The sequence below is a fragment of the Bufo bufo genome, chromosome 6, assembly GCF_905171765.1.
Source record: "Bufo bufo chromosome 6, aBufBuf1.1, whole genome shotgun sequence".
In the NCBI taxonomy this organism is placed as follows: Eukaryota; Metazoa; Chordata; class Amphibia; order Anura; family Bufonidae; genus Bufo; species Bufo bufo.
Genome location: NC_053394.1, coordinates 45,436,033 through 45,580,211, shown reverse-complemented (window position 1 = coordinate 45,580,211; position 144,179 = coordinate 45,436,033). Strand labels below are relative to the sequence as shown.

The 144,179-nt window shown below is 45.2% G+C and overlaps 1 protein-coding gene across 1 annotated transcript; it reads right to left on the bottom strand.

Annotated features, from left to right (window-relative positions):
• Window positions 1–50,060: 50,060 nt before the first annotated feature.
• Window positions 50,061–117,207, bottom strand: GLRX3 (glutaredoxin 3). Its single transcript, XM_040436552.1, has 11 exons — window positions 117,085–117,207; window positions 108,181–108,289; window positions 102,955–103,029; window positions 90,372–90,573; window positions 81,951–82,123; window positions 81,807–81,868; window positions 76,028–76,085; window positions 75,903–75,955; window positions 70,015–70,054; window positions 55,139–55,231; window positions 50,061–50,327 (listed from the first exon to the last, which is right to left on the bottom strand). The coding sequence occupies exons 1-11, from the start codon at window positions 117,147–117,149 to the stop codon at window positions 50,277–50,279; spliced, it is 981 nt and encodes a 326-aa protein (XP_040292486.1). The 5' UTR covers window positions 117,150–117,207; the 3' UTR covers window positions 50,061–50,276.
• Window positions 117,208–144,179: the final 26,972 nt, after the last annotated feature.

Here is a 144,179-nt window from a genome sequence, read left to right as displayed (position 1 = left end):
TTCCTCAAAAAAGCGCCAGACTGCGGAACACCTACCTCTTGACAAGGGAGGTTTCCGCAAGGGTGTGCTCCGGGGAACAGTTGTTGTCCTGTTTGGTGTGGCCCGCTTTCTCCCTTTTGCCACTCCACTGACTCTTCCAGCATGTTGCGGTGCTGCGGATGCCTCCGCTCTGCTGTCCTTGCTCGGCTTGCCACCTTCCCAGGTTGGTTCAGTGACTTCATCGTGCACCACCTCCTCTTTCACTTCCTCATTCTGCTTATCTTGACTTGTTGACCTAACAACAACCTCAGTTATTGACAACTGTATCTCATCCTCATCATCAACCTTTTGAGACACTAATTGCCGTTGACTTATTGGGAACTGTGTCTCATCATCATCATCCACCTCATGAAACACTAATTTCTGTTACCCACCGTCATCTTCTTGTGACTGTGGATGCTCAAGAGTTTGGGAATCAGGGCACAAGATCTCATGTCCCTCTTCAAGCAGGCTTGTCAAGAGGCCCAAATGAAGGAATGGCGCTGAAAAGAGCCCCTTGGAATATCTGAGTGTGAGGATTGTGTTGACTAGACTCTTGGCTACTGAGACTGGACTTGGTGGAAGACAGGGTGGTGCTTAACTGACTGGAAGCATTATCTGCTGCAATCCAACCGACCACCTGGTCGCACTGGTCTGACTTCGAGAGTGGTGTCCTGCGCCGCCCTGCAAACTGGGACATGAAGCTAGGTATCGTGGATGATTGTTTTTCTTGTGCTCTGGCAGCAGGCACAGTTTCACCGCCCCCAGGGCCACGGACTCTGCGTGCACCATCAGCATCACGGACACATCCCTGTCCCTTACTGCTCGCCTTCTTCATATTAAATGTTATATATGCTTGAAAGTATGTCACACATACAGTAGCGTAGGATTTGTAAGTGTATGCGCAAAAAAAAAGGTACTTTGGATGTGGAAATGTCACACAGGAGAAATACCGCAGATAATGTCGCTGATTTCAGCAGCGGCTAATATAAAATTACAGGGAATGTCACAGGTATTTCGGATGTGGAAACGTTACACAGGAGAAATACTGCAGATAATGTCGCTGATGTCAGCAGTAGCTAATATAAAATTACAGGGAATGTCACAGGTATTTGGGATGTGGAAACGTTACACAGGAGAAATATCGCAGATAATGTCACTGATGTCAGCAGCAACTAATATAAAATTACAGGGAATGTCACAGGTATTTGGGATATGGAAACATTGCACAGGAGATGTACCCCAGGTAATGTCACTGTCTGCAGTGGACACCGTCTACGGAAAAATTACACTGGATGTCACTGATATTTTTTGGATGTGCACACGTTACACAGGAGATGTAGCGCAGCTAATGTCACTGTCCGCAGCGGACAACGTCTACAGAAAAAGTACACTGGATGTCACAGATATTTTTGGGATTCGCACACGTTACATAGGAGATGTAGCGCAGCTAATGTCGCTGTCTGCAGCGGCCTATCTATTGCACGCTATTCAGCGCTAAAAATAGATATTGCTTCCACACACAATAGTCCTTAAAAGGACTTTTGGGTCTTTAAAGTTTTAGCAATTTAGCGCAGGTTGCACTGCAAATACACACTCACCTAAAGAATTATTAGGAACACCTGTTCTATTTCTCATTAATGCAATTATCTAGTCAACCAATCACATGGCAGTTGCTTCAATGCATTTAGGGGTGTGGTCCTGGTCAAGACAATCTCCTGAACTCCAAACTGAATGTCAGAATGGGAAAGAAAGGTGATTTAAGCAATTTTGAGCGTGGCATGGTTGTTGGTGCCAGACGGGCCGGTCTGAGTATTTCCCAATCTGCTCAGTTACTGGGATTTTCACGCACAACCATTTCTAGGGTTTACAAAGAATGGTGTGAAAAGGGAAAAACATCCAGTATGCGGCAGTCCTGTGGGCAAAAATCCCTTGTGGATGCTAGAGGTCAGAGGAGAATGGTCCGACTGATTCAAGCTGATAGAAGAGCAACGTTGACTGAAATAACCACTCGTTACAACCGAGGTATGCAGCAAAGCATTTGTGAAGCCACAACACGCACAACCTTGAGGCGGATGGGCTACAACAGCAGAAGACCCCACCGGGTATCACTCATCTCCACTACAAATAGAAAAAAGAGGCTACAATTTGCACGAGCTCACCAAAATTGGACTGTTGAAGACTGGAAAAATGTTGCCTGGTCTGATGAGTCTCGATTTCTGTTGAGACATTCAAATGGTAGAGTCCGAATTTGGCGTAAACAGAATGAGAACATGTACCCATCCTCTGATGGCTACTTCCAGCAGGATAATGCACCATGTCACAAAGCTCCAATCATTTCAAATTGGTTTCTTGAACATTACAATGAGTTCACTGTACTAAAATGACCCCCACAGTCACCAGATCTCAACCCAATAGAGCATATTTGGGTTGTGGTGGAACGGGAGCTTCGTGCCCTGGATGTGCATCCCTCAAATCTCCATCAACTGCAAGATGCTATCCTATCAATATGGGCCAACATTTCTAAAGAATGCTATCAGCACCTTGTGGAATCAATGCTACGTAGAATTAAGGCAGTTCTGAAGGCAAAAGGGGGTCCAACATCGTATTAGTATGGTGTTCCTAATAATTCTTTAGGTGAGTGTATATTGCTGCTGCCACACACAACAATAGTCCTTAAAAGGACTTTTGGGTCTCTGACAAGTTTTTCAACTTAAAAAAAATAATTCACTCCCTAAACTATCTTTCCCTTCTTCAGCACAGCTCTCCCTGACTAAGACTGGGTTCACACCTGAGCGTATTCGATAAGCGCTTTTTACAGGCGTTTTTATCAGGCGTTTTTGAGGTGTATTTTGGGGCGTTTTTGTATTTTGGACGCGCGTTTGTGTGATTAATCCAATGAAAAACTGCCACAATACGCGCGACAATACGCCCCAAAGAAGCTCCTGTACTTCTTGGGGCGTAGGGCGTTTTACAGCACGTTCGTACGTGCTGTAAAACGCTCAGGTGAGAACCATGCCCATAGGGAAACATTAGTTTTCACCTGTTGAGCGTTTTACAGCGCGTAGGAAAGCGCTGTAAAACGCTCAGGTGTGAACCCAGCCTAACACTGAGCCAAACACGTGTCATGGCGCGTGCCGGCCAGCCAATCACTGTAATGCCAGTACCCAACATGGCTACGGCATTACAGTGAAGGGCAGTACTTACCTGAACGTATATTGGCTGCGTAGCAGCCAACAAACATGCGGGGAGGAGACTCGAGCATTGAGCTAGAGCACATGCGGTGTTCGGCCGAATACCGCCATGTGCCGAGCATCGAGAACTGGTGTTTGGCCGAGCATGCTCGATCAACACCACTAACAATATTATTTTACCAAAGTCTATACAAAACGCGCATAGATCACATTGCGGTACCCAAAATACAGTCCATACAATGGGGGAAAGTGCTTGAACATTGCGGAAATGTTAGAACATCAGTGCAAAAATAGTGCAAGAATATGATAGTAGAATCACAAAGAGCTCAGGTAAACATTTGAGTCTATTCCTTGGGTGCTGGCTTGTAATGCTGTAAAACTGGACCATATAGTAGAGTGAAAAAAGTAATTTAAAATCCACATAAGGTAGTAGGTAATTTCCATAATGGGTAGTTTTCCTCCCAGCAAGAGGTCTCCTACAGCAGGGGCTGGAAGTCTTCCTCCTGAGTCTCATAGTTGAGGGCACAAAAGTCCTTCTTTAAGCTGTGTGACATCCTCATCGCTGTCACTGCTAGCTCTGGTGCTCTCTGCAGCTGTAACTCCAGCCGAAACTTCATCTGCGGTCCCCTGGTGGCCTTTTGTGGCAAAACTTGGAACTGCAGCTTCAACCTCTTCTGGAGGATCCTCTGTAGGCCTTGGCTTTTTCCATGTAGGTGACAGGTTCTCTGGACAGCAATAAAGGAAAGACCTTTGGTCTTTCATAGCAAGGAGCTCCGCATTTGGTGGTGGTTCCGGAGTGCATGGAGCAGTATCAGTGGACTTTTCACTGGTGGATAGGTTACTCTCAGTTGGTGGAGGATCTGGTAGTGTCACACCAGGAGTGCTGTGTTCAGCAGGCAGCTGAGAGCAAGTCTTGGCATTTTGGTAGGCTTTATGCAATTCCCTTTCTCTGCGCTCTTTTTGATCCACAATTTCTTCATATGTTTTTATGCTTTTTCTTCTTTCTGATAGGTCACCTTCTCCGCTAAGAATCCTCTCAATCTACTTCCTTTCTTCCTCTTTCTTTATCAAGTCCTGTAATGCACTCCTCCTGCGGGCCTTCCATCGGGCAAGGTCATTCTGCCATGTGTCATCCTCCTCTTTGAGTAGATCACTGACATGCTGCAGATATTCTTGGTGGGCTTCTCCTGAATAACGTGGGAGCCAAGGTGCCCAAAAGTAGTATGGCATAGTAAGAGGCATGATGCAGGTGGCTGCAGCAGTTGGTGATTGATCACTGCGGTCCCGGTGGGTGCTATCTTCACTTTCAGACATGACTTTTGATACCCTGTACCAGACTAGAGGGGTCAATGTAAGCTAGATTGCAATTTAAGTCTGCGTTGCTATGGGCAACAGCGGCAGAATTGGTGCGTGGCTCCTTTAAGAGTCGCTGTAACTGCTAAATTTTGGGGAGTATGATGCTCTGGCAGGCAGATTATAGTCTCTAACAATATCTAGAAAGGTTATTTTCCCCAGCAGTACTCACTCAGACCTCTGGACATTGCTTCTCAGGATCCAGAGAAGAAAAAACTGCATTTTCCCTTTTCCAAAATGGCTGTCGCTTCCAGTTCCTGTAAGAGGTACAGTTGGTTTCTCTGTCCTCCTGGGAACTTGTAGTGAGCACTTTAGTTCCTTCTGCTATAAGAATAGTTCCTCTGTGGAGGCAGGCTGTTTGGTTCCCTCCCCTCTGCTGGGTGGATTTCTTCCTCTCAACACACCATACCCAAAATCCAAGATGGCCGATTAACCCATGTTTTGCCACATTGCTGCAACAGATTTACACTCTCCAGCAGTAAGTAGATGCTATAAAGTCTCTTGTGGGGGTTTTACAGAAAGAGGGGGTCTTCAAGCCACAAGAGTAGATCCTGTTCGTGACGCCAAAATTGCAACGTTCCGCCCCCCTCAGGGCCCTCTATATTACGTCCCAGGTTTGTTAAGAATGCTTAGTGGTGTAATGCGGTCTAAACGTCACTTTATGTGTCACGGTGCTCCTACCTGGATACTACTGGACCCCAGGCTTTGGCTCCAAAGCAAATAATAGGGGGAATAATTGAGGGATTGAAAATAATGACTTGAGTCCAGACCTTGAGATGAAGTTCAATGGCAGCTTTATTTTGAATAAACATTTCTTCAAACAGTTTACAGGCTTTGTCTTGATTCCAACAGGCTTTAGCATTAAACTGGCAGGCAAACTCAACTCTGCTTTATCTCTTTATCTCTGCTATACTTACAGGCTAGCTTAGTAACTTTGATTCCTTCTTTATGCCGCATTCCACTCTTTAGTCTGACTTATCTTCAGCCAAGGAATCGGTTAGAATCCTGGCAGCTCCAACATGGAGACTCAACCAGCACTAACCAGAACTGCCCCACCTCCTTCTGGTAGCAAGCAGGACTGGCCTACTTCTGATTAAATGGGGAAGGGGGAGAATGAAATAGTGAGTTCCATTCTATCTAACTTTAGCTCTGCCGTGTTTGCTACCACCTCCTGGTGAACCAGGTAAATTACATTTATGAGAGTTACATAACAATATTATAGATGCACCTTGTGGTGAACCTGGAACAGAATACATAGATGACATTGTATTAGCCCAATAAATACAGTAGCAGGGTGCAGGAGTGGTAACACTACTCTGGGGTGCTACATATGCTTCCTTGAGGACTTGTTGATCATTTCACCCAGTAATGAAAGCTGACCGGGACCAAGCTGGTCAAGTAATTATGAAGGAATCTGTCATGTGAAAAGGAGTTCTCCAAACTGAACAACCCCTTTAAAGGGACAGGCGCATCTGTATGTTTCCTGACTATTCTCCCTGGGCACTTATTCTCTGGATGAAGATAACACTATTCTTTATAAAAAGACTTATTGCTCATTTGCTGATGAAGCTGATCATCTCATGGTTGGGGAACCTGCTAGAAGGGGAGGAGGTTCCAAAACTGGACAACCCCTTTAAATGGACAGACACCAAGTATATTATCTGATTATTTGTCCTGCCCATTTTACATTTTTGGAATGAAGATACCACTGACATATTTATCCCTTTAACAGTAATAGCTAAGCTTAGCTATGAAGTGAATTGACTATGAAGCAATGTTCCCTTTGTCAGCTTGTGGTTAGGTAATTATTTTTATAGGAGAACCTCCCCCTTAATCCTTATTAAATAAGTGAAGATTACAGAACATGTTCCATTCAATGTGGTTTGTGCTTCTTTTGCAGACACAGAGAACCCTGCTTTGCTACTCATTGTGTATGGGACAATTAAGTTGCATATGTTTGCTTTGTGTTTGAAGTTGTTGTGGACAGATTTGCTTGTTTCTAAAATCCCCTTATCATTTCTGGCACAGTGGAAAGCTGAACCCAACAAAATCCATTCAAAGCGAATATGGAATTAGAAAATAAAATAGAAGCTTAGTTGAATCTCGCTTGCTCGGCACAAATTCTCGGAACTTTTTATCTTGTTTTGCATTGAAGTCACACGATGCCGAGAGGATGGAAGACAGTGGGTGCCTGGCACGGTGCACCAGTAAACAGAATAATTATGTATTGTATATACAGTAGACCAGCCTATACTTTTCATGTCGTGTATCATATGTATACTAAATAGCAGTTATAATTACGTCAAGATTCCAGTACTTCAGACCATCCACAACTAATAATGCATAGATAGGAATTTCAGTCAAATATCTGATGATATTCCAGTGCTTCTTTCCAGCATAGACTTGCAATATAATATAAAATCTATATTCTTGCTGCACCTTTACCAACTGCAACTATTGCGAGTTTTGTACCTTCATATTGAGTGATGCAATCACCAAGTTTATCTACCTGTAAATATGTTGGGGACTATGTTTTAAAATGAAGAGACTCATGTGCACAAACTTTTCATGTGCTTCCACCTGCCATTATAGTTGCAACATCCAAAGTTCCTGCTGCTGGGGTAGGCCTATACTTCCCTGTGCTTTAGAGATCCAAGGACTTATAATCCATAAACTGAACGAATGCATCTTTTTCATTTGCAGCTCATTGTATTGAAAACATGTTTGGGGTAGTTTTCCCTCATCAACTCAAATAGGGAAAAAAAAAACATGCACAGCCTATTAGCATGTGTGTGTATTAAATGTGGTGCTGCTGGAATTTTACATCAGGATGCTCTGATATTTGGTTTGTTAGCTTCTCAAAAAGAAGAAATCATTGTCATACCGCAAAGTGCCTCCCCCAGGGCCGATCGTGTCCCAGGTTTATAGGATGCCGAGTGGTGTGGTGTGGTGTGGTGCGGCCCTAATAGTCTCTGTGTGTGTCACGGTGCTCCTACCTGGATACTGTCGCTCTCCGGGGTTAGGTTCCAAGGCAATACAAGGGGATGGGTAATGGTGGACAATAAGTCAAGTACAGACTCTTATAAAGTTCAACAGCTTTACTTGCATCAACTTGTATTCAGACAATATTCAGGCTTCTTCTTAATTCTAGCAGGTTTTGGCATAAACTGGCAGGCAAATTTGATAACTCTGCTTTCTCTCTCTGCTGTGCTAAACTCGGATTGTGTCTGGTTACTGGACTTTCGGTCGGTTCTGGTATCCCTGGATTGGGGTGCTTTTGGTTGTTGTTCACCTCCTGACACTCAGTAAGTAAATTAGCAAGGAGTCAGGGTGCTCTATGAGCTACTTCTCTTTTGAGAGACTCCTGCCGCAGCCAGAGAACTTTTTCCCCTTGCTGCTACATCTTCCACACATCTGCCTCCATTGCAAGCTTAGTTTAGACTGCACTGGCTGCTACATGTTAGGCACATCTGGCTCCGACAGTGCCCAGGTTTAGACCGCTGTAAACTAGAACTGCAACTGCTCCCTCTAGTGGAAAGCAGGACTGACCTACTTCTGCCCAAAAGGGGGAGAATGGAGTGGTGAGTTCCATTCTGTCTAGAGATCTCTCACTCTGTCAGATACACACAGCAACCTGCTGGTGAACCAGGCAAATTACATGTACAAAACTGTTAGCATAACAATAATGTCAATGTCAATGGTGAAGGACCTGGAAATAAACACAAAGATAATATTAATGTTAACCATTAGAGACAGTAGCAGAGTGAGGAAATGGTAATACCACTCTAGGGTATTACAATACCAAAAACGAAATATCATATGGCATCATTTGGGAACCTGGCTTTAGATGGCCATACGCACTGCATGAATGTCAGCAAAACCCATCACTTTTCACGGGACTTGTCAATTATCTAACGTTTATAGTGTCCCAACATAGTCCCAACAGCACTGGAAAGAAAGGTTAGGCATGTTGAATGTCAGTTCTTCGTTCTCACAGGATTTAAGCAACTGCCAGGTGCTCAGCCTCAGCTTACTCCCTTCAACGATTAGAGAAAACATGCACACTCAGCTATCTAAAGTGTATGGCCAGCTATAGTTGAAGGCCTAGCCCTATATCAATATAGTTGAAGGTCTACCTTTCATTGCAAGTGCTCAGTTCTTACCATCAGGGTTGCCCTTAAAGAGGCTGTTCCATTAAAAGATTTCCCCTAGCCACAGGAAAGGGGATTAGTGTCTGATCCATGGAGGTCTGACTGATGGGGCCCTCACCGATCCCGTGAACAGAGGCCCATACTCCCTTAACTGAATGGAGCAGTGGTTACACATGCACACTATCCTATGAATGGGGGATAAGTTGAATATGGCAGAATGTAGTACTACAAAAAAACACTCAAATAAAACTCTGCTGACATCCAGTATGCTGAAGGTTGCCTGTACCACCTCCAGGTGTAATTATACTATTATGTCATACTTTTAAGTCTTTTACTGTCTACAAAATATATCTAAGGAAGATAAAGTTATTCAAGAAAACTATTCGGCAAATGATTGTCCATGAGCAGAAGGAAGCTGTGAAGGGGTCTTCAGAATTGGTGCTATGTAGATTCATCCTTAGAAATGTATGTACAACTAGCAGAAGGACCCGGCTTTGCACGGGTATATTTCATTTATTTGATTTAATGTTTAAAAGATATCGACAGTATTCACTATAACAGTGACATCTACAGTACCCCGCCACTTTAACAGTGACCTCCACAGCGGCCTGCCCTCTTAACAGTAACATCCACAGTGCCCTCCCCTTTAACAGTGACCTCCACAGCGGCCACCCCTTTATTAGTGACCTCCACAGTACCCCATCTCGTTAACAGTGATTTCCACAATAATCCGCCGCCTTAACAGTGACCTCTACAGAGCTCTGTTCCCTTAAAAGAGACCTCCGCAACACCCCGTCCCTTTAACAGTGACCTCTACAGAGCTCTTTTCCCTTAAAAAGTGACCTCCGCAACACCCCGTCCCCTTAACAGTGACCTCTACAGCACCTCACCCCTTAACACTGACCTCCATAGCGGACCGTCCCCTTAACTGTGACCTCCACAGTTACCTGTCCCCTTAACAGAGACCTCCACAGTGCTCGCCCCTTTAACGGTGACCTTCACAGCATCCCTCCCCCTTATCAGTGCCCTCCACAGCAGCCCTTCCCTTTAACAGTGACCTCGACAGTATCCCGCTCCCTTAACAGTGACCTCTGCAGCAATCTGCCCCTTAACACTGACCTCCATAGCAGACCGTCCCCTTAACTGTGACCACCACAGCAGCCTGCCCCTAGGGTGGGCAAAGGTCAGGTTTTAGGCCGGACAGTCCAACTTTCAGACTCCCTGTCCTCCGTCCAGGCCCTTTTGAACAGCTCACTCTCAGACAGCAGCACTTTGCTGTCTGAGCGTGAGCTGCAGGGAGAAAGTCACTGTCCCTCCCGCCCCTGCAGCTGACAGAAGTTGATTTTTGCCTTCATTTTTTCAATCCCTGTCGGCTGCTGAGTGGGAGGGGGCGTGGCTTAGCAGGACCTGGGGGTGGGGTTTTTAAGTCCGTCTTTTGAGGGTGGCCTGAATGGCCACCCTACCTGCCCCTGAACTGTTGCCTCCACAGCACGCCACTCCCTTAACAGTGTCCTCCACAGCGCCCTGCCCCTTTAAAGCTGACCTACAGCAGTGAAGAAAAGTGGCTGGGTTGTTATGGAAACCTGGAGTAAAACTGTGTGTATGTGGAGACTAAGGGCCTGCGAGCTTCTATTGGCTGATAAGGGACATGTGACAGTGTGTATGGCAGTTGGGATAGGAAGAGAAAGACTTGCAGGCTTGTATTGGCTAATGCAGGTCATTTTTTGGGAATATCTCAGGAACAGTACGTCCTAGAGAGCTGATGTACATGTGTGCCAAATTTGGTGAAGATCGGTCCAGTCGCTTGGTCGCGCATAAAGAATAGACAGACAGACAAAAGTCGGGACAGACAGAAACTCATTGTGTACCAGCATGATACCTCCACAGTATTCTTTCCCAGATAGTAAGTGATATGTGGATCAAGTTTAGTAGAAATTGATAGATGAGTTTTTGAGTTACAGAGCAATATGTGTGTAGCAGAAAAGTTGGAGCGTATAAACTCCATGCAACTGCTGTGTAGGGGCGGATGACCCCCACAAGATTTCTTTCCAGGTAGCAATGGATGTGTATACAAAATGGTTGCGTTTTTTAATGATCAGGAAACATACATACATATATATATAGATTATAAAGCTGGGTTTCCATATATCCACCTATCCGTTTCAGTTTCCCTCTGGCATGGCACATAAATGCAAGACTGAAGCTGATGGCATGACTGATTTGGGGTGTCTCCTAGTGCCAGACATCAATATGTAGCATGAAACATGCCCAGTGCATTCAGGCTATGGATGCCCAACTGGTGCACATACATAAAGATCAGTTGTGTCCCGATCCAGCAAAAAACAACTTACTGGATATATGTGAGCCCATCCTAACCAAAGCCTAGTTCCTCATGTTTTATGGGGCCAAAATATCACCTTTTATTATTTTTGCAGAATGCAGTCTGGCCTTGTGATATTGGAGGAGAAAAGAGTGCTAGAGTGCTAGTAATTTGGGGGTGTACATAGGTGGTGCTGGGTAGCCCACATGATCTAATAGTATGGATGTGACCAGTAGACTGTTAGCCAGCATGGTGCACTATACGTATCCACGTGACTGGCACCTTATAGAGGTCCGAGATCATAAGAAATTGGTGCAAAGGCAAGCAATGGTATATACAAACAAAAGAAGCTTTACTGAGTTGTTGAAGCCTCTCTCTAGTGCCACCATCTGGTGCTCCGTACTTTGCTTACTGAGGTCCAGGAATGACATCGTACTGACAACATGTGATTGTGTTACAATGGTGACCTGTGCCCGCCACATCTCTTATCCTGCTCCCCTGGTTGCTTGACTAGCGGCCTGGACTGCTCTCTTTTGCAACTTGCATCAGGCCCAGCCTCCAGCGTTCCATATGTCCACTGTTGTCCTGACTATCTCAAGAGGTAGTGGCCTGGTGGCTCTCCTGCAGCGAAGACACGATTCTTGTTAAAGGGTTAAAACTAGGAGACTGCCAGGATAACGCCCTCATAAATAGCCCAATGGCAAACCGGTTAGTTGGCACAGTGGTTCCACACCCACTGCTCGTTAAAGACTGCTCCAGTAAATCAGTGGCTTAATCAGTACATGCCTGCAGACCAGTGACTAAAGACTGGGGGGAGACCACCAGGGCAGCACTGATAGAGCAATGGGGATTTAACAGGTAAGTAATGCTTATTCTGTTACTTTATACCATTGTATGCATTTGTGCGTATGATCTTGGACTACCGCTATAAGATGTCTAAATCCATAAAACTAGGTTAAACATATATTTTCTATTTTCTAAGCATAATAAAGGGTCATGTACACGGCTGCATAGCATGTTCCATCAGATGTCATATGTATGGAGGTATTCTAGCATATGTCCCTATCACATCCAAGATGCTCCATGCAATCAGCCATAAAGCTAATGATTAGAGGTGAGTGAATTTCCCAAAATTCATTGTGGGTCTGATTCAGTTGAATTAGCTTTAGATTAGATTCGGTCTGAAAGTGTCATTTTGCCCCGAAAATTTATGTATGACACTATGAGGTCTCCTAGGACTGCATTCAACCGCTTTCGAACTTGTTACTTCCAAGACAGCGTTAGTAATGTCAGAGTGATGGGGACATATATAGATATGGATGAACGGGTGGGAGCTGGTGATAACAAAACGCCTAACTGCACTGTCAGATTTTTTATTTTTTTTAATTGTCCAAAAATGATCCCTGTTGGTGGTAGATGCCTTCTTCTGTCTTTTGACCTGTGAAATGGTGGGTGCAATTTTGAGTGATTTTGTATGGGATGAATCACTAAATTAGAATTATTTGGAAAGAATTAAATTCCTGAAGAATCAGTTCACTCTACTAATGATTTTTTGGAAGTCACAGTCCCTTTAAAGGGAACCTGTCACCTGGATTTTGGGTATAGAGCTGAGGACATGGGCTGCTAGATGGCCGCTGGCACATCCGCAATACCCAGTCCCCATAGCTCTGTGTGCTTTTATTGTGTAAAAAAAACCCGATTTTATAGATATGTAAATTAACCTTAGATGAGTCCTGTCAGAGATGAGTCCAGCGTTCTCTGACTCTTAGCCCAGCCACGCCCATTGTGAAGGAGCCCAGCACCGCCCCGCATCCTCCAAATCTCCTCCTTGCCCCCCAACGTCACACAGCTACAGCGCCGTAATCTCGCGATGCACGAGCTAGCGTATGCGCAGTGTCGGCATAGTGTTCCTTCCCTGTGCTGGCATCAACTTCAGGAAATGAACTGCGCATGCGCTAGCTCGTGCATCGCGAGATTACAGCGCTCTAGCTTTGTGAAGTCGGGGAGCAAGGAGGATATTCGGAGGATGCGGGGCGGTGCTGGGTTCCTTCTCAGTGGTCATGGCTGGGCTAAGAGTCAGAGAACGCTGGACTCATCTAAGGTTAATTTACATATCTATAAAATCGGGGGTTTTTTTACACAATAAAAGCACACAGAGCTATGGGGACTGGGTATTGCGGATGTGCCAGCGGCCATCTAGCAGCCCATGTCCTCAGCTCTATACCCAAAATCCAGATGACAGGTTCCCTTTAAACCATGGATGTATCTTCCTCGCAGCTGGTATCTCCTTGACTTTACGCACCACTGAGGGCAATTACTAGAAAATCTGATTTCTGTGATATCTCATTGCATACAGAATACACTCCATTGAGCCAGGATCTTGAAAAGTTGCTATTTTTAGACATGAGAGAAATAATTAGATTTTTATAAGTGTGAAGGAAATGCAGGGAATTAAATATTTATAAACATTCTCAGAAAGTAAGCCTTAAAACTAATCCACTGATATATTTAGCAAAATTTATTAAATAAAATAAAAAATAAGACACCCCGACCCCATTCATCAAATCCAGGGATGCACCTAGCCGTTCTGCTGCCTAAGCCTAAAATTGAATCGGATCTGACCCTTCATGCCAAATCATCAATACAACCCCTCCCCCTGTCCTACTGTTAAAGACCTGTGGATGGACATTACGTACATACAGCCGCTATGAAACATAAAGGAGAATATAGCACCACATACCTCTTACATCCAGTGATGTCTCCTCTGATGTACACTTTCTTTTTCTTCATCTTCTCCATTCGGAGATCAGACCTCCTTGATAACTTATTTCAGCCACATCTCTTCTCTGCAGAGTTTGGCACACAGACATTTTAGGTTCCTTACTTTTCCATGATCCTCCCCCTTCCAGTGCCCCAATATTATCCTGCTGTCACCCCCAATATTGTGCTTGCTGAGTTCTCCCATGCCCACAAATGCCATACTGCACAAGTAACAGTGACACAGATAGTCCCCGCATACTAATAGTGCAGTACCCCAATAGCAAAAATGCCCCACAAGAGTGTGCCCATTTATGCCCTCCATATTGTGTCCAATAATAATAATGCTCCAAAAGTACCCTAAGTATTAATAATGCTCCCATAGGGCCTCTAGTAGAATTAAAGCTCCCATATAGTGCCCTCAGCAGTAGCAAGGCACCTCTGTAATGCCCCCTCTATATAAAACCCCACTGCAGTGCCCCCTGTAGTTTTATTGACCCCCTGTAGTGCCCCCTGTATTATAATGGCCCTTGTAGTGCCAGTATGAGTAATGACCTCTTGCAGCACCCTCTGTAGTATAATTCCAACCTGTACTATATATTATTTCCTCCTCCCTCTGTAGTGGTAGTACATATAATGCTTTCACACGCACCCCCTGTAGTTGTCCCTGTAGCATAACATCCCCCTGGAGTGGTAACATAAATAATTTGCCCCCTTCCCGTAGTATAATGCTCCCTCGTAGTGGTAGTATATATATTGCTTGCACCCCCTGTAGTGGTAGTAAATGTAATGCTCTCCCTCCCAGCCCCTGTAGTCCCTCTGAAGTATAATGTCCTCCAGTAGTGATAGTATATATAATGCTCTCACCTCTCTATAGCAGTGGTATAGATAATGCTACCCACCCTGGTGCCCCCTAGTAGCATCTGCTCTTCATCTAAGTCACAACAATAGACAATCACAGTCTGCTTAAACTAATAACACACAAAGAATTGAATGTTACCATGTTTTTATTGAACACACCATGTAAACATTCACAGTGCAGGTGGAACAAGTATGTGAACCCCTAGACTAATGACATCTCCAAGAGCTAATTGGAGTGAGGTGTCAGCCAACTGGAGTCCAATCAATGAGATGAGATTGGAGGTGTTGGTTACAGCTGCCCTGCCCTATAAAAAACACACACCAGTTCTGGGTTTGCTTTTCACAAGAAGCATTGCCTGATGTGAACGATGCCTCGCACAAAAGAGCTCTCAGAAGACCTACGATTAAGAATTGTTGACTTGCATAAAGCTGGAAAGGGTTATAAAAGTATCTCCAAAAGCCTTGCTGTTCATCAGTCCACGGTAAGACAAATTGTCTATAAATGGAGAAAGTTCAGCACTGCCGCTACTCTCCCTAGGAGTGGCCGTCCTGTAAAGATGACTGCAAGAGCACAGCGCAGACTGCGCAATGAGGTGAAGAAGAATCCTAGAGTGTCAGCTAAAGACTTACAAAAGTCTCTGGCATATGCTAACATCCCTGTTAGCGAATCTACGATACGTAAAACAATAAACAAGAATGGATTTCATGGGAGGATACCACAGAGGAAGCCACTGCTGTCAAAAAAAAACATTGCTGCACGTTTACAGTTTGCACAAGAGCACCTGGATATTCCACAGCAGTACTGGCAAAATATTCTGTGGACAGATGAAACCAAAGTTGAGTTGTTTGGAAGAAACACAACACTATGTGTGGAGAAAAAGAGGCACAGCACACCAACATCAAAACCTCATCCCAACTGTGAAGTATGGTGGTGGGGGCATCACCGTTTAGGGCTGCTTTGCTGCGTCAGGGCCTGGACGGATTGCAATCATTGAAGGAAAAATGAATTACAAAGTTTATCAAGACATTTTGCAGGAGAACTTAAGGCCATCTGTCCACCAGCTGAAGCTCAACAGAAGATGGGTGTTGCAACAGGACAACGACCCAAAGCATAGAAGTAAACCAACAACAGAATGGCTTAAACAGGAGAAAATACGCCTTCTGGAGTGGCCCAGTCAGAGTCCTGATCTCAACCCGATTGAGATGCTGTGGCATGACCTCAAGAAAGCGATTCACACCAGACATTCCAAGAATATTGCTGAACTGAAACAGTTCTGTAAAGAGGAATGGTCAAGAATTACTCCTGACCGTTGTGCACGTCTGATCTGCAACTACAGGAAACGTTTGGTTGAAGTTATTGCTGCCAAAGGAGGTTCAACCAGTTATTAAATCCAAGGATTCACATACTTTTTCCACCTGCACTGTGAATGTTTACATGGTGTGTTCAGTAAAAACATGGTAACATTTAATTCTTTGTGTGTTATTAGTTTAAGCAGACTGGGATTGTCTATTGTTGTGACTTAGATGAAGATCAGATCACATTTTATAACCAATTTGTGCAGAAATCCATATCATTCCAAAAGGTTCACATACTTTTTCTTGCAACTGTATATATTTAAAAAGAAATACTATTCCAAGAGGTGGCAGTCTGATGGCTCCACTGAAGGAAATTCCAGATCCCTGGATAGGGGTTAAATGGTAAAAACTAGGGGACTGCCAAGATAACGTCCAAAGTCCAACTTGTTGGTTGATGCAGTGGTGCCACACTCACTGTCTGTCACACACTTCTTGTCAGAGGTACTGTGCTTGTGAGTTGCACTTCCTGACAGAGGCCGTTACAGTAGCAAACAGCCTCTAATAAGTCTCTTCTGCAGGCATATCAGGTGGTAATCCACTTAGCAGGAGTTGCTCTAGTCACAAGTCCCATGTGATTAGTCACACAATTGTAATCCACAATACAGTGCGCAACATCTATCGTCCATCTTTGTGTCTCACACCCTGTCATTTCAGCTTTACCTTTCCCAGGTGTTAAACAGGCTAGCAGACTAGTTGGTCGCATTTTGCTCAGATTGCAATTACAGGATGTTCAGGTTGATCACCCATCACAGAATACAATTGGGACCTACCAGTTACATGTTGCTTTCTTGGGTATGGCTCGCCGGCAATAATTTCAGACAGGAAACCAGTTACAGATTCCACGGCTGTTCCAAGGCAGTAGAGCATGCAAGGTGATATCACACTATCCACAGTCAGGGTCAATGTAGGGCGAGGAATACCTTACTCCACTAAATCTAAGGGTCCTTACCAGTCTCAGGTTGCCCAGTTTCATGAACAACTCTTACTGCTTTCTATCTAATTGTAGGTGAGTGTTTTTAGCATATGTATCTCTGTGCCCTACTCTCATTAGCTACTACCACAAGGTGCGTTAAGCATCCTCCTTATATAAGTTTCTCCCTCGTTAAGGGACAGGGACTTGTGTGGGTGACTCCCACATGTGACCAAGACTCAGCTACTACTGTACGCCAATGCCTTAAACACTAAACTGGAATAAATTTTTTTTTAAAAAAAACAACAGACAAAATGTAACATAATCTCCTTATTGTTCTTACTCTTCTACTTTCCTACATCATAATTGCAGACCATAAAATATAATAGAAAATCTGTGTATTCTTCTCTCAGGCTGTAGCCATGTCTTCTCCCCCTTCCTCTCACCTCTCTGATGCTAGTGCACGTGAGCAAGGAAGATTAGGAGGAGGGGGTTGAGTTTAGGCTTCATACTTTGTCTACACAGTGAGTGTGGCCATTTTTTTTTTTTTAAAGGAATCCCTCAGTTACCAATATTATGAAATAAATACAGTGCCAGCTGTAGTACCAATTGTACCAGTAGTAATGCACACAGTCACACCAGCCACCTGTACCTTACTGACTCACAGTGGCATGAGTACAAGGTGTTTTACAGGGACAGCAGCAGTATACTGTACAACAATGTGTATTCAATAATTGCATGTATAATCTAAACAATTATTAGACAATAAAGTTAGAGATGAACGAAGTTCTCAAAAATTCGATTAGAAAGCTTTGCCAAATTTTACAAAAAAATTTGCTTTGTGGCAAATTACTTTGTCACAAAGCGCATTTCTTTGTAAATAGTGGACGCAACAGCGGGGAACGACGATTACAACGCCCCCCCCCTCCCCCGTCATTGAACCCCTCAGATGCCACGTTCATATATTATTTTATATAATATTAAGGCCTTTCAGGGGTTGATCAGCGAAAAATAAATAAAAAATCATACTTACCTCATCCATTTGAGCGCGAAGAGTCCACCGCGGCCGTCTTGCTTGAAGATCCAACACGAAATCTCATGCGGCACGTGATGACATCATCACTTCAGCCGGCGTGGTGACGTCATATGACACCACGCACAATATTTTGCATAGGATCTTCAAGAAAGATGGCCGCGGCTGCCTCTTCGCGCTCAAATGGATGGGGTAAGTATGATTTTTTTTTTTTTTTTTTACGCCATTTCAGGGGAAATCATTTCATTAGCACGAAGCACAAGGAAATTCGGCTTCGCTGCGAATCTAAATATAGTGCACCACATGTACATAGTGGGTAGAGTAAACTGATATCGGTTTCAAGCCTCTTACAAGCTTCTAGGGCTGCAGTAATGGCCATGTGTGCATACATATCACAGCTAATCACTAAGCAATTTATAAACTGTGATCCAAATTAGAAATTATTAGCAAAATGTAATGGATCCAATGTGACCAATACTTCACCTGCTCCTATAGCAGCACTACAAGAAGTACCACGCAGGGTGGAGATGCTGCAGTTATGTGTCATTGCCCTAAAGACGCTGAATACATAAAACTTGCCCAGGGAAATGTGGCTTTGCAGTGTTTGTGTTTCCTATAGACGGCATAATGAAAGCTTTCCATCGCTTCAGGCGAGGGGAAGATCACTGCCAGCAACACATCTGTGAGCTCAAAATTGGAAGCTTTGAACTAATATATTTTGAAATCCTCCCTTTCCAAGAGGACATTTATCCAGATTGATGAATGGACACGTAAACCAGAAAATATATTAAAAATGATTTTACGTTTCAGGCAGAGATTACAGTGATTATCTGTGCTTGCGAAGTAGTGATTATGATGAAGAATGCCAATCAGGCCAGTCAGCTTTAATTATCTTAGTGGGAGGCAGCATTCAAATTCATGATCAACTTCTTGGAAGTCTGACACATAGGTATAAAATAGACATTACGTCTGGTGCTGACGATCAGACGTAATAAATATATTCCAATACATAGATTCTATATTATAGTCGCCTGTTTGTCTCAAGAATAAAAGCAAACGTCACTGCCTGACTAAAAAATAGCTAATGTCTTAAAATAGTTATCAAAAAATACGATTCTCAACTTTCTGCATTAGTCATGTAATCAGTACTAACATAGTAATGAATCAGCGCTCTGTTCCCCTCTCACAGCAGGCTTTCTCAGCACTATTAAATATATCTAATAGACGCTTTGGAGGCCTCCTCCTAGCAAGTTATTACATCTGACACTAAAAAGCTTTGACAATTAGTTCAGACATTTGCTTTTAATTTACTGGGTAAAAACTGCTATTCACAGTGCTGAACAAGATCGTGTATGCATAGCTTGTCTCTGTTACCTTAAAGGGAGTCTGTCAGCAGTTTTAACCCTTCGAAACTGCTGACAGTACTGTGTAGCTTAGAGGGAAAGCAGTGTAGACATACCTAGTGTGATAGTAATAATGTGTCATATTTATCACAGTGGCTGAAACTGATGATACATTTGATGCACCTTTAGCTTATACCATCTATTAGTTGTCTTACTTTAAAGGGGTTTTCTCATCTCAGACAATGGAGGCATATCCCTAGGATATGCCCCCATTGTCTTATAGGTGTCGGTCCCACCGCTGGGACCCGCACCTATATCGAGAACGGAGCCCCGAAAGTGAAAGGAGAGCGCACTGCGCATGCGGAGCTGCCCTCCATTCATTTCTATGGGGCCGCCGAAAATAGCTGAGTGCTGGCTCGGCTATTGCCGTCTGCCCTATAGAAATGAATGGGAGCATGGGCTGCGCATGCGGGGCATACTCCCATTCACTTGTATGGGAGAGGCCGGGATTAGCGCTTGGTGGTGGACGGACCCCGGGAAATCTGGGGTCCTCCAGCCACAGCGCTCCCCGCTCCGTTCTTGATATAGGTGCGGGACCCACACCTATCAGATAATGGCGGCATATCCTAGCGATATGCCCCCATTGTCTAAGATGGGAATACCCCTTTAAGCCAGAATTTTGTGCCAAATATTGACGCATGTTTGGTGCACATTCTCACTCCTTACTCCTGTGTGGAATTTTTACAGTTACCATTGATTTCAATGAAAGCTGTAAATAATGTCTTTGCATTGAGCTCCCCAAGTGGTGGCTCATTAAAAATGTAGTAAATATATGTTGGTACCCAAGACCTGGGAGTATCTGAAAATGTATTGTATATAGTTACACTGACGAGCAAAAGGGTAACAATGTTTAGAACTTTTGACTTTCCGGCTCCATATCTCACCATCCACTACAGCTTCAAATTTGAGACTGCCATCATTTTATAGACAATCATCTTGGCTATCTCATATGTAAATTGCACTTACAATTATTTAGCATTTGATTAGTTGTTGCTGTTTTGCTCCTAAAATTGTGAACTTAAATTTTTATTATTTTGTTAGTATTTTGTGTATCCACTTTGGCTTTCAACACTGCCTGAATCCTTCTGGACATGCTCTAGATCAGATGCAAGCATGTCTCGACCGAAATATGTTCCCAGGTCTCTTCTACACGTTCCCAGTGTTGGTGCATACTGGTCGACTCACTTGGGTACGAATACAGCTTTTTCTTCAACTCTACCCACAAGTGTTCGATTGGGTTGAGGTCTGGGGACTGTGGGGGCCAATTCAGCGCCTCTACTTCATTGTCATTGAACCATTTCTTTGCCAATATCAATGTATGCTTCGGGTCATTGTCCTGCTTGAACACTATGTCGTCCTTTTCATACCCATAGTACTAGAGTGTACAAAGTAACTCATCTTGTAGGATACTCACATATAGCTCAGCATTGAGACATCCATCAATCCTGATCAAGTATCCAACGCCTTTGTCTGTGAAACAATTCCATATCATCACGCTTCCTCCACCGAACTTGACAGTTCCTTCAATTTCTCGATCCGTTAGCCCCCTTTTCCCTTGTTTCTTCCAGACTTTTTTGCACCTATCAGAGCCCAGTCTATTGACTTTAGTCTTATCGCTCCAAATCACCCTTTTCCTATCTTCTACTGTCCACTGTTCATACTTTTTTGCAAACTCATGCCGACGCTTCTTATGATGATATTGAAGTCGAGACTTCTTCCCCTTTTTTCTGGCCACCATTCCAGACTTGTGTAATGTGCATCACACGGCGCTTATATGGACGTCTGTGATATCACTGTTACGAAGCATACGAGCCACCTCCACTGCCGCGTTTGTCGCACCAGAACTGATAGACCTTGTGATGAGCCGACTTGTTGACTCCGATATTTTGCCTGGACATCCACTTCTTGGCTTTGGAATGGATGGATGGACTTCAATTCGTATTCTGCCAGCTGTCATGGCACTCACATGGTGCAGTATGGCAATTTTATTGGGCGAGATACTGCTGTTGATGAGCTGGATGATGCGGTTTCTCTTTTCTTGGGAAATCTTCTTCATGGCTGCTCCTGGATTCGTACCAGTGACCTTTCGCTTGGGAATCAACCTAATAACACACTGAGCTGTATTACCTATTCTGGATATGTTAATAGATGTGATGTACCCTCGGACCTGCAGCAAGTGCATGCATGCAAGTACAAACCGGATTCCAAAAAAGTTGGGACACTATACAAATCGTGAATAAAAACTGAATGCAATGATGTGGAGGTGCCAACTTCTAATATTTTATTCAGAATAGAACATAAATCACGGAACAAAAGTTTAAACTGAGAAAATGTACCATTTTAAGGGAAAAATATGTTGAATCAGAATTTCATGGTGTCAACAAATCCCAAAAAAGTTGGGACAAGGCCATTTTCACCACTGTGTGGCATCTCCCCTTCTTCTTACAACACTCAACAGACGTCTGGGGACCGAGGAGACCAGTTTCTCAAGTTTAGAAATAGGAATGCTCTCCCATTCTTGTCTAATACAGGCCTCTAACTGTTCAATCGTCTTGGGCCTTCTTTGTTGCACCTTCCTCTTTATGATGCGCCAAATGTTCTCTATAGGTGAAAGATCTGGACTGCAGACTGGCCATTTCAGTACCCGGATCCTTCTCCCACGCAGCCATGATGTTGTGATTGATGCAGAATGTGGTCTGGCATTATCTTGTTGAAAAATGCAGGGTCTTCCCTGAAAGAGATGACGTCTGGATGGAAGCATATGTTGTTCTAGAAACTGAATATATTTTTCTGCATTGATGGTGCCTTTCCAGACATACAAGCTGCCCATGCCACACGCACTCATGCAACCCCATACCATCAGAGATGCAGGCTTCTGAACTGAGCGTTGATAACAACTTGGGTTGTCCTTGTCCTCTTTGGTCCGGATGACATGGCGTCCCAGATTTCCAAAAAGAACTTCGAATCGTGACTCGTCTGACCACAGAACAGTCTTCTATTTTGCCACACTCCATTTTAAATGATCCCTGGCCCAGTGAAAACGCCTGAGCTTGTGGATCTTGCTTAGAAATGGCTTCTTCTTTGCACTGTAGAGTTTCAGCTGGCAACGGTGGATGGCACGGTGGATTGTGTTCACTGACAATGGTTCCTGGAAGTATTCCTGAGCCCATTCTGTGATTTCCTTTACAGTAGCATTCCTGTTTGTGGTGCAGTGTCGTTTAAGGGCCCGGAGATCACAGGCATCCAGTATGGTTTTACGGCCTTGACCCTTACGCACAGAGATTGTTCCAGATTCTCTGAATATTCGGATGATGTTATGCACAGTTGATGATGATAGATGCAAAGTCTTTGCAATTTTTCGCTGGGTAACACCTTTCTGATATTGCTCCACTATCGTTCTGCGCAACATTGTGGGAATTGGTGATCCTCTACCCATCTTGGCTTCTGAGAGACACTGCCACTCTGAGAAGCTCTTTTTATACCCAATCATGTTGCCAATTGACCTAATTAGTGTTAATTGGTTTTCCAGCTCTTCGTTATGCTCAAATTTACTTTTTCCAGCCTCTTATTGCTACTTGTCCCAACTTTTTGGGGATTTGTTGACACCGTGAAAATTCGAATCAACGTATTTTTCCTTTAAAATGATACATTTACTCGGATTAAACGTTTGATCTGTCATCTACGTTCTATTACAAATAAAATATTGACATTTGCCATCTCCAAATCATTGCATTCAGTTTTTATTCACAATTTGTTTAGTGTCCCAACTTTTTTGGAATCCGGTTTGTATGTTTATGTTGAATATCTAGAACTGAACCTTAGGGGCAGCAAAATAACATTGTACTCAGTACTAAAGGTGCCAATGTTATGCTCCCAAAGGCCTTAGCTGAAAACCACTTGATCTGACAAAGGGAGTTGACCTGTGGACCTGTTCCTTCTATAATCCTCTTTGTTCCATTTATCCTATCTGGTGGCATCAAGCCTGGTATTTCTATTACCAAGCTTTTTACATCCAAATACCAGCACCTGAAGACCTATGGCCTACCAGCCTAAAGTGAGCATGCATTGCTTATGTCAAACCATTTTTTCCTGATCATTGCACACCAGCCTATGAAGCAGTCTTTTTGCTCTCAATAGCATCTGGCTGAAGACAATGTCAGTATAGAGATTTATGTGATTTGCCTTCTCCAGCGTCTTTCTCTTGCTGGTTTTTGAATTAAAAAGGATCACAGATAAAGCTCACTTGAGCTGAATTGCCTGTCATCGAATTCCCTGCAAACAGGACAAGATATGTATTCGCTCCATTCACATAAAGAAAACAAGTCATCAGCTGGAAAAACAGATACCGTAGATATTGATGAAGATTAACCCATTTATATTGCACATCCCTATCAGGAATACGGACCACGGTTGCCAGCTGTCTGGACCCCAGCAGTGGTGTGCTAAATGGGGGGCGGTCCACCCCAGGTGCCGGCTCTCACAGGGTGCCAGAGTCCAGAAGCAATGAGCTCTTCCATCAACACAGATGGAAGCGCTCATTGCTGGAGCGCAGGTAGCTGGGTCTTGTCACTCACCGCTCAGCTCCCCGCGCTCCTCCCCTCCTTCAGGCCCGCGGCGCTCTGAATGGTGAACCAGGAAGACTTATCTCTGCTCCACCATTCAGCATGGGCATTTATACTCTGTAGGGGGCACAATGGGCATTTCTACTCTGGAGGGGGCACAATAGGCATTTCTACTCTGGAGGGGACACAATGGGCATTTCTACTCTGGAGGGGGCACAATGGGCATTTCTACTCTGGAGGGGGCACAATGGGCATTTCTACTCTGGAGGGGGCACAATGGGCATTTCTACTCTGGAGGGGGCACAATAGGCATTTCTACTCTGGAGGGGGCACAATGGGCATTTCTACTCTGGATGAGGCATTTCTAATGTGAAGGGGGCACAATGGGCATTTCTACTATGGAGGGGGCACAATGGGAATTTTTACAATGGAGGGGGCACAATGGGAATTTCTACTCTGGAGGGGGCACAATGGAAATTTCTACTCTGGAGGGGGCACAATGGGCATTGCTAATGTGAAGGGGGCACAATAGGCATTTCTTCTATGGAGGGGGCACAGTGCACAGAGGGCATTACTACTCTGAAGGGGGAATAGTGCACAGAGGGAATTACTACTCTGAAGCGGGCACAGAGGGCATTACTACTATGAAGGGAGCGCAATGGGCATTTCTAGCACAGAGGGCATTACTATTATTAAGTGAGCACAATGGGGATTTCTACTATGGAGGGGGCACAAAGGGCACTATTACTGTGAAGGGGCACAATGGGCATTATCACTGTGAAGGGGGCACAATGGGCATTACTACTATTAAGGGGGAACAATGAGCATTATTACTAATAAGGGGGCACAATGGGCATTATTACTTTGAAGGGGATACAATGGGCATTACTACAATTAAGGGGCATTATTACTGTGAAGGAGGCACAATGGGGATTAATACTATGAAGGGGCCACAATGGGGAATATTACTATGAAGGCGGCACAATGGGGATTATTACTATGAAGGGGGCACAATGGGGATTATTACTATGAAGGGGGCACAATGGGGATTATTACTGTGAAGGGGGCACAACGAGGACATTACAACTGTGATGGGGCACAGATAGGCCATTACTACTGTCAAAGGGGCACAGAGAGGGCATTACTACTGTGAAAGGGCACTTAGGGTATTCATACTCTGTGGGGAGGAACTAAGGAGGCATCGCAATGTGTCAGGGGCACTAAGGAGCATCATAATGTGTGAGGGCACCAAGGGATCGCCCTGCTGTGAGGGTGCACTTAGGGTTATCATACTCTGTGGAGCACTAAAGGGATATCATACTGCCTGAGGGGCATTAAAGGGGCCTCATTATTGTTAGGGGGCACTGAAAGGACATTACTGTCTGGTCGGCAGAAAGGAGATTAGGTGGGCCTGGAGGTGTGGATTATTGTAATAAAAATAAATAAATAATGCAGCGCTACACGCCAATGGTGTTGTCTCTCCTTATATATGTTTTTGTTTTGCAGCTCGGACCTTCATCCTACAGCAGACTCAGGTATTTGGACCTTTACAAAAAGTACTTGAGTACCCCTGCTATACATGGTCCCGGAAGAGCCACATAATAAATCCCAGGATAGTCATAATGCAACAATGTATTGCAAGGAACAATTATGTAGTACAATTTATAGATGAATCCTCTATGGTAAAGGGACATTTACAATGCTGGCTGACAACTCCGCCAATGTATTTCATATATGTATGATGTTAATTATATTTTGCATAATATTACATAATATTATACATAAACTTCTATTTCTTTATCACAAGCAAAAAGGTGTTCATATGTTTCCAGCATGCATTTCAATTTTCTATAAATTATTCCTTCTAACCACCATCTACTCTAGTACGATCGTCAATAGATAACTTCATTTTGATCCCATAGTATATTTATAGAGTAATGTAATCATGCAGCAAGTACATGTTTAGTCGTCCCATAAATCAAGACTATTATATTACGTGGAAAACATCTTTTCCCTCGCTGTTGTGTGAATGAAGATTGAGAATATGCAACCGTTTTGATCAAGGGTGTAAAATGAAAACATGAGGGCCTTATAGCAAAATCTTGAATGGAGCCCCACTCCACCATGACTCTCTTTTTAAGTAAGCTTAGGATATGAAAATGTTATTTTAGAATATGAAAAATGTAAACCTATCATGATCCTCCCACCTCTCATCCAACTCAGTGTTTGACCTGCTATAATCTGGTTTCTAAACCCCTCCTCCCCACCACTGTACAGAAAACACCTTAACTAAAGTCACTATTGATCTACTATTTGCCAAAGCCAAGCATCATTACTCTGTGCTCATCCTTCTGGACCTGTCCTCCACTTTCTAAATTACTCTTTGCTCCTCCTTCTGGCACTGTCGCCAGTATCTACATTACTTTCGCTCCTTCTTCTGGTCCTGTGATCCACCATCTATATTACTCTTTGTTCCTTCTTCTGGCCCTGTTCTCCACCTTCTACATTACTCTGTGCTCTACCTTCTACATTACTCTGTGCTCATCCTTCTGGACATACCTTCCAACTTCTCTGTTGGTCTGTGCTCCCCCTTCTGGACCTGTCCAAATTCCCTTATTCCTAGGCATCAGAGACCTGACCCTCTCTTGAATGTCTTTATACCTTACCAACCGAAAATTCAGTGTTCAGTGTCTCCCACTCACACTACCTTTTCATCTCAACCTGTCTCTTTTGGTGTCCCTCAAAGCTATGTTCCCTACTCTTCCACATTCATACCATAAGCCTGGGACTGCTCTTAGAGTCCCAATGATTTCAGTACCACCCCTAAGCTAATGCAGTCAATAATTTTGGTATTTTGGTGTGTCTAATGGCTATATCCTCCTCCTGCTTTCAAAAACTCAAAATGGAGAAAACTTACTTCATCATCTTCCCTTATCTTGCTCAACTGCTTACCAGAACTATTCATCTTAGTTAATGGCTCCACATTTTCTTCCAGTCTGACCAATACACAGCTTCAGGATAACATTTTATTCTGCCCTCTCATTCAAACTGCACATCCAAGCCCATATCACAACCTGGATTTCTCTTTTTTTAAGTTTCAAGTCAACAAAAATTTTAGCACATGCCCTTGCCCTCATCATTCTAAGCATCAAACCAGGAAACTAGTCACTGCTCTCACTTGCCCAATACCACCAATACAGTGAAGCATGGGGGTGGCAGCATCACGCTGTGGGGGTATTTTTCAGTGGCCGGGACAGGGAGACTTGTCAGGGTTGAGGGAACGCTGAATCAAGAAAAATATAGAGACACTCTTAATAAATGCTCAGGACCTCAGACTGGGCTGAAGTTTCATTTTCCAACAAGACAATTACCATAAACACAACACAGGAGTCCCTTAGGGACAACTCTGTGAATGTCCTTGAGTGGCCCGGCCAGAGCCCTAACTTCAACCCAATGAAACATCTCTGAAGAGACCTGAAAATGGGTGTCGACAGACGGTCCCTATCCAACCTGACAGAGCTTGAGAGGATCTGCAGAGAAGAATGGCAGAAAATCCCTGCAATACTTGTCACATGATATTCTGTTTTCACTATGTCATTTATGGGGTATTGAGTGCAGAATGATGGGGGAAAACATGATTTATTTATTTGTTTATTTTTTTAGCACAAGGCCACAATTTAAAATGCAAAAAAATTTAAGGGTCTGAAGACATTGTAGACTGTAAGCCTGCCCAGTCAGGGTCCTCTTTCTCTCTGTACCAGTCTGTCACACATGTTTATTGTGCTTATTGTGCTTTTGTAGCATTCATGATAATATTAGCTCTATAAACTCCTTTTTCTCAACACTACACGGTTTATAGAGCTGAGTAGGGAATTGAATTCAATTTGTCTCTAGTGGTCAAGAGAGAGAACACCCCCTTTGGGATTTCAGACACTAGAACATTATATAAGGTAGTCATGAAGTAACGTGTCCTCCAGCCCTTTGTCAGCTGCTAATAGCTTCTTGCTCGGTTGCTACTTTATCTCGTGTACCTTTGATCTCTTTCTAAGGAAAATCTGGATTTTATTTCCAGTTCAAAAAGGTGTAACTTGCACGATCAGCAACAACAACAAAAAGCCTAAAATGTAAAAAATTGTGTAGTAGGCGTCATCTCCCAATGGAAAGCTTTAATCTGCCACTGTTGATGTATCATTGTAATATAACCACATTCTTCACAAAGACATGCTCATAACTAATGGCTTCAATTAAAAATAAATTATCTACATAGGAACTGAGTTTTTTTACTGGCAGGGAATAAATTCTCCTGCATCACTAAATAGCTGAGGAAAAGATGGGTTATTTTTATATCGTTAATAATGAAGAGTACTGGCATCTGTGACATTAGACTTTACTAGTCGTAGGCAATATAATACTTGGCTCTACTGTGCTAGCCAAGGGCTTATACACATTAGAACCCGAGGGCAGCCTGAACTTTATTTCCAGAAGGACTTGGAGAGAGATTAAAGGGCATGTTGTAGTAACAACCAATTCTAAATCAAGTGTAATTTGTATCTACATCTCTTATGTGTCTCCATGGTAACAGACTACAAATAAACCCTATGTAGTCAGATCCTGGAGTGATACTCTCTTCCATCAGTCCTGTAATTCTTACTCTAATACAGATAGTGGGTTAGCAAGATGTAGACATGTCTACATCTCTTATGTGTCTCCATGGTAACAGACTACAAACAAACCCTATGTAGTGATACTCCCTTCATACAGATAGTGGGTTAGCAGGAATAAGGAGACAGAAGAGAGGTTGATTGCAGGATCAGACTACACAGAGTTTGCTTGCAGTCTCCAATCAAGGAGAAGCATAGGTTTACATAGGACCGAGGCACAAATTAGTAAGAGACTCCTTCAAGTTCCTTATTTTCCTTTTAGATGCAAAGAAACTATGGTAGATCTTCCATTTAAGACCGTATCGCAGGCTACTTTGATACTGATGGCCTATGCTTAGGAAAGGCCATCAGTATCTAATCATTGGGAATCTGACACCCTGCACCTCGTGTGTAAGCTGTTTCAGCGTGGCTCCAGTCGTGGAAGATGCCGCCAGTTACACAGCTCCATCCATTATGTCGGGGAGAGGGTTGGTTACTGCAAGCACTGCTTCCATTTATTTCATCGGAAGCAGCATTGCAGTAACCTCCTCTGTTCACTATTTAGTGGACGGAGCTGTGTAGTCCCGGCACCAACTGGCCAGAGCTATACTGACACAGCTGATCGTTGGGGGTGCAGGGTGTCAGACTCCCACCAATCAGATAGTGATTGCCTGTCTATTACTTGTAATGTCCTGGACAACAACTTTAAGTATTACATACTGTATCTGTATGTCCAGGATGCTTATGTCTTCACTAGCTCTAATGTTTCAGCACAGCTTTATTCCTGGATGATTTCCTGTTCTACAGCCCACACAGGATCTCTTCTCCCTTGTGCTGACAGCCATTGAGGCTGAGGAGTGTGTGTGCATCCCTGTGGGCTTTCTTCCCTATTACAGCCTGTGTCCGCAGCTTTCCCTAGTAAGTTGAATGCTTCTCCCTCCATACTTTGATCTACCACATACAACTACCTTACGCTTCCTACTGCTCTCTCTAAGGGTCCATTCACACGTCCGTTGTTTCTTTTCTGATCTGTTCCGTTTTTTTGCGGAACAGATCTGGACCAGATCTGTACCCATTCATTTTCAATGGGTCCTGAAAAAAAATCAGACATTGAGCTGTCCGATTTTTTTCAGGACCCATTGAAAATGAATGGGTACAGATCTGGTCCAGATCTGTTCCGCAAAAAACGGAACAGATCAGGAAAGAAACAACGGACGTGTGAATGGACCCTAACACTGGGAGAAGGAAGAGGGAAAGCAGAGAGAACCAGCACATCCCGGAGCCAGTTGCTTTGGTGTCTATGTCAGAAGCAGCACAGCCAGCTATGTGAAGTGAAGGATTTACACAGACTGCACAACTACAACATATTAGGAAATTTATATTTGTTTATATTTATGTTTTAATTTTGCCTTTAGGAAGCAAATGAACGATAAAAATAAAATAAATCGTTAGTGCAAAGGTGTCCATAGCTTTTAAACCCAGCTTGTTTCCCTTTTTTTAATTGCCCCCAATGCGACATTTGACCGAGCGGTAATGATTGCATTCATATCTATACACTTTCTGGTTTAGAGACAAGTTGACTGTTCTCTATTGATGACTAAAATGAGATATATTTGATTTATGAAGGAGCTGAGTTCCAAGCTTGTAAACATTTGCATCCTGTCAATGATTCCCCATCGTACTGGCATATGCACTGAGCTCGGATTAACCCTTTCCAAGCCCAATAAAAAGGCACAATATTCGAATAACTGCAAGACCTGGTACTCACTCCAGCCCCTTAGCCTATCTCACCTTTCTCACCTGTACAAACAGATTGTTAATTAATTATCGTGCTAAACTTTTATCATCGGCAAGCATATTATGTAGAAAATCATCCTGCAGTTGTTCTCTAGTCCACAAAAACATTTAAGGACTAAACACACGGCTCAGAAGACTGAGAACATATGGTAAGAGCTCCCCCTAGTGGTTAGTCAGGGTAGAACGCATCAGTTCACACAAGAGCATAAACTTTTGCTCCAGGGAAGATCTTGTTCTTCAATATCTCGTACAAAGAGGGTATTTTGCTTTGAGATTTATATTGGTTATAAACTAAGTCCGTTTGGAACAGGATCTTTATTAGCCTTAAAGTACTCACTTATCATTGATAAAACTCAAATGCCATATTTATGTTATACTCATTCTGAAGGGGATCTGTCCCCAGTGACCTCTCTATCAAACTATTTGCATAAACACATAGCTGTGGTTCACCTGATTAAAACGCTGTTTTTCTTTTGTTGATCTGAGGCTCCATTCCCAAGTTATGATACCTTTTCTTAATATGCAAATTAGTCCTTTGGTGCAATGAGGGCGTCAGTGAGAACCAGAAGCAACAGGCTGCAGAAAAAACTGAAAAACTGTATAAAATTGATATTAAAGACCAATTGGAAAAAAATATTTTAGCCCAAAGAAGCCTTTGTTAAAATTCTTGCTATCTTTCATAAGCTATACCCCCTTGTTGTCCAAGCCTTTTGTCCTGTCCACACAGAAGTCCTGTCCATATAATGGCTGCTGATGGAGGGTCATGTGACCAGCAACTCACCTCCTTGAGAAGTCTCCTCCGTTCAAATACACTGCACCTGCCACCTGTACTTGTTCTGTTGGGAGTTTAGTGCAGGTGCAGAGTGTTTGAATGGAGGAGACATCACATGAACGTTATTTGCCTGGTCACATGATCCTCCATCAGCGGCTATCTTATGGACTGGACCTCTATGCGGACAGCACAGATTTGCCTAACAAGAGGGCATGCAAACAGTACGGAGTGTCAACAAAGGCTATATCAGTACTTGCCATACAGTCATCTTACCTACACATTGGTCACAAGTAACCAGAAAGTGGTCAACCCCTTTAAGGAAATGTTAATATATTTAAAAGTCTCTTAAAGGTACAGTATTGTGTTTGTTACAGTCTCTCAGTGAGGGTAAACAACTTTGCCGTTACACAACTGTAGCACAGCGACACAACCAGCATAATGGTGCTCACTAAAGCAGTCCTTTAACTATTTAAAGTCCCTAAGAAGAAGTCACAGTAGAGAACTGTTCCCATTTGTGGTGCAAAAGCAACATCTAATGTCCTGACATGACCACGCTACAGGCCATTATAGCTAATGTAATTAATGGGGAAAGGTACTTCCTCCGGGACCTTAAAGGGATTGGCCAAGAATGGGGGACCCCACCACCACCCCCTCCCACATGGCCAGACCTGTAAATGGAAGATTACTTACCTGCTTCCCTTTAAATGTCCTTTACGGTGTACTCCCTCACCACTTTACGTATGTCCCACTAGCTTTCCAATGCAAATTTAGTTCTTCCTGAAAATAATAATACTCTACATAGTGCTCCTTGACTATAATGGTGCCATAGACTGTCCCCTTTGAAAGTAATATTGCCACACACTTGGATTTCTACATACTGTGTCCCATTCAAACTGCGCCCCATGAATATAATAGTTCTACACACTGTGCCCCATACCCACTGTGCCCCATGAATATAATAGTACTGCACACTGTGCCCTATGAATATAATAGTTCCACACACTGTGCCCCATGAATATAATAGTTTCACACACTGTGCCCCATGAATATAATAGTTCTGCACACTGTGCCCCATTATTATGACAGTGCCATACAATTTGCCCTCTGAATATAATAGTTCTGCACACTGTGCCCCATACACACTGTGCCCCATACACACTGTGCCCCATGAATATAATAGTTCTGCACACTGTGCCCCATACACACTGTGCCCCATACACACTGTGCCCCATGAATATAATAGTTCTGCACACTGTGCCCCATGAATATAATAGTTCTGCACACTGTGCCCCATACACACTGTGCCCCATGAATATAATAGTTCTGCACACTGTGCCCCATACACACTGTGCCCCATGAATATAATAGTTCTGCACACTGTGCCCCATTATTATGACAGTGCCATACAATTTGCCCTCTGAATATAATAGTTCTGCACACTGTGCCCCATACACACTGTGCCCCATGAATATAATAGTTCTGCACACTGTGCCCCATACACACTGTGCCCCATGAATATAATAGTTCTGCACACTGTGCCCCATACACACTGTGCCCCATTAATAATAGTAGTGCACACTGTGCCCCATACACACTGTGCCCCATGAATATAATAGTTCTGCACACTGTGCCCCATTATTATGACAGTGCCATACAATTTGCCCTCTGAATATAATAGTTCTACACACTGTTGCCCCTGAATATAACAGTGCCTCACACTGTGCCCCTGGATGTAAGAGAGCCATACAGAGCCAGTTCAAGTTTTACTTCCCTTATATCCAGGGACGTGCACAGACATTTTAAAGGGCAGGGGCTTAAGTAAAAAAAAAAAGGGGCACTTGTCATAATTTCAAAAAATGTTTGTACCACGAAGCTTACTTTTCTAGAAGTCCTACCTTGTTCTCCATGAATTTTTTGATACTGTAATTGTAAACACGACAGAATCCACAAATATTACTTTTTTGGTTTCACCGTACATATTATGGTAATATGATGTCATTACAAGACTCTACAGACTCTAATATGCAAAGAGACAAAGCACTACAACCCCCAGTATGCAAAGGGACAACGCACTACAACTATTGTTCCTTTGCATACTTGTTTTGTTCCTGGACTTTAAATTATATACAATGTATTACCAGGGCGGGCACTGAGGGCACACAGGCACTAAAGGAACTTAGGCAGCAGACGGAGTCACACAGGCCGGCGCTTGCTCCCCTGCATTAATCCCACTGGGGGGGTCACGTGACGTAGCAGACGTGCGTCACGCATGTCTGCTACCCAGGCAGCCCCTGCACTAGCCTTAAAGGACCCTGTCACCCTGACCCTGCACTGGTGATTGGGCGGACTGGTGAGGAAATTGTATCGGTGATTAAATTGCGCTGCCGCCGGCGGGATGGAGGGGGGGCGCGTGCGGACTCACTGCGCGCTTGTAGTGGGTCGGCTTGGGCAGGGCCGTCTTTTATATTGATTGGACCCTGGGCGAGAATTTACTTGGGCCCCCCTGATCCCGCCTTCCCACATCCTAGCATGCAATCACGGCCTCCACCACAACACACACAAAAAAAATCCACACATCTGGTAGAGTACAGTGAATGACTGTAAATACTTCCAGTTCTGAAGACTCCAGCGGCTCAGGATCAGTGCTCTGGGCAGCTGGGCTCAGGCTGGAAGTGGGCACCGCTCTGCAGTTCAGGAAGGAGACCAGGGCTCGGCTCACCCTAGTGTTGCAGTGCACCCCAGCACCCCACAGTATGCAGTATAGCACCCTACAGTATACAGCACCCCACAGTATGCAATACATAGTATAACACCCCACAGTATGCACTATAGCATCCTATAGCATACAGTATAGCACCCCATAGTATACAGTAGAGCAGTATAGCACCCCACAATATACAGTAGAGCAGTATAGCACCCAGTATACAGCACCCCACAGTGTACAGTAGAGCAGTATAGCACTCCATAGTATACAGTAGAGCAGTATAGCACCCAGTATACAGCACCTCACAGTATACAGTAGAGCAGTATAGCACCCAGTATACAGCACCCCACAATATACAGCACCCCACAGTATACAGTAGAGCAGTATAGCACTCCATAGTATACAGTAGAGCAGTATAGCACCCAGTATACAGCACCTCACAGTATACAGTAGAGCAGTATAGCACCCAGTATACAGCACCCCACAATATACAGCACCCCACAGTATACAGTAGAGCAGTATAGCACTCCATAGTATACAGTAGAGCAGTATAGCACCCAGTATACAGCACCCCACAGTATACAGTAGAGCAGTATAGCACTCCATAGTATACAGTAGAGCAGTATAGCACCCAGTATACAGCACCTCACAGTATACAGTAGAGCAGTATAGCACCCAGTATACAGCACCCCACAATATACAGCACCCCACAGTATACAGCACCCCACAGTATACAGTAGAGCAGTATAGCACCCAGTATACAGCAACCTTCAATATACAGCACCCCACAATATACAGCACCCAACAGTATACAGTAGAGCAGTATAGCACCCAGTATACAGCACCCCACCGTATACAGTAGATCAGTATACAGCACCCCACAGTAAACAGTAGAGCAGTAGAAGCCCCCAGTATATAATCTCACACAGCAGCCCCCACAGTATATAATCTCATACAGCAGCCCCCCCGTATATAATTTCATACAGCAGGCCCCCCAGTATATAATCCCACACAGCAGCCCCCAGTATATAATCTCATACAGCAGCCCCCCAGTATATAATCCCACACAGCAGCCCCCTAGTATATTATCTCACACAGCATCCCCCCAGTATATCATCTCACACAGCAGCCCGCCCAGTATATAATCCCACACAGTAGCCCCCCAGTATATAATCCCACACAGCAGCCCCCCCAGTATATAATCTCATACAGCAGCCCCCCCAGTATATAATCTCACATAGCAGCTACCCCAGTATATAATCCCACACAGCAGCCCCCCAGTATATAATCCCATACAGCAGCCCCCCAGTATATAATCTCACATAGCAGTCCCCCCAGTATATAATCCCACACAGCAGCCCCCCAGTATATAATCCCACACAGCAGCCCCCCCAGTATATAATCTCATACAGCAGCCCCCCCAGTATATAATCCCACACAGCAGCCCCCAGTATATAATCCCATACAGCAGTCCCCCCAGTATATAATCCCACACAGCAGCCCCCCGACCCCAGTATATAATCTCATACAGCAGCCCCCCAGTATATAATCCCACACAGCAGCCCCCTAGTATATTATCTCACACAGCATCCCCCAGTATATCATCTCACACAGCAGCCCGCCCAGTATATAATCCCACACAGCAGCCCCCCAGTATATAATCCCACACAGCAGCCCCCCCCAGTATATAATCTCATACAGCAGCCCCCCCAGTATATAATCTCACATAGCAGCTCCCCCAGTATATAATCCCACACAGCAGCCCCCCAGTATATAATCCCATACAGCAGCCCCCAGTATATAATCTCACATAGCAGTCCCCCCCAGTATATAATCCCACACAGCAGCCCCCCAGTATATAATCCCACACAGCAGCCCCCCCAGTATATAATCTCATACAGCAGCCCCGCCAGTATATAATCCCACACAGCAGCCCCCAGTATATAATCCCATACAGCAGTCCCCCCAGTATATAATCCCACACAGCAGCCCCCCGGCCCCAGTATATAATCTCATACAGCAGCCCCCCCGGCCCCAGTATATAATCTCATACAGCAGCCCCCCCAGCCCCAGTATATAATCTCATACAGCAGCCCCCCCAGTATATAATCCCACACAGCAGCCCCCAGTATATAATCTCATACAGCAGCCCCCCCCAGTATATAATCCCACACAGCAGCCCCCCCCCCGGCCCTAGTATATAATCTCATACAGCAGCCCCCCCAGTATATAATCCCACACAGCAGCCCCCAGTATATAATCCCATACAGCAGTCCCCCCAATATATAATCCCACACAGCAGTCCTCCCAGTATATAATCCCACACAGCAGCCCCCAGTATATAATCCCATACAGCAGCCCCCCAGTATATAATCTCACATAGCAGTCCCCCCCCAGTATATAATCCCATTTAGCAGCCCCCAGTATATAATCCCACACAGCAGCCCCCCTGGCCCCAGTATATAATCCCATAGAGCAGTCCCCCCGGTATATAATCCCACACAGCAGTCCTCCCTGTATATAATCCCACACAGCAGTCCTCCCAGTATATAATCCCACACAGCAGCCTCCACGTATATAATCCCACACAGCCTCCCCCAGCATACAATCCTCAGACCCTCCCCAGTAGTCACATCCACCTCTCCACCGCTGACAGACTCTCTCCCCTCTACAGACGCTGCTGAGCAGCCATCCCTGATCTTCCTACTCTGCAGACAGTCGGACAGTCCCTGTGATAGCGGAGCGCTGCCGACCCACGTGACCTACCCTTCTCCTGCAGGCTGCAGCAACACTGAGTCCGGGAAGAAAGAAAGGACCTTTGATTACCTCATAGCCATGTGACCAGTAATATCGCTATGCTACTGGTCACATGGTGATGATGTCATGTAAGGTCCTTTCTCCCACAGCTCTCACTCTCTCACAGTTCGCTCTGGAGTGTCGGTGTTCTGTCAGAATACTATACCTTACCGGCACGCAGGCAGGCATGGCAGCACCCCCCTGTAGCTGACAGCCTGACACCTGGGGCGGACGGCCCCCTCCCTCCGCGGCACGCCACTTGATGTAATTGAAATTGAAAAAAAAGGGCATTAAAGGGTCAGGGGCAGAAGGGGGCAGGGGCTTAAGCCCATTTGAGCCCTATGTGTGCACGTCCCTGCTTATATCTTAGTTTTGTTCATCCACTAATCTTGTTATGTTTTTGCAGTATATTTTTTCTTTAAATAAGGGATCATCCTTGTACCTTCCCTCCTCCATTGGGCCTCAGCATATGCAGTATACCATTGTCATACATAATACCCCTCCAAATAATAGTATCACACACTGCATCCTCTAAGTACATCATTGCCACATACATGGGCACCCAGAAAATAACTATGCCTCACATAGTGCCTCCTGAATATAATCGTGGCAAACACAGTGCCTCCTAAATATGACAATGCCACATCCTGTGCCCCGTGTGATTCCATTTCAAACCTACAAACCAGATGTTTTTTGGGTAAGGGGGCCATCCCTGCTCAAAATTCTCCATTGCCCGAGCAATGCCCCTGATTTAAAGTATAACTATACTGTCAGATTGTATGTGTTTGCATATTATGCATCAGAAACAAACTCAGATAAAAAGTCTATTCAGGTGGCAATGATAGGGGAATATGATCTGAACATTTACACAATTCTGCCCAAAGGGGATCCGCGTGAATGGAATAATCCTTGAGGTATCCAGCAGAGATGAAGGCATTGCCTTTATAAACATTTTAGAGCTTTGAACAATGTTTGCTCAGGCCCCGTTCCAGGAGCAAATATCCACCAGGATTCCAGAAAGTGAAGAATATCAAGGGTTTCCATCCTCAGTGTAAATCACATGAAAAGAAAAACAGGGGCCCGGATTTACTAATGGGCCTGTGCATAGAATCTGTCTAAAAAGTGGTGTCAATTGGCACAATTTTGGTGCCATTTAGAGCAGCTGGGGTTCCTACTATTTTTTCAAATCGCTCGAAAAGCAGACGTGTTTAGCGGAAAGGAGTGTGGCTCTGCGGAAAAGGGGCATGGCCTAAGAGGCACCACATAGTGACAAAATTGTGCCGAAATTCTGTCTCAAATTAAGTCAGAGAAGGTACCTATCCTGGTACAACATTTATCACCCAGCCCGAGCCCCTGTGATAAATCTAGCACAGGTCTACAGCATCGGACTGGTCCATCAGAGTAGCAGAGGATCCTCCGGTAGGCGCAGGCTCTGATACCATAGTGGGCCCCAAAGGTCCAGGAAAAAAATACCCCATTTGGAACAAATCATATGCTACAAGGTTCTATTTCTTTGAATCAAACCCTATTAGACTTTATTAATAATATAGGGGTTGGGCCCCAAGAATAATTTCCTCTGGTGGGCCCAAGGAACCCCAGTCCGACACTGCAGGTCTAGAGAACCAGTCTAAGCTTACGCCATCCTTAAGATTAGTAAATCTGCCTCAATGAAACGTTAAAAATTCCTGGCTATGAAATATAGATAAAAAATGATGGGGTTAACTGTGGAATTTGTATGAGAGACACTAGAGAATCAACTGCAAATAACGGCGGGGTGGATTTATTCCTAGATGTTTATGGAGATATTTCCGTGCATTTTTGAAATCCTCCCTGTGGACAACTCTATAGAAATAAATGACTTGAGATCACAGCTTATATTACGAGCAGTTAACCACATTTTTTAATGCATGAAAAGTACTTAAAACGCAGATGGGTCACTGAGAAAAGATGCTGAGGTAATCAGGCCTTCAAGCAACTTCATCCTCCGATAGGGGCTGATAAGGCTCCTCAACAGCAGCTCATAGCCATGGCTGTAAAAGGGAGCCATGGAGCCTGTCGTCACCTACCGTCTTCTAGTTCCTGCCCTCAGTCACCTAGCGAGGGATCAATGCAGCATGAAAAGTGGACAATAGACCGTAATAGAAGTGGTCAGACTACGGTCACATGGTAACACTGCCATAGGAATCAATGCAAAGAAAGACATTTGAGTGTTTGGAAATACAGCTAGAGTGCCGGAGGTTGCCTACCCCTACTCTAGCTGCATCCAGCTACCACTAGGGGGAGCCTACTGCATACTAAATAAAAACAGCAGTACAAAGTAAGTTTCTATAAGCTCCCTCTAGTGGTGGCTGGAGGCCTCTGACAGGTTATTCATGGATTTGGCAGTGGAATACCAAGCATGGATGTAGACCACCTGACTGCTATGAGCCACGTGGAAAGGGGAATCCGGTGTTGAACACTTCCTCTAGTGGTGGCTGAAGGCCTCTGGCAGATTCAGTGGCATATCTAGCATGGATGCAGACTATTTGAGTGCGATGGATGAGCCCCGTGGAAAGGGGGACCCGATGTTAAACAGCTTCTGTTCTCAACATAAAACAACTTATTTTTTTCCAGCAGCCACCACTAGAGGGAGCTCAGTGCAAAGATATCTTTTTTAAGAGCTTCCATTCGTTTCAATGGTAACTGTATGAATTGTTATGCACTGAGCTCCCCCTAGTGGTGTCTGCAGGCAGCAGGATTTATATGATTTATAGCTGTATTAAAGTATTTATGCCAGTAGGCTGGCATAAATAAATTTAGAAATATATTTTTCAAAATGAGTGCCATATCTATGAAGCACCTGTTCCTTTTTTCCAGCTTAGAAGTTGGGTGAAGTGAGTGAGACAGAGCACAGCTTTTTGTGAGATTTTCCTCTACTTAAAAAAAAAAATTAGAACGATGCAATTTTGTTATGGGGCTGTGTAGACCCCTGGGATTTGGTGCTCTTTATTCGAAAAATTGAGCTCTGAATGTTATAAAGCTATATTAAGAAATTAATTTCAATTTTAAATGGTCACTGAACTTATAGCAAACGTTGTATGGACCAATAGTATAGGTGAATATAAGAAACTGTGTAATATTTCTTATCATGCCTCATTATTCCCCCCACAAACACATATCCTCTTTCAGAAACTAACATTCTCTACTAAGTCTGTTTTGAGACAGAGGACGAACTATCAGGTGACTGAAGGGCCAGATTACAGGGTGCCCACAGAAGGCTGTGTAGAGAGGAGGGGGAGGAATGAGCTGCTAGCGGGAGACACAGGCATCTTTCTCTGTTAACTTATTATACAACATTTTTTTTTTTTTAAATGAGCCTCTAATGCAGTTTATAGACAAAATGGTTCCAGAAAGTTCATTCCAAAAATGTAGTCAAAGAAACACAACAACTCAAAGTTGCTAAAGAGAAAGAACAAAAATAATTGCAGAAATTAATCACAGTCACATTGAAATATGGCTGTATTATTTATTGGGATGAAACATTTTCTCGAATAAATTGTTTTCTTTTCTGTGTAGAACTGGAAATGCTCTGTTAAAGGGAACCCGACACATTGAAAATGCAGTGCAATCTGCAGGCAGCATGGTACAGAATAGGAGCAGCCGAGCGGATTCCTAGGTAGTTTGTGGGAAAAGATTCAGTATAACTTTGTATTTTAATCATTGAAATCCTTGCTCATTCTGGGCTTAGGAGTCCAGTGGGAGGTACTATTCAGTGATTGACAGCTGAGTAGGACTGCCTATGGAAATCCTAAACCCAGAATAAGTAAAGTTTTGCATGAATAAATGACTAGTTCTATTGAATCTTTTCCTATATCATTCTGGCATTGACCTATTCACTTCCCCAGACCACCAGAGAAGCGAGACCTAACACCTCCACCACCCCAGACCACTGGAAAAGCTAGGATTAATGCCTATGCTACCCTAGAACACCAGAGAAGTTGGCATTAACCATTCAACTTCCTTATTCCACCAGGTATGTTGACAATATCCCAATTCTGGACCCCAGAAAACTTTCCCTTTACCCCTTTGCAACCCCAGACCACTAGTCAAGCTAAAATGAATGCCTTCAATATCCTAGACCATCAGGGACCATGGGATTAACCTTTTCAAAGCCCTAAACCATCCTAGACCACAAGAGATGTTGTCATTAACCCCATTAAACTCAGACCAAAGAGGGCGTTAACATTAACACCTTTACAACCCTAGACCACCTGGAAAGCTAACTTTGACTCCTTCAGTACCTTAGACCATCAGGAAATCTGGAATTAACCTCTTCTGTTCCCTTGACTACCAGTGATATTAGAATTAACCTCTTTAGTACTCCAGATTATCCTCTTTAGTACTCCAGAGAAGTTAGCATGAACTCATTCGTTATTCTATACCACTAGAGATGTTTCCTTTAACCACCCAACTGTATGTCAGTTTTAATACAGAAATGTTGGGCTATTGAAATTATGTCCAGTATATGCATTCAATACTTGATCGGAGCTTCATTTACATGAATTACTGCATCAATGCGGCGTGGCATGGAGGCGATCAGCCTGAGGCACTGCTGAGGTGTTATGGAAGCCCAGGTTGCTTTGGCAGAAGCCTTCAGCTCGTCTGCATTGTTGGGTCTGGTGTCTCTCATCTTCCTCTTGACAATTCCCCATAGATTCTCTATGGGGTTTAGGTCAGACGAGTTTGCTGGCCAATTAAGCATGGTGATACCATGGTTATCAAACCAGGTATAGGTACTTTTGGCAGTGTGCCGGTGCCAAGTCCTGCTGGAAAATCAATCAGCATTTCAATAAAGCTTGTCAACAGAGGGAAGCATGAAGTGCTCTACATTTTCCTGGTAGAGGGCTGCGCTGACTTTGGACTTGATATAACATAGTGGACCGACACCAGCAGATGACACGGCTCCCCAAACCATCACTGACTGTGGAAACTTCACACTGGACCTCAAGCAACTTGGATTGTGTGCCTCTCCACTCCTCCTCCAGATTCTGGGACCTTAATTTCAAAATGAAATGCAACATTAATTTTTATCTAAAAACAGGACTTTGGACCACTGAGCAACAGTCCAGTCCTTTTTTCTCCTTGGCCCAGGTAAGATGCTGCTGACATTGTCTCTGGGTCATGAGTGGCTTGACACAAGGAATGCGACAGTTGTAGCCCATGTCCTCTATACGTCTGCGTGCGGTGACTCTTGAAGCACAGACTCCAGCCGCAGTCCACTCCTTAAGAATCTCCCCAAAATTTTTGAGTGGCTTTTTCTTGACAATCAAGGCTGAGGTTATCCCTGTTGCTTGGGCTCTTTTTTCTACATACGCTTTTTCCTTCCACTCAACTTTCCATTAATATGCTTGGAACAGCCAGCTTCTTTACCAATGAACTTTTGTGGCTTCCTCTCTTCCTTCTGCAGGGTGTCAATGACTGTCTTCTGGACAACCGTCAAGTCAGCAGTCTTCCCCATGACTGTGAATCCTACTGAACCAGACTGAGGAGCCATTTTAAGACTTAGAAACCTTTGCAGGTGTTTTGTGTTGATTTAGCTGATTAGAGTGTGCCACCATGAGTCTACAATATTGAACTTTCTCCCAATATTCTAATTTTTTGTGATCCTAACTTTTGGGTTAGCTGTAAGCCATAAACTTCAACATTAAAATAAATAAACTCTTGCAATAGATCACTCTGTATGTAATGAATTTGTATAATACTGTATATGAGCTTCACTTTTTGAATTGAATTACTGAAATAAATTAACTTTTCGATGATATTCTAATTTATTGATATGCACCTGTAGATCTACTCTGTAAAATCAGCTGTGTTGGCGATCTCCATTAGATGGTAATTTGTTTTATTATAGTAGATGTTTACTTGCTTTGTATGAGGCTTCACCTGGTTCGTATTATTATTATATATGAGATATTATCAGTGTAACATATCTATATTTTTCCAGCTTTCCCAATTTAGTACAAATGAGAAAAGAACTAAGTGTAGACGGCTCCAGTCAGCGAGACCTAGATCGTGTCAGATGAAGTTATGTTACGCCATGCGGAAAAGATCAATAATGAGCTAATTAATTGGAGCAGCTCTTATCGCGAATCATGGTAATTACTTTAGAATTAGTATTTAGGAGCTCGTTGTGGATTCTAATGGCAGAAGCTGGTGCTAATACGATCAGATAAGATTCCGACAGTTCTACCAATCACAGTTCATCTCATGTAGCACGGTGGCCTCAGAGACAGTTTGATTTAGTCACCTGGTCTGTACTGGATTATTCGACAGCCATAGAAATATAATACAAAACGTACGTGTAGAGGGACATTCCAGTTAAGCTAGATTTCCTATTTTGAGGCATTATTGAGAACTGGACTGGTAAAGGGGTCCTCCAAGATCGTGAGCCCCCTTTGGGATGTGCAGGCTGGGTGCAAGGTTTAAAAAAAAAGACTATATTTTCACCGGCACCCAGTTTCACCGCAGAGTTCTCTTCTCTGCTTCTGGTCCCTGCTGGACCAGAAGTGTGACACTATACACTATACGTACCATTTACATGTACAGTCAGGTCCATAAATATTGGGACATCGACACAATTCTAACATTTTTGGCTCTATACACCACCACAATGTATTTGAAATGAAACGAACAAGATGTGCTTTACCTGCAGACTGTCAGCTTTAATGTGAGGGTATTTACATCCAAATCAGGTGAACGGTGCAGGAATTACAACAGTTTGCATATGTGCCTCCTACTTGTTAAGGGACCAAAAGTAATGGGACAGAATAATAATCATAAATCAAACTTTCAGTTTTTAATACTTGGTTGCAAATCCTTTGCAGTCAATTACAGCCTGAAGTCTGGAACGCATAGACATCACCAGACGCTGGGTTTCATCCCTGGTGATGCTCTGCCAGGCCTCTACTGCAACTGTCTTCAGTTCCTGCTTGTTCTTGGGGCAATTTCCCTTCAGTTTTGTCTTCAGCAAGTGAAATGCATGCTCAATCGGATTCAGGTCAGGTGATTGACTTGGCCATTGCATAACATTTCACTTCTTTCCCTTAAAAAACTCTTTGGTTGCTTTTGGAGTATGCTTTGGGTCATTGCCCATCTGCACTGTGAAGCGCCGTCCAATGAGTTCTGAAGCATTTGGCTGAATATGAGCAGATAATATTGCCCGAAACACTTCAGAATTCATCCTGCTGCTTTTGTCAGCAGTCACATCATCAATAAATACAAGAGAACCAGTTCCATTGGCAGCCATACATGCCCTCGCCATGACACTAACACCACCATGCTTCACTGATGAGGTGGTATGCTTAGGATCATGAGCAGTTCCTTTCCTTCTCCATACTCTTCTCATCACTCTGGTACAAGTTGATCTTGGTCTCATCTATCCATAGGATGTTGTTCCAGAACTGTGAAGGCTTTTTTAGATGTCATTTGGCAAACTCTAATCGGGCCTTCCTGTTTTTGAGATTCACCAATGGTTTACATCTTGTGGTGAACCCTCTGTGATCACTCTGGTGAAGTCTTCTCTTGATTGTTGACTTTGACACACATACGCCTACCTCCTGGAGAGTGTTCTTGATCTGGCCAACTGTTGTGAAGGGTGTTTTCTTCACCAGCGAAATAATTCTTCAGTCATCCACCACAGTTGTTTTCCGGGGTCTTCCGGGTCTTTTGGTGTTGCTGAGCTCACCGGTGCATTCCTTCTTTTTAAGAATGTTCCAAGTTGTTTTGGCCACGGCTAATGTTTTTGCTATCTCTCTGATGGGTTTGTTGTGTTTTTTCAGCCTAATGATGGCTTGCTTCACTGATGGTGACAGTTCTTTGGATCTCATCTTGAGAGTTGACAGCAACAGATTCCAAATGCAAATAGCACACTTGAAATTAACTCTGGACCTTTTATCTGATCATTGTAATTGGGATAATGAGGGAATAACACACACCTGGCCATGGAACAGCAGAGAAGCCAATTGTCCCATTACTTTTGGCCCCTTAACAAGTGGGAGGCACATATGCAAACTGTTGTAATTCCTACACCGTTCACCTGATTTGGATGTAAATACCCTCAAATTAAAGCTGACAGTCTGCAGGTAAAGCACTTCTGGTTCGTTTCATTTCATATCCATTGTGGTGGTGTATAGAGCCAAAAATGTTAGAATTGTGTTGATGTCCCAATATTTATGGACCTGACTGTATGTCACTGTCAGCTGCCAATTAAGGGCCTCAGCAGTGAGATGTGCAGGCACAACACGTCACCACTGACCAGGGGCGAATTGGCCATAGACCTTACAGGGAAATTTCCCAGTAGACCAATGGCCAGGGGGCCGCCTGAGCCCTCCTCATGGCCGACCAGTGGAAGTTTTTGGGGATGTATTTTGTGCTCCTAGTAGTATGTTGGGGTGGTATAATGTGCCATAATATGGTATTGTTGGCCCTGTCTTGCATCAACCTGGACCAGACTACAACTTGGGGCCACTTTAAGTTCCCAGTCCGCCCCTGACACTGATTGGCCGGCAGTGGCAATGGGTATAAAGACTGCATGTCACACTTCTGGTCCAGTGGGGACTGGAAGCAGATGAGAAGCTTGGCGCTCGGCACTGGAACCGGACAGGCAGATGTTTTTTTAGATTTAACCCTTACAGCCAGTCTGCACATATCAAAAGGGGTTCCCAATGTCAGACAACCCATTGAAGGGTATATTCAGATGTGGCAGATTTGTTGCAGAAATTTCTTAAAATCAGTTTCATACTTGTGAATGTCAGTGGAAAGGATACAAGAAGGATCGTGGATACAGCGCTGTCCGTGATTGAAGGCTTTTATTTTGTAGCAAGCAGTTTTAAAAAAGTCCAATGCTAGGGATGTAGGTGGCATCAGTCTGGCGATCCCTGAGAGGTCCAAGAGAAGTGCTGCTGACCAGAGCCTGCAGCTGGGACGCAGGAACCTTGCACATGGATTTCTGTAAGCCCCATTCATTTGAATGGTACAGTCATAGACATATCTGCAACAAATCTGCTGTGTGTGAATATACCGTTTCCGGTTTTTGAAAGATATTTACCTTCGAGGCACCAGTGCACTAGAAGTTGCGTAGGGCAAAGCTGAGATTCTCATGCAAAAGATCCTCACCATTTATAGTTTGTCTCCAAATAGGGACAGTCTGTAATCAGAGGGGTCCTGGAAGAGCATCATAGGGCGGTAGTATGACACTGGAGTGGTAGATCACATCAACTGCTGATATTGAGCCCAGTGTCTGTAAATGAAGGTGCCTCTTCTCATGATCAGCCAGCACCACGTCTTCATGTCCTTGGCACTTGAAGATCTTGCATATAGTTCAGCCTTTATCGGCACAATGAAGGGATTTTTAATCATTTTAAACTTACCGATCCTGTGAATTATGAACAGCAAATCCTACAAATACCTGAACATGTAGTGTAGATCAATAAATGAGAAAGTTATGAAAGGCTGTTCTGCCATCTAGTGTCAAAAAGATCAACTACAGCATGCAGACCATTTATGTTGTCCTCTGCTGCCATCTTGTGGAAATTCTTGAAACTGTACAAAGCTACTGTATATATTCAGAATCTAAATAAAAATTATTTTTGACTATGTAAAGAGATTTGAATACCTGGTTAGTGACTAAGAAAATGTATCTGTCAAGGCTCCATTGTGTAAAGTATAGAAAAATGTTTCTTATGTAGTTGTTTTTGGATCAAATCCTGATTTTCTCCGTTAAAAAAATCATGCTATGCGGCTGTCCGGACATGTAGGAAATTTCAGTTTTGCAACAGATGGCGACTGAGAATGAAGTATTATCTGCTGGGCACCAGAACCAATGGGCTGTCTGGGTAACACTGGATCATCCAAAGCGAGACCCTCCTTTGAGGCTGCTCTTCCCTCTGGCTAATTATAGGGCCGTGGTGAAGTACAGGTGCATCTCAATAAATTAGAACATCATGAATAGCCTAATTTATATCAATAATTCATTTCAAAAAGTGAACCTCATATAATTTATAGACTCATTACACACAGAGTGATCTCTATTCCAAGTGTTTTTTTATTTTTTATTTTAATGTTGATGATTGTGGCTTACAGCTAATGAAAACCCAAATGTTAGTATCTCAGAAAATTTGATTATAAGGCCAATTAAAAAACGGATTTTTAATACAGAAATGTTGGCCTATTGAAAGTATGTCCAGTATATGCACTCAATACTTGGTCGGGGCTCCTTTTGCATCAATGCAGTGAGGCATGGAGGGAGGCACAGCTGAGGTGTTATGGAAGCCCAGGTTGTTTTGATAGTGGCCTTCAACTCCTCTGCATTGTTGGGTCTGGTGTCTCTCATCTGCCTCTTGACCATTCTTCATAGATTCTCTATGGGGTTTAGGTCAGGGAAGTTTGCTGGCCAATCAAGCACAGTGATACTGTGGTTATTAAACCAGGCATAGGTACTGCTGGCAGTGTAGGCTGGTGCCAAGTTCTGCTGAAAAATGTCCATAAAGCTGGTCAGCAGAGGGAAGCATGAAGTTCTTTAAAATTTCCTTCTAGACGGCTGCGCTGACCTTGGACTTGATATAAGACAGTGGACCAACAGCAGCAGATGACATGGCTCCTCATTCTTCACACTGGACCTCAAGCAACTTGGGCTGTGCTCCTCTCCACTCTTCCTCCAGACTCTGGGAACTTGATTTCCAAATGAAAAAAAAAACAGGACGTTGGACCACTGAGCAACAGCCCAGTCCTTTTCCTCCTTAGCCCAGGTAAGGCCATGTTCACTTAGGAGATCCAGTGCAAATGCCGACTGACAACCGAAAAAAACAACAACCTTGCATGCAATGGTTTTTGTGTGGCCAAAACCCAGCATTTACTCCGGAAATCGACTGGATCACCACCGGACCTCATTGCAGGCAATGTGGACCTGGTGGTGAAGTAGAGGATCTGGCGTGCTACTCTGTGCTGGATCTCCTAAGCGGAGATGTGAATGCGGCCTAAGATGCTTCTGATCCTGTCTCTGGGTCATGAGATTTAAACTTCAATGTCGGCCGTATCTAAATTCCGCTCGGGAACGAGGGGAATAGAGAAAGAGGGGAGGGGGGCGCACAATAGGGTGGTACGTTCAACATAAATAAATGAAAATAAAAGGGCAAGGGGGCTCACCTTATAACCCCTATTGTAGACTTGTGTATTTTAGACCTTTTTACCAGCACTGCAGCCGCAGAAGGAATTTCTTTGGGGTCGGATGCCCAGTCCGCCAAAGGATAATTGTAGTGGAAAGGATTCTGTTCAGGCGCAAATTCACTGGTAGAGACGGTCTTAATGATCAAATAAAATTCTTCTTTATTTGAAGATGGCGCATGCACATAAAAACAACGCGTTTCAGGGATACTAGAATCATAAAAAACCTGACGAAGGGGACTTGAGAATCCCCGAAACGCGTTGTTTTTATGTGCATGCGCCATCTTCAAATAAAGAAGAATTTTATTTGATCATTAAGACCGTCTCTACCAGTGAATTTGCGCCTGAACAGAATCCTTTCCACTCTGGGTCATGAGCGGCTTGACACAAGGAATGTGACAGTTGTAGCCCATGGCCAGGATAGGTCTGACTCCACCTGCAGTCTGCTCCTCGTGAATCTCCCCTCATAGGAGTGAATGATATGTCTGCTGACTGCAGTTACTCTGAGGAGCGCTGTTCTTGCCTAGTGCTATAGAGAAGTGATCGGTTCAGAAAATGTATAGATTTATACATTTTTTTTTGCTCTCTCCTGTAAGTGATTTTAGTGTCGTCAATTAGACACAATTCTGATCCTGTAGAAGAGGCTTATTTAATTTTTTTTAAATGTTCCCGAGCAGCCACATTGGAGACACACCCCTGCTTTTTCATCATTGTCTGTATACACCAGGGATCCTCAACTCCGGCTGTGGTGAAACTACAACTTCCAGCATGCATACTTGCTCCGCTGTTCTTGTAACTCCCACAGAAATGAATGAAGCATGATGAGAGTTGTAGTTTCACAACAGCTGGAGTGCCGGAGGTTGCTGACCCCTGGTATACACAGTGCAGATAAGGCTGCATACAGAGCCTTATCTCAGTGTATAGTGTTAAGCTGGCCATATTCATAATTGTTGGCCAAACCCACTAATTTAAACAGAACTGGCCAACTATCTAAGGTGTACGGTGGTGTCCTAACTCAAAACCCCCCAACTCGAATGACAGATATTGAGGGAAAATAAGAATCAGGCTATTGGATTTCAACGTGCCTGAGCCTTTAGTTCTCAGTGGAGATAAGCCACCATCGGAGGTGTCTGGCAGAGGCTTAAGCCACTCTCCCCATTCTGAACATGCACGCCGACAGCTAAGATGTATTCCTATCCAGCCTTACCATCTAGGCCTCCAGAAATAAACTAACTTCTCCAGACTCTGATTATAAAACGGCTCTGCTCATCATGTCCAAGTCTAAACGGCAAAGCCGACAAGTGAGCTACAAGGAAATTCCGTCCTATTATGGCCATGAAAACTTAAATATTTAAAGATGAAATAAGCTCACTTGTCTATGGACTTCATACTGCAATACCAGACACAGCCCATGGACAAGAATGTAGCCCTCATCTTAGACATCCCCTTTAAGTCTATTAAACATAACTATATATCAGGGACTGATGCCAGTTTTGCAGCTGCAGAAAGGAAACCTTAAAGGAAGAACAGGAGTGATATTTTTCCACTTACACATTAATCTGTCCATATTGTCTGTCCCTGTATCTACAGCGTATTTCTTATTCCTAGCAGAGGAGATCCTACCAGTCAGATCACGGCCAGACATGGAGGACATCTTCTTTAGCGGATTTTACTGCGAATCTGCATCAAGGCTGCAATGAAACTTCAGCAAAATCTATATTTGCAGTGCAAACGGTGAAACCGGGTGTGAAAATCCACAACTTAAATGCCCTGGTTTCTGAGCCTATTTTGTGGACACCTCACACACATGCCCTGTGCTGTACATCCTAATGGATTTCCAATCCAGAATCTCCACAGAAAACCTGCAACGTGTGAATTTGGTTTCACATTTTTCTTTTTAGTCCCACAAAAGCTGATATGGATCTACAGCATCTCTCATCCCGAACTTCATGGCTACACATCAGGAGGAAGCAGGATGAGGTTTGGAGTCTAACGAACCTTTCTCGTTCTGTGATGGCCCCTATGGGTATCGTAATGCTTCCATCTGTGACTGTCACCAGGAATGATAAGAAGGATTGTGCCGACAGGACAAAACCTTTTCAGTTGTTCTAGAAGGGAAGATGGACGTCATTATGAGGGTTGGGGGGCCCTCCTCTCTGTCCAGTAGGCACTGGCTCTCCCGTCTGCCCTGTAGAACCAGCTCTTAGCTGCAGACGTTATAAAAGAGACTAGAATTGATTGTAACAATGTTTATTACATTAAAACATTTCTGCTGCTGTTTAATAGGAGCAAATGTCACATGAATACGTAGGGACACGGTCGTCCCCAATTCCCTATAAAGTGTATCCTGGACACACCGCGGCCTTTGAAGGAATTATTCAAGGTCCAGGAGGTGAGTTCTGAGCAATTTATTCACTATCAGATGTTCTGGTCTAAGGCATCCTCGTCCATTAATGTCCACCCTTCAGCATGGATTCCAAGTCACCGCTTTCTTTCATCTCCTGTATAAAAAAAACATGGAATCAAATTAACAGAGATCACAAAGTAAAGCAATAATCGGATCTGTATACGGGAGGTTACAGCCTCCAGAGCTGCATTTGCAATTCTGCAGCTTCAAAAGTAGAGGTTGAATTTCAGAATGAATATGTAAAATGTAGATATCCTTAAATGGGGTTTTAGGAGACTTTTATACTGGTGACCTATCGTCTGGAGCGGTCATCAGTATAAAAGTATCCTGATCGGTGGGGGTCCAACACCCGGGACCCCTGCTGATCAGCTGTTGGCACCGCTGCTCACAGTAGCACTGCAGCCTTCTCTCAGCTCACCAAGCACAGTACTGTCCAATGTATAGCGATTATGTTTGGTATCACTTGACTGGAGCTGAGCTGTGACTAGGCCATGTGACCAATGAACGTGGCGAGAAGGCCGCGACGCTATTGCAAGTGCCGGTGCCTTCTGATCGGCAGGTGTTCCGGGTGTTGGACCACCACCGATCAGATACTGACCTATCCACAGTGCCGTACATTTACAGCGCTGGTGGATTGAAGCGGCTCAGGAGTTATTTTCATATCTTGAATTTGGGATTCACTTTTGGACTCCAAATACTAAAAAGAATATAAAAGCACTAGAAAGGTTTCAGAGACGGGTGATCATCAGGCTTGCTCATCTCGGGGGAAAAGAAGAAAAAAAATCTTATTTACACGGATTAATACACGTGTGGTCAGTACAAAGAACTAGGACATGGTTTGTTCATTCCAAAGACTTTACAATGTGGAGGAAAGGTGATTCAGACATCAATACAGGATTCTTTACAGTTCGAGCAGTCAGACAATGGCATGCCCTACCCCAGAGGTAGTAATGGCAGATACCATGTCAGCATTTAGAAAAGGGCTAGATGCTTATCTAGTAGCAAACGACTACATCTAACAATGTCATATAATTGATCTGAGAAAGGATGAACATGACGGACCTGTGTCTTTTTTTTCAATCTATGCAATAATTAGTGTAGTGTATTACTGAAACCATCAAATAATCACAAGGCCAAGAAATTAAAAGGAATGTGCCATCAAAAAATGAACTCTTGCTTAAATCACATTTTTATATTAAACATATTTTAAAGAATTTTTGGTGGTTATTTTCATTGTCAAAATATATATATATTTTTTTAAACGGCAGTTTTCGGACAGTCCACTAGGTCTAATAGTAGTGCCACTTCCTGTTCTGTATGGATCCCTTTTCATCTCCTAGTCATTACAGGCAGGATTAGAATGACAAAGATATATCTATGTCACAGGTCAGTGGTGGCGAACCTAGGCACTCAGAGCCCTCTCTGTGGGCACCCGCACCCTGGAAAAAGTCTACAGAGTACCAATATGCCTTAGACTTTTCCTGCCATTCATCAGCGCAGGGCGCTCTATGAACAGCACAGGCAGCGCACTGATTGTAGGCCGGCTATTATAGCTAAATAATAAAGTACATGGAAGATCTACTATATCGGTATTCAGGTGAAATTGCGGTGTTGGCACTTTGCAATAAATAAGTGGGTTTTGGGTTGCAGTTTGGGCACTCAGTCTTTAAAGGGTTCGCCATCACTGTCATAGGGGATATAACAGCATAAGGGCTCATGCACATGGCCGTAGCCATTCTTGCAGTCCACTAAATGCGGATCCGCAAAACACAGATACTGGCCAAGTGCCTTCCGCATTTTGCGGAACAGAACATCCTGGCTCTACAGAACTGTCCTATCCTTGTCCGTAATGCGGACAATAGGGCATGTTCTATTTTTTTGCAGGGGCCGCGGAATGGAACGGGTGTGCTATCTGCATGTTTTGTGGCCCCACTGAAGTGAAATACGTTCATGTGGATGAGCCCTAACAGTTCTCCTTGCTGACCTCTGCACAGGTGACAGAGCATGCCTAGAAGACTCTCCCACAGAAGTCAGAGGTCCCTCCTGACCATTGTGTCTATGGCGCATGGTGGCTGCAGTGAAGAACATCTCTAAATGCTTGTAACAGCAGCAAAAGCAAGATGCCTACCCCATAATCATCTCCAGGAAATAGAATTTAAAAAATAAATGTTTTTTGGTTCCATTCTCCTTCCAGAAATGGGAGTAGAAGGTGATCAAAAAGTCAAAAGAAACCTAAAATGGTATCAATAAAAATTTACAAGTTCCCCTGCAAAAATAAAACCCGCACTCAGCTCTGTGAATAGTCAGATAACTATGGTATGGGTCTTAGAATAAGGCCACTAAAAAAATATTAGTTTTGATTATGAAAAAAGTAGTAAAAAATTAAAACAAGACTGTATAAATGTGGCATCACTAGGGATGAGCGAATCAACTTCGGATAAAACATCCAAAGTCGATTTGGATAAAACTTTGTTTCATCCAAATTTGGATAAAAACTTTGTGTCCTGTCTGACCCAGGAAGAAGTACATCAGCGGCTTAAAAAGATTAAAATAGACAAATCGCCAGGACCGGATGGCATACACCCCCGTATCCTAAAGGAATTAAGTAATGTCATAGCCAGACACTTATTTCTGATATTTGCGGACTCTATACTCACAGGGAATGTCCCACAGGATTGGCGCGTGGCATATGTGGTGCCAATATTCAAAAAGGGGCCAAAAACAGAGCCTGGAAACTATAGGCCGGTAAGTCTAACATCTGTTGTGGGTAAACTGTTTGAAGGTTTTCTGAGAGATGCTATCTTAGAGCATCTCAACGGAAATAAGCAAATAACGCCATATCAGCATGGCTTCGTGAGGGATCGGTCATGTCAAACTAATTTAATCAGTTTCTATGAGGAGGTAAGTTCTAGACTTGACAGCGGCGAATCAATGGATGTCGTATATCTGGACTTCTCCAAAGCATTTGACACTGTACAGCATAAAAGGTTAGTATATAAAATGAGAATGCTTGGACTGGGAGAAAACATCTGTATGTGGGTAAGTAACTGGCTGAGTGATAGAAAACAGAGGGTGGTTATTAACGGTACACATTCAGATTGGGTCACTGTCACTAGTGGAGTACCTCAGGGGTCAGTACTGGGCCCTATTCTCTTCAATATATTTATTAATGATCTTGTAGAAGGCTTGCACAGTAAAGTATCAATTTTCGCAGATGACACTAAACTGTGTAAAGTAATTTACACTGAAGAGGACAGTATACTACTACAGAGGGATCTGGATAGATTGGAGGCTTGGGCAGATAAGTGGCAGATGAGGTTTAACACTGATAAATGTAAGGTTATGCACATGGGAAGGAAAAATGCAAGTCACCCGTACATACTAAATGGTAAAACACTCGGTAACACTGACATGGAAAAGGATCTAGGAATTTTAATAAACAGCAAACTAAACAGCAAAAACCAGTGTCAGGCAGCTGCTGCCAAGGCCAACAAGATAATGGGTTGCATCAGAAGGGGCATAGATGCCCGTGATGAGAACATATTCCTACCACTTTACAAATCGCTAGTCAGACCACACATGGAGTACTGTGTACGGTTCTGGGCTCCTGTAAACAAGGCAGACATAGCAGAGCTAGAGAGGGTCCAGAGGAGGGCAACTAAAGTAATAACTGGAATGGGGCAACTACAGTACCCTGAAAGATTATCAAAATTAGGGTTATTCACTTTAGAAAAAAGACGACTGAGGGGAGATCTAATTAATATGTATAAATATATCAGGGGTCAGTACAGAGATCTATCCCATCAGCTATTTATCCCCAGGACTGTGACTGTGACGAGGGGACATCCTCTGCGTCTGGAGGAAAGAAGGTTTGTACACAAACATAGAAGAGGATTCTTTACGGTAAGAGCAGTGAGACTATGGAACTCTCTGCCTGAGGAGGTGGTGATGGGGAGTACAATAAAGGAATTCAAGAGGGGCCTGGATGTGTTTCTAGAGCGTAATAATATTACAGGCTATAGCTACTAGAGAGGGGTCGTAGATCCAGGGAGTTATTCTGATTGGAGTCGGGAAGAAATTTTTTATTCCCCTAAAGTGGAGAAAATTGGCTTCTACCTCACAGGGTTTTTTGCCTTCCTCTGGATCAACTTGCAGGATAACAGGCCGAACTGGATGGACAAATGTCTTTTTTCGGCCTTATGTACTATGTTACTATGTTACTAACCACACTGAACAGCTTTTAAAAGGAGAAGAAAAAAAACTGCCCCCTTTCTTCATCTACCAGCTCTTTCCTGTTCCCAAACTTTCTCTTGAGAGAATGAGACAGACTTAAGCTCAGTAAAGCATCAGATTCATGCTGCTTATTAAAGTCTATGAAGAAGGAATGAGCAGACAGTCAAATTTCTCAAGACGGATAATATTAATTTAGGGTGGAGTGAAAAAATAGCAAAGAGGCATTTTCCTCTGATAAGATATATTACAAATTTTCTTATATTCACCTATACTATTGATTTATGCAAAGTGGTGTGAAAAGATAGTTATCATTTAAGGGGTTGAAGGGAACTCTACAGTCACAGAAGAAGGAGGAGAGCAGCCAGGCGTACCCTGACAGAGTGCCTGGTATGTGAGGGACACAATTAAGCAATTGAATGATTTTCCTGCTCACACATGGGCCATCTTTGTATCATGTACAACGGCCGTTGTGGTATATCGTGTCCGAAGTCACACAGCCACATAGAAGTTTATATGTTGCTCTGTGCTTTGCCATGGTAATGGGAGTGACTGATCTCTGTCTGGAGGGTTCCTCAGGATGACAAAACTATTTCCACAGGTTCCTTCATGGTATAAAGTTTTGGGATCACTGCTTTAACCCTTTCAGACACAATGAATATAGTCATAGGTTACCTTGACAATGTCCAAGCCTCCTAGAAGTTCTCCATTTACGTACAGCTGTGGGTAAGTTGGCCAGTTAGAATACGTCTTTAATCCTTGCCGTACCTTATGGAGAAAATTGAGAAAAATGACCATTAAGAAAAATCACACACAGCGCCCACAGCCAGCATCTTAATCAATCACTGCCTTAGTAGAATTATACAATAAACTGACATATTACATAGAATTGTACGAAAAAGCCCTCAGTAAATATAAGCCATCCTCTGTCATAGCAATCACGGAGCAGCATCAGACCAACAAGATAGGGACTAATAACCTGAGCAAGCAGTGGACACCTACTTCCCAGAACCTGTGTTCTTCAGGCTCCACACTTGATCATCGATGCTAACCATTGTTCACCCTCCACTGGACAAAACTTGGGAGTCCAACTCTCAGCACCCCTGTTGAAAGTGGCCATGGCGTCCAAATTGTGTGCTGGGGCTCTTCCTCAGCCAGTGACGTCAGAGTCACATGGACTTTGTGCGGCGTAGTACCATGTACGGCGGTGTGCTCGGTCTACTATGAGCTCTGCTGACCCACTTATCTGCTGGGATGCAGGGAGTCTGACCCCCATCTACATGACCTATCCTGAGGATAGGTCATCAATATTACTGGAATATACACTCACCTAAAGAATTATTAGGAACAACATACTAATACGGTGTTGGACCCACTTTTGCCTTCAGAACTGCCTTAATTCTACGTGGCATTGATTCCACAAGGTGCTGATAGCATTCTTTAGAAATGTTGGCCCATATTGATAGGTTAGCATCTTGCAGTTGATGGAGATTTGAGGGATGCACATCCAGGGCACGAAGCTCCCGTTCCACCACATCCCAAAGATGCTCTATTGGGTTGAGATCTGGTGACTGTGGGGCCCATTTTAGTACAGTGAACTCATTGTCATGTTCAAGAAACCAATTTGAAATGATTCGAGCTTTGTTACGTGGTGCATTATCCTGCTGGAAGTAGCCATCAGAGGATGGGTACATGGTGGTCATGAAGGGATGGACATGGTTAGAAACAATGTCCAGGTAGCCCGTGGCATTTAAACGATGCCAAATTGGCACTAAGGGGCCTAAAGTGTGCCCAGAAAACATCCCCCACACTATTACACCACCACTACCAGCCTGCACAGTGGTAACAAGGCATGATGGATACATGTTCTCATTCTGTTTACGCCAAATTTGGACTCTACCATTTGAATGTCTCAACAGAAATCGAGACTCATCAGACCAGGCAACATTTTTCCAGTCTTCCACAGTCCAATTTTGGTGAGCTCGTGCAAATTGTAGCCTCTTTTTCCTATTTGTAGTGGAGATGAGTGGTACCCGGTGGGGTCTTCTGCTGTTGTAGCCCATCCGCCTCAAGGTTGTGCGTGTTGTGGCTTCACAAATGCTTTGCTGCATACCTCGGTTGTAACGAGTGGTTATTTCAGTCAACGTTGCTCTTCTATTAGCTTGAATCAGTCGGCCCATTCTCCTCTGATCTCTAGCATCCACAAGGCATTTTTGCCCACAGGACGGCCGCATACTGGATGTTTTTCCATTTTCACACCATTCTTTGTAAACCCTAGAAATGGTTGTGCATGAAAATCCCAGTAACTGAGCAGATTGTGAAATACTTAGACTGGCCCGTCTCGCACCAACAACCATGCCACGCTCAAAATTGCTTAAATCCCCTTTCTTTCCCATTCTGACATTCAGTTTGGAGTTCAGGAGATTGTCTTGACCAGGAGCACCCCCCTAAATGCATTGAAGCAACTGCCATGTGATTGGTTGACTAGATAATTGCATTAATGAGAAATAAAACAGGTGTTCCTAATAATTCTTTAGGTGAGTGTACGACCACTTTATAATCAGTCTGGGTCCAACCTGTGAGACCCCCACCAATCCTGAGACAAAATGGGACACAGCATTAGTGTAGCAGTGTGAAGCCCCCAGGAGCACCACTGTGCAGGGAAAACGCAGAAGGCGATTCAGCGCTACAGCAGTTCTGTGCCCCCTTCACTCTCAGGATCGGTGGGGGTGCCAGCACTTTATAAGATGGCATTTAACTATTAAAACATACACTGCTCAAAAAAATAAAGGGAACACAAAAATAACACATCCTAGATCTGAGTTAATTAAATATTCTTCTGAAATACTTTGTTCTTTACATAGTTGAATGTGCTGACAACAAAATCACACAAAAATAAAAAAAATGGAAATCAAATTTTTCAACCCATGGAGGTCTGGATTTGGAGTCACACTCAAAATCAAAGTGGAAAACACACTACAGGCTGATCCAACTTTGATGTAATGTCCTTAAAACAAGTCAAAATGAGGCTCAGTAGTGTGTGTGGCCTCCACGTGCCTATATGACCTCCCTACAACGCCTGTGCATGCTCCTGATGAGGTGGCGGACGGTCTCCTGAGGGATCTCCTCCCAGACCTGGACTAAAGCATCTGCCAACTCCTGGACAGTCGGTGGTGCAACGTGACGTTGGTGGATAGAGCGAGACATGATGTCCCAGATGTGCTCAATTGGATTCAGGTCTGGGGAACGGGCGGGCCAGTCCATAGCATCAATGCCTTCGTCTTGCAGGAACTGCTGACACACTCCAGCCACATGAGGTCTAGCATTGTCTTGCATTAGGAGGAACCCAGGGCCAACCGCACCAGCATATGGTCTCACAAGGGGTCTGAGGATCTCATCTCGGTACCTAATGGCAGTCGGGCTACCTCTGACGAGCACATGGAGGGCTGTGCGGCCGTCCAAAGAAATGCCACCCCACACCATTACTGACCCAATGCCAAACCGGTCATGCTGGAGGATGTTGCAGGCAGCAGAACGTTCTCCACGGCGTCTCCAGACTCTGTCACGTCTGTCACATGTGCTCAGTGTGAACCTGCTTTCATCTGTGAAGAGCACAGGGCGCCAGTGGCGAATTTGCCAATCTTGGTGTTCTCAGGCAAATGCCAAACGTCCAAAACGGTGTTGGGCTGTAAGCACAACCCCCACCTGTGGACGTCGGGCCCTCATATCACCTTCATGGAGTCTGTTTCTGACCGTTTGAGCAGACACATGCACATTTGTGGCCTGCTGGAGGTCATTTTGCAGGGCTCTGGCAGTGCTCCTCCTGTTCCTCCTTGCACAAAGGCGGAGGTAGCGGTCCTGCTGCTGGGTTGTTGCCCTCCTACGACCTCCTCCACGTCTCCTGATGTACTGGCCTGTCTCCTGGTAGCGCCTCCATGCTCTGGACACTACGCTGACAGACACAGCAAACCTTCTTGCCACAGCTCGCATTGATGTGCCATCCTGGATAAGCTGCACTACCTGAGCCACTTATGTGGGTTGTAGACTCCGTCTCATGCTACCACTAGAGTGAAAGCACCGCCAGCATTCAAAAGTGACCAAAACATCAGCCAGGAAACATAGGAACTGAGAAGTGGTCTGTGGTCACCACCTGCAGAACCACTCCTTTATTGGGGGTGTCTTGCTAATTGCCTATAATTTCCACCTGTTGTCTATCCCATTTGCACAACAGCATGTGAAATTGATTGTCCCTCAGTGTTGCTTCCTAAGTGGACAGTTTGATTTCACAGAAGTGTGATTGACTTGGAGTTACATTGTGTTGTTTAAGTGTTCCCTTTATTTTTTTGAGCAGTGTATATTAATGAATAGCATTTTACCATTTTTATATATAAATGATCTGTGCAGCCTGTGCAGGGCATGCGAGAAGAATTGCCCTTAAACTGTATGACTTTGGTCAAACGTTTTGGAAATCCTTCCACAAGCTTCTCACAATAGTTGGTTTGAATTTGGGCCCATTCCTCCTGACAGAACTGGTGTAACTGAGCCATGTTTGTTGCTCGCACCTGCCTTTTCAGCTTTGCCCATAAGTTTTCAATAGGATTGAGATCAGGGCTTTGTGATGGCCGCTCCAAAACATTGCCTTTGTTATCCTTAAGCCACTTTGTAACCAGTTTGGCAGTATGTTTCGGGTCATTGTCCATTTGGAAAACCCATTTCTGCCCAAGCTTTAACTTCCTGGCTGATGTCTTGAGATGTTGCTTCAGTATTTCCACATAATCTTCTTTCCTCATGATGCCATCTATTTTGTGAAGTGCACCAGTCCCTCCTGCAGCAAAACAACCCCACAACATGATGCTGCCACCCCCGTGTTTCACAGTTGGGATGGTGTTCTTAGGCTTCCAAGCTTCTCCCTTTTTTCTCCAAACATAACGATGGTCATTATGGCCAAAAAGTTCCATTTTAGTTTCATCAGACCACAGGACATGTCTCCAAAAATGTAGGTCTTTGTTCCTGTGTGCATTTGCAAACATTAATCTGGATTTTTTTATGTTTCTTTTGGAGTAATGGCTTCTTCCTGGCAGAGTGGTCTTTCAGCCCATGTTGAAACAGTACTTGTTTCTCTGTGGATATTGACACAATCTTACCAGCTTCCGCCATCATCTTCACAAGGTCTTTTGCTTTTGTTCTTGGGTTGATATGCACATGACGGACCAAAGCCCGTTCATCTCTGGGACACAGAACCTGTCTCCTTGGTGAGCGATATGATGGCCGGACATTCCCATCTTGTTTGTACTTGTGTATAATTGTTTGTACAGATGAACGAGGCACCTTCAGGTATCTTGAAATTGCACCCAAGGTTGAGCCACAGGGGTGTAGAATTCCTATCGCCCGACGCCCGGGACATGCAGTTCCGGGCGCCGGGCAAGTAGTTTGAACAGTTGTTTAGCCCTGTGCGGGCAAGTAGCAGGGACATGTCGGTTGGGCAGTAATAGGAGCGGTCATATGCTAGCCGCGAGCTGACCGCTCCTACATCTATGTCAGCCTGCCCCTGCATCGTGGGCTCAGTTCAGTCACAGCACACAATAGCAGAGACGCTGGCAGCAGGGAGGGGAGGGGCTCGGGAGGAGGAGTGTAATCTGATCCTAGAGTGGAAGCTGCTTCTGCCAGCCCCTCCCCTCCCCGCCCACCAACCAATCAGAGCTGAGGCAAGGCAAGCACTAGCAGCTCTGAGCCGTCTGTACAGGGAGTTAGAATAGAAATGAATCGAATGAGTCACAAGTTAAAAGAATCTAAAGATCCGACTCAGTTAGTGACTCATTCGATTCATTGGTTTAAAAGGGCCGTGAGTCAGAGGCTAGAACAGGTTATTACACTGAGGCTGTCTGATGCTTTTGTTGCAGCAGTGATAAGGTTAAGGGACAGGAGCAGAGAGATAAGAGAAGTGACAGATGACACACAGAGTTTAGATTACAGGGTAAATTAACCCTTTAGGATCAAATTGGCTTCTCAGGAGATATATATGTTATATGTTCTGGAATGTGTTGGATAACACTGACAGCATTATGTCAGTGTTATCCAATACATTCCAGAACTGTAAGGGTTACATAGCATTATACTGATTTATGATGCTATGTGACCCCAGTCAGCGCTTGCAGGTCAGGCCGGGAACGCTCATCTGCAGGGGTGTCAGAAATAAAGGTTGTGCTGTCTGTCTTCTGAGGCTCTGGCCCTGCCTGCAATCTGCACTGCACGTGGCACTTGATAAACTATAATGTCTCCCTGTTGCCCCCATACAGTATAACGTCTCCCTCTTGCCCCCATACAGTATGTCGTCACCAAGCGGCTGCCCCCGCACAGTATAACGTCTCCCTGTGGCCCCCACCCCCATACAGCATAACGTCTCCTTGTGGCCCTGCCCCCATACAGCATAACGTCTCCTTGTGGCCCCCGCCCCATACAGCATAACGTCTCCTTGTGGCCCCCGCCCCATACAGCATAACATCTCCTTGTGGCCCCCGCCCCATACAGCATAACATGTCCTTGTGGCCCCCGCCCCATACAGCATAACATCTCCTTGTGGCCCCCGCCCCATACAGCATAACATCTCCTTGTGGCCCCCGCCCCATACAGTATAACATCGCCTTGTGGCCCCCACCCCCATACAGTATAACGTTAGTATAAGTTCAGGACAAGTAGATGGTCATGAGGGACAAGTAGATTGAGCCCCCACTTTAGTCCTTCGAAAAGTAGTTTTTTTTTTTAATTTCCACACCCCTGAGTCAGACTTGTGCAAGTCCACAATTCTCTTCCTGATGTCTTGGCTGATTTCTTTAGACTTTCCCATGATGCTACACAAAGAAACAGTGTGTTTCAGGTGTGCATTTAAAGGGCTTCTGTCACCCCCCATTTAGCAATTTTCAGTTTCGGACAATAGCTATTTGCTAATGTCAGTTGAGTCCATATATATCTCTCTTACCTCTCTCTGTGCTTTAATTGCTTTAAAAAAAAATCATACTTTTATAATATGCAAATTTCTTCACTACCAGCAACTTGGACGGTTACTTGCTGGTAGCCGCCGCATCCTCGGTCTATAAACACGCCGCTCCTCCACTTGATAGACAGGGCCAGCGAGCGCTCTCCTCCTCCCGTTGGCCCTGTCTGCCCATGAAAACCCACGCCTGCGCCGTACCGGTCCTCATTTGACACAGGCGCTCTGAGAGAAGGACGCTTTTCCGGGTGTAGGCTGACGTCATCGGCAGAGGCGCACTGAGGAAGGAGCAGGCAAGCTAACGTCCTTCTCTCAGAGCGCCTGCGCCGAATGAGGACTGGTACGGCGCAGGCTTTCATAGGCAGACAGGGCCAACGGGAGGAGGAGGAGAGCGCTCACTGGCCCTGTCTATCAAGTGGAGGAGGGGCGTGTTTATAGACCAAGGATGCGGCGGCTACCAGCAAGTAACCGCCCAACTTGCTGGTAGTGAAGTAATTTGCATATTATAAAAGTACGATTTTTAAAGAAATTAACCGCCTCCGGACCGCCTAACGCAGGATCGCGTTCCGGAGGCGGCTGACTCAGGCACAATCTCGCGAGAGGCGAGATTTCCTGTGAACGCGCGCACAAAGGCGCGTGTGTTTACAGGAACTGCAGGTAATAGAGTGGATCTGCAGCCTGCCAGCGGCGATCATTCGCTGGCAGGCTGTAGATCAGATTTTTTTAACCCCTTAAAAAGGTATATTAGACGCTGTTTTGATAACAGCGTCTAATATACCTGCCACCTGGTCCTCTGGTGGTCCCTTTTGCTTGGATCGACCACCAGAGGACACAGGCAGCTCTGTAAGTAGCACCAAACACCACACTACACTACACACCCCCCCCCCCCGTCACTTATTAACCCCTTATTAACCCCTGATCACCCCATATAGACTTCCTGATCACCTCCCTGTCAGGCTCCATTCAGACGTCCGTATGTGTTTTGCGGATCCGCAAAACACATACGGACGTCTGAATGGAGCCTGACAGGGAGGTGATCAATGACAGGGGGTTGATCACTCCATATAGACTCCCTGATCACCCCCCTGTAAGGCTCTTTCAGACGTCCGTATGCGTTTTGCGGATCCGCAAAACAAATACGGACGTCTGAATGGAGCCTTACAGGGGTGATCACCCCATATAGACTCCCTGATCACCCCCCTGTCATTGATCACCCCCCTATAAGGCTCCATTCAGACGTCCGTATGTGTTTTGCGGATCCGCACATTGCCAGAACTATATAGCAAATGCCATTTCTTGTCCGCAATTGCGGACAAGAATAGGACATGTCAAAAAACGCAGTGTTCGCCCGATCAGGCCTGATCTTGTGCACACTTGCGTTCAGTCCGCCCCACTGCAGTGACAAAAATTTTTTTTTTCTGATCACTGCAAAAACATCGTAAAATCGCTGCGGCGCTATAAAAAGATCACTTTTGAGGGGCATGGCGAGTTCATAGAATTTTTTTTTTTTTGTCACAAGTTAGCGGAAATTGATTTTTTATTTTGTTTTGTTTTTTCTTACAAAGTCTCATATCCACTAACTTGTGACAAAAAATAAAATCTCACATGAACTCACGATACCCCTCACGGAATCCAAATGTGTAAAAAAATTTTGACATTTATATTCCAGACTTCTTCTCAAGCTTTAGGGCCCCTAAAATGCCAGGGCAGTATAAATACCCACAAGTGACCCCATTTTGGAATGAAGACACCCCAAGGTATTTCGTGATGGGCATAGTGAGTTCATGGAAGTTTTTATTTTTTGTCACAAGTTAGTGGAATATGAGACTTTGTAAGAAAAAAAAAAAATCATCATTTTCCACTAACTTGTGACAAAAAATAAAAAGTTCTATGAACTCACTATGCCCATCAGCGAATACCTTAGGGTGTCTACTTTCCGAAATGGGGTCATTTGTGGGGTTTTTCTACTGTCTGGGCATTGTAGAACCTCAGGAAACATGACAGGTGCTCAGAAAATCAGAGCTGCTTCAAAAAGCGGAAATTCACATTTTTATACCATAGTTTGTAAACGCTATAACTTTTACCCAAACCAATAAATATACACTTATTCCATTTTTTTTTATCAAAGACATGTAGAACAATAAATTCAGAGAAAAATGTATATAGAAATGTAGTTTTTTAAAAAAAAAAAATTACAACTGGAAGTGAAAAATGTTATTTTTTTGAAAAAATTTCGGTAAATTTCGATTAATAACAAAAAAAAAGTTAATGTCAGCAGCAATGAAATACCACCAAATGAAAGCTCTATTAGTTAGAAGAAAAGGAGGTAAAATTCATTTGGGTGGTAAGTTGCATGACCGAGCAATAAACCGTGAAAGTAGTGTAGGTCAGAAGTGTAAAAAGTGGTCTGGTCATTAAGGGGGTTTAAGCTATAGGGGCTGAGGTGGTTAAAGCACAGAGAGAGGTAAGAGAGATATACACTGCGTGCAGAATTATTAGGCAAATGAGTATTTTGACCACATCATCCTCTTTATGCATGTTGTCTTACTCCAAGCTGTATAGGCTCGAAAGCCTACTACCAATTAAGCATATTAGGTGATGTGCATCTCTGTAATGAGAAGGGGTGTAGTCTAATGACATCAACACCCTATATTAGGTGTGCATAATTATTAGGCAACTTCCTTTCCTTTGGCAAAATGGGTCAAAAGAAGGACTTGACAGGCTCAGAAAAGTCAAAAATAGTGAGATATCTTGCAGAGGGATGCAGCACTCTTAAAATGGCAAAGCTTCTGAAGCGTGATCATCGAATAATCAAGCGTTTCATTCAAAATAGTCAACAGGGTCGCAAGAAGCGTGTGGAAAAACCAAGGCGCAAAATAACTGCCCATGAACTGAGAAAAGTCAAGCGTGCAGCTGCCAAGATGCCACTTGCCACCAGTTTGGCCATATTTCAGAGCTGCAACATCACTGGAGTGCCCAAAAGCACAAGGTGTGCAATACTCAGAGACATGGCCAAGGTAAGAAAGGCTGAAAGACGACCACCACTGAACAAGACACACAAGCTGAAACGTCAAGACTGGGCCAAGAAATATCTCAAGACTGATTTTTCTAAGGTTTTATGGACTGATGAAATGAGAGTGAGTCTTGATGGGCCAGATGGATGGGCCCGTGGCTGGATTGGTAAAGGGCAGAGAGCTCCAGTCTGACTCAGACGCCAGCAAGATGGAGGTGGAGTACTGGTTTGGGCTGGTATCATCAAAGATGAGCTTGTGGGGCCTTTTCGGGTTGAGGATGGAGTCAAGCTCAACTCCCAGTCCTACTGCCAGTTTCTGGAAGACACCTTCTTCAAGCAGTGGTACAGGAAGAAGTCTGCATCCTTCAAGAAAAACATGATTTTCATGCAGGACAATGCTCCATCACACGCGTCCAAGTACTCCACAGCGTGGCTGGCAAGAAAGGGTATAAAAGAAGAAAATCTAATGACATGGCCTCCTTGTTCACCTGATCTGAACCCCATTGAGAACCTGTGGTCCATCATCAAATGTGAGATTTACAAGGAGGGAAAACAGTACACCTCTCTGAACAGTGTCTGGGAGGCTGTGGTTGCTGCTGCACGCAATGTTGATGGTGAACAGATCAAAACACTGACAGAATCCATGGATGGCAGGCTTTTGAGTGTCCTTGCAAAGAAAGGTGGCTATATTGGTCACTGATTTGTTTTTGTTTTGTTTTTGAATGTCAGAAATGTATATTTGTGAATGTTGAGATGTTATATTGGTTTCACTGGTAAAAATAAATAATTGAAATGGGTATATATTTGTTTTTTGTTAAGTTGCCTAATAATTATGCACAGTAATAGTCACCTGCACACACAGATATCCCCCTAAAATAGCTAAAACTAAAAACAAACTAAAAACTACTTCCAAAAATATTCAGCTTTGATATTACTGAGTTTTTTGGGTTCATTGAGAACATGGTTGTTGTTCAATAATAAAATTAATCCTCAAAAATACAACTTGCCTAATAATTCTGCACTCCCTGTATATGGACTCAACTGACATTAGCAAATAGCTAATATCCGAAACTGAAAATTGCTAAATGTGGGGTGACAGAAGCCCTTTAAATACATACACAGTTGTGTCTCTAATTAACTCAGATGTTGCCAACAAACCTAACAGAAGCTTCCAAACACATGACATCATCATATGGGCAGTCCAGAATTGTTTAAAGGCATAGTAATCTTAGTGTATGTAAACTTTTGACATTGCAGAAAGTAACAAAAATGCCTAAAAACATTCTCTCTCTCATTATTCTGGCTTAGAGCTCAGCTACTTTGAAGTGAATAAGGTTGTGCTGCAATACCACACAGAACCTGTAGACAGGTGTGGCACTATTTATGGAAAGAAGTAGCCTTGTTTTTCTAATCTACTTATTATTCAGACAGCCATCTTGCCCATTTTGCTAGTTTGGGAGAGAGCTGTTCCTCCTGGCTTCCCCATAGATGTGATTAGTTCAGCAGAGTAAGTATGCTTATCAATGGGGGAGGGGAATGAACTGCTGTCGGACACCTCTGGAACAAAGGATCAGGCATTATACCATCCAACCTGCCCAATCCGTCACCAGAGGAGAATCAGAAGACCTCCATACACATCTAATGTGCATGGTCAGCACATTGTCATGGTTAGTTTCTATTCATACAGTCCCTGGTATAACACCTGTACTTCCCACAATAATAGTCACCAGACCAAGCTCTGTGCTGAGAAGGACTTTGGAGGTTTTCAGTTTTTAAGCCTGCAGAATTATGAATACAGCTCAGGAGTATAACATAGCTTTTAAAGGGAAAGTGTCACCAGAAAATGACCTATTGTTTAAATCAAGTTTTTATAATAAACATATTTTTAAGGGGCATCTGTCAGCAGTTTTGTTCCTATGACACTGGCTGACCTGTTACATGTGCGCTTGGCAGCTGAAGACATCTGTGTTGGTCTCATGTTCATATGTGCCCGCATTACTGTGAAAACTTATGTGTTAATAAATGCAATTGAACCTCGAGGAGCAACGGGGGCGTTACAGTTACCCGTAGAGGCTCAGCTCTCTCTGCAACTGCAGCATTGTCTCCACTATGATTGACAGGGCCAGGCAGCGACATCATCATAATGCCTGGCTCTGTTAACCCCTTCACGCCCGATGATATACATGTATGTCATCGGGCGTTTGTTTAAAGATGGCACCTGCTCCTGCCTGCTGCGGGCGCCATAGTCACGGGCCGCCCGCTTCTTTTAGCAGACACCCGTGGCTCATGTCCACAACCAGCAGTAATGCCGATCACGGACATTTAACGCCTCAGATGCAGTGGTTAATCCTGACCACGGCATCTGAGCTCGCTGAAAATTGGTTGTGCTCCGGCTCCCCCGTGTGGCGATCGGAGGAGCTGGCGCATGTGTGCAGAAGCCCCTGTCTCTGTGAATGACAGGAGGCTGCTGCATAGTATTTCCTATGGAGCCATTGCCTGTAATAGGGCTCCATAGGAAAGTACTAAAATGATCATAGGTTCCAATGCAAGTGCATTGGAGTCTATGATAATAGCAATCAGATGCTTGACTGTTATAGTTCCCTATGGGAACTATAAAAAAAAGTGTAAAAAATAAATAAAATGTTTAGAAAAAAAAATGTATAAAAAAATAATTTTTAAATGACCCCCATTTTCCCAAAATAAAAAAATACACCATGGGTGCCGCGATGTGCGAAAACGCCCATAGTATGAAAATAGATTCCCCTTATGGCAAACAGTAAAACGGAAAAAAGCGTCCAAATGGCTGATTCGTTGTTTTGGTCACTTCATTTTCTACAAAAATTTTAATAAAAAGTGATCAAAAAGTCATACACACCCCAGAATGGTATCAATATGGCGACATAAAAATAACACAGATTTTTTTTATCACTATCAAAATGCAAGAAAAACTATACATACAAGGTATCACCGGATTCGTAGAATAAAAGTAACCAGTCAGTTTTATTGTACATCGAACATCGTAAATAAAAAAAACTGTAAACCTGTAAAATTTTGCTATTTCACCCCATTTGGAATTATTTTCCCGCTTCCCACTACATCATATGCAATATTAAATGGTGGCGTTGTCCCGGAAAAAAAAAACAAGCCCTCATATGGCTAGGTGAACAGACAAATAAAAAAGTTATGGCTCTGGGGAGGCAGGGAGCGCAAAACAGCTCCGGGCTTGAAAGGGTTAAAGGCTAGGGGGCGTGGCGAGTGCAGAGAGAGCAGAGCCTGTATTGGTAACGCCCCTGTTGCTCCTAGAGTCTCATTTGCATATATTGCAACATCATTTTTCTCAGCAATGCGGGCACATAGGAACATGGGACCAACAAATCTGCTGACAGATGCCATTTATAGAACCTTTTATTATGTTATTTTTCATTTTCCATATCACTGTCTAGTTTTAAACAAATTCAAAAATTCAGCAGTTTTCACACTGACCACTAAAACTAATAGGTGCCACTTCTTAGTCTGTACGAATCACTTTTTTAGCAGTCATACCATTATTATAAGAGGCAGGATTACAAATGATGGATATCACCTCTGTATAAATAACACAGGATCCAGTCACAGTAGGGGATGTCACAGCTTCCCTATACCATGACCTCTGCAAGTTACAGGGCATGCCTAGAAAACTCCTATAGACGTCTATGACCTATGGTGACTGCTTTAAAGCATAACTGTAAATGCGGTTAAGAACAGTTCAGGCAAGATGGCTGCCCAAATAATCATGTTCAGGACACAGATTTAAAAAAATAAAAATAAATCTACAATGAGAAAATAAAAACATAAAAAAGGATGTGTGTCGCTATCTGGTTTTAACTGGCAGAAAAAAAACATATACAGTCAGGTCCATAAATATTGGGACATCGACACAATTCTAACATTTTTGGCTCTATACACCACCACAATGGATTTGAAATGAAACGAACTAGATGTGCTTTACCTGCAGACTGTCAGCTTTAATTTGAGGGTATTTACATCCAAATCAGGTGAACGGTGTAGGAATTACAACAGTTTGTATATGTGCCTCCTACTTGTTAAGGGGCCAAAAGTAATGGGACAATTGGCTTCTCAGCTGTTCCATGGCCAGGTGTGTGTTATTCCCTCATTATCCCAATTACAATGAGCAGATAAAAGGTCCAGAGTTCATTTCAAGTGTGCTATTTGCATTTGGAATCTGTTGCTGTCAACTCTCAAGATGAGATCCAAAGAGCTGTCACCATCAGTGAAGCAAGCCATCATTAGGCTGAAAAAACAAAACAAACCTATCAGAGAGATAGCAAAAACATTAGGCGCGGCCAAAACAACGGTTTGGAACATTCTTAAAAAGAAGGAACGCACCGGTGAGCTCAGCAACACCAAAAGACCCGGAAGACCACGGAAAACAACTGTGGTGGATGAACGAAGAATTCTTTCCCTGGTGAAGAAAACACCCTTCACAACAGTTGGCCAGATCAAGAACACTCTCCAGGAGGTAGGTGTATGTGTGTCAAAGTCAACAATCAAGAGAAGACTTCACCAGAGTGAATACAGAGGGTTCACCACAAGATGTAAACCATTGGTGAGCCTCAAAAACAGGAAGGCCAGATTAGAGTTTGCCAAACGACATCTAAAAAAGCCTTCACAGTTCTGGAACAACATCCTATGGACAGATGAGACCAAGATCAACTTGTACCAGAGTGATGGGAAGAGAAGAGTATGGAGAAGGAAAGAAACTGCTCATGATCCTAAGCATACCACCTCATCAGTGAAGCATGGTGGTGGTAGTGTCATGGCGTGGGCATGTATGGCTGCCAATGGAACTGCTTCTCTTGTATTTATTGATGATGTGACTGCTGACAAAAGCAGCAGGATGAATTCTGAAGTGTTTCGGGCAATATTATCTGCTCATATTCAGCCAAATGCTTCAGAACTCAATGACCCAAAGCATACTGCAAAAGCAACCAAAGAGTTTAAGGGAAAGAAGTGGAATGTTATGCAATGGCCAAGTCAATCACCGGACCTGAATCCGATTGAGCATGAATTTCACTTGCTGAAGACAAAACTGAAAGGAAAATGCCCCAAGAACAAGCAGGAACTGAAGATTGTTGCAGTAGAGGCCTGGCAGAGCATCACCAGGGATGAAACCCAGCGTCTGGTGATGTCTATGCGTTCCAGACTTCAGGCTGCAAACTGTTGTAATTCCTACACCGTTCACCTGATTTGGATGTAAATACCCTCAAATTAAAGCTGACAGTCTGCAGGTAAAGCACATCTTGTTCGTTTCATTTCAAACCCATTGTGGTGGTGTATAGAGCCAGAAATGTTAGAGTTGTGTCGATGTCCCAATATTTATGGACCTGACTGTAGGTGACATTTCCTTTTAACTTCTACAATGTTCTTGTAAAGTTCTTTAAACTTGTGTAGAAATAAAGTATTTAACTAATAAAATGCATATAAAACTATATTTAAAAAATGTGGATCACTAGACCCTATGAAAACAAATTGATTCTGTTCATTTCTCACCTCCTCGTCCTCCAAGATGTCAAAGGTTTCATAATCCACACTGAAAGGGGAGGAGAACATGTCATTACACATCAACATCTCACGCCTTCTGCTCCATGTAAGTAGTTGGAGGCTGTGTCTAATATTCTTCTACTGGGTTGATAAAAGAAGTCTAAAAGACTATATGCCCCTATAGGAAAACTCTAGTTCTGCAAACCCCTTTAAGAAGAGCCCCCATTATAGTTATATTTTGTCTCATTTATCCTAAACATAAGGCCTCATGCACACGGCCGTTGTTTTGGTCCGCATCCGAGCCGCCGTGTGCTGTCCGCATTCGTTGCTCCGTTCCGCGGCCCCACAAAAAAAAATATAACATGTCCTATTCTTGTCCGCGCTTTGAGGACAAGAATAGGCAGTTATATGTAAAGGCTGTCTGTGCCGTTCCGCAAATTGCGGAACGCGCACGGACGTCATCAGTGTTTTGCGGATCGCAAAACACACCACGGTCGTGTGCATGAGGCCTAAAAGGACAAATGTTAGACCTCCCTGGTGTAAATCCTTTAAAGGGCATCTGTCAGCAGTTTTGTACCTATAACACTGTCTGTCCTGTTACATGTGCGCTTGGCAGCTGAAGGCATCTGTGTTGGTCCCATGTCCATATGTGTCCGCATTACTGAGAAACATGATGTTTAAAAATATGCAAATGAGCCTCTAGGAGCAACGGGGGTGTTACCATTACACTTAGAGGCTCTGCTCTCTCTGCAACTGCCGCGCCCTCTCCACTTTGATTGACAGAATCAGGCAGTAAAAACGTGATCACACCTGGTCCTGTCAGTGAAAGTGGAAAGCGCGCGGTAGTTGCAGAGAGTGCAGAGCCTCTAGGTGTAATGGTAACGCCCCTGTTGCTCCTAGAAACTCATTTGCATATATGAAAACTTCCTTTTTTCAGTAATGCGAGCACATATGAACATGGGACCAACACAGATGCCTTCAGCTGCCGAGTACACATGTAACAGGTCAGTCAGTGTCACAGGTACAAACCTGCTGACAGATGCCCTTTAACCCTGTGACACCCCTTGGTAAAATTGTCCTCTTTTTATTGTAGATGTTTAATTTAGGTCTGAAAAAAATACAACTGGCAAATAATTCAGGACCCTTTAAGTGCAAATTAACACCTGAAAGATGTCACATAATAATTGCTCGCCTCCTCCATTTGGTCAGACATGAAGTTTTATTATTTTTGCGGGACGAGCTGTGAATTATTTTCGGAAGATTTTCTAAGATATATACAGTACCAGTCAAAAGTCTGAAGACACCTTCTCATTCCACAGTTTTCTTGGTTTTTTTTTCTACACAGAAGATTTATATTGAAGACATGAAAGCGATGAAGGAACGCACGTAGAATTACATTGGAAACAGGAAAGTGTTAGACAACCCGGAATACGGTGTCCTTTATATTCCTCAGTCGCCCCTTTTGCTTTGATGACAGCATCATGAGGTAGTCCCCGACGGAGAGAACATCACGAGTGTGAAAAGCCCTCATTAAAGCGAAAGAGGACGAAGAATCTAAAATATAAAACATAATCTGGTTTAACCCTTCTGTTTCCATACGTGCTCCTTCATGGTTCTCATGTCTTCAAGATGAATCTAAAACAGGCATGCTCAACCTGCGGCCCTCCAGCTGTTGCAAAACTACAACTCCCAGCATGCCTGAACACTCTACAGCTATCAGCCCACAGCAGGGCATTGTGGGAGTTGTAGTTTTACAACAGCTGGAGGGCCGCAGGTTGAGCATCCCTGATCTAAAATGTAGAGGAAATGGAGCCCCCAAACCTCTGACTGTACTTACTGTGTGCAGCATTCAAATTATTTCAGAGGAAAACGCATACATTGTTTTTTTCAGTCATTAGGCCACATTGAACATGACAGTGAAAAACGCCACGTGACGGACATTTTTAGAACAAATTCAAGTCAATGGGGCTATTCACGTGGCCGTGTTTTTAAGGGCCAGTGAATGGCAGCTGCAGAAAAATAGGACATATCCTATTTTTGGTCATTTTTACCACCAGACGGACCCTATTATAATCAATGGGATCATTTTTAATGGCTGTTAAAAATGAGTACAATAGTGCAAAATGGCCTTTTAGGCAGTTCGCTTGCCTCTTGATGCTGAAAGACCTGCCGAAGGACCTGCGGTCAAGTGTGATGACGTCACCATGGGAGAGCATTGTGACATCACGCTTGAGCACAGGTCCTTCAGCATCAAGAGACAAGCAACTACCCCCCTGCGCGTGCAGGTGTATTGAGGGATGGGTGTGACTTCGTGTCATACAAAGAGAGGTCACTGTAAGCGCGCGCACGCCTATACCCCACTTCCCCTGACGAAGCCACGCCTGTGGCGAAACATGTTGGGAGGGGTGTATTAATGTAGCGCAAATTTTAGAAAGGGTCAGTGAGCAGCATTAGGAGCATTACGAGTGGCATAGGCATTTACAGGGAGCACGTAGTGAGGGACGAAGTGACCGGCATATACTAAACTAATCTTATGCCAAGTATCACCTGCAGAGTATCAGCCTGCAGAGTAATCAGTATAAATCTGAGGAGATGGCGAATTGTTGCCAAAATTGGAACCCTCTCCCAGGAAAGAATATAAATAGATGCAGTAATTGCTCTGACAGACTGATACATATGATACACATGGTGGACGTGCAGAGCACACAAAGTTGCAAACAACAACCTATGAATAAAGGTTGACTGTATTAACCGGTCAAGGTTACCCCACAGAGTGATATAAATCATACATCGCGAAAGTACGGACTGAAGCATGCCCCAAGTAATGCACCTGATAGGCACTAATGAATAAATATAGGGTTGCTATTAGCAACAAGAAAGAAAAAACAGCCTAATTGACACGTCACTGGACCCTGATAATTTTAATAATGGGTTTTCTTGTTGTGTGGATGTCTTAAATGAATTAAATAAAGATAAGATTTTAAAAATATCAATTAGGGACCCCTAAAGGGATTGTTGGTCCTACAGACCGTATCTGAATTGCAAGTGTATTGAGGTAGTATTTTTTTGGCTTACAAAAAAAACAAAAACCTTATTACAGCTGAGGACTACTCTGGAGAACATTATTACTGCTGGGGGCCACTATGGGGAACATTATTACTGCTGGGGGCCATTATTACTGCTGGGGGCCACTATGGGGAACATTATTACTGCTGGGGGCCACTATGGGGAACATTATTACTGCTGGGGGCTATTATTACTGCTGGGGGCCACTATGGGGAACATTATTACTGCTGGGGGCCACTATGGGGAACATTATTACTGCTGGGGGCCATTATTACTGCTGGGGGCCACTATGGGGAACATTATTACTGCTGGGGGCCACTATAGAGTACATTATTACTGCTGGGGGCCACTATGGGGTACATTATTACTGCTGGGGGCCATTATTACTGCTGGGGGCCACTATGGGGAACATTATTACTGCTGGGGGCCATTATTACTGCTGGGGGCCACTATGGGGAACATTATTACTGCTGGGGGCCCTTATTACTGCTGGGGGCCACTATGGGGAACATTATTACTGCTGGGGGCCACTATGGGGAACATTATTACTGCTGGGGGCCTCTATGGGGAACATTATTACTGCTGGGGGCCACTATGGGGTACATTATTACTGCTGGGGGCCACTATGGGGAACATTATTACTGCTGGGGGCCACTATGGGGTACATTATTACTGCTGGGGGCCACTATGGGGAACATTATTACTGCTGGGGGCCATTATTACTGCTGGGGGCCACTATGGGGAACATTATTACTGCTGGGGGCCATTATTACTGCTGGGGGCCACTATGGGGAACATTATTACTGCTGGGGGCCACTATGGGGAACATTATTACTGCTGGGGGCCATTATTACTGCTGGGGCCCATTATTACTGCTGGGGGCCACTATGGGGAACATTATTACTGCTGGGGACAACTCTGGGGAACATTATTACTGCTGTGGGGCCACTATGGGGAACATTATTACTGCTGGAGGCCATTATTACTGCTGGGGGTCACTATGGGGAACATTATTACTGCTGGGGCCACTATGGGGAACATTATTACTGCTGGGGGGCACTATGGGGTACATTATTACTTCTGGGGGCCACTATGGGGTACATTATTACTGCTGGGGGCCACTTTGGGGTACATTATTACTGCTGGGGGCCACTATGGGGTACATTATTACTGCTGGGGGCCACTATGGGGAACATTATTACTGCTGGGGGCCACTATGGGGAACACATTATTACTGCTGGGGACAACTCTGGGGAACATTATTACTGCTGGGGGGCACTATGGGGGACATTATTACTGCTGGAACTACTAGTAACTACTATGGGGGACATTACTACTGCTGGGGACCACTATGGGGGACATTATTACTGCTGGGGGCCACTATGGGGTACATTATTACTGCTGGGGGCCACTATGGGGGGACATTATTACTGCTGGGGACACGCTGAGGACACTCTGAGGAAGTCGGATACCGCCTTTAAGATGATGTTGGTAAAGTCTTTTCCCCCCAAATCCCAATAGTGATAAAGAAGATTTTTATAGAAACAGTGCCACGCATGTCCAGGTTTTGTTTTGTTTTTTACTTAAAGGGGTATTCCAGTTACCAGAAATATAACTTATGTTTTAGACTAATTCTTCATCAATAATTACCTATCATGTAAATTTCACATATTTACCGTTCAGTAGTTATAAAAGTAGTTTTCTTGTTTCCTCATAAATCACCATGGCCTCGACCTGTAGTTCTGAGCCGTTGCTAGGTCGGGCATGCTCAGTGTGCTGCTATCAGTTCTCTAAATGTCTTGTGAAACAAAGGGCGTGTCAGCGTGCTGGTGATTACTGAGTAGACGGGGCGTGACCGGACTGTGATATCAGGCAGCCAATCAGTAAACATCAGCACTCGCAGCAGGAAAGCTGGGGATTGTGGGGATTGTAGTCTTTGAAGTTTTGTGAGGGAGGATCAGCCGCCATGATACTCTGTGTGTTGCAGGCTCACACAGGAGCTAGACAAATGGATTGCAAGGTAAGTTAAAACTCTAGTTATATGTAGAAGTATGGGTTCTGGTTGGGTCACAGCTTGCAGCCTTAATGCAGTTTTGTAAAAATTAAGTTACTTTACCGGAATACCCCTTTAAAGTGGTTGTCAGAGTTAAATAAAAACTCGATTAACCCCTGTACTTATGGTAAAAAAAAAAATATATATATATTTTCGCAGCCAGGAAGATGAGGTCACTTATATGAGTCCGCACTCTGAAAGGCCGGTGCGGAACAGAGACATGGAACCACTACGTGGTGCCTCCGTGGGGTTCCTGTTTGCGCCTCCGCATCGCAAAAAAAATGAGAACATGTTTTGCGGTGCGGGCGGATCACAGACCTATTGAGGTTGCGTGGGTCTGGACCCGTCGCGGCAGCTGCGCGGATGGTGCCCGTGCATTGAGGCCCCCCCAATCCATGGAACAGCCAAACAATGGCCGTGTAAATTAGCCCTGAGAAGGGGCGAGTATCGATGCTTTTGTTACTTTACCATATGAGGGCTGCCCAAGTTTTTGTCTAGCTGACAACCCCTTTCATGTTAAAAAAATAAATAATAATAATAATAATAAATAAATAAATAATTCTGCGGAGCCCTAATACCTTCCAACACAAGAAATATGAAATGTACAACATGGAATAAAATGCAACTGAACACCGAGAGAGAGAAATCACTTTCAGAAACAGAGATGACATTTCTTCAATAAGCCGAGCAGAACATTAGTATTTACAAGGGGCAAACAAAGCCCATCAATAATTCCTCACGAGCCCCAGGTAGCGGCAGCTCAGCGTCTACAACGTACCCCATGTTGTTCAGGATCTCCAGAATCTGTCTGCTGAATCCACATTTAGCCATCTGGAAAATACATTGTGGTTATCATTCTTCTATTAACAAGGAACACAACAGTCGCACTTCCATCCGTCCTACCTGTCTGTTCCCCTTCATGAACAGGGTGACGGGGGCTTTATTAATAAGGGCTTTAAGTCTGAAAAACAAATCATTTTAGTTATCTGCATCGTTCTTTGCTAGAGACAAGAGACCTGACAACACAAGCCACGGCCTGCGGGGTCTCTGGGGTGCTTTGCCCAGTGCTCCGTGTCAGCGATAGTCACTTACAGTTGAAGGGGTTGGCCAATTTACAATGTCATTCGAGTAGGGTTTCACCGGGTATCGAATTATCGAAACGTTTGTACCGTTATCAATGGCGCTACTTTCACAGAATATGGCACGCGCCGTGGTCCCTCAGTAGCACAGGGGAGGAGGAGTCACACTCTCCCTCCCCCTGTGCCGCTGCTACCAATGACCGGAGAGAGAGGCAGAGGAGGGGAGGGACAGTGGCCACTGCGCCACCAATGAAGATAACTAAACCATTAAAGGGGTTGTCCCATCTAGCAATTTCATAATCACCAGCTGCGCTGTTCACTTCCTGGTTTCCGGCTGGTGAGGCTGGGCGGGCTTAGTGAGCTTGATTGAAGGCTTATCCCGGCCGGGCATCGCTGTCTTGAACGTGCAAGCCGCCGCGCATGCGCCATGGTGACTTCTTCCTGGCTAGTATAGTACAAAGCCGCAAACGCGCACGCGCAATGGTGAGTTCTTCCTGGCCGATTTTAGTACAGAGCTGCGCTGCGTACAGAGCTGCGCTGCGTACAGAGCATGCGCGTCTCTGTACTCTACTCGGCCAGGAAGAAGTCACCACTGCACGTGCGCGTTCACGGCTTTGTACTATCCTGGCCAGGAAGAAGTCACCACTGCACGTGCGCGTTCGCGGCTCTGTACTATCCTGGCCAGGAAGAAGTCACCATGGCACATGCGCAGCGGCGTGCACGTTCAAGACAGCAATGTGCGGCCCAGGCGGGGGAAGAAAATGTGTTCTACGCAGGCGCGGCCCACAAGCGGTGGCCGTATCTAGTGGATGCCAGAAGACAACAGTGGGGTAGGATTGAAAGAATTTTTCCAAGATAGGTAGGGATTTGCTAAAGGAACATAATTACAAAAATGCTCAGAGGCAGTTCTATAACAAATTAAAATAGGATCAATGAGATGGGATAACCCCTTTGATACAAATACAGGAGGCGGGTGTCGGCTGCAGAATCACAGAGCCGGCACCTGACCTCTATGGCAGGGAGCTGCGATCAGCGGCAGTTAACCCCTCAGGTGCCACATTAAATCATTAGTGGCACAATGCACCCCCCAACACCCCCAGTATTAAATCATTGGTGGCGCAGCGCGCCCCCAACCCCACCAGTATTAAATCATTGGTGGAAGTGGCCACAGGGACCCCTCCCCTCCTGCTCATTGGTGGTGCAGTGGCAGTTGTGATCGGAGCCCCAGAAGTGTAATCGTGGGGCTCCGATCGGTTACCATGGCAGCCAGGTAATCTCCCTGCTGTTGTGTGCACAAAGCCCAGGGCAGCAGGGAGAGTGTAAAGTCTTATTCACCCTAACAGAGCTCTATTAGGGTCCATCCACACGTCCGTATGTGTTTTGCAGATCCGCAAAACACGGACACCGGCAAGGTGCGTTCCGCATTTTGCGGACCGCACATCGCCAGCACTCTCATAGAAAATGCAGTTTCTTGTCCGCAATTGCGGACAAGAATAGGACATGTTCTATTTTTTTGCGGCACGGAAGTGCGGATCCGCCAAGTGTGGATCCGCAAATGCGGATGCGGACAACACATTCCGGCCCCATCAAAAATGAATAGGTCTGCACCTGTTCCGCAAAATTGCGGAACGGATGAGGACCCATTTTGCGGGTGTGTGAATGGACCCTTAAGGTGAATAGGACAAGGGATCAAAAGATCCCAGGTTCTAGCCCCTTAGGGGGAAATAGTTATTAAATAAAAAGTAAAAAAAATAATATTAAGTATAAATCACCCCCATTTCCCAATTTTACATATAAAATATATAAACAATAAATAAACATATTACATATCGCCACGTATAAAAAGTCCAAACTATTAAAATAAAAAAATATAAAATTAACTGGAAAAAAAAAAAATTATGCGATTCACCATTTTTTATTCACCTTATCCCCCCCAAAAATAGGATCCGACTGTTCTATTATGGGCCTGGACATTCCATAAAATGCGGAATGCACGCGGCTTTTTTGGCGTTTTATTTTTTTCGCTTGGTATCGAGTATCGCAATACCTTTTTATGGTATCGAAATCTAATCAAAATTTTGGGATCGTGACAACCCTACATTCGAGTGCTTTCCGCGTCCATATGTCCGTTCCACAAATGATGTCCACAAAAAGTAAACACTATAAAATTAACGGATCTGCAAAAAAAAAAAAAAAAAAAGGCGTACAGCACACGGACCGCTTTCGTGTTTTGCGGATCCGCGGTTTGCGGACTGCAAAATGCTTCCAGTCGTGTGCATGAGGCCTAGAGAGCATTTAAGAGTTTTGAGAAACGCCATTGTAAACTGGCCAACTTCTTTAAATTTAAAAAAGGAAAAAGGGTAAGGAATTTGAATACCATATTTTTCGCCCTATAAAGTGGGGGGGGGGGGGGGGAATGTCAGTGCGTCTTATGAAGTGAATACTAATAAGGACACAGCCAGATGAAGCGCATGTAGCGCGAAACGTCCGCCGCTGTTTGGTGCGTGTAGTTGTCTGTCTGCCCCATGCCATGTCTTTTGTGGAATAAAGCATCGATTGGACACAGTACACTGGCGAGTGCCGCTGACTACTTTCGTCGTTGCCATTGTTTATGAATACTAATAAGCGCCTCCGTTATGGAAACTGAACACTTCCTACCAGGGTTCCCCCACAAATTACAGCTCATCACTGTAGGAGGACACTTTTTGATCATCATACTATCAAGGGACTGTCGTAACAAGCAGCGATTGTCAAAAATGGAGAACCTCTTCAAACAATAGCGGGGACGCAACTGCTACTACTTCTGTAAGCAACCATCAGAGCCAGTTTTAGTAAATACCCCTGACATGACATTTCTGGCATAAGGGGCACTATGGCTGTCACGGGGCATTAAAGAGAGGAGCTAAAGATACCTTAGCTGTATAATCTGAAGATTCGGAAAGCATTAAGTCATTGCAGGAGAATTATCAAGAGTGGCATACCCACACGCCGGTCTTGATGTCCCTGCGCTGGCGTGAGATACGCCTAATTTATTAGGAGGCAGATGCTTCTTCATAAATGAAGCACATGTCTGCTCTGCCATTTGCCAGAAGCTGAAGTCTACTCCAGCCAGGGCCTGGCACAGACTTCAGCTATAACTTCCGCTAGGTTCTGGCGGGCCGCGGGAGGCCCTGCCCCCCCACTAAGCTGTAAAAGTTGCAGATTATGGCGCATGACATAATTAGCGACTTTTTGTGCCAATGGAGTAAACCGTTTAATAAATGTCCCTCATTATGTATGAATGAATTGACAACTGGATGTCCCCATTTCGGGGCATGTCCCTCCATTGTCCAATCAAAGCTGCAACTGTCAATCTATGAAGCTTTGTCGAAGGGAACGGTAATTCCCGGTAGTCAATTTGCGCACAAATATTCAGGAGGAATAGCAGCGGAACCGTACAATGCGAGTTATGAGAAAAGATGCCGCAGTACTGCTACTTCATGGGAGATGCTAAAACGGGCAATGTGGGAGCGGTGACAGGACCTCTAAAAGAAGATTGGAGGTGGGGGGGGGGGACATGGTTGCCATAACAGTCAATTATGGGAAACTAATTTATTGATGTATTGGAAAATGGGCTTGTAAAAGGACAACTGGGTATAAAATATAACAAGTACCAAGCGCAGCTATAGATCACATTAGTAAAAGTCAAAGGTATGACTCCACTATGCTCCCACATGCACTAGGATATGTACTGTATACGCACACATATATATATATACACTGTATACGCACATATATATATACTGTATACGCACACACACATATATATATATATATATATATACTGTATACGCACACATATATATATACTGTATACGCACACATATATACTGTATACGCACACATATATATATACTGTATACGCACACATATATATACTGTATACGCACACATATATATATATACTGTATACGCACACATATATATTCTATACGCACACACATATATACTGTATACGCACACACATATATATACTGTATACGCACACACATATATATATACTGTATACGCACACACACACATATATATATATATATACTGTATACGCACACATATATATATACTGTATACGCACACATATATACTGTATACGCACACATATATATATACTGTATACGCACACATATATATATATACTGTATACGCACACATATATATTCTATACGCACACACATATATACTGTATACGCACACATATATATATTCTATACGCACACATATATATTCTATACGCACACACATACACTGTATACGCACACATATATATACTGTATACGCACACATATATATATACACTGTATACGCACACACATATATACTGTATACGCACACATATATATATTCTATACGCACACATATATATATTCTATACGCACACATATATATATTCTATACGCACACACATATACACTGTATACACACACATATATATACTGTATACGCACACATATATATATATATACACTGTATACGCACACATATATATACTGTATACGCACACACATATATATACTGTATACGCACATATATATACTGTATACGCACACACATATATTCTATACGCACACACATATATATACTGTATACGCACACATATATATACTGTATACGCACACATATATATACTGTATACGCACACATATATATATACTGTATACGCACACATATATATACTGTATACGCACACATATATATACTGTATACGCACACATATATATACCGTATACGCACACATATATATACCGTATACGCACACATATATATACCGTATACGCACACATATATATATTCTATACGCACACACATATATACTGTATACGCACACATATATATACTGTATACGCACACATATATATACTGTATACGCACACATATATATACTGTATACGCACACATATATATACTGTATACGCACACATATATATACTGTATACGCACACATATATATACTGTATACGCACACATATATATACACTGTATACGCACACATATATATACACTGTATACGCACACATATATATACACTGTATACGCACACATATATATATTCTATACGCACACACATATATACTGTATACGCACACATATATATACTGTATACGCACACATATATATACTGTATACGCACACATATATATACTGTATACGCACACATATATATACTGTATACGCACACATATATATACTGTATACGCACACATATATATACTGTATACGCACACATATATATACTGTATACGCACACATATATATACTGTATACGCACACATATATATACTGTATACGCACACATATATATACTGTATACGCACACATATATATACTGCACACGCACACATATATATACTGTATACGCACACATATATATACTGTATACGCACACATATATATACTGTATACGCACACATATATATACTGTATACGCACACATATATATATATATACACTGTATACGCACACATATATATACTGTATACGCACACATATATATATATATATATATATATATATATATACACACTGTATACGCACACATATATATACTGTATACGCACACATCCTACCTGTCTTCCAAGCTCTGGGCCTTGGGGCACATTGTATCCAGCTCCCCTGATGCTTCCATTTCCTAGAAGTGAGAAGACTGGTTATAGACATGAAACTTGTCTCCTCGTGGTGCCCCAACGCTTGGTGCTTGCGCCACCGCTCACCTTGACGATGTCCAGTCCTCCAATTAGTTCCCCTTTGACGTACAACTGGGGATAAGTGGGCCAGTTGGAAAAGGTTTTCAGCCCCTGCCGTACCTCTTCATCGGACAAAATATCAAAGCTGCTAAATTGGACTTTGTGTTTGTTAAGGATATCCACGATTTGTCTGCTAAATCCTGCAAGAGAAAAAAAAAAGGCTCTCAGCAGAGGTGGTGTTATCGTTACCTATGGTAGATTACTGCGTTATTCTGGATGTGGCCCCGTGTGCTTATATTTGGGGGGGGGGGGAGGTCAGGTCTGTTCGATCCCTATTCTCCTGCTGGATACCCTTCCATCTAGCTAATCTTGGGGGTCTCATGGCTTGAACTACTGTGTAGGCTTCCCATGCAGACGCAGAGCAGGACAGAACCAGTGTTAGGGTACGTTCAGACGGAGGATTTAGTGATTAGGTTCCAGAGAGGATTCGGTGCCGAAAAACCGGGCCGAATCTGCGTTGGAACCGCCTCCCACCATGACGCAGTTCATGAGGCCGAGGATTTTCGCTGCGCAGTTTTCAAGACAGCGCCAAGAAGGTAAATATCATCCTTGGCGCAGTTACCGTGCGGACCCCTCACAACAGCAGGAGCTAAAACTAGCGGATTTGCATGAAAACCCACGGCAGATAACGCAGCACAGAGAAGTGGTTTCTGCTGTGGAACAGGAGGCGGATTTTCGTGGACAAAATATTCCGTCTGAACATACTCTTACACTACAAGCCATGGATATCAATAGACCACGGTATATAGAAAGATTCTCTCTCTGCAGTTGCTCCTTTGCTGTGGCTTATGGAGGCCTGGAAATAAAAGTAAAAAAAAAAAAAAAAGCGTGCCAAAAGATAAAAGTATCACATATTTTTATTAGTACAAAATATCAAATATAAAAAAGTATAATGTTGCTGTATATTGTTGAAGACAACCCCAACAATGCAGAGTGCACACAGCGGTGCGATCCACAAATCATGTCACAACGGGCATGTATATGAATAATGAAAAAATAATAATATTATTATTATGATAAGAATGTGGCGTCACACCGCTAGACTGGAAAGTCCACCTCGACACGCATTTTACTGGTTTTGTTAAAATACTCAGGTATTTATAAGCCCCCAAACTGGAGTAATAAATCAAGCCCTATTGTGCTCACTTGTAAGGCTACTTTCACACCAGCGTTTTTGCTGGATCCATCATGGATCAGCAAAAACGCTTCCGCCACGATAATCTGCATCTGTTATGAACGGATCCGGTTGTATTATCTTTAAAATAGCCAAGACGGGTCCATCATGAACACCACTAAAAGTCAATGGGGGACGAATTGTGTCAGAAAAAAACGGATCTGGTCCGCATCACATCGCGGACAGAAAAAGGCTGCATGCGCCACAGAGGTCTGTGCCCATGCTGCAGCGTGTTTCCGGGTCACGTGACACTGACGTGATCCGAAACGCACGCCAGCCCTGCATGCCCCAGCCAATGGAACGCAGCGCACCTATGATGTGCATCTACACATGCAAGTAAATGAATGATCAGCACATGATATACTCCATAGAAAAAAATTAAAAGTGCAACAAATCCACAAAATGATTATGACATAAGATTAATCGAAAACATAGTTATGACATGATTTTGTGAACAGAAAACGTCCAATTAATTAGAACCATGATCGTGATACACATTAAAGGGGTTGTCAGAGTTAATTTTTTGTTCTTTGTATGTTTCTAAATAGGCAAATGTAAGGACTTTACAATTCACTTACTTTATCTCCAGTTGCTGCTTTCTCAGATTTCACTGAGGGTCACATGACCTGTGATGTCAGCTTCTCTCCCTGCTCTGATAATGTTTCGTACACAAGCCTGAGAGAGCAGATATGTGCCTGTACACCAGATGTCACAGTGCTGGCCACGCCCCCTGCACTGCCTCTGCTGCCTTCTGCCCTGTGTCTCCCTCCCACTGGATACTTCAGGAAAGATTAACCCCTTCAGGAGCACAGACTCAGGGCTGAAGGCTTTACTGAGTAGCTGCAGGCAGTGAGGAGACAAATGCTGGGCACAGGAGCTGATAGACTAGAGGAGTTCTGCAGAGCATTGCACAAGAACAGATAGGGAAAAGATTTTTTGTGTATCAGCAATGTCATTGTACAGCTGGGACTTGTAATTCTACACATACAACATGCTGCTGAGTATCCCAGCAGGCAGACATGTCACTCAGGGCAGCTCTTGTATTCACTCCCTTAGCAGTGCAGGGGGAGGGGCAGAGATGGATGTTATTGCAGGTTAACAAAGGGCCAGAAGAGAACCAGGGAAATGAGGAATTATATGTCAGACAACCCCTTTAATAAATGTTTTTAAAAAATGTATATCATCATATCAACAATAGGTGACAATATATTTAAAGTGCATGAAAAATACAAACCGTGAAATTAATATAAAAATGAAAAGTGAAAAATAAATAAAAAATGAGAACAAGATGCTTGATAGTCGTATAGGCTGCATCCAGGCTTCACAGTAATAGTCAGGACAGTCAAAACATCCAAACTGGAAACATAAGTCCTTAATTTTTCCCTCTCATGTGAAGCAATGGCTGCCAAATACAGTGCCCCAATGCAATGAAATGGAGCTTCCCATAAACCCTTAAAGGGAACCTGTCACCTGGGTTTTGTGTATAGAGCTGAGGACATGGGTTGCTAGATGGCCGCTAGCACATCCGCAATATCCAGTCCCCATAGCTCTGTGTGCTTTTATTGTGTAAAAAAAACTATTTGATACATATGCAAATTAACCTGAGATGAGTCCTGTACGTGAGATGAGTCAGGGACAGGACTCTTCTCAGGCAGCAGTCACTTGCCCCAACGCCCTCCCCCCGGTCTATGGATGTTGATCTCAATGCGGCAGGGAGAGGAAGAGCTCTTCTGGGAGCGTGGGTGACCAAACCCAGAGGTGGCAACCAGGCAAGCGTGATCTACACTGTGGGTCGGCCACTCTGCGAGGTCTGTCTCTGGCCACTTAATTTGAACGTGTGGTTTTTTTCCGTGTGGAACTATTCACTGTTTTCCGCAAAGACAACGGAAGGTACTCCGTATGCATTCTGTTTCCGTATTTACGTTCCGTTCAAAGATAAAACATGTCCTATTATTGCCCGCAAATCATGTTCCGTGGCTCTATTAAAGTCAACGGTTCCACAAAAAAAAAAACGGAATGAATACGGAAGGCATCCGTATGTCTTTCGCATCCGTTCCGTTTTTGCGGAACCATCCACTGAGAATTTTATGCCCAGCCCAATTTTTTTATGTACTTACTGTTTAAACATTATTGTATGTTTCCGTTTGCGATCCTCAAAAAACTGATCACAAACGGAAACAAAATGGAAAAAGTGAACGGAAGCACTGCTGAAACAAAAAAATTGAGAGACGGATCAGTTTAAAACGGATGGCAAAATACAGAAAAAGCCATACAGTCGTGTGCAAGAGGCCTTAATCTTGGACAGTTTTGCAGGCATGCTCTGTGACATGTGCAAAGATCATTGTGATCAAGTATATATGCTATGGCCATCACCTATTGTGAATGGAGTATCCTGTGTTATCTGTACAGAGGTGATGTTTGTCATTGTAATCTCGCCTGCTATGATAATGAGATGACTGCTGAGAAGTCATTTCTACAGAACAGGAAGTGTCAGACTAATGTGAGGTTCAGTGGTCAGTGTGAAAACTGCAGTAATTTAGGTTTTTAAAATATTAATATAGATAGTAACATGGAAAATGTAAAAAAAAATATCACCAAGAAACACTTGTCTTAAACAACAGGTCATTTTATGATAACACATTGACTTTAACCCCTGCACAACATCTGCTTTGATGGGAGGCCTTTAAAGCCTGCTGGCAGTGCCCGAGATCGAAGGTAATTCTGAGCAGTCATTTTGAAGACGGCCCATCTGTGAAAGGCTTAATAGGAACATAGAGATTTTGCCATAGACTGTAGAAGTAAACGACAGCAAAATAGTAAATGGGTGACGCATACCACTAATAAATGTCTGTCAGCCTGCCTGTAAAGAATGCTTCAGCTTTTCCCACCACATACATTAAACAGAAAAAAATGTGGTATGAACAGGGCCTTGAAGGGGTTATCCAGTAATATATAATGATGAACTATCCTCAGGTTAGGTCATCATTATCAGATCGGCGGGGGTCCGAGTCTCTGCTCTCCCGCCGTTCAGCTTTTACGGGGAGCCACCGCACTCACCAGAGCTCTGGTTAGTGGAGCCGGCATCTCTCCCAAGCATGGTGCATAGTGCAGAGGCTGTGCTTGGTATTGGCACTGAAGTGAATGGGGCTGAGCTGCAACTAGACCACATGACCGATGTACGGTGACATCACAAGGCATAGGAAGAGGCCGCAGCGTTCACAGAGTACCGACCTATCGGCAACCCCTGATGATCTGATATTGATCATCTATCCTGGGGACAGGTCATCAATATTTTTTACTGGATAACCCCTTTAATGATTATGTAAAAAAAAAAATATATATATATATATATATAAATAATAATAATAAAAAAAATATATATATATATATATATATATATATATATATATATATATATAATTTATTATTTAGCCTTTTCGTTTATGCAATTTTTGTTATTATGAGGGCTACGTTTGGCCCCGAACGGTATCAGATCCCTGTGTCTGTATCAGCTGGTTATGACCAAGGCAGAAGTCCAACCTCTGGATATAAACCAAGAAAGTTTTAATTTATTGACTGCAAGCAGAGGTCTTAAAAGCAGAGAGAAACTAACACACAAAGTATGTTAGAAAGTTTTCATTACACAATAACCATATGAATAGCTTTCGGTTGATGCTGGCAGCGGAACGTCCATCTGATCGGGGGTAAATCCTTTTCTGCCGGAGTAGCTCTGGTGTATATGTTACCGCTGATGACGAGTGGGCGAACGATCCTCCTGTCGTTTCCCCTTGTAACATAAATCAGGCATCTTCACTATGAAGTCTCCTTTGTCTGCCCGGCCCCCTCTGTGTGACCTCCCTTCCCCTACTCTTAGCTATATTCTGGTTTTTCCTTCCAGCGCTGATGCAGTGCTGCCATGATCTGCATGCGGTGGAGGTGTGTGATGTGGGCGCCGTTATTTATTCTCTGCTGCTACTCAAGTGTTAAGTTCATGTACAGCCCGGAGTGAAACACTGATCCCGAAACGTGTCATTCATCTGGGAGTTCATTAGCAAATAGCTGAAGGCCGAATGCTTTTGGTTATTCTGCTTCCAATACAGTCAATCATTTTTGCTGTACCGGGCCCCACCACAAAGCTTTGTGTGTGCTTTACGGCGTGGAGACCGGGAAGATGGATGGCGTGGACTGCAATTTTTAAAGGGTTAATGCGGCGCAATGTAAATGTTTTGCTCGGGGACAGAACTGCGATGAAAGTAAGAAAAATGAATAAGCAATCATAATATTACATGCGTTTTCTCAGGTCTTACATCTCAGATCTTTATACTGTTGTCGTCACTCAATCTCTACTAGGAATAGTCACTGGGCCTAACTTATCACAGACGCCAGTTTTCTGGGGTGAAAAAAGTTGCAAACTGCGTGTTTGCGACTTTAACACAACTTGCAAAAAAACTTTTTGCTTAAAGGGGTTGTCCTGGTTCAGAGCTGAGCCTGGAGATGCCCCCTTCTCCCCCCTCTGACATGAGCATGGAAGTATTTCATGCTCCGATGCTCTCCCTCGCCCTGCGCTGAATCGCGCAGGGCGAGGGCTTTTTCTGGAGATCCGGGCTCTCCATGGGTAAGCTAGGCAGATGCTTCCGCCTAGCAGTGAGCCCGGTGACGTCATCAGCATTAACAGGCGGGCTTTAGAGCTGCCCTAGCCTGAAAAACTGCTAGGGCAGCACTAAAGAAGCCCCATCAGTGACAGTGACATCACCGGGAACACTGCTAGGCAGAAGCCTCCACCTAACTGTGTAAAAATGTTAACAAAAAAGCCCTTGCCCTGCGCGATACAGCGCAGGGCAGGAGAGAGCATGAAATGTCAGAGAGTGAGGGAAGAAAGGGGGCTCACCTTTAAGTGGTGCTTCCCCGACACCCGGGGCTGGAGTAGATAGCAGTATAGGAGCACAGATTGTGACTCATAAATTAGGTGGTCTCCAGCAGTGCACCTGGTTATCATAGACCAGCGTACGCAGCCGGTCTATGATAAACCTGCCCCAATGACTCTACAACCTTTAGTAATGGAAAAGTGTTCTCCACATATAGTACCCCATCTCACCTTAACCCACAACTGATCACTGAGTTCCTGGGCACGAATGGACCAACAGCTACATCCACTGGATGACACAGGCATAGAAGCTGTGCCCAGGTGAACAGCAGCGGGTGGCGGTGTAATATACAGCTATGTCCAAATGTAATCTTACCTGAACAGCATTACCTTATATAATTTGGTATGATAATGATACCAATTCAATGCTTTCTCGTCCCATCCAGTATGGAAAAAAAAATACATCTCCAAGACTTCTCCTAAGCTGCACCAGTTCTCTGGAATGCACTTTCCCAGACAACCAGGTTAACTCCAAACAACCACCGTTTTAGGCTGGCCTATCACATTCCCTAATCTAACTCTGCTCCATTCACCCCACCCCATCAATATCATTCTTTAGAACCTGATCCCTTCACCCAACAGTATCTGTCCCACCTGCACCCCATGCCCTCAAATGACACTTCATACCTGTGCATACACAGATACTGGCTGGTGTCTGGTACTACACGTTTAAAGATTGATGGTTTATTAACCCCTTAAAGGGGTCTTCCAGGATTTTGATACCGATGACCTATCCTCTGGCAGGCACCGGCACTTTCTCGCAGCTTTGCCTAGGCAATGTGACACCACGGTTGTCGGTCACGTGGCCTAGCCGCGGCTCAGCCCTACTGAAGTGAATGGGGTTGAGCACGATACCAAGAACAGTCACTTTACAACGTACAGTGCTGTGCTCTGAAAGCTGCGAGAAGGCCGAGGCGCTCACAGGAACGCACGTGCCTTCTCAAAAAGCTAAACGGCAGAAGTCCTGGGTGTTGAACCCCCACCGGTCAGAGACGGGTGACCAATTGTAAGGATAGGTCATCAGTATCAAAATCCTGGAAAACCCCTTTAAGAACATGGAAATATTGTAACGTTTGTTTTACATTTTCCCTTCATCAGCCATGAAAGGGCTTATGTTTTTCGGGACAAGTTGTATTTTTTAATGATGCCATTCAATACAACATAGCTCGTACTGGAAAACAGCAAAAAATTCATTGTAGGGAGCAATTTCGAAAAATGCAATTACGCAATTATTATTTTTTGGGGGGGGGGATGTTGTGTTTATGCCTTTTACTATGTGCTAAAAAGGACATGACAGCCTTATTCCACAGGTCTATAGGATTACTGCAATACTGAATTTTTATACTTTATATTATGTTTTACAGCTTAAAAAAAAATAAAGTAACTTTTTTAAATATTTTCCTTTGCATAACCAAAGAAAAACAGCCCTAACTTTTTCATTTTTCCATCTGCAGAGCTGTATGAGGGCTAACTTTTTGTTTAATTTTCAACAAACAGAAAATCTGCTCTTTTTTTTTTTTCTCATTACGATGTTCACTGTACACGATAAATATTGTCATATTTTAATACATTGGACATGTTTGGACAAGGCGATACCAATGAGGTTTATTTTTATATGTAAAATTGGGATGATTGGAATTTTTAACTTTTTTGTGTTTTATTCCTTTAAAAACAAAATTTTCTTACTGTATTTTATAAGGGACTTGAACATGCGATCTTCTGATCACTTAGATGACATAGAATACTGCTGCACTCTATGGGATTCTCACTGGCTGTCAGGCCATGCCTCGGGCAAAGCTTTTCAGGCAGCTCACCATGACAGTGCTAGGAGCCTTCAAAAGGCCCCAGGTTGTCATAGGAACCAATTAGAGCACCAAAATTTCAGAAGGCAGAGGAAGACCCATCCCCCTGTCTAACACTACAGATGCAGTTGCTATTGAGCACGGCATCTAAGGGGTTAAACGATCGTCATTAGAGAAAACTCCGATCCCGGCCGCGGAACTCATTGCCGCAGTCATAAGAACCTCCATATTCAGATGGTCAGACAGAGGGAGGGTGCTCTTCCTTTGTCTCCCCATCGGGAGGGCTGCCATGACCTAACAAAGGCCCTCAGGTCTGCCATGGTTATATACCATGAGTATATAGGCCTGTCAACTGAGTGGCAATAATGCTTTGGCATGCTATATACAAGGCATTAAAGAAGCAATCAAATGACCGGATTGTGAAGTCAGTAAAGGGGAAGTTGTTACACGTGTCACAAAGCTTTAAGCTGCTCCATCCATGTACTTACCACATCTGGGCTCCTGAGGAGAACCTTTTATGAATAGCATACAAGGGGCTACGCTGATCAGCTTCTTCAGCCTCACGTTGAGGTCTTCCTTAGGAGCACTGCTGGAGGTAGCTGGGAAAGAGGTGTTTGATGCATGGCGCTGGACTCGCTTGGTCAACTCGGGTGCATGGGCCCCATCCAACTTGTCAATCTTCTGAGAGTTCTAGGAGAGGAGACACAATCTGAGTGATAAGAAACCTGTACATCAATTGCAGATACGAGGGGGAACAATACTTCTGGGGGCTACATTAGTCATACTCACTTTCCAAATCGAAAATTTACTCACACACAGAAAGTTCATTTTTAACATTTTCCATGTGTCTACATTATGTTGGCATGACTTATGAAAAGTACCTATTTTTATTTTTTTAGAGGGCTTTGTTTTGCAGATTTTAATTTTTAGTATATTTTTAGCACAGCAAGTGACAAAATGAAACTAATACTCAAAATGTATTACCGTTATTCTGCCGTTAGAAATATCCCATATGTGAGCCTAGAGTGCTACTTGACTAAAATACGGGCCTCAGAATTGAAGAAGCACCTTGTGGATTTTGAAGCCCCCATTTTTTTAGGAAGTTTTTCAGACACCATTTCAGATTACAGAGGCCTTGTGAAACACCCCCATTTTGGAAACTACATCTCTCAATATAGGGGTGTAGTAAGCAATGTAAACCCCTTTTGTGGGGTACAAGGTGTTTTATACAATTTATTTACAATTGGAACATGAAAATCTAAAATTGCATGTTAACAATTATATGTAGTTTTAACTCAATATTTTTCATTCTTACAAGAGTAAGAAAAAAAAAAGTAAAAACACCCAAAATATTGTTGTAATACCCCACATGAGGTTGTGGCACAAAGAAAGGCTCAGACGGGAAGGAGCACCATTTGGCTTTTGAAACCCAGATTTTACTGGAATGGATTTGGATGCCATGTCAAACTTGCAAAACCAATTTTTTTTAACTACACCCCTCATCACAGACCATGGGGCATATATCGCTAGGATATGCCCCCATTGTCTTTTAGGTGCAGGTCCCAGCGGGTCCCTATATCGAGAACGCATCCGAAAAAGTAGTGGAAGACACACTGCGCATGCTCAGCTGCCCTCCATTCATTTTCTATGGGGCGACCAAAAATAGCTGAGCACTGGCTCAGCCATTTCCATTGGGCCCAAAGAAGTAAATGGCAGCAGTGGTCGGTCATCTGCCGTGCGCTCCCATTCATTTCTATGGGGAGCGTGCTTGGTGGTGGCCGGACCAGAGTCCTCCAGCCACCACTTTGCGGGGCTCCATTCCTGATATAGGAGCAGCGATATGCCCCCATTGTCTGAGATGAGAAAACCCCTTTAAGCTAGGGTTGGGCGATATACCGGTATCACGATATACCGTGGTATTAAAAAAACGGCGATATGGCAATATCGCTGTTTCCTAATTACCGCTGTATTTTGTGACGTCATCAAAGCGGTCATGTGCGCTGACCGCTTCCAAACGTGCGTACGCCCGCCCCTGTACTTTGCATAGCGCCGAGTACAAACATTACTTCCACTCGCTCCTGGCCTGGCTCCTTCTTGCTCCGCCTCCCTTAGTCAAGTCTCCAGACTCCACCCACCATCTGACATCACCGTCCGTCACCCACCAGTGCCGGTTCTATGTGGCGAACTCTGTGTGAGTACTGGGTGTCTCTGGAGAGACTTTTCCTGCGGCTGCCTCGCTAGTGTGCTCCGATGACAGAATTACAAACTTATTACTTCCCGCAGCCCCCGACTCTCCCTCCTCCTTGCTCCCATATTCAAATCTCCGCCCACCGACATCTGATGTCAGAATCGGAGCACACAAGCGATGCAGCCGCGGGAAAAGTATATCGTAAAGTATTATTGTATGTATGGTGGCCTGTGGCCACAAGACTTTATTATAACATAACCTTGTGGCCCCCGCCCCCTACAGTGTAACGTCTCCTTGTGGCCCCCCACACAGTATAACGTCTCCTTGTGGACCCCATACAGTATATCTCCTTGTGGCCCCCCATACAGTATATCTCCTTGTGGCCCCCCCCATACAGTATATCTCCTTGTGGCCCCCCCCCCCCATACAGTATATCTCCTTGTGGCCCCCCCCCATACAGTATATCTCCTTGTGGCCCCCCCCCATACAGTATATCTCCTTGTGGCCCCCATACAGTATAACCTCTCCTTGTGGCCCCCATACAGTATAACGTCTCCTTGTGGCCCCCCCATACAGTATATCTCCTTGTGGCCCCCCCCATACAGTATATCTCCTTGTGGCCCCCCCTGCATACAGTATATCTCCTTGTGGCCCCCCCCCTACAGTATATCTCCTTGTGGCCCCCCCCCCCCCCTACAGTATATCTCCTTGTGCCCCCCCCCCATACAGTATATCTCCTTGTGGCCCCCCCCCCATACAGTATATCTCCTTGTGGCCCCCCCCATACAGTATATCTCCTTGTGGCCCCCCCCATACAGTATATCTCCTTGTGGCCCCCCCCCCATACAGTATATCTCCTTGTGGCCCCCCACACAGTATAACGTCTCCTTGTGGACCCCATACAGTATATCTCCTTGTGGCCCCCCATACAGTATATCTCCTTGTGGCCCCCCCCATACAGTATATCTCCTTGTGCCCCCCCCCCCCCCATACAGTATATCTCCTTGTGGCCCCCCCCCCATACAGTATATCTCCTTGTGGCCCCCATACAGTATAACCTCTCCTTGTGGCCCCCATACAGTATAACGTCTCCTTGTGGCCCCCCCATACAGTATATCTCCTTGTGGCCCCCCCCATACAGTATATCTCCTTGTGGCCCCCCCCATACAGTATATCTCCTTGTGGCCCCCCCCCCCCCAACAGTATATCTCCTTGTGGCCCCCCCCCCCCCTACAGTATATCTCCTTGTGCCCCCCCCCCTACAGTATATCTCCTTGTGCCCCCCCCCCCCTACAGTATATCTCCTTGTGGCCCCCCCCCATACAGTATATCTCCTTGTGGCCCCCCCCCATACAGTATATCTCCTTGTGGCCCCCCCCATACAGTATATCTCCTTGTGGCCCCCCCCCCATACAGTATATCTCCTTGTGGCCCCCCCCCCCATACAGTATATCTCCTTGTGGCCCCCCCCCCCATACAGTATATCTCCTTGTGGCCCCCCCCATACAGTATATCTCCTTGTGGCCCCCCCATACAGTATATCTCCTTGTGGCCCCCCCATACAGTATATCTCCTTGTGGCCCCCCCCATACAGTATATCTCCTTGTGGCCCCCCCATACAGTATAACCTCTCCTTGTGGCTGCCCCATACAGTATAACGTCTCCTTGTGGCTGCCCCATACAGTATAACCTCTCCTTGTGGCTGCCCCCATACAGTATAACCTCTCCTTGTGGCCGCCCCCATACAGTATAACGTCTCCTTGTGGCCGCCCCCATACAGTATAACCTCTCCTTGTGGCTGCCCCATACAGTATAACGTCTCCTTGTGGCTGCCCCCATACAGTATAACGTCTCCTTGTGGCTGCCCCCATACAGTATAACGTCTCCTTGTGGCTGCCCCCATACAGTATAACCTCTCCTTGTGGCTGCCCCATACAGTATAACGTCTCCTTGTGTTTTTTTCTTTTAAATGGGCATTTATCGCGATATATATCATTATCGCGATACATTTTTTAATATCGTTAGAATATTTTTGATATCGTCCAACCCTACTTTAAGCTAGCTTTAGCCCCACATTTTTTATTTTTGCAAGGGCTAGGGTCCATTCACACGTTCGTAGAAGAGGTCCGGATCCTTTCCGCAACATTGCGGAACGAATCTGGACCCATTTATTCTCTATGAGGCCGGAAGAGATGCAGACAGCACACAGTGTGCTGTCCGCATCCGCATTTCCGGAGCGCAGCACCCGATCTTCCGGTCCACGGCTCCCCAAAAAAATAGAACATGTTCTATTCTTGTCCGCAATTGCGGACAAGAATAGGCGGTTCTATGGGGGTGCCGGCTGGGTGTATTGCGGATCCGCAATACACTACCGACGTTTGAATGGACCCTAAGGCTCCATTCACACGTCCGAAATTCTGTTCCGCATAACGGAATTGCGGACCCATTAATTTCTATGGGGCCGCACGATGTGCTGCCCGGATCCGGAAATGCGGATCCGCACTTCCGGGTCCGCATTTCCGTTCCCGAAAAAAATAGAACATGTCCTATTCCTGTCCGCAAATTGCGGACAAGATTAGGCATTTTCTATTAAGTGCCGGCGATGTGCGGTGTCCGTGTTCTGCGGATCCGTGGATCCACAAAACACACACGGATGTGTGAATGGACCCTTAAGGGAACTTTCACACTAGTGTTTTTCTTTTCCGCCATAGAGTTCCGTCCTAGGGGCTCAATACCGGAAAAGAACTGATCAGTTTTATCCCCATGCATTCTGAATGGAGAGCAATCCGTTCAGTATGCATCAGGATGTCTTCAGTTCAGTCTTTTTGACTGATCAGGACAGAGATAAAACCGCAGCATGCTACGGTTTTATCTCCGGCCCAACAAAAAAAAAAAAGAACGCTTGCCTGAATGCCGCTGAATGCATTAGTGCCGGATCATTCAAAATACCGGAATGCCGGATCCATCAGAAAAAAATGTGAAAAAAATAAATGGACATCTTGCAACTCTGGCAACCACTGCATGACACCGGAAAGACGGATCCAGCCTTTCAATGCATTTGTAAGACGGATCAGGATCCTGATCAGTCTTACAAATGCCATCAGTTGGCATACGTTTTGCCGGATCACTCTGCCGCAAGTGTGAAAGTACCCTAAAAAGGAGAGAAAAAGCACCAATCAATCTGTTTCTGAGTACAGAAATAACTCACATGTGGTGATAAACTGCTGTTTGGGGAAACGGCAGAGCTCAGTAGGGAAGGAGCGTCATCTGGATTTTGTAACATGGAATTTGCTGAAATAGTTTTTTTGTTGAATGAGCTGTGTGAGGGGTCTTTTTTTTTTTTTTAATCAGGGTGGGCTGTAGTATTTAATGGTAACATTTTGGGGTACATATGACTGTTTGATCACTTTATATACCATTTTTTTAAGAGGCGAGGTGATAAAAACATTAATTCCGTTATTGTTTTATGTTTTTGCTTTATGGTTTTTTTTTTTACACTGTTTACCACACAGGATTCTTATTTTATTTTTATTTTATTTTTTAACTAATTATAAATGAGCAGATATGGGAAAAAGGGCAATTTTTTATTTATTTAAAATTTGTACTTACCGTATTTTATGTATATATTTTTTTGTTTTTTTTTAAGTCTCACTTGGGGACATCATCTATTGTAGTATATTGGATTGTCAGTTCACACTGACACTTGGCCTTATCAGACCCTGGCAGATTTCCATACATGGCAGCCCCAGAGGTCTTTACAAAGCCTCCAGCTGCCACTGTAACAATTTGGACTCTGTGATCGCAGCGTGGGGGCTCGATGAGGGGAGAGGAAGATCGCTCCCTATGCAAACCCCTGCAGCGTTTGCTAAAGACTGTGGCATCTAAGGGGTTTAATTGGGCAGGATCGGCACTAGCACTGATCCTGGCCTTTGAGTCGGGTGTCAGCTGTATTTTACAGCTGATATCGGCTCTGTCCTTAAGCTGCTGCCATCTCCATGATGTAGATGTATGGCATGGTGCGTTAACGTTCGGCTTGCCGTGCACTGCACTTACAGCATGGAGACAGAAGGGGTTAATGGAACGATCCAAGCAAAAATGACACACCGGGAAAAAATTTACTAAGCAAAAGAAGCAAAATGTGCCGGAATTCTGCCTTAAATTGATCCAACTTGCATAAAATTATGTCTTAGGCACTTTGGGAGTCATTTATTAGGATCAGCGTTTTAGACGCCGGTCATAACAACCCCGATGCTGGCGGTTGATCCACCAAGGTTATGAAGAGGCGCTGACCTCTCCATAACGTCAGCGTATCCAGCGCCAGTCGAAATGTAAGCCAGCTTCCTAGCTGTCTTAGATTTAGACCATTTTCTACGCCTGCCTCCCCTTCCCCGCCATGCCCACTTTTTTAGACTTGAACTGAGAGTGGAAAAGTTGCAGATTGCGGTGCTAATAACCTTTGCGCCTCAATTTGCACCAGAATCACGCCTAATATAAGTGTATTTCTGGACAGTAAATGTTTCACTATCTTTTAGTCCCCGGCTTATTTCTTTGGGCTGAGGTGCAGACGGGATCCCGTGCGCTGCTGCAGGCAATGACCCTCAGCGGTGATAATTCCCCAAGCAGTACCTCATTGCTGGCTCCCGTGACGTTTGGGGACACGTCACCTCTGAGGACAGTCATTGGCTGCAGCGATGCACATGATCCAGTCTATACCACAGCTGGAAATAAGCCGGGGATTGGAAGATCGCCGATCTGAGTCAGGGAACAGCATGGAAGCTGGAGGGAGCAGGTTAATAGGATTCCTTTCTTAGGTATTACATGCTAGGGGGCCTTACTAAAAAGGGATAAAACCTCAGAAACCCTTAAGGGGTTATGACTATACGCCAGAACAAGGAGACCGGTGGGGGGCCCCGGAACGGCGGGCACAGGAATGGAAGGAGATTGGTAAAGGGTGTATTATTCCTATTTTCTAGAATGTAAACAGTTTGTAAAAAAATTTTAAATTAAAAAAATAATAATAAAAACTATAACAATTTATATGGTTGGAAAACCCCTTTAAAACGGCTTGTATCCTTAAAATATGAGAAATAAACTTCAGTATATAATTATATATCAGTGTATAGAGAACTGGGAAACAGGATGACAAGCAATACCAACCTGACATCTGCAATGACACCCAGCTGTGCCGGACGCCAGTACATAATACAGCACCAACGATCACTCATGGAGATGCATCTGGCCACAACTATTAAAGAGCTGAGAATCCTCCAGGGGTTTACAAAAGTAAATGCAAACATTTTCAATGTATGAAAAGAAAGCACAGGAGAAAGTTATAGACAGCGACGGCCAACAGAGGGGGATCTACACCCACAAAACACAACGCTGCCGAAGAAACGAGCCCAAACTCTGACATCTGAAGAGAAAGCATTCGGCGTAGGGATTAACGAAAAAAAATACATAGTTTCAGTAAATTTACATTTGAAAAATTCTAGATAAAAAAACTTGTGCATTGTGTCAATGAAAAGTGCTACAACTTTGTAACCAGCACAATGCTGCAATTCATGTCACCCCGCCAGCTGATGTGTGTGATGTACAGACATGATGAATACACAGACCCTACGTATGGAGTCGTATATATAGACTTGTGCACACATGGTCCATAGACCCTCTGTATGGAGTCGTATATATAGACTTGTGCACACATGGTCCATAGACCCTACGTATGGAGTCGTATATATAGACTTGTGTACACATGGTCCATAGACCCTACGTATGGAGTCGTATATATAGACTTGTGCACACATGGTCCATAGACCCTACGTATGGAGTCGTATATATAGACTTGTCTACACATGGTCCATAGACCCTCTGTATGGACTCCTATACATAGATATGTGGACACATGGTCCATAGTCCCTCTGTATGGACTCCTATACATAGACTTGTCTACACTTGGTCCATAGACCCTCTGTATGGACTCGTATACATAGACTTGTCTACACATGGTCCATAGACCCTCTGTATGGACTTCTATACATAGACTCTCTCTCTATGGACTCGTATATATAGACTTGTGTACACATGGTTAATAGACCCTCTGTATGGACTCCTATACATAGACTTGTGTACAGATGGTCCATAGACCCTCTGTATGGACTCCTATATATAGACTTGTCTACACATGGTCCATAGACCCTCTGTATGGACTTCTATACATAGACTCTCTGTATGGACTCGTATATATAGACTTGTGTACACATGGTCCATAGACCCTCTGTATGGACTCCTATACATAGACTTGTCTACACATGGTCCATAGACCCTCTGTATGGACTCGTATACATAGACTTGTCTACACATGGTCCATAGACCCTCTGTATGGACTCCTATACATAGACTTGTCTACACATGGTCCACAGACCCTCTGTATGGACTCCTATACATAGACTTTTCTACACATGGTCCATAGACCCCCTGTATGGACTCCTATACATAGACTTGTGTATACATGGTACATAGACTCTCTGTATGAACTCGTATACACAGACTTGTGCACACATGGTCCCCAGATCCAGAGACTCTTTGTATGGACTTGTATGCAGAGATTTGTACACAGATGGTCCATAGACTCTCGTATACACAAACTAATGCAAAGATGGTCTATAGACTCTCTGTATGGACTTATATACAGAGACTCGTACACAGATGGTCCACAGACTAATGCACAAATGGTCTACAGACTTTCTGTATGGACTCACATATACAGTATTTGTACACAAAAGGTGTATACACTCTCTGCATGGACAGTGCACCTCCTTACAGCACAGACCTCAGCTCAAGAACTGCAGTGAAAGTAAGAAGTTTCCAAGCTGACACCAAGGTCTTCTGAATGCAGTCCAGCTGTGTGAACAAGACCTTCTGGTAGCACATGGGGTCCCTGCAGTACTGAATAATTTTTATTATGGAGTTAGTGCCCGGGAGTCCTGACATTCATGAGTTCCCGCTGATTGCTACAGGAGGACAGCTGTCACTGAGCAGCGGGGAGACGTAGGATATCAGGACTCTCGGGCTCATGCAGTGTCCTGAGCAGATTCCAGCACTTGCCCCGCGCTGGGGCTGCTCAATACAGAGTTTAGATCTGATTTTACTCCGGGTCTCTGTGGCTGTATGAAACCATGGACAGAGTCTATTTTACAAAACTTGCTGAATTCATTTTAGAAAACTTGTTGCATTCTAACAATCTTTCCAAAAAATGGTCCACTTTCCCTTAAAACCGGGGCTTTTCAGTCTATGTCCTTATCTGCACCTCCATGAAGATACCTCAGAGGAACCCAAAAGACCCGTCTGTAAAGCCTCATTCCCAAGGACAGCGCACGTCCCCATTCATTTTAATGTGTGTATTCACACATCAGTGTTTTAGCACGGTCCGTGTTTTTAGAACTGTTTCGTTCGTGTTCACGGATCCATCACGCCCCTTAGAGTCTATGGGTCCGTGAAAGCCATGGATGCAACACGGATGCCATCCGTGTTGCATCGGTGTTTCACGGATCATTAGGAAGAGATGCTTTGAAAATAATTTTTCAGCTGTGCAGGGTCAGTGAAACACGGATGGCACATGGACAGCAAAAAACGGACACGGACCCAACACGGATGCTTCATGGACAGCTTCCCGGATGCATCACTGACTACCTTCTCATGGATTAGTGCACGGACATGGACGTGCGAATGAGGCTTAAGTCAAATGAGTTCCAGAGGCATCGTATCCTGCAGTTGCGGTTTCTGTTATAAACCGTAAAGCACAATGCAGGTGTGAACAGAGCCTCAGTTTATGTCAGGGTGGACATTAGAAAGATTTTCTGACATATACCGTACCTCAGACGGATGCCTCATAGACAGTGATATAGATTGCCTATTGCCCGCCATGTAATAAAATGTCTAAATGTGTATATATATATATATCAGGGGTGTGGAATTCCTATCGCCCGACGCCCGGGACATGCAGTTCCGGGCGCCGGGCAAGTAGTTTGAACAGTTGTTTAGCACTGTGCGGGCAAGTAGCAGGGACATGTCGGTTGGGCAGTAATAGGAGCGGTCATATGCTTGCCGCGAGCTGACCGCTCCTACATCTATGTCAGCCTGCCCCTGCATCGTGGGCTCAGTTCAGTCACAGCACACAATAGCAGAGACGCTGGCAGCAGGGAGGGGAGGGGCTCGGGAGGAGGAGTGTAATCTGATCCTAGAGTGGAAGCTGCTTCTGCCAGCCCCTCCCCTCCCCGCCCACCAACCAATCAGAGCTGAGGCAAGGCAAGCACTAGCAGCTCTGAGCCGTCTGTACAGGGAGTTAGAATAGAAATGAATCGAATGAGTCACAAGTTAAAAGAATCTAAAGATCAGCAGGAGCAGAGAGATAAGAGAAGTGACAGATGACACACAGTATAGATTACAGGGTAAATTAACCCTTTAGGATCAAATTGGCTTCTCAGGAGAAGACAATAGATTCCAGAACTGTAAGGGTTACATAGCATCATAAATCAGTATAATGCTATGTGACCCCAGTCAGCGCTTGCAGGTCAGGCCGGGAACGCTCATCTGCAGGGGTGTCAGAAATAAAGGTTGTGCTGTCTGTCTTCTGAGGCTCTGGCCCTGCCTGCAATCTGCACTGCACGTGGCACTTGATAAACTATAATGTCTCCCTCTTGCCCCCATACAGTATAACGTCACCAAGCGGCTGCCCCCGCACAGTATAACGTCACCCTGTGGCCCCCACCCCCATACAATATAACGTCTCCCTGTGGCCCCCACCCCCATACAGCATAACATCTCCTTGTGGCCCCCGCCCCATACAGTATAACATCGCCTTGTGGCCCCCACCCCCATACAGTATAACGTTAGTATAAGTTCAGGACAAGTAGATGGTCATGAGGGACAAGTAGATTGAGCCCCCACTTTAGTTTTTTTTTAAATTTCCACACGTGTGTGTGTGTGTGTGTGTGTGTGTGTGTGTGTGTGTGTGTGTGTATATATATATATATATATATATATATATATATAGTCAGGTCCATAAATATTGGGACATTGACACATTTCTAACATTTTTGGCTCTATACACCACCACAATGGTTTTGAAATGAAACAAACAAGATGTGCTTTACCTGCAGACTGGCAGCTTTACTTTGAGGGTATTTGCATCCAAATCAGGCGAACGGTGTAGGAATTACAACAGTTTACATATGTGCCTCCCACTTGTGAAGGTCCCAAAAGTAATGGGACAGAATAATAATCATAAATCAAACTTTCACTTTTTAATACTTGGTTGCAAATCCTTTGCAGTTAATTACAGCCTGAAGTCTGGAACGCATAGACATCACCAGACGCTGGGTTTCATCCCTGGTGATGCTCTGCCAGGCCTCTACTGCAACTGTCTTCAGTTCCTGCTTGTTCTTGGGGCATTTTCCCTTCAGTTTTGTCTTCAGCAAGTGAAATGCATGCTCAATCGGATTCAGGTCCGGTGATTGACTTGGCCATTGCATAACATTCCACTTCTTTCCCTTAAAAAACTCTTTGGTTGCTTTTGCAGTATGCTTTGGGTCATTGTCCATCTGCACTGTGAAGCGCCGTCCAATGAGTTCTGAAGCATTTGGCTGAATATGAGCAGATAATATTGCCTGAAACACTTCAGAATTGATCCTGCTGCTTTTGTCAGCAGTCACATCACCAGCAAATACAAGAGAACCAGTTCCATTGGCAGCCATACATGCCCACGCCATGACACTACTACCACCATGCTTCATTGATGAGGTGGTATGCTTAGGATCAAGGACAGTTCCTTTCCTTCTCCATACTCTTCTCTTCCCATCACTCTGGTACAAGTTGATCTTGGTCTCATCTGTCCATAGGATGTTGTTCCAGAACTGTGAAGGCTTTTTTAGATGTCGTTTGGCAAACTCTAATCTGGCCTTCCTGTTTTTGAGGTTCACCAATGGTTTACCTCTTGTGGTGAACCCTCTGTATTATCTCTGGTGAAGTCTTCTCTTGATTGTTGACTTTGACACACATACACCTACCTCCTGGAGAGTGTTCTTGATCTGGCCAACTGTTGTGAAGGGTGTTTTCTTCACCAGGGAAAGAATTCTTCAGTCATCCACCACAGCTGTTTTCCGTGGTCTTCCGGGTCATTTGGTGTTGCTGAGCTCACCGGTGCGTTCCTTCTTTTTAATAATGTTCCAAACAGTTGTTTTGGCCACGCCTAATGTTTTTGCTATCTCCCTGATGGGTTTGTTGTGTTTTTTCAGCCTAATGATGGCTTGCTTCACTGATAGTGACAGCTCTTTGGATCTCATCTTGAGAGTTGACAGCAACAGATTCCAAATGCAAATAGCACACTTGAAATGAACTCTGGACCTTTTATCTGCTCATTGTAATTGGGATAATGAAGGAATAAGACACACCTGGCCATGGAACAGCTGAGAAGACAATTGTCCCATTACTTTTGTCCCTTAACAAGTGGGAGGCACATATGTAAACTGTTGTAATTCCTGCACCGTTCACCTGATTTGGATGTAAATACCCTCAAATTAAAGCTGACAGTCTGCAGGTAAAGCATCTTGTTCGTTTCATTTCAAATCCATTGTGGTGGTGTATAGAGCCAAAAATGTTAGAATTGTGTCGATGTCCCAATATTTATGGACCTGACTGTACATACACACACTAAACAGTGTAGTATTAAACACTACACATAGCCCATTCATCTATTTCATTGGGTGAAGATCTTTCTAAATATTAATGCAAAGTCGAGCATTATATAGACAGAAAACAAAAGATACAAAAAAGTCACCTACACGCCATACACACATCATATTATGCATTTCAGTCACGCTTCTTACCTTAAAAAACAAGAACGTTGGCACAGAGGAGATCTCGTACTTTTCCGACACTTCAGGAATGGCTTCGGCTTCGAGCTTCAAATAATAAAAAAAAAAAAGGGAAGAAAAAAAAAAAAAATGAATAAAAAAACTAAACAAAAAAAAAAACACAATGTTGAAGTAATTTTATTTTCATGTCCCTTTTTATGGCACGTGTTTAGAAAACCCTCGCAGGGATACTCAGGGTGCTTAAAATGGACTTGAATGCAAAAACTTTGCAAGTCATTTGCATTTAAATGAGCCTCGCCGGGCTGCCCCTGTCATCCACTGAGCTTGCACTATGACAAAACAGGTTCAAGGGTTCTTATTTTGTTGCACATTTCAAGAGATGCCCCGAGGCGGCAAATAAAATTTTTGGTGCACTAGTGACCTAGTAAATTTTCAATCATATGCAGCTACTACTATATTGAAATCCATAAATCACTGACCCCAGTTATGTCATGATTACAGTGCTTATTTTCTGCCCAGAGCAATTCTCGCTGTTTGCTCTATTGACTAATTCCGAGAGGCAGTACATCAAGGCTGACATTTGCAGCTCTCTGCAAATTATGAAGCAAAAAAAAAAAAAAAAAGGGGGGAAAGGAGTATTTCTTCAATAAGCTATTGATGTCTTGTAAATTTTACGCTTAACCCTTCGCGCTGCAGCTCGTTTCTGAGCAGAGCAATGAGCAATAACGTTCGGTGACAAATGGCAGGAGACAATCGAACATCAGTCCGGGAGGGAAGGGGGGGGGGGGCGCAGCAGAGGGGAGCGGAGATTTCAGGAAAGGTTTATTGAAGGGGAGAGCAAGGACAGCCATGATGTGAAAAAGTTTCTCCATCTTTGATTCTGCCCTCGCCTTCTATGGTGCAGTAAGGCGCGCTCACATTTCCACGTCCGTGAAAAACCCGTCCGTGTTTCATCCATGAAGATGTCCATGAACAATCAGTGTCCGTTTTTTTGCCCTCCGTGTGTCAGCCATATCCCACGGACAGCGCTTATTCACTTCCAGAGCATCTCCTACCAATGGTCCATGAAACACGGACAGAACACGGATGCCATCCCTATTGTCAGCCCAAAGGCTTCCATAGGTGGATGTACTCCGCATCAAGGACTAAAGTAGTGCACGTCTGGGATTTTAACACTGACACGGAACAAACACAATGGGGGACATTTATCAAACGCCACAATTGTGGTGTAAAAAAAGTCGCGGCATCTGTGCACCATAATGTACGACTTTTTGAGCTTCTCAACACTTTCCTGAAGCGCAGCAAAAAGGTGCGAGGCTCCACGGAAAGGCGGGCTGGCTTCGGAAGCTTTAGCTGAAGTGTACGCCACCCTGTAGCTGGCGTAGACTCCACTTTCTGGCGCCCAGCAGGGCAGTGATGCGCCAGATTTATTAAGAGGCTTCTACCATGGTCGCTAATTGGAACTTCTATTAAGCTGCACTAAAGCGAAAAACAGACAATCTCAGTATCGAACCGAACCAGGTATAAAAGTATGGAGACTTCAATACCCGCTGCAGCGTCCCTAATAATGACACACTGCAGATTAACCACTTGTGGACCGCCAGATGACGTTAAACATCCGGCATATACACACAGTTGCAGGGGGGGCAGGTCACAGTGACAGACGGGCTCCCCATAGAGACTTTACTATTGTCTGGACTCCCGATCACTAGCTTCACCCCTGGCAATCCGAAACTACATACCCCTATAGAACTAAAGAGGACACAAATGAGAGAATGAAAGAATTTTTGTTGCACTTTGTGCCTTTAACCCCCGGAAGTTTTTATTTGTGTTTTTTTTTTGCATTTTCGTTTTGCGCTCCCTGCCTTCCCAGAGCCATAACTTTTTTTATTTGTCTGTTCACATAGCCAAACGAGGGCTTGTTTTTTGCGGGACAAGTTGTACTTTCCAACGCCACCATTTAAAAGGCTTGCATAGTAAAGTATCAATTTTCACAGATGACACTTAGGCCTCTTTCACACTTGCGTTGTCCGGATCCGGCGTGTACTCCACTTGCCGGAATTACACGCCGGATCCGGAAAAACGCAAGTGTACTGAAAGCATTTGAAGACGGAACCGTCTTCCAAATGCGTTCAGTGTTACTATGGCACCCAGGACGCTATTAAAGTCCTGGTTGCCATAGTAGGAGCGGGGAGCGGGGGAGCGGTATACTTACAGTCCGTGCGGCTCCCGGGGCGCTCCAGCGTGACGTCAGAGCGCCCCATGCGCATGGATGACGTGATCCATGTGATCACATGATCCATGCGCCTGGGGCGCCCTGACGTCACTCTGGAGCGCCCGGGGAGCCGCACGAACGGTAAGTATGCTGCTCCCCCGCTCCCCGCTACACTTTACCATGGCTGCCAGGACTTTAGCGTCCCGGCAGCCATGGTAACCACTCTGAAAAAGCTAAATGTCGGCTCCGGCAATGCGCCGAAACGACGTTTAGCTTAAGGCCGGATCCGGATCAATGCCTTTCAATGGGCATTAATTCCGGATCCGGCCTTGCGGCAAGTGTTCCGGATTTTTGGCCGGAGCAAAAAGCGCAGCATGCTGCGGTATTTTCTCCGGCCAAAAAACGTTCCGTTCCGGAACTGAAGACATCCTGATGCATCCTGAACGGATTTCTCTCAATTCAGAATGCATTAGGATAATCCTGATCAGGATTCTTCCGGCATAGAGCCCCGACGACGGAACTCTATGCCGGAAGACAAGAACGCAAGTGTGAAAGAGCCTTAAAAGCAATTTACACAGAAGAGGACAGTATACTACTACAGAGCGATCTGGATAGACTGGAGGCTTGGGCAGATACGTGGCAGATGAGGTTTACAAATGTAAGGTTATGCACATGGGAAGGAATAATGCAAGTCACCCGTACATACTAAATGGTAAAACACTGGGTAACACGGACATGGATGTAGGAATTTTAATAAACAGCAAACTAAGCTGCAAAAACCAGTGTCAGGCAGCTGCTGCCAAGGCCAATAAGATAATGGGTTGCATCAGAAGGGGCATAGATGCCCGTGATAAGAACATAGTCCTACTACTTTACAAATCATTAGTCAGACCACACATGGAGGACTGTGTACAGTTCTGGGCTCCTGTAAACAAGGCAGACATAGCAGAGCTGGAGAGGGTCCAGAGGAGGGCAACTAAAGTAATAACTGGAATGGGGCAACTACAGTACCCTGAAAGATTATCAAAATTAGGGTTATTCACTTTAGAAAAAAGACGACTGAGGGGAGATCTAATTACTATGTATAAATATATCAGGGGGCAGTACAGAGATCTCTCCCATATTTATCCCTAGGACTGTGACTGTGACAAGGGGACATCCTCTGCGTCTGGAGGAAAGAAGGTTTGTACACAAACATAGAAGAGGATTCTTTACGGTAAGAGCAGTGAGACTATGGAGCTCTCTGCCTGAGGAGGTGGTGATGGGGAGTACAATAAAGGAATTCAAGAGGGGCCTGGATGTGTTTCTGGAGCGTAATAATATTACAGGCTATAGCTACTAGAGAGGGGTCGTTGATCCAGGGAGCTATTCTGATTGCCTGATTGGAGTCGGGAAGGAATTTTTTATTCCCCTAAAGTGGGGAAAATTGGCTTCTACCTCACAGTTTTTTTTTTGCCTTCCTCTGGATCCACTTGCAGGATAACAGGCCGAACTGGATGGACAGATGTCTTTTTTTGGCCTTATGTACTATGTTACCATTTAATACTGCATATGATGTAGTGGGAAACGCGAAAAAAATTCCAAATGTGGTGAAATTGAAAAAAAATTAAAAAATTGCTATTCTACCACAGTTTTACAGGTTTTTTATTTATGACGTTCGATGTGCGATAAAACTGACCGGTTACTTTTATTCTACAGGTCAGTATGAATCCGGTGATACCTTGTATGTATAGTTTCTCTTGTGTATTGATAGTGAAAAAAAAATTAAAAAGTGGGAAAAAAAAATCAGTTTTTTTTTGTCGCCATATTTTGACCCCTATAACTTTTATGTAATTATGTGTACGGAGCTGTGTGGGGGCTCATTTTTTGCAGGGTGATCTAAACTTTTCATTGATACCATTCTGGGGTGTGTATGACTTTTTGATCACTTTTTATAAAAAAAAATTGTAGAAAATGAAGCGACCAAAAACGGTGAGTCGCCATTTTGACGCTTTTTTCCGATTTGCTGTTTGGGGAATATATTTTTATACTATGGGCGTTTTCACATATCACAACACCCATGATGTGTAATTTTTTTTGTTTTTTTATTCTTTTTTTTATTTATTTTTTAACTTTATTTTTGCTGTTTTTACACTGTTTTTTATAGTTCCCATAGGAAACTATAGCAATCAATCATCTGATTGCTATGATCATGGACTCAAATGCACTTGCATTGGAGTCCATGATGATTTTACTACTTTCCTATGGAGCCCTATTACAGGCAAGGGCTCCATAGAAAATACTATGCATTAACAGAGACAGGGGCTGCTGCACACACGCGCCAGCTCCTCCGATCGCCGCACGGGGGAGCCAAAGCACCACCAACAGCGCGCGCTGTTGGTTTTCAGCATGCTCAGATGCCGTGGTCAGGATTGACCACAGCATCTGAGGGGTTAAATGTATGCGATCGGCATTACAGCGGGTTGCGGACATGTGCTGCAGGTGTCTGCTTTAAGAAGCAGACTGCCACCCGCGGCTCAGGAGCGGGCGCCATCTTTAAAGACCCGCCCAGCGCCGTACTATTACAGCGCTGGGCGGGAAGGGGGTTTAAAAATTTTTTTATAAAATAGGAAAAAATTTGAAAAACAGACTGCATTTTCTTTTTTACTAAAATAAAAAACGACATAATGAAGCCCTATGTATCAAAAAGTATTTACATAACTGAACGGAAAAAAAAAAGTTATTGCTTTCGATGCCGCGTGCACTAAAAGAAAGTGAAAATGGGTCTGGTCGTGAAGTTAGTTAAAACAGCCTTTGAAATGGTCTCGAACTGGATAAAATCCGCACCACAAGTAAATTTGCGCAGGAGGTTTTTCTCCGCAGTGTATGGAGATCCAAAGTCAAATCAATAACTACTCCAACATTCACATGAAACATGATGTTTTTTTTATTGCTTCTGCAGACGCCAGGGCCAACTGAAGATGGAAGCTGGACCATAAGTATCCGGAATATTCAAGGTCATAAACCTATACATAACACTATACCTTTACAAATGTGACTTCAGGCTGGATCTTGGCCAGTTCAGCCATAACTTCATTCATCTGTGAACACTGAGGAGCCCATGGTGCCCAAAAATGTACAACCAGCAAAGACCTGAAAAACAGAATTGGATCGTATTAGTCAATGGGCAAAGATTTACAAAGTGAAATGCACCAGAATCCAATTTCATACACCAGACATTACAAGGGGGTATACTCTGTTCAGGACACCATAGTGCAGAGCTGGTAAAGTATGGGGGTCATTTACTATCCAGAAATAAGTCTATATTACGCATATTTCTTGCTCAGATTGTGGCGCAAAGGTACCGTAATTTGCGCAGCAATCCTCAACTTTTCCCCATTCATACCAGGTCTAAAAAGGGGAGCATGACACGGGAGGGGAGGGGTCGTCTCGTTCATCATTTTCTACCCCTACTTTAGGCGTAGAAAATGTAAGACAGCAAGAGAGTTGGCTTACAATTAGGCCTCTTTCACACGGGCGTCATGTTTTTTGCCCGGATAAGATGCGGGTGCGTTGCGGGAAAATGCGCGATTTTTCCGCGCGAGTGCAAAACATTGTAATGCGTTTTACACGCGCGTGAGAAAAATCGGCATGTTTGGTACCCAAACCCGGACTTCTTCACAGAAGTTCGGGCTTGGGATCGGTGTTCTGTAGATTGTATTATTTTCCCTTATAACATGGTTATACAGAATGCATAGTACAATAGGGCTGGAGGGGTTAAAAAAATAAAAAATAAAATTTAACTCACCTTAATCCACTTGATCGCGCAGCCGGCATTTCTTCTGTCTTCTTCTTTGCTGTGCACAGGAATAGGACCTTTGATGACGTCACTGTGCTCATCACATGGTCCAATCACACGGTTCATCACCATGGTGAGGGACCATGTGATCGGATCATGTGATGTGACATCACCACAGGTCCTTAGCCGGCAGTTCAACATTACAGAAGAAGACAGAGATCCGCAACTACGCGATCAAGTGGACTCGGTGAGTTATTTATATATTTTTTTTAACCCCTCCATCACTATTTTACTTGCATTCTGTATTCAGAATGCTATTATTTTCCCTTATAACCATGTTATAAGGGAAAATAATACAGATCGGGTCCCCAGCCCGATCGACACCTAGCAACCATGCGTGAAAATCGCACCGCATCCGCACTTGCTTGCGATTTTCACGAGGCCCCATTCACTTCTATGGGGCCTGCGTTGCGTGAAAAACGCAGAATATAGAGCATGCTACGATTTTCACGCAACGCACAAGTGATGCGTGAAAATCACCGCTCGTGTGCACAGCCCCATAGAAATGAATGGGTCGGGATTCAGTGCGGGTGCAATGCGTTCAACTCGCGGAATACTCGCCCGTGTGAAAGGGGCCTTAGACTGGCGCTAGAGAAACCGAAGTTATGTAGAGGTCGGCGCTTCATCATAACTTCAGCGAATTCGCCGCCAGCTATACGGGTTATTAAGACCGGCGTCTAAAACGCCAGTCTTCATAAATGACCCCCTATGTGTCTTGCTCTGCAGGACCTCTCCTGAAGTAAAAGGACACTAGGGTTGTCACTATACCAACATTTTGATTCAATTTCGATACCATAAAAAAGTATTGTGATACTCGATACCACGGCAAAAAAATAAAACACCAAAAAAGCCGCGTGCATTCCACATGTTATGAAACATCCGGCCCATAATAGAACAGTCCTATCCTATTTTTGGGGGGGACAAGGTGACTAAAATGGCAAATTGCGTGTTTTTTTTTTTTTTTTCCTGTCATGGTGTTCACCACATAGGAGATATTTTTAAATATTTTAACAGTTCGACCTTTTTTGATTGTGTTTATTTTTTTATATGTAAAATTGGGAAAGGGGGCGATTTAAACTTGTGTTTTTTATTAAACTTGTGGTTTTTCTTTACTTTAGCCACCTTAGGGGGCTAGAACCCTTGTCCTATTCACCCTAATACAGCTCTATTAGGGTGAATAGGATTTGACACTGTCCCTTCTGCCCTGTGCTAATGAACATGAATATTAGGGCTGCACGATAAATCGAAAAAAATAATCGAATTGCGATAATCGGCAAATGCGATATGGCGATTTGGCCGACCTGAAAATGCCGCGATTATATATGAAGGGGCCCCGCGCACATAACTGGCTTTGTGTGAAAAGTATTTTACTAGTGTGTGAAACAAGCTCTCTCCTATTGATAACAGGTCCAGCCTCTGCACTCACTGTCACGATGAATGCACTGCAGCGAACGGCAGCGAGCTGGCCGGCCGGCGCGCGACGTCACTTAGTAACGCTCCTGCTTCCTGAAGTGGGAGGAGCGTTACTAAGTGACGTCGCACGCCGGCCGGCCAGCTCGCTGCCGTTCGCTGCAGTGCATTCATCGTGACAGTGAGTGCAGAGGCGGCCATGTTATCAATAGGAGAGAGCTTGTTTCACACACTAGTAAAATACTTTTCACACAAAGCCAGTTATGTGCGCAGTTTAGGACACATGAGGGGACACATAGGGCCATGAGGGGGACCAGCATAAGATGCTATATGTCTTATGCTGCCCCCCCCTCATGGCCCTATGTGTCATAGCACACATCCCCTATAACAGCGTCCTCCACAGATGCACCCCATAACAGCGTCCTCCACAGATGCACCCCATAACAGCGTCCTCCACAGATGCACCCCATAACAGCGTCCTCCACAGATGCACCCCATAACAGCGTCCTCCACAGATGCACCCCATAACAGCGTCCTCCACAGATGCACCCCATAACAGCGTCCTCCACAGATGCACCCCATAACAGCGTCCTCCACAGATGCACCCCATAACAGCGTCCTCCACAGATGCACCCCATAACAGCGTCCTCCACAGATGCACCCCATAACAGCGTCCTCCACAGATGCACCCCATAACAGCGTCCTCCACAGATGCACCCCATAACAGCGTCCTCCACAGATGCACCCCATAACAGCGTCCTCCACAGATGCACCCCATAACAGCGTCCTCCACAGATGCACCCCATAACAGCGTCCTCCACAGATGCACCCCATAACAGCGTCCTCCACAGATGCACCCCATAACAGCGTCCTCCACAGATGCACCCCATAACAGCGTCCTCCACAGATCCCCTACAACACAGCGTCCTCCACAGATCCCCCACAACAGTGCATCATCCACAGATCCCCTATAACTATGTCATACCCAGCCGCGTCAGCGGCTCATATGGGAAAATCCAAGCAAATAGACCTCTAGCACAATTCCCTTAAAATATCGCATCGCATATCGTTATCGCAATTTTTATGGCCCTAATCGCAATCGCACAAAATTCCCATATCGTGCAGCCCTAATGAATATAATTTACCCCTAAATATTGTATGCTCGGTTGGGTGCTGACCTCAATGACAGGGCATGGTGATCCGCGACAATTAACCCATCAGGTGTGCCCTGTCACTGAGGCCAGGTGCCGGGTATGTGATACGGCTGGCACCCGCGCATCACAGTGGGGGGGGAGAGACTCCCTCCTTCTCTACTGTGCTGCTGAGGAGAACATGGCGTTGCGCTGGCGTGCCTAGTATCGGAAAATAGCAAATCCCAGTATCGTATCGATCCGGGTCTCAAAGTATTGATTGGGTATTAAAAATTCCATACCCGCTGCATCCCTTAGGCCCCTTTCACACAAGCAAGTTTTCCGCGTGGGTACAATGCGTGACATGAACGCACAGCACCCGCACTGAATCCGGACCCATTCATTTCTATTGGTCTGTGTACATGAGTGTTTTTTTTTCACGCATCAGTTCTGCGTGAAAATCGCAGCATGTTCTATATTCAGCGTTTTTCACGCAGCCCTGGCCCCATAGAAGTTAATGGGGCTTCAGTGAAAAACGCACTGCATCCGGAAGCAAGTGCGGGTATAATGCGTTTTTCAGTGATGGTTGCTAGGAGATGTTGTTTGTAAACCTTCAGTTTTTTATCACACATGTGAAAAACCCATCAAAACACATTGCACGGAAAAAACTGAACGCGATCGCAGATAAAACTGACTGAACTTTGGCATTTTGGTTTCCGTTTGTTTTCGAGATCCGTTCAGGGCTCTCACACGCGGTCCAAAACGGATCAGTTTTGCTCTAATGCATTCTGAATGGATAAGGACCCGCTCAGAATGCATCGGTTTGGCTCCGATCAGTCTCCATTCCGCTCCGGAGGCCGACACCAAAACGCTGCTTGCATTAGGCCTCATGCACTTCAATGGGTCCGCAAAACATGCGGACAGTGCTCCGTGTGCGGTCCACATCCGTTCCGCAGGCCTGCAAAAAAACAGAACATGTCCTATTTTTGTCCACATCACAGACAAGGATAGGACTGGTCTACTGAGGATCAGACCTTCCATTCCGCAACAGACACGGCCGGTATATGTGTTTTTCGGATCCGTGATTTGCAGATCACAAAACACGGTATTGCCGGGTGCATGAGGCCTTAGTAAATACTTTTAATCCTTATGTGATAACAATTCTGAAATATATTTTTTTTTAGGTGTGGTTCCCCCAAATTTATGAATTGACAACTGGGTGTTACCAGTTGGTAGGGGGTCCGGACACAGTGCAATCAGTATTGACAAGGTCAGACTGTGTAGGAACACACCCCTTCAACAACAGGAATGGTAACATCCAGTAATCAATTTGTTCATACATTTCTAAGAGGAGTAACAGAGTACTGGCACAAAATACATAAAAAGATGCTCCAGGATTGTTTTATTATGGGGATTCTGACTGAAGTGAATGGGACGGAGGAGCTACAATCACACCTGATGGTCGCTGCCCATCCAGCGCTGCCTGCGTCGTCAGAGAGAACTATTATCTACAGCAGGCAGGACGGAGCGCAGGGGCCACTGCCAGCAGTGTACGTCGGTCTAATGGCGGTGCATCTCTGACAGGTATTTGCATAGCGCCGTCATACCGCAATATTGTGCTCACAGCATCATTAGTCTTCTGCCCCTCAATCTGTTCCTGTGCCGCGTGTCCAGGGAGCTGCTCAGTCATCACTCTATAGGGGAGGAACATGAGATAGACGGGGCGAGGGGGACGAGGCGCCCCTCAAATCACCACTGTAGCTAATAATATAGTGTGCCGCCCGTATATACCCCCATAACAGTGTGCCACCCGTATATACCCCCATAACAGTGTGCCACCCGTATATACCCCCATAACAGTGTGCCACCCGTATATACCCCCATAACAGTGTGCCACCCGTATATACCCCCATAACAGTGTGCTACCCGTATATACCCCCATAACAGTGTGCCACCCGTATATACCCCCATAACAGTGTGCCACCCGTATATACCCCCATAACAGTGTGCCACCCGTATATACCCCCATAACAGTGTGCCACCCGTATATACCCCCATAACAGTGTGCCACCCGTATATACCCCCATAACAGTGTGCCACCCGTATATACCCCCATAACAGTGTGCCACCCGTATATACCCCCATAACAGTGTGCCACTCATGAGGACGAGTCAGATCGGAGCAGCAGGTCTATGGAGGATGTGACTGGCGAGGGTGGTAGTGGTGGAAGTGATAGGACCGAGCCTATTTCTTAATATGTGATTACTACAGTCAGGTCCATAAATATTGGGACACAACTCTAACATTTTTGGCTCTATACACCACCACAATGGATTTACACATATGCAAACTGTTGTAATTCCTACACCGTTCACCTGATTTGGATGTAAATACCCTCAAATTAAAGCTGACAGTCTGCAGGTAAAGCACATCTTGTTAGTTTCATTTCAAATCCATTGTGGTGGTGTATAGAGCCAAAAATGTTAGAGTTGTGTCGATGTCCCAATATTTATGGACCTGGCTGTATGTCTGGTGCCCGTGTGAGAGGACTCATAATATTGTACCACAAGGCTTTTCTGAAGAGAGATTCCTGCATTCCACTCCTTAGTCTTGCTATGCCCAGAGATGTCACCTTCACAGTAATGCTCACATGCGTGGTAATGCCCAGATGTGCCCCCTTCACACGGTTAATGCCCAGATTTGACCCCTTCACAGGGGTAATGCCCAGATGTGGCCAAAGACAACATCTGCATGGAGTCTGTATGTTCTCCCCGTGTTTGCGTGGCTTTCCTCTGGTTTCCTCCCACACTCCAAAGACATACCGATAGGGACCTTAGATTGTGAGCCCCATTGGGGACAGCGTGATGCTAATGTCTGTAAAGCGCTGAGGAATATAGTAGAGCTACAGAAGTGCATAAAATAAATAAAAATAAAGATGTGTCCCCTTCACAGCAGTAATGCTCACACGTGCCCCCCTCACAGTGTTTGCATTTCTTTCTGGCAAAGTTACCTGGTTCTGGCCCGCAAAATTTATACCATGTCTAGTGCGGCCCTCAGACGAAAAATGGTTGGGCACCACTGACGTATCCTGAGGCTAGGTCATCAATACAGGAAACCGGCCAACCCCTTTAAAGGCTACATTAGGCTGCAGTCACACATCTGCTGGCGTTTTTCCACGGTTTTGCCTTTTCAGTGGTGTTTTTTGCGGTAAAACACCAGCTCCAGATGTTAGCGGAAGGTCTTTGGGAAATAGGAAATGCAGGGCAGACAAGCGCTTTGGTTCATTAAGTGGGGGGGTCCAAAACACAGCACGCCGGGGCTCTTGGTGGTTTTATCAGGTATTTTGACGTCCCCTTTTCTATAGGGCAGGGATGCCCAACCTGGGAAGGGGGGGGCTGTCGGAGGATGCGCCTAAATTATGACGAGGCGTGCATGGACCTGAGGTAGAGACTACTCCAGTTTTTACTCCTCTTTAATGTCCATTTTCAGACATAAATGATAGTAAATTTGCCAGTGGAGAGGACGGCTAACAACACATGTGCGACAAAATATTAGCACATGGCCATTCAAAAAGTTACAAAAAGGGGTGGCCAAAATCTAGCATAAATGACCCCCCACTGTTTCCACAAAGAAGCCTAAAAAAAAATAGCATAGCAAAAAAATAAAAAAAATAAAAAACGCCAATTCCAAATTAGTGCTTGTAGAGACCCTTATAATGTCATATACTCCATTCACAGCCACAGCTGCACCAAACAAATCCTCCTGCTGTTCTCTTCCCCCCCCCCTCCCCATTATACATTGATAGCCTATGCCAAGAATAGGTCACCAATGCAGAATCCTAGAAAACCCTTGGTGTTAGGACAGTATAGACGCACTCCAGTTACTGGCCAGCATTCTGAATGCAGCTCTGCAGGTGAATAGAGCATAGGACATGAGGGCAGCAGAAGTAAAGCGACTACAGACTTAGGCCTCTTGCACACGAACGTGCAGTGTTTTGCTGTCCGCAAAACACGGATGCCGCCAGGTGCGTTCTGCAATTTGCGGAACGGAACATACGGCCCATTATAGAAATGCCTATTCTTGTCAGCAAAACGGACAAGAATAGGACATGATCTATAATTTTTGCAGAGCAACGGATGCGGACAACACACGGAGTGCTGTCCGCATCTTTTGCAGCCCCATTGAAGTGAATCAGGCCTTAGGCCTCTTGCACACAAACTTATTTTCTTTCCGTGTCCGTTCTTTTTGCGGTCCGTATGCGGAACCATTTATTTCAATGGGTCCGCAAATAAAACGGAAGGTACTCCGTGTGCTTCCCGCTTCCGTATTTCTGTTCCGCTAAAGGATAGAACATGTCCTATTATTGTCCGCATTACAGACAAGGATAGGACTCTTCTATTAGAGGCCGGCTGTTCCTTTCCGCAAAATACGGAATGCACATGGACGTTATCCGTATTTTTTTGCGCACCGCAAAATACATACGGTCGTGTGCAAGAGGCCTTAGAGGAGACACGTTCAAGGGGTTTTCCTACTGCGATTATTTATGCCCTGTCCTCAGGATAGGATAGGCGACAAGGGTCTGACCGCTGGGGTCCCAGCTGATCACGAGAACAGGGGCCCGTGCTCTCCGTTTGATTGGAGCTCCATTCACCTCTATGAGACTGATGTAAGAGCGGTCGGCTATCTCTGGCGGCCCCAAAGAGCTGGACGGAGCGGCGGTGTGCATGTTTTTTGACACCGATCCATTCAGAAGGGGGGGGGGGGGGGGGGGGGGGGGGGGGCATGGGCTCCCAATCTAATGATCACCAGGGGCCCCAATGGTTCGACCCCTGCTGATCAGACAGATCCCAGGGATCAGCAACCTCTGGCACTCCAGCTGTTCCGAAACGACAACTCCCAGAATCTTCCTTTTACTTCTATGGGAGTTGCAAGAACTGTCGAGTAAGTGTGCACGTTGGGAGGTTGCCAATCGCTGCCCTACCCGATGCACGCCTCAGGGCACGTATCCATAAGGCCCACTTTGCACCCCATTTTGTGGGATACCAGGGAGTCTACGTCTTTGTTCACACTGTATTACAGAGGCTGGAAATGACGGGTCAGACTTTTTTTTATATTTTTCGTGTATATTTTACCGCCTGTTCGATGCCGACCATCTTCAGAGCGCGTTCCAGGCAGGACGCACACGCGCATCACTCTCCTTTTACAAATGTGTCCCTAATTTTAAAATCAGCGCCGTGTGGACGACATCGTGTACCTGCTGCTGGTGACATCATAAAATGTTATGTGAACCATGGCGATTATGAGCGACGTATGCGGCACCTGTCAGAGGTAGACATACCGCAGTGTGAACAGCGCCTTATAACGCTATTGTACCCAGTGCACTGTACACATGAGGAATGGGGCACAGAGGCATGCTGGGACTTGCAGTTCCACAATACTCAAAGGCCAAAGGTCAGACAGCCCTATAGTGCCCCCCCTCATGGCTGCCGCACTGCATGGTGGTCCCCCCTCCTCATACACAGTCTGCCCCCTTTCCGCCGCACACGTACTTGTCACTCTTCTGTAAAAGCTCCTCAAAATGCCCCACGGAGCCGACCTGCAACACCGCCGCCATGTTGCCGGGAAGTACTGCACACAGCGGAGCGCCGAGCGATCGATCCGGTGTCTAGAAGTGTCTATGCGCCTGACCGAGGCCCCGCCTCTAGGACAGCCAGACCTTGCTGGCCGAGCGCAGAGATCGGGATGCGCTGTGTGGGCTGCAGGGCAGGGAGGTGACTTCTAACACTTCCCCATTTCTTCACATGGTCCTCTCCTCTCCTGACTTGTCTGGTTTAGTAAATACTTATGGGTTTCCCATGAAATAAAAATTCTATAGTATCTTTTCAAAACTTTGTGCCCTATTGTTCCTCCTGGAAATTAAATTAGATAAATTGAAAACTGGGTGTTACCATTCCCCGTGTCAATAGGGCTGAGGGTTACCCCACCTACCTGTTAGCACCGATCGGACTGCGGAGGGCTTCCACTATTGACAAAAGTAACACCCAGTTTTCAATTTAGCTATACATTTCCAGGAGGAATAATGGAGGAACAGCACCACATTATTTCATGGGAAATACAAGTAATAAGCAAAACAGACATCAGAAGGATGTGGCTTTCTTTTTTTAATATCTGCAAGCTGCTTACAGGTGTCACATAGACTACAAGGACAGAACGGCCATTGCTCCGTCTGGTCTCCTCCATTAGTCCACCTTGTGACCCCCCCCCCCCCCCCCCCCCCCCCCCTCTTCCCATCAGATATGGATGTAGCAGAGTGGAGTCCGGTGAGGTTCGGTCCGCACTATTTGGGCACCACACTTGACCTTTAGGGCTCATGCCCACAAGCATAAAGGCTCAGCCGGTCCACAATATACGGGCACCGGCCGCGTCCACTCCATGGTGCGCCTGCAGACCCATTGACTTGAATGGGTCCGCAATCTGCAACCTACGACCGAACATAGGACTTCACTGATGTTTTGCGGAGCAGAGGCACAGAGCAGAAGCGCTTACGTGGACTTTCGGGTCTTCCGCGCCGCAAAAATATAGAACATATTCTGTATCTTGTGGAACGAGGACCCATTCAAGTCAGTGTGTTCAAGTCAACGCAGCGCGGGCACGGGGGCCCTTACTCTCGTGGGCATGAGCTCTCGGGCATAATACAGAACTGCATCAAATAAATACAACGCCTTCAAGGCTTCAGACCTGTTCACATTGTGTTCTGTTGTGACCTTGTGCTTCCCCATCATTCTGCACTCAGTACTTCATGAGAAAGTGAAAACTATTTTATAAAAAAGGAAAAAACAAAAATTTACAAAAAAAATTATGCTGCGCTGAAAGTTCCCAGGAGCACAGCGGCCTCCGTAATTCTAAAACTGAAGAAGTTTGGGATAACCAGGACTCTTCCAAGAGCTGGCAGCCTCCCCAAACTAAGTAATTGGGAGAGAAGGGCCTTGGTGACCCAACGGTCACTCTGGCTGAGATCCAAAAATCCTGTGTGCAGATGGAAGAAACGTCCAGGAGGTCGGCCATCACTGAGGCACCAATCTGGGCTTCAGGGGCAGAGGGGCCAGGAAGAAGCCTCTTCTCAATAAAAGACGCATGAAAGCCATCTGGAGTTTGCAAAAAAGCACTTAAGGGGGTATTCCACAGGATAGGGGGTTAACTATCAGATTGTTGGGGGTCCTACCGCTGGGACCCCCCACCCAACACAAGAACGGGGGGCCCGTACCTCCTGCAGCTCCCCTGAAATGATTGCGCGCATCCAGGTCCGGAGATAGGTGAGCGCTGTACTCAGCTATCTCCAGAACTCCCATAGAAATGAATGGAGCGGGCGTGCACATGTGAGACCGGTCACTCCCGTCATCTCAGGGGAGCTGCAGGGGGTACGAGGCCCCCCCCCCCCCCAGGGCGGACTGGGAACCTAATGTGGCCCTGGAAAAAATACTAAAAGTGGCCCCTATTTTGTAATTGGGTCCAAATTGATGGAAGGCAGGGCCAGCAATACCATATTGCGGCACATTATACCGCCCCAACAGAGCCAAATACCACAGTCCAGCACATAATACTGCTAGGACCACAAAATACATCCCCAAAATCTTCCACTGGCCGGCCATGAGGAGGGGTCAGGCGGCCCCCTGGGCATCGGCCCACCAGGAAATTTCCCTGTAAGGTCTATTGTAATCCACCCCTGGGGACCCCTGTTCTCAAGATTGGTGGGGGTCCCAGCGGTAGGACCCCCACTGATCTGATAGTTATCCCCTATCCAAAAATAAATCCATAACGTTTACCTCTGGAACACCCTTTACAGGGCTCTCAGGCTGCTAGAAACAAGAAACTGATTAAACCAAGATTGAACTTTTTGGCCTCAATTCTAAGCGTCTTCTCTGGAGGTCGTCACCTGGATAAGACCATCCCTAAGTGAAGCATGGTGGGGGCAGCATCACACTGGGGGGACAGGGAGACTGGTCAGTGTGGAGGGAAAGTACTAAGGCCACCAGGGATGAGCGAATCAACTTCGGATGAAACATCAGAAGTCGATTCGCATAAAACTTTGTTTCAATACTGTACGGAGCGAGCGTTCAGTACAGCGTTAGAACGTATTGGCTCCGATGAGCTGAAGTTATTACTTCGCGAAGTCTCGAGAGGCTTCCGATAATAACTTCAGAAATTAATTTCTGCTGTTAAAAACCTTTCACCGAACCTGGTACTTCGGAGTCGAACTTGAGTTCGGGAAATGGTTTTTAACAGCAGAAATTAATTTCTGAAGTTATTACCGGAAGCCTCTCGAGACTTCGCGGAGTAATACCTTCAGCTCATCGGAGCCAATACATTCTAACGCTGTACTGAACGCTCGCTCCGTACAGTATTGAAACAAAGTTTTATGCGAAAAACTCATCCCTAAAGGCCACCTTCACATCTGCCGTAGCTGTGTTCTGGTAGCCTGGAGGATCGTCCGGACACCAACCACAGCATGCAGCGGTTTGTGTCCAACGGGCTCCCTGCTTGTCAGCCGGAGGCGAACTGAATGTTTGTCGGACCCCATTATACTTCAGCGCCAGATCTGGTTAATTCCGGCAGGCTGTTCTCTGACGGAACAGCCTGCTGGAATGAAATATGCAGATGTGAAGATAGCCTAAGACAGGGATGCTCAACCTGTGGCCCTCCAGCTGTTGTAAAACTACAACTCCCACGATGCCCATCTGTAGGATGATAGCTGTAGGCTGTCAGGGAATGATGGAAGTTGCAGTTTTGCAACAGCTGGAGGGCCGCAGGTTGAACATGCCTGGCCTAAGATATTCATAATGAGAACCTCTTCCAGACGGCTCTGGACCTCAGACTGGACCGAAGGTTCACCTTCCAACAAGACAATGACCCCAAGCACACCGCCAAGACAACACAGGAGCGGCTGAGGGACAACTCTGCGAATGTCCCTGAGGGGCCCGGCCACAGCCCAGACCTGAACCAAATCAAACATCTCTGGAGAGACCTGAAGATGGCCGTCCACCGATGCTCCCCATCCAACTTGACAGAACTTGAGAAGATCTGCAGAGAAGAATGGCAGAAAATCCCCAAATCCAGGTGTGCAAACCTTGTGTCATCACACCCATGAACCCCCTCACTACAGTGAGCTACCAGGCATACATACCTTACCGCCTTCACTGTCACCAGGGATTCTGACATTAACATCTTCACTGCCGCCCTAGACCACCAGGAATATTGACATTAACCTATTCACTGTCCAAATTCACCAGGGATGCCAAGAGTTACCTCTCCACTGCCTAGACGACCAGGAATATTGTCATTAAACTTTCCCCTGCCACATACCACCAAGAATATGTAATACCCCCGAGTGTTATTGCAGTACGCAGCCCTGCAGGGTATTGCGATGGTGAGGCCACGGTTACTAGGCAATCGAGGGTTGCTCTTGGTTACTCACAGTTTATAGGAAGACCCTGGGCAGGCGTACAGCAGTGATGGAGAGGCTGGCACAGAGGTCCTCTAGGGCACTCTCAATGTATAGGGACCAGGCCGGTGGTAGGTGAGGTGCCCTGGGTGTTGCAGGTTTAAGGTACCGGTGGCAAGATCCCTTTAATTTCGTGATGCCAGTGCCGGTAACGGTGGCACACCGATTTATAATAGGAATAATTGAGGAACACGATGTTGTGGTGAACCAAAACTTCCTTTTACTGGAAATAATTAACTATTTACTGTCTTTTGTTCAGCTCCACATGTCAGCAGCAGTCACAAGTAGGCTTATACAAATGGCAGGCACAATGTTCTTGCAAGATACTCAGAGGGTTAACACACTTACAGATCAGGCTGCACTTTTCCTCAGAAATCCTGTCTGTCTTACGCCCTATTGTTGGCTTTATCCTTGGTTAGGGAAACTTCCTCAGGTATATATCCTTGCTTCAATATAAATCCTTCTGCCCTTCAGCTCTCTTGTCTAGCTGGAATGCTGGCTCTGCTTTGCTCTGTTATGGGAACTTGCTTCTCAGGAGGTAAACCCTTCTCCTAGTGGGGCAACTTCTGAGCTTGCTTTACTCAGGGACCTCAGGCAGGCTAGACTGCACTCACTATCCTCCTGGACTACACTGCCCTCCTCCCTTCCTGTCTGGGCCTAACTATATATATTAGGGGTTCCCTAGCTCCCTCTATCGTCTAGAACAGGGGTACTCAACTGGCGGACCGCGGTCCAAATACGGACCGCGGCCGCCAGTTGTCCGGACCCCGGCCATCCTTCAGAGCGCTCCTCCTCTCCTGCACACTGTACCGTGCAGGAGGAGGAGCTTACCGGCGCACTTCCACCTGTCCCACAGCGCAGTGAGACAGGGCTTCCTCCACATGTAGCGCTCCTCCTCCTGCACACTCTGGCAGCTCTGCTCAATACAGCGGCGGGGCACAGGAGCTGATCGTTCTCAGCAGCGCAGGAGTCTCCTCTCCCTCCCCCCTGTGCTGCTGCTGTCCCCGCCGCTGCCAATAAGAAGAGGCAGGAGGAGGAGGGGAGGGGCTGTGGCCACTGCGCCACCAATGAAGAAAACTGACCTGTATTACAAATACAGGAGGCGGGTGCTGGAATCAAATAGCCGGCACCCGACCTCTGTGACAGGGAGCTGCGATCAGCTGCAGTTGAGTTAACCCTTCAGGTGCGGTACCTGAGGGGTTAATTGTAGCTGATCGCAGCCCCCTGTCACAGAGGTCGGGTGCCGGCTATTTGATTCCAGCACCCGCCTCCTGTATTTGTATAAGAAACGTTGGTGGCACAGTGCGCCCCCCCCCAGTATAAGAAACATTGGTGGCGCAGTGCGCCCCCCCCCCCTAGTATAAGAAACATTGGTGGCGCAGTGCGCCCCCCCCCCCTAGTATAAGAAACATTGGTGCGCAGTGCGCCCCCCCCCCCCCCCCCCCTTCCCCATTATAAGAAACATTGGTGGCTCAGTGGGAAGTGCCAATGAGGGTTAAAAATAATAAAAGAAAATTAACTCACCTCCTCCAGTTGATCGCTTAACTGCCGGTCTCCAGTTCTTACTTCTTTCTTCAGGACCTGTGGTGACGTCACTGAGCTCATCACATGGCCCATTACCATGGTGATGGATCATGTGATGAGCTCAGTGATGTCACCACAGGTCCTGAAGAAAGAAGTAAGAACTGGAGACCGGCAGCTAATCGATCAACTGGAGGAGGTGAGTTAATTATTTTTTAACCCTCATTGGCACTGCCCACTGCGCCACCAATGTTTATTATATTGGGGGGCGCACTGCGCCACCAATGTTTATTATTTTGAGGGGGGGCGCACTGCGCCACCAATGTTTATTATGTTGGGGGCACACTGCGCCACCAATGTTTATTATATTGGGGGGCACACTGCGCCACCAATGTTTATTATGTTGGGGGGCACACTGCGCCACCAATGTTTATTATATTGGGGGGCGCACTGCGCCACCAATGTTTATTATTTTGAGGGGGGGCGCACTGCGCCACCAATGTTTATTATGTTGGGGGGCACACTGCGCCACCAATGTTTATTATATTGGGGGGCACACTGCGCCACCAATGTTTATTATGTTGGGGGGCACACTGCGCCACCAATGTTTATTATGTTGGGGGGGCGCACTGCGCCACCAATGTTTATTATATTGGGGGGCACACTGCGCCACCAATGTTTATTATATTGGGGGGCACACTGCGCCACCAATGTTTATTATGTTGGGGGCACACTGCGCCACCAATGTTTATTATGTTGGGGGGCACACTGCGCCACCAATGTTTATTATATTGAGGGGGGCGCACTGCGCCACCAATGTTTATTATATTGGGGGGGCACACTGCGCCACCAATGTTTATTATATTGGGGGGCACACTGCGCCACCAATGTTTATTATGTTGGGGGGCACACTGCGCCACCAATGTTTATTATATTGAGGGGGGCGCACTGCGCCACCAATGTTTATTATATTGGGGGGGCACACTGCGCCACCAATGTTTATTATATTGGGGGGCACACTGCGCCACCAATGTTTATTATATTGGGGGGCACACTGCGCCACCAATGTTTATTATATTGAGGGGGGGCACACTGCGCCACCAATGTTTATTATACTGGGGTGATGGGGGGGCGCACTGCGCCACCAATGTTTATTATTTTGAGGGGGGCGCACTGCGCCACCAATGTTTATTATTTTGAGGGGGGCGCACTGCGCCACCAATGTTTATTATTTTGAGGGGGGGCGCACTGCGCCACCAATGTTTATTATTTTGAGGGGGGCGCACTGCGCCACCAATGTTTATTATTTTGAGGGGGGCGCACTGCGCCACCAATTTTTATTATATTGAGGGGGCCGCCAGACGAAAAAGTCGGACATGTAGTACTTTTAGTCTGGCGGCCTCTCACCGTGCTGCGCCGTAACTCTGCCCCCATCCCCATTATAGTCGATGGGCACAGAGCAGCGGCACGGCGAAGTAGTGGCAAGATGGATCTGACAGGGTGAGCAGCCTGTCGGATCCGTCCTGCTGCAAGTGTGAAAGTACCCTTACTAATGAGCGCTTCCATCATGGAACGCCCATTAGTACAGCCGTTACCTCCACCGCAACTTGTGCTAGTAAAAAAAAATATATATATTACGGCAGTGTTTCCCAACCATTGTGCCTCCAGCTGTTGCAAAACTACAACTCCCAGAATGCCTGGGCAGCCTTTGGCTGTGCGGGCATGCTGGGAGTTGTAGTTTTGCAACAGCTGGAGGCACACTGGTTGGGAAACACTGTATTACGGTACCTCCACCTCCATTTGCTCACGCTGTGGAGAACACTCCCTGCTGACTAGAAGCTCAGGACAGGACCTACAAGACGCCATCACGTTGGAGCACCACTCCTGAGATTGCAGTCAGCAGCGAATGTTCACCGCAGCCAGGTGAATGCTAATATTTTTTATTTTTTTGCAAAAGCAGAGAAGGGGGGCACTAATGGGGGCAATACTCTTACTGGGGGCACTAATGGGGACATTATTCTTACTGGGGCACTAATGTGGCCATTACTAATTCTGGGACTTACCCGGGGCGCTCCACTATAACGTCAGAGCGCCCCACGTGCATGGATCACATGATCGCATGGCATCTTTACTGTTGGCGTTCAGCTCGGACCTTCACCTGACTGCAGACCCTGGTATGTGGACCTTTAATAAAACTAGTTGAGTACCCCTGGTCTAGAAGGTGGAACTACACCCTAACAGGCCTGATATAGGAAATACACAGGAAAATCACATAAAACATTATATAAAATACAATGACCATATTGACCCTTGTGTAGTGCCCACAATTACCTAGTGGGACACTACATACCCCGTTGCTTTGACGTTGACCGTCCTCGGTGCAACACAAGGGGCCCGCCCAGCTGGAAACTGCAACCTGAAAGACAAAATCAGAAACAGGTATATACTACGAACACAACTTTTTGCAGTATAAATATATCAGGCAGCTCCGCTGGCAAAAGAACAAGTGCGGTGAAAAGGGGCGTCGTTCTCTTCATACAGGATAGTATAGGGAACAGGGGCGCTGACCTGGTACAGCGTATCAGGAATAACCAGGATAGTCCATAATGATAATGATAGAAAATGCTAATATAACATAAGTTCCTGGAGGCTCAAAAGAACAAAAAAGGTCCGTACCCGGGTCTAGTAAATAGTTAAACAGGGGTTTCCCGAGAGGTGCTACTCTGGCCCACAATGTAGTCTCCGAATCTCACAGGTTGGTGCCACTTAGTTGACCGCGTGGACCTTCTTACTGGCAGAGGTTCTTCCTGCCTTGGTTCAGGAGGGTCAGAGGAGTCCACAGGCTCTGGAGCTCTTTCAGGTACACTCTGGGACAGGTCATCCGGGGGTTGAAAACCAGCAGGAACTGGAGCTGGTACTGCCAAGTTCAACCAGGGTGTGAGGAACCAATGAAGTGGCTCTTTATCATGTATCAGGTTCTCAACAGCCTGCATAGGATCAGCAGGTTGGGCTGGCAACTCGGGCTCAGGAGATTCCGGCTCAATATCCCCTGCTGCAATTTCTCCTTCTATGCAGGGTTTTAAACGATTCCTGTGTACAATTTGGGATCCTTTATCTTCTCTGGAAATCTGATAAATGTGGGCCTCAGCATTAGGGATAGCAGAAATGACGTAGGGAGTCCTTTCCCACTTACTGTCCAATTTACTGGTTCAGTGGTTATTTTTCAACCACACAATGTCTCCTAAAGCTAGAGGTTCCGCATGAGCAGCCAGGTCATAGTTTCTCTGCTGTCGCTCTCGGGCACTTTCCATGCGCTCCTGAACAATCTCCTTAGCATTAAGGAGACGTCTTTGATGCTCCACCACCCAATCAGTCTTTGGTAGTGGATTGATGACATCAGGCACCTGTACATCCAGGGAGTGGTCAGCAGGTAGCCTCGCTTGACGGCCGAACATCAGATAAAAGGGCGTGTACCCGGTGGAGCAGTGAATTGTATTGTTATATGTATACATGAGTTGTGGCAGCAGAGTAGGCCAATTACCCCTTGTCTCAGGGGGCACTGCTCTCAACATTTCAATAAGAGTTTGATTCATTTTTTCGCAGAGTTCATTACCTTGCGGATGATAAGCTGTGGTCCGGACCTTCTGGCAATTATGTAGCAGTCACATCTCTTGGAACAACTGTGATTCAAACGCAGCCCCCTGGTCGGTGAGGATTCTCTCTAGGCAGCCGTAGGGCAGGAGGAAATGCTTCCAGAACGCCTCCGCCGCAGTCTTGGCTGTCAGGTCTTTCACAGGCACTGCTACGACAAACTTAGTGAAGTGATCAATAATGATCATGGCATAAGTATACCCTGAGCGACTTGGCTCCAACTTCACATGATCAATGGCAACAAGTTCTAAGGGAGTTTTACTCACGATAGGATGGAGAGGCGCTCTCTGGTCATGGCGTTCACTTCTCCCGACGGCACAGGCAGTACATTCCCGGCACCATTTCTCAATGTCTTCCCTCATCCCGATCCAATAGAACCTCCTGCAAATGGTGGCCTCAGTTTTCTGTACGCCGAAGTGTCCAGACTGGTTATGATACATCTCTAACAGAGATACATCTCTAACAGAGATACATCTCTGGCGTCTCGACGGGGTATGAGGATGGTACACTCTATCGCAGGACACTGGATCCAGGCTCCTTCTAAGCAACAGGCCTTTTTGAAGGAAGAGTTGGTGGCGATGTCTCCACAGTCTCAATAGTTCTGGGTCTGCACTCTTCCTGCAGACTCTCTCAGGAGTTCTTCCACTGGTAAGGAAGTCGAGCAGTTCACCGAGGACTCTACTTTCTGACTGGAGCTTAATCCACCTTTCTTGTTCGCCCCTGGACTCAGGAATATTTGATGAAGAGGGATCAGCAGCTGGGTGATTTTCAGTGCGAACATTATCTTGCTGAGCAAATTTGTTGTAAAACGCCGACATCTCCACTTCTTCCCAGGCATCCTTTGGTTCATCTGGGGCTTCTGTAGTGGGGAGCCGAGACAGGGCATCAGCATTATCATTGGAGCGGCCTGCCCGGTATTTCACAGTGAAGTCGTAGTTGGCAAGGCGGGAGGCCCATCTTTGCTCCAGAGCTCCCAACTTGGCTGTATTCAGATGCGCCAGGGGGTTGTTGTCCGTGAAGGCGACAAACGGCGTGGCAGCAAGATAGTCCTTGAATTTTTCAGTCACAGCCCACACTAAAGCAAGAAACTCCAGCTTGAAGGAACTATAATTCTGATAGTTTTTCTCAGCTCCCTTCAGGGATCTGCTGGCGTAGGCAATCACCCTCTCCTTGTTGTCTTGCACCTGAGCCAGCACGGCTCCCAGGCCTCTTTTACTGGCATCCATGTAGAGGTGGAACGGCTTCTGATAATCCGGGTAACCCAGGACAAGGGGTTCGGTCAGCTTCTTCTTTAGGAGCTGGAAGGCAATCTCCCGTTCCTCATTCCATTCAACGGGGATAGGAGTCTTTGGACTCTTCTTGGGATGCCCCATTAGGAGTTCCTGGATCGGATCCGCAATTTGTGCAAAGTGCGGGATGAAGCGTCTATTATATCCTGCAAAGCTGAGGAAACTTCTCACCTCTTTCACGGTGGTGGGAGTAGGCCAATTACGGACAGCAGCAAGTTTATCAGGATCAGGCTGGACTCCTTCGGCACTAACAACGTGCCCTAGGTACTTTACTGCTGGTTTCAGCAGATGGCACTTGGACGGCTTGATTTTAAGGCTATATTTAACAAGGACTTGAAACACTTCAGCCAGGTGTTTTAAATTATCCTCATACGTCTTGGAGTAGATAATGACGTCATCCAAGTATAGCAGTACAGTCTCAAAGTTCTTATGGCCTAAACAACGCTCCATCAACCGCTGGAACGTCCCAGGAGCATTACACAGTCCGAACGGCATATAATTAAATTCAAACAGACCCATAGGCGTAGTGAAAGCGGTCTTCTCCCGATCTTCTGGGGCCATAGGTACCTGCCAGTACCCACTGGTTAAGTCCAGAGTGGAGAAGTAGGCTGATGACCCCAGGGCAGTCAAGGACTCTTCAATGCGTGGCAACGGATAAGCATCTTTATGGGTGATTTGATTGATTTTCATATAGTCCACGCAGAACCTAATGCTGCCATCTTTTTTTCGAACAAGAACTAGGGGCGCAGCCCAGAGACTATGACTGTCCCGGATTATGTTAGAGTCTTTCATTTCCTGTTTTATCTCTTTCACGGACTGATAGGTAGTAGGCGGTATGGGTCTGTATCTCTCCTTAATAGGAGGATGAGAGCCAGTAGGTATGGTGTGTTTGATTACACTGACCTCTCCGTAGTCCGTGGAGTGCTTACTCAAGGCCTTGTGATGCTCTTTCACCAGACTCAGGACTCCCTCTATTTGCTCCTTCGAGGTGGATTCGTTCCCCACATGAATTTCCTCCCACCAGGATACTGAAGAGGCGCTGGCAGGTGCGCTGCTGCTCTGTGTGGTCTGGAACATCTCCGTGGCAGGCAGATGGATCATATCCTGGAACGACACCTGGAAAAGCTGAGCAACGGGGCAGTGCTTAAAGAGAGTAACAGGGTGATCACCGAAATTAATCAGACGGACAGGCACTTTACCTTGGGATACGGTCACCAGGCTCTTGGCTGCTCGCACGAAGGGATGATTCTCAATGTTGCATAGGTTTCCACTTAGGGCTTGATAGTCCAGGCCCTGGATCCCTAGCACAGCGCAGCACCATAAGATGATCTGGGAATTGGTGGCAGGATTACCGGTCGGTTATCCGGATCCGGGCAGTACAGATTTCTCCCTTTTCCATTTGCGAATCTTTGCTGAGCACACAGCACCACTGATAGTCTTTTGAATGACTCTTTTGGAGCAGGTGAAGCTGAAGGTATGGATTGGTTCAATGCCTCCAGCACCCTCGGAGTAACAATTTTTAAAGACATTAGTCCCTAGGATCACGGGGTGCCCCCCTTTATCTCCGGCATAGGCTGTGCGCAGCCTAATGCATTAGGGTGTGCAGTGTGCACCTAAAGCACAAAACACACATGCCGTGTGCGCATGTATGTACACTCACCTAAAGAATTATTAGGAACACCATACTAATACGGTGTCTGGACCCCCTTTTGCTCAGAACTGCCCTTAATTCTACGTGCATTGATTCAACAAGGTGCTGATAGCATTCTTTAGAAATGTTGGCCCATATTGATAGGATAGCATCTTGCAGTTGAGGGAGATTTGAGGGATGCACATCCAGGGCACGAAGCTCCCGTTCCACACATCTCAAGATGCTCTATTGGGTTGAGATCTGGTGGACTGTGGGGGCCATTTTAGTACAGTGACTCATTGTCATGTTCAAGAAAACCAATTTGAAATGATTCGAGCTTTGTGATATGGTGCATTATCCTGCTGGAAGTAGCCTTCAGAGGATGGATACATGTTCTCATTCTGTTTACGCCAAATTCGGACCTCTACCATTTGAATGTCTCAACAGAAATCGAGACTCATCAGACCAGGCAACATATTTCCTGTCTTGAACAGTCCAATTTGGTGAGACCTCGTGCAAATTGTAGCCCTCTTTTCCTATTTGTAGTGGAAATGAGTGGTACCCCGGTGGGGTCTTCTGCTGTTGTAGCCCATCCGCCTCAAGGTTGTGCGTGTGTGGCTTTCACAAAATGCTTTGCTGCATACCTCGGTTGTAACGAGTGGTTATTTCAGTCAACGTTGCTCTTCTATCAGCTTGAATCAGTCGGCCCATTCTCTCTGACCTCTAGCAATCCACAAGCTTTTTGCCTACAGGACTGCCGCAATACTGTATGTTTTTCCTTTTCACACCATTCTTTGTAAACCCTAGAAATGGTTGTGCGTGAAAATCCCAGTAACTGAGCAGATTGTGAAATAGTCAGACCGGCCCGTCTGGCACCAACAACCATGCCACGCTCAAAATTGCTTAAATCACCTTTCTTTCCCATTCTGACATTCAGTTTGGAGTTCAGGAGATTGTCTTGACCAGGACCACCCCCCTAAAGGCATTGAAGAAACTGCCATGTGATTGGTTGACTAGATAATTGCATTAATGAGAAATAGAACAGGTGTTCCTAATAATTCTTTAGGTGAGTGTATATATTAGATATATATATATACACACAAATACACTCTGCATACATACATACAGACCCGCACTATCAATATAATGAAGAAGAAATCATTTTTAAACTTACCTGTATTTTTCGCCCTGTAAGACGCTCCGGCCCATAAGATGCACCTAGGTTTTAGAGAGGGACAATAAGAAAAAAATATTTTTCATTACACCTGAGTTCAGACCACTAATCAGACCCCTAATGTTAATCAAACTTCAGCTGACAGCCCCTATAAGACCCCCAATGTTAATAAGACCTCAGATCAGACCCCAATGTGAATGACCCTCAATCAGACCTCAGATAAGAGCCCCAGTGCCTCAAATCAGCCCCCAGTGTCTCATATCAGCCCCCAATGCCCCTCTTCAGCCCCCCAGTGCCTCATATCAGTCCCCAGTGCCCCTCTTCAGCCCCCCAACAGCCTCTCTTCAGCCCCCAGTGCATCATATCAGCCCCTAGTGCCTTATATCATCCCCCAGTGCCCCTCTTCAGCCCCCAGTGCCCCTCTTCAGCCCCCCAGTGCCTCATATTATCAGCCCCCAGTGCCTCATATCAGCCTCCCAGTGCCTCATATCAGCCCCCAGTGCCTCATATCAGCCCCCAGTGCCTCATATCAGCCCCCAGTGCCCCTCTTTAGCCCCCCAGCAGCCTCTCTTCAGCCCCAGAGCAGCCTATCTTCAGCCCCCAGTGCCTCATATCAGCCCCCAGTGCCTCTATCAGCCCCCAAATAAAATAAAAATAAAAACACTTACCGTTCCTGGTCCGGATGCCGCCACTCCTCACCGCCCCCACTCGGTAATCTTCTTGTACAGTCTGCTGTGTGGGCCTTCACAGTGGAGCGCCGAGGACCAGGAAGAAAGAGGTGAGTATAGTGCTTTCAACGCTTCCCGGCCCTGACAGAACCTCGAGTCGGCTTGATTAGGGTGTGCCCAGGCACACCCGGCACACCCCGTGCGCACGCCTATGATCTCCGGCTTGCACCACAATCACTCCTTGCTGTGGTAAGGTGGCTTCTCCCACCTGAAGGGTAGGTTCCCAGTACCCATGAACTTTCACCGGCTTGCCGTTGCTGGCAATGATATCCAGCCAGGATTCTGGTGGCTGGGTGAGGAGACTTGAATCCCAGAACTTGTCAAAGGCAGGTCGTTGGATGGTGGTGACCTGAGACCCAGTATCCAGCAGGGCTTCAAAAGGTATCCCGTTGATGCTTATGTTAATCTTTGGACGAGATCCTATGTATCTAGGCATCCAACTTGGATCCTTTGGACCTACTGTTCTACCTCCTGATGGGCGGTCCTCGGCCTCGGGGGTGGCCCGTTTAACTGCCAACACATTGATTCAGTATGTCCATATTTTTTACAATAGTGGTAGATAGGTTGCTTACGGTTGTTAGACCGGTAATTCGGTCGTCCATCCGGTTCTTTGGAGTATAACTCTTTATATGCAGGTGGGAGGAGTCTTTGAGGTAAGGGGCTCTCGTCTTCCAAGAACAATGGTCTTTCCCATTCCTCTATTTTCCTGCACACCTTTTGGTGGTTAACTTGCTCCATTAATGCCGCCACCACATCTGTTACTGGAGCCTAGGTGGCTTGACTGGCTCCGGACGGCCTCACATTAATAGTCTTTGACTGACAGGCCTGAGGTTCGAGGGAGGCCTCTTGCCCCGTGGGCGGATTTTGGCCTAGGATACTGATGGCCAGCTCTTTAACCCCTTAAGGACACATGACGTATCGGTACGGCATGTTTCCCGAGTCCTTAAGGACACATGACGTACCGGTACGTCATGTGTTGTTCCGATCACTGCCGTGTGGCCGGCTGTGATCAGAACAAGGTGCCTGCTCAAATCATTGAGCAGGCACCTCGGCTAAATGCGCGGGGGGGTCCCGTGACCCCCCGATGTCCGCGATCGCAACAAGCCGCAGGTCAATTCAGACCTGCGGTTTGTTGCGCTTTCTGCAATTTCTGATTGCTGCGGTCCCTGACCGCGGCGATCAGAAACTTTAGTGTGGCGAAAATATATATTTATCACCCCCCCTGCACCTCTGAATGATTTTAGCCCGGTGGGAGGTGCAGGGGGGGTGTTGCGGGCGGTGAATAATCGTTGGTGTAGAGTGGGTATACCAGGGTGCCAGCACATTGCTGGCACCCTGGTATAAACGGCTGACATCGGTGATGCGATGTCAGCCGTTTAACCCTTTCCATACAGCGGTCCGTACGGACCGCTGTATGGAAAAAGTTAACAGTAAGAGGGAGCTCCCTCCCTCTCCGATCGGGGGGCTGCTGTGCCTTTGCAGCCCCCCGATGGAGAGGGAGAGAGCCCCCAGACAGCCCCCCGCAGCCCTGTGCTCACCCTTCCCCGTCTGCGAAGTTCTGACCAGTACTGAGCAGACGGGGAAGGTTCCCATGGCAACAGGACGCCTCTCAGGCGTCCTGCTGTCCATGGTGCTGAACAGATCTGTGCTGAAAGCATAGATCTGTTCAGTGTAAGTAAAATACAGTACAGAACAATATGTATTGTACTGTACTGTATTATACAGACATCAGACCCACTGGATCTTCAAGAACCAAGTGGGTCTGGGTCAAAAAAAAAGTTAAAAAAAGTGAATAAAAAGTAAAAATCAAAAAACACATTTATCACTGATTAAAAATTAAAAAAATAAAATTCCCTACACATGTTTGGTATCGCCGCGTCCGTAACGACCTGATCTATAAAACGGTCATGTTACTTTACCCGAACGGTAAACGCCATAAAAATAAAAAATAAAAAACATAGATGAAATTGAAATTTTGCCCACCTTACTTCCCAAAAAAAGGTAATAAAAGTGATCAAAAAAGTCGCATGTACGCCAAAATTGTAACAATCAAACCGTCATCTCATCCCGCAAAAAATGAGACCCTACTTAAGATAATCGCCCAAAAATTGAAAAAACTATGGCTCTTAGACTATGGAGACACTAAAACTTTTTTTTGTTTTAAAAATGAAATCATTGGGTAAAACTTACATAAATTAAAAAAATTGTATGCATATTAGTTATCGCCGCGTCCGTGACAACCTGCTCTATGAAATTACCACATGATCTAACCTGTCAGATGAATGGTGTAAATAACAAAAAAAAAAATACGGTGCCAAAAAAGCTATTTCTTGTTACCTTGCCGCACAAAAAGTGTAATATAGAGCAACCAAAATGTACCCTAAACTAGTACCAACAAAACTGCCACCCTATCCCGTAGTTTCTAAAATGGGGTCACTTTTCTGGAGTTTCTACTCTAGGGGTGCATCAGGGGGGCTTCAAATGGGACATGGTGTCAAAAAAAACAGTCCAGCAAAATCTGCCTTCCAAAAACCGTATGGCATTCCTTTCCTTCTGCGCCCTGCCGTGTGCCCGTACAGCGGTTTACGACCACATATGGGGTGTTTCTGTAAACTACAGAATCAGGGCCATAAATAATGAGTTTTGTTTGGCTGTTAACCCTTGCTTTGTAACTGGAAAAAAAATATTAAAATGGAAAATCTGCCAAAAAAGTGAAATTTTGAAATTGTATCTCTATTTTCCATTAAATCTTGTGCAACACCTAAAGGGTTAACAACGTTTGTAAAATCAGTTTTGAATACCTTGAGGGGTGTAGTTTCTTAGATGGGGTCACTTTTATGGAGTTTCTACTCTAGGGGTGCATCAGGGGGGCTTCAAATGGGACATGGTGTCAAAAAAACAGTCCAGCAAAATCTGCCTTCCAAAAACCAAACGGCGCACCTTTCACTCTATGCCCCGCTGTGTGGCCGTACAGTAGTTTACGGCCACATATGGGGTGTTTCTGTAAACGGCAGAGTCAGGGCAATAAAGATACAGTCTTGTTTGGCTGTTAACTGTTGCTTTGTTAGTGGAAAAAATGGGTTAAAATGGAAAATTAGGCAAAAAAATGAAATTCTCAAATTTTATCCCCATTTGCCAATAACTCTTGTGCAACACCTAAAGGGTTAACGAAGTTTGTCAAATCAGTTTTGAATACCTTGAGGGGTGTAGTTTATAGAATGGGGTCATTTCTGGGTGGTTTCTATTATGTAAGCCTCGCAAAGTGACTTCAGAGCTGTAGTGGTCCCTAAAAATTGTGTTTTTGTAAATTTCTGAAAAATTTCAAGATTTGCTTCTAAACTTCTAAGCCTTGTAACATCTCCAAAAAATAAAATATCATTCCCAAAATAATTCAAACATGAAGTAGACATATGGGGAATGGTAAGTCATCACAATTTTTGGGGGTATTACTATGTATTACAGAAGTAGAGAAACTGAAACTTTGATATTTGCTAATTTTTCCAAATTTTGGGTAAATTAGGTATTTTTTTATGCAAAAAAAATAATATTTTTGGACTTCATTTTACCAGTGTCATGAAGTACAATATGTGACGAAAAAACTATCTCAGAATGGCCTGGATAAGTCAAAGCGTTTTAAAGTTATCACCACTTAAAGTGACACTGGTCAGATTTGCAAAAAATGGCCTGGTCCTTAAGGTGAAATAAGGCTGTGTCCTTAAGGGGTTAAAGTCCAAAAACGCACAATTGGGGTGTTGGGCCGACAGCATCCTTAGCTGGCCCTTTAAGTGCTCAGTGTTTACACCCGCTATGAACTGCTCTCTCAGGGTCCGATCCTGGTCCTCAGCCTCCCGGGGGTCCACCTGGACCACAGCCCTCAGGGTCTCTTGCAGGGACAAAGCAAAATCACGGAGTGACTCACCAGGCTGTTGCTTCCTGCTGAAAAATCGCATTTTAACTTCGAACACCGTTCTGGCCTCAAACGTGGTGCCGAGGCGATCAAAGCTCTGTTCCAGGCTACTCTTTTCAGAATAAGGCCATGACATGACCTCCCTGCGGGCGGCCCCCTTCTAACTGTGCTAAGAGGATCTCCATTTGTTGCTCAGCAGAGATAGGGTAGAGCCGGAATAAGGCCAGGATCTGGTCTCTAAAGTCCTTAAATTTATGGGCTTACGCGGAATATCACGGGAACCAGGGGGCCCCAAAATAATATGGCATGGTCAGTGGCATCAGGCTTGATGTTGCCGCAGCGGCAGGCCCCCTATTATCAGCTGCGTGCACTTCAGAAGGCATATCGGGGGCCACCTGCCCCGCTTCTTCAGGTGCGGACATAGCGTTGCTAAGGGGGCTATGGAATGAGTATGGCTCTTTAAGGAGCAGCGGAGCAGGCCAAGATCCGAATCGGATGTGTTCTCCCCTGGATCAAGTTTCTTATTGCTAAGGGGGGACCTCCAAAAAATATTCACAATGTGGGTAGCTTATTAATACTTAACATTTAATTATATCAAAAGTTAAAATGATGGGCCCTTAATGTATAGATTATAAAAAATCTAAACTGAGTGCAATTGGGATATTGCATACAACTCTCTGTTGGCAATGCCAATTTAGAGAGAGGAAAACGGACCAAAAAGGAGGAAGGGATAGATATAATGATAGGTTGAGAAGGAAGGATGCGTAGTGAGAGGGACACACTGCTGGGTCACAGCCCTAGATGTCCCTTATCCTAACTCCTCAACACACTATACATCTATCACTAGCCCTAGATAGCCCTACCTAGACATGAACTGCCCAGCTTTGTCCGAGAGATAGAGTGTGGTCCCTAAATCTAGAGGAAAGCAAACTAAATCAGAAAAAGGAGGGCAGTGTATAAAGACTAACAAAATAAAAAATATATGAGACAACCTATATTAATTGCGATGAATAAGCTATATAGGTACAGTGCTCAGGGATCAATAGTGGGTCCCAAGTTGGTAAAAAATGTCCCGACGCGTTTCCTTGAAGGTTAGCAAATCTTCAGGGGACTACAACCTTTAAATGTACTGGTCACAAATTTGACTGAATTGTAGATGTCACAGGTTCAGTCCAATATATCAATTTCTGCAAAAGGTAGCTCTCAAGTATCAAGAGCAATAGCCACACTAATGGTATACAGAAATATTGCCTTTTCACCAGGAAAGACTCAAAAAAACCCTACGACCACCTATGTTCAGGGTCATAGACTCAAAGGTTATCAAGTAACTGGGTCTAGAGCAGTGCTTGAAGTGGGCCGGAACGCGGCGGTACCCAGTACCGCCACTTCCAAAAATTGCCCTGGAGAGTACCAGCACCTCTCCGTGCGCCCAGTACGTGGGTTTCCGGTACCGGAGCGCAGCGGAGAGCTGGCAGTATCTCCTCCCTAATGTCGTTGGCTGGGCAGCTAGTGGAGGGGGGCGGGTCGTTGCAGAGTACGGCTCAGGCTGGCGCAGGCAGGGAGTTGACCTCACGTTAGGTGACGTCAACTCCTTCCCGCGCGCCTGTGACTGAGGAGCGATCAGTGCGGCGACCAGTGACTGGTCCTCCTTGGAGTCAGGAGTCGGACGGTGCAGCAAAGAACATCGACTTTGCTTTGGAATCCAACTTCTGAAGAGTACTGGTGAGTGACAGGCACCCCCCCTCCCCCCACACACATTAGTTCCTCTCTGTACCAGTACCCCCCCCCCCCTGGCAGGGGGGTACTGGTACAGAGAGGAATTAATGTGTGTGATGAGGGAGGGGGGGGGGTTCGGTTGTGCAGGGGGGTACTGGTACAGAGAGGAACGAATGTGCGGTGGTGGGGGGGGGGGGGTACTGGTACATAGAGGAACTAATATATATGTGTCTGATGGGTGGGTCTGATGTGTAGGGGGCCCCTGCACATCAGACCCCCCCATCACACACATATATATTAGTTCCTCTATGTACCAGGACCCCCCCCCACCACCGCACATTCGTTCCTCTCTGTACCAGTACCCCCCTGCACATCAGACCCCCCCCCCCCTCATCACACACATTAGTTCCTCTCTTTACCAGTACCCCCCCCCCCCCACCACCACCACACATTAGTGCCTCTCTGTACCAGTACCCCTCTGCACATCAGACCCCCCATCACACACATATATATTAGTTCCTCTATGTACCAGGACCCCCCCCACCACCGCACATTCGTTCCTCTCTGTACCAGTACCCCCCTGCACATCAGACCCCCCCCCCCCTCATCACACACATTAGTTCCTCTCTTTACCAGTACCCCCCCCCCCACCACCACCACACATTAGTGCCTCTCTGTACCAGTACCCCTCTGCACATCAGACCCCCCCATCACACACATATATATTAGTTCCTCTATGTACCAGTACCCCCCCCCCCCCACCACCGCACATTCGTTCCTCTCTGAACCAGTACCCCCCTGCACATCAGACCCCCCCCTCATCACACACACACACACATTAATTCCTCTCTATACCAGTACCCCCCTGGCAGGGGGGTACTGGTACAGAGAGGAATTAATGTGTGTGTGTGTGTGTGTGTGATGAGTGGGGGGGGGGTCTGATGTGCAGGGGGGTACTGGTACAGAGAGGAACGAATGTGCGGTGGTGGGGGGGGGGTACTGTACTGGTACATAGAGGAACTAATATATATGTGTGTGATGGGGGGGTCTGATGTGCAGGGGGGGGAGCACCGGCGCCTAATAGAGTACCGGCACCTCTTTTGGCCCACTTAAAGCACTGGTCTAGAGTCATTCTGGTTCAAAAACACTCAAACTAACCAGTGACCACCTGTTTGAGGGTCGCTAGTTTGATTCATCAATCATCAAGAATAATAGAGTGACTACCTGTTCAAAAGTCACTCATAAAACATGGTATAACAGATAGACCACCAGTGTAAATAAAGTCCAGGTATGAGACAATACATATGACCTGAATTGCACTCAGAGAAACTGAAGAAGCTGTCTCTTAAGCATTGGATCGGCATTGCTGGTGTATTGTCACCCACCAGATGATATTCAAAAGCCGTTCAATGCTATGTGCCAGAAAGCGCTTGTACAGCAATAATGTTTGAGCACATGCAGTCAGCAAGGTACTTATCTGTACAGTCGTGATGCACCAACTGTTCACAGAGGGGTGCGGATGTCACGCCTCGGCATTCCGCGTATGGCAGCTGCAACGAGGGTGAGTTCGCGGCTCATTTAAAAAGCCGTCCTGTACCGCCCATTCTCCGCCCATTGACGTCATCTCATCAGCTGATCGGGTCACGTGACAACAACACGTGATCGTTTCCCGATCAGATGACCCGGCCGTGGTGGGAGGCGCTCGGCGAATCATGCTGTCATAGCAACCGCATACATAACAGCTTTTTCCTCGGGGTAAAGACCAAGGTAACTCAGCTGTCAGTCCAGCGGCCGCAATGGCCATAACGCCGCCCCACACCGCACAGGGTTGTTGACGTTACAACGGAGCGGGTTTGTTTCAATGTGTCAGTGAAGCAAGCAGGCAAGGCATCTCCACATGGCACATTAAACAGTAAGTTCATACCTCAGAGATCGATAATTCCTTGATCTCCGGATAATATGTTTATTTAGAGTTCATATAGTTAGGTCTCATAATAACTGTTTTGATTTAAACTATAGGATGCTTCCACCACAAAAAGCAGCAACAATTGCAGAAAACAAGAGGGAGAAAAGAGACAGGTAAGAATTAAAGAATGTGCAAATTGAGGGTACACATAAATGAGTGGATCAATGGACTTAAGGATCTATATAACTATTGAATGACAACTGTTCATTCAACCCCAAAGGAGCCACAGTTTGCAATTGGAAGATCCACCAAGTCTCCCTCTGTAAAATCCTCCTGTCCCAGTCACCCCCTCGTCTTGGTTTTTGAACAATTTCTATTCCCATGAATTTTAGGCCAGATATGTCACCTCCATGTACAGTATTGATATGTGTGGCTAAGGGTGTGTCCCTATCATTCCTGACCTCCCCTCAGCTTCCCAGCAAGATCGGAATTCACCCGGTGCTCAAATATCAAGAAATCGGTGCGTACCGAAAGTTTACTTACTCCGGTGATGCGCAGCCCGGGTCTCGCGAGGCACGGCATTGCGTCGTGCGGAGGTCCCACGCGCAGCGTCAGGAGATAGGCGCGGCCTCTCGGAGCTCCGGGATTCAAGGTAGGCGGTATCTTCTCTACAGACAGGGTGGTACTTTTCTTTCACAGGCTGGGCGATACCTTCTCTTCTCTTTTTCGCGCCAAACAGACACAACGAGGCGCACTGATAGTCTTGTTAACTTAAGCGGCCATCTTTGAGTATAACGCTGTATATTCACTGACAGCAAGCGGTGACTTAGAAACTGCAAAATAGTCCACAGCAATACAATTTTCACACCGCGATTTTTACAGTTCTTGGCCAAGCAATATTTCAAATAAACAGATAGGGCTTTATCACTTTATGGCAATAACGGCACACAGTTTATATTCCACAATGGCATAGGAATGATCGCATCCTGTTCGTGACGCCAAAATATGCAGTACGCAGCCCTGCAGGGTATTGTGATGGTGAGGTCACGGTTACTAGGCAATCGAGGGTTGCTCTTGGTTACTCACAGTTTATAGGAAGACCCTGGGCAGGCGTACAGCAGTGATGGAGAGGCTGGCACAGAAGTCCTCTGGGGCACTCTCAATGTATACAGGGAGTGCAGAATTATTAGGCAAGTTGTATTTTTGAGGATTAATTTTATTATTGAACAACAACCATGTTCTCAATGAACCCAAAAAACTCATTAATATCAAAGCTGAATATTTTTGGAAGTAGTTTTTAGTTTGTTTTTAGTTTTAGCTATTTTAGGGGGATATCTGTGCGTGCAGGTGACTATTACTGTGCATAATTATTAGGCAACTTAACAAAAAACAAATATATACCCATTTCAATTATTTATTTTTACCAGTGAAACCAATATAACATCTCAACATTCACAAATATACATTTCTGACATTCAAAAACAAAACAAAAACAAATCAGTGACCAATATAGCCACCTTTCTTTGCAAGGACACTCAAAAGCCTGCCATCCATGGATTCTGTCAGTGTTTTGATCTGTTCACCATCAACATTGCGTGCAGCAGCAACCACAGCCTCCCAGACACTGTTCAGAGAGGTGTACTGTTTTCCCTCCTTGTAAATCTCACATTTGATGATGGACCACAGGTTCTCAATGGGGTTCAGATCAGGTGAACAAGGAGGCCATGTCATTAGATTTTCTTCTTTTATACCCTTTCTTGCCAGCCACGCTGTGGAGTACTTGGACGCGTGTGATGGAGCATTGTCCTGCATGAAAATCATGTTTTCTTGAAGGATGCAGACTTCTTCCTGTACCACTGCTTGAAGAAGGTGTCTTCCAGAAACTGGCAGTAGGACTGGGAGTTGAGCTTGACTCCATCCTCAACCCGAAAAGGCCCCACAAGCTCATCTTTGATGATACCAGCCCAAACCAGTACTCCACCTCCACCTTGCTGGCGTCTGAGTCGGACTGGAGCTCTCTGCCCTTTACCAATCCAGCCACGGGCCCATCCATCTGGCCCATCAAGACTCACTCTCATTTCATCAGTCCATAAAACCTTAGAAAAATCAGTCTTGAGATATTTCTTGGCCCAGTCTTGACGTTTCAGCTTGTGTGTCTTGTTCAGTGGTGGTCTTCTTTCAGCCTTTCTTACCTTGGCCATGTCTCTGAGTATTGCACACCTTGTGCTTTTGGGCACTTCAGTGATGTTGCAGCTCTGAAATATGGCCAAACTGGTGGCAAGTGGCATCTTGGCAGCTGCACGCTTGACTTTTCTCAGTTCATGGGCAGTTATTTTGCGCCTTGGTTTTTCCACACGCTTCTTGCGACCCTGTTGACTATTTTGAATGAAACGCTTGATTGTTCGATGATCACGCTTCAGAAGCTTTGTAATTTTAAGAGTGCTGCATCCCTCTGCAAGATATCTCACTATTTTTGACTTTTCTGAGCCTGTCAAGTCCTTCTTTTGACCCATTTTGCCAAAGGAAAGGAAGTTGCCTAATAATTATGCACACCTGATATAGGGTGTTGATGTCATTAGACCACACCCCTTCTCATTACAGAGATGCACATCACCTAATATGCTTAATTGGTAGTAGGCTTTCGAGCCTATACAGCTTGGAGTAAGACAACATGCATAAAGAGGATGATGTGGTCAAAATACTCATTTGCCTAATAATTCTGCACACAGTGTAGGGACCAGGCCGGTGGTAGGTGAGGTGCCCTGGGTGTTGCAGGATTAAGGTGCCGGTGGCAAGATCCCTTTAAGTTCGTGACGCCAGTGCCGGTAACGGTGGCACACCAATTTATAATAGGAATAATTGAGGAACACGATGTTGTGGTAAACCAAAACTTCCTTTTACTGGAAACAATTAACTATTTACTGTCTTTTGTTCAGCTCCACATGTCAGCAGCAGTCACAAGCAGGCTTATACAAATGGCAGGCACAATGTTCTTGCAAGATACTCAGAGGGTTAACACACTTACAGATCAGGCCGTACTTTTCCTCAGAAATCCTGTCTGTCTTAATCCCAAGGCCCGTACGCCCTATTGTTGGCTTTATCCTTGGTTAGGTCCTTGCTTCAATATAAATCCTTCTGCCCTTCAGCTCTCTTGTCTAGCTGGAATGCTGGCTCTGCTTTGCTCTGTTATGGGAACTTGCTTCTCAGGAGGTAAACCCTTCTCCTGGTGGGGCAACTTCTGAGCTTGCTTTACTCAGGGACCTCAGGCAGGCTAGACTGCACTCACTAGCCTCCTGGACTACACTGCCCTCCTCCCTTCCTGTCTGGGCCTAACTATATATATTAGGAGTTCCCTAGCTCCCTCTACTGTCTTGGAGGTGGAACTACACCCTAACAGGCCTGATACAGGAAATACACAGGAAAATCACATAAAACATCTTATAAAATACAATGACCATATTGACCCTTGTGTAGTGCCCACAATTACCTAGTGGGACACTACATTATTACCATTCCTACACCCTGCTACTGTCTCTAATGGGCTAGCCATAATGTCATCTGTGTATTTATTCCAGGGCCTCTTACACTGTGTAACTGTTATTTGTTATATTACATGTCATATGCCTGGTTCACCAGCAGGTGGCAGTGTATATGGCAGAGAGATCTTTAGATAGAATGGAACTTACCGTTCCATTCTCCCCCTTTTGGGCAGAAGTGGGCCAGTCCCATTTCCTACCAAGGGAGGGACTGCAGGAAGTTTTCAGTCTAAGGCCTTATTCACACATCAGTTATTTTCCATCAGTGATCGTGAGCCAAAATCACGTGCGGCTCTAAGCGCAGAACAGGAACAGATCTTTCCCTTATACCTTATGTCTGTGTAGCCTCCAATCCTGGTTTTGGCTCACAATCACTGATGGAAATCACTGACCAAACACTGACGTGTGAATAAGGCCTCATGCACAAGACCGTTTTTTTTTGCAGTCCACAAAAACGGGTTTCCGTCGTTCCGTGATCCGTGTCCGTTTTTTCTTCCGTGCGTCTTCCTTGATTTTGGAGGATCCACGGACTAGAAGGAAAGTAAAAAAAAAGAGTCGTTTTGGTGTCCGCCTGGGCCGTGCGGAGCCAAAACGGATCCGTCCTGACTTACAATGCAAGTCTATGGGGACGGATCCGTTTGACATTGACACAATATGGTGCAATTGCAAACGGATCTGTCCCCCATTGACTTTCAATGTAAAGTTCAAGAGTCCCTATTATACCATCGGATCTGAGTTTTCTCCAATCCGATGGGATATTTTAACTTGAAGCGTCCCATCACCATGGGAACGCCTCTATGTTAAAATATACCATCGGATTTGAGTTATATTTCGTGAAAACTCAGATCCGACAGTATATTGTAACACAGAGGCGTTCCCATAGTGATGGGGACACTTCAAGTTAGAATATACTAAGAACTGTGTACATGACTGCCCCCTGCTGCCTGGCAGCACCTGATCTCTTACAGGGGGCTGTGATCCGCACAATTAACCCCTCAGGTGCCCGCCACCTGAGGGTTAATTGTGCGTATCATAGCCCCCTGTAAGTAGATCAGGTGCTGCCAGGCAGGAGGGGCAGACCCCCCTCCCTCCCCAGTTTTAAATTCATTGGTGGCCAGTCCGGCCCCCCCTCCCTCCCTCCCCAGTATTTAATTGGTGGCCAGTGCGGCGTCCCTCCCTCCCCTGTATTACATTCATTGGTGGCCAGTGCGGCCCCCCCTCCCCTGTATTACATTCATTGGTGGCCAGTGCGGCCCCCCTCCGCTGCCATCAATGATGGGGGGGGTATAATTAGGAGGGGGGGAGAGGGGAGCCGCACTGGCCACCTATGAATTAAATACTGGGGAGGGAGGGAGTGTGGGCCGCACTGGCCACCAATGACTTAATACTAAGGGGGAGGGAGGGGGCCGCACTGGGCTCACAATGAATTAAATACAGGGAGAGGGAGGAGGGAGGGGGGGGCCGCACTTGGCCACCAATGAATTTAAAACTGGGGAGGGAGGGGGGGTCTGCCCCCTCCTGCCTGGCAGCACCTGATCTCTACAGGGGGCCTATGATACGCATAATTAACAGCCTCCAGGTGCGGCCCTGAGGGGTGAATTGTGCTGATCACAGCCCCCTGTAAGAGATCGGGTTGCTGCCAGGCAGCAGGGGGCAGTCATGTACACAGTTCGTAGTATATTCTAACTTGAAGGTCCCCATCACTATGGGAACGCCTCTGTGTTAGAATATACTGTCGGATCTGAGTTTTCATGAAGTGAAAACTCAGATTTGAAAAAAGCTTTTATTGCAGATGATCTGCGGATCCGTCTGTGTGAAAGTAGCCACGGACACGGATCACGGACGGGATGACAAATCTTGTGTGCATCCGTGTTTTTTCACGGATCCATTGACTTGAATGGGTCCATGAACCGTTGTCCGTCAAAAAAATAGGACAGGTCCTATTTTTTTGACGGACAGGAAACACGGATCATGGACGCGGATGAACAACGGTGCATTTTTCGAGTTTTCAACGGACCCATTGAAAGTCAAAGGGTCCGCAGAAAATCACGGAAAACGGAACATCGGACACGGATGCACACAACGGT

Bases quoted from the DNA above. Each gene is read 5' to 3' on its own strand.
- GLRX3 (XM_040436552.1), bottom strand. From the start codon at position 117,149: ATGGCGGCGGTGTTGCAGGTCGGCTCCGTGGGGCATTTTGAGGAGCTT. The intron at 108,290-117,084 runs GTACGTGTGCGG...TCTGTTTTTCAG, and splicing joins CTTTTACAGAAGAGTGACAA to GTCTTTGCTGGTTGTACATT. The intron at 82,124-90,371 runs GTAAGTACATGG...TTTCTCTTGCAG, and splicing joins TCCTCAGGAGCCCAGATGTG to GATTTAGCAGACAAATCGTG.